General features: G+C 37.2%; 2 protein-coding genes across 4 annotated transcripts; both read left to right on the forward strand.

The window, feature by feature from the left end:
* The first annotated feature begins 3,747 nt into the window (after positions 1-3,747).
* Positions 3,748-66,703, forward strand: CCDC50 (coiled-coil domain containing 50). 3 transcript variants are annotated; one of them, XM_054479926.2, is made up of 12 exons: positions 3,793-4,410; positions 31,709-31,771; positions 32,620-32,746; positions 35,695-35,785; positions 44,570-44,687; positions 49,713-50,240; positions 54,785-54,900; positions 55,314-55,358; positions 55,455-55,559; positions 57,390-57,469; positions 63,946-64,052; positions 66,280-66,703. In XM_054479926.2, the coding sequence occupies exons 1-12, from the start codon at positions 4,362-4,364 to the stop codon at positions 66,297-66,299; spliced, it is 1,449 nt and encodes a 482-aa protein (XP_054335901.1). In that variant the 5' UTR covers positions 3,793-4,361; the 3' UTR covers positions 66,300-66,703. The 3 variants fall into 3 exon arrangements, with proteins under 3 accessions (XP_054335903.1, XP_054335901.1, XP_054335902.1); XM_054479928.2 differs by lacking the exon at positions 49,713-50,240 and having other exon boundaries at positions 3,748-4,410; XM_054479927.2 differs by lacking the exons at positions 54,785-54,900; positions 55,314-55,358; positions 55,455-55,559; ... (1 more) ...; positions 63,946-64,052; positions 66,280-66,703 and adding an exon at positions 50,340-54,708 and having other exon boundaries at positions 3,915-4,410.
* Positions 66,704-138,092: 71,389 nt separating this feature from the next.
* PYDC2 (pyrin domain containing 2) lies at positions 138,093-138,386 on the forward strand. Its single transcript, XM_054479930.1, has one exon. It carries the CDS (start codon positions 138,093-138,095, stop codon positions 138,384-138,386), a length of 294 nt encoding a protein of 97 aa, XP_054335905.1.
* The last annotated feature ends 5,793 nt before the right edge of the window (positions 138,387-144,179 follow it).

Here is a 144,179-nt window from a genome sequence, read left to right on the forward strand (position 1 = left end):
AGACATATGTTCTAAAAAAGGCAATAAGATAAAAACAACCATGGCACCTCCAGGTCCAGTGGGGTCTAGGGTATGTTAGAAGAAACAGCCGCTAATTTAGAGGGCTCTTGGAAGAGCAATGTCCCCAGGTGACACCTGAGTTCCAGTAGGAAAAGAAGGGAAAGGGAATAGTTACAAAGGAGATATGGGGAATTTTGTGAGTAACTGATTATGAATTCCATAGGGCAGGGTGAGGGGACTTGAGCAACTGAGGAAAGTTGAGAGCATGAATAGGGTTGGGGAACTTACATATGTTATGAGAGTCCAGACAAAAATGCTTCAAGGCCTGGAGTAAAGAGGCCTAAACAGTATGGTTGGATTATTGCCCTAATAGTCTCTATTATGGGCTGAATTATCTCTCCCTAAGATTCACATGTTGAAGCCCTAGCCTCCAGTAATTCAGAGGGACTGCACTGCAGACAGGGTCTTTAAGGAAGACATTTGGGTTAGCCCTAATCCAATCTGCAAACTGAAAAGAGGGATTTCAGAAGAAACCAAATGTTCTGACACCTTGCTCTTGGATTTCTAGCCTCCAGAACTGTGAAAAACATATATAATAATTTCTGTTATTTCAGCCATTCAGTCTGTGGTATTTTGTTATGGCAACCTTAGAAAATGAATACAGTCTTCTTGGTGAAAGTGAATAACAGTTCTAATTGCATCCTCGTTTTTGGAACTGTTCTCTTAGGTGTATTATGCTGACAAGCTAGGAAGCACTGGGGGCCAAGGAGACAGACAATTCTTTCCAGAAGTATAGTTCTGTGGATCCCCTTTCCTGTTTTGCCAAGGTCCAGTGTAATTTATTCATTTGCCTATATTGTTTTTTTAACTTACTTTTAATTTGTGATTCTTACTGATAATAAAATTGGATAACTATATTTATTTATTTATGCAACAAATATTTATTGAGTGCCTATTATGTGCCAAGCACTATTCTAGATACACGGATATTAGGGAATCAAACAGATAAACCCCTGACCTCACAGAGCTTACCTTCTAGTAAGGTAAGCTCTAACTGGGGGTTGCCTTTGTGGAATTTGATAGTTTTCAAACTGGAGTTTTCATTTCTTATGACCAAAGTCTCCCTACTCCAATCCAAGCATTTTATTGTTACCAAATTCACTTTATAAAAGTAGAAAATGTATCATGTAATATCCACCTCGAAAAAAATCAATTGATGCCTCCATATTGCCTTATAAATAAAATCCTTATTTCTCACTATGGCATTCAAGTTGTGATTTGATGCTGAATTACTTGTTTGGCATCTGCCCCAAATTAGGGATCTGTATCCATCCTGAGAAGCCTTATGCTTTCTTTTTTATTGCAAAATGGACATTTCAGGACACCAAAAGATGTAAACTTGTTACAGAAATTCACCATATGTTCATTCCCTATAAATACTCAAAAGATACTAGCTCTTCCCCGTGTTACTGTCAGTCCTTTCCTAGAAGTTGCCTACTCTGTAATGCTGAGCTCTAATTGTTTGCTCAGCTTGGGGACCTATACAGAACAGGTGTGGAGTAGGAGAAGGAAAGCCCAACTATGGGGTGGATTTCCAGGTCATCTGCTCTAGTACCTGAAAAGGGCTCCTGGTTTTCATTACTTTTTCTGCTGAAAGCAGCTAATTCTCTAAACAATAGTTGTGGCTATTATATATGTTTCCATTTTTTCTCTAGGCCAGAAATGTGGATATTTTTATGCATATCTTACTGTAAGCGCATCATATTTTTAAGCATATCTTACTTTTGGCATATCTTACTGTAACAGTCACAGTCTAGGTAGGAAACGGGAGGTGCACTGAAAGTGATTTTACTGAAAAAAACGTAATGAAGAGACTATTTACGGAGGTATTAACTGGGTTAAGAGAACTAGGGGAGGCCGGGCATGGCGGCTCATGCCTGTAATCCCAGCACTTTGGGAGGCCGAGGTGGGCAGATCACTTGAGGCCAGGAGTTCCAGACCAGCCTGGCCAACATGCCAAAACCCTGTCTCTACTAAAAATACAAAAAATTAGCCAGGCGTTGTGGTGCACACCTGTAATCCCAGCTACTCGGGAGGCTGAGGCACGAGAATCACTGAAACCTGGGAGGCAGTAGTTGCAGTGAGCCAAAAGGAACTAGGGGAAACCATTACACTCTGGGCCTGAAGGGACACTGGAAACAAATTGTTTTATTAGAGACCCATGAGAGCTGAAGCCATGCAAAAGAGGCCTCTGGACAGGCCTTGTAGTCATAGAGGGACAGGACTGTGGCCAAAATTTTGGGTTAAAGGAAAGAAGAATACTCTGATAGTTCTCTCCTCCCTTCTTTTGATTTTCTGCCAGTGCTTCCCATTGGTCAATCACAACAGGAAGCCACAGGTCAAGGGGGCCTAGTGATTTATCTGTAGGCATCCAAGGGCACGGCTTGGTAGAGAAGTAGAAACAACAGATTTGAGGAGGGAAACAGAAAATACTGCTATTATAAATATTCTCTAGACCACAGGAAGTTAAAAAAAAATTACTAGATTACAGGACAATTAAAAAATCCCCATAAATCTACCTTTCTAATGCCACTTCCTTCTTATTCCCACATTTAACTTGCTGAGTGTTATCTTTGCCTAGCACTGGGGTGGGTAAACTTTTTCTGTAAAGCATATTTTAGACTTTGAGGCTAAAGAGGCAAGGTTGAAAATATTGTGTCCTATTTATGTAGTAATTTAAAATGTAATTATTTGAACATATAAAAAACAGTCATTCAAATTCAGTGGGGTAGATTTGGCCTGTGGGCTATACTTTGCTACCCTCTGGCCTTGAAAGTCTTCTAAATTTTTGCTAGCCTAAAATCCACCTACTTTTCAACGTCAAGTTCAAATAAAACCTCCCCTACGTGGCCTCTCATACTGGGACTCTGAGCTGTGAGTGACAGAAAATCAACTATTACTAGCTTAAGCAAAACTGAGGATAAGTTGAGAGTTTGCGGGTTGTAGATCCCAGAATCTAGGAGTTGCCGAAATGCCAGCTGCTCTGGGGATATCCTGCTTTGCTACTGTGGTAACATCAGAACATGCCCTCTTCATCTCCCTTTCTCTTCTCTTTGCTTCTGTCTTCAGTTTGGCCTCATCATCTCCTAGAGGCAGATGTTTTCCACAAGAAACAGAATATATAACTCTTTATGTACCCAGGAAAGTATTCTGTTTGACCTGTCTTGGTCACCCAGCCACACTTTGATGAACCCATGTCGGTGGAGGAAGGGGGAAGAGTGATGTGGTAGTCTCGAGGTTCAGACATGGCACATGTTTGGGAGAGAAGCTCACCTCTGAGGAGTGGGGAAAGAGCCAGTTTCCCAAAAGGAGGATGCATTCTGTTGCCAGGAGATGAAACAGGAGAGGTTGTCTATTTTAGAGAGATAGAAATGTCACAATTACAGTCCAATGTGTGCAGCGCTATAACAGAGATAAGTCTGACGCCTCGTTATCACCCACAGTACCTAACATCACACTTGGTAGACACATTCATGCGATTTTGATGAATGAATGACTCAGTTCTCCCAGCTGATTGTGTACACACTCTACTCCAAACTGGCCCGGAATTTTATCAGCTGCTCTTCATTCTGTACGTTGTATTCGGGGTTTTTATGGCCATCTACCATCTCTCCTCTAATTCCGGGTGCAAAAAGAGTGCATGAGACGGAGGCAAGCATGCAGTAAACATCCTGCGAACCCGACCACAGAATGCTGACTACACCGCTCAGGGGAACGATTATGTTTTAGGTGACCCGTGTGGCCTTTTTTATGAGGCCTTTAGGATACAAAGCCCCCACCTAAAGACGCGACCCTCCCGTAGGAGGGGGGCAGGGCCCGGGGGCGGGAGCACAGCGGGGCCCCAGCCTCAGGCGGCGCGTCACTGAGCACAAAGGAGACAACAGTGAGGCGGCAGCGGGCGCTGATCTTCGCTCGCCAGCCACTCGCGATTGCGGTTACAGACCTGCAGCTCCCCCTCCCCCAGCCGGCCCGCCGGCCTTTCTGTCTCCTCTCTCCCTCCGTACTGGACGGCCCCGGTCCATTTCCGGGCTCCGGATATTTGGTATCGATTGGGGCCGGGGACGCGAAGCAGGTGGCCGCGGCGGGGCAGCTGGGCCGCCAGCCTGGTGCGTCGGGGACCGTCTCCCGCTGCTTTGGTCACCAGCCCCTGCCCGCCCGACCCGCTCCGTTCTCCGGCCCGCGAGCCCTGCCGGCCGGACTTTGCGCCGCGTCCGGCGCTGCTGCTGCGCTCGGGGCCCCGCTCGGCGCCGGCGGTGACCGGGAAGCCCGCGTTAAAGGGGCAGCCGGGACCCTGGCCCAGTATGGCTGAAGTCAGCATCGACCAGTCTAAGCTGCCTGGAGTCAAAGAAGGTAAGGGCCCCGGAGGCAGGGCGCGCGGGACCCTCCCCTCTCCCAGCCCGAGGTTGTCTCAGGTCAGGGGCGTTGCCGTTTCGGCTCCCGCGGCCCTCGCCCGGTGCCCGCCCTGCGCTGGCCTTGCCTGGACGTGAAAGGAATTGAGTTCAGGTTCTAGTGTGGGACCTTGGGCAAGTCACCGACGTTCCGAGCCTGTTTTTCCTCAAGGGGGTGGTGGTGGGGTTGGGGGCTAGCACCCCCCCCAGCGAGTGGCTGTGCCCGTGTTCTCGTGCATCGCAAAGCCTCAGTGAATGCTGAGAGCCGGGTAAATCTGACTGACTACGCTTCTTAAAAATCGAGGCCCAGCCTGGCTGGCTTGAAGGCTGGGAAGTGGAGAGGGGTTGACGTTCAGTTCCGTGTGGAGCCTTTGTTTTGAAACATGACTCTTTCCCTCCTTCTCTCCCTACTTTTCCTAGGCCGGCGTCTGGCTGGCTGACTGCCTTTCCCACCTTTCTCAAGGTTTAAAAGTTTAGTCTTGGCTGTGTTCTGCGCGGGCGGGAAGCTACTATAAGCATTTTCTTACAAACAAAACAACACACACACACACACACACACAATAGTGAGCGAGGGGAACAGGGGACTGATGACCTTGTCATTGCTTTTTATACCAGTGTCCAGGAAAGTAGAGATTAGTACTGACCTGGCTTTAGCTGACAGCAAGTAGCCTTTTGACTTCCCTTCTCTGTTTTTCCACTAGCTACCTCAGGACCTAGCGTTTTTTACTGAGATCTTAGGTGCTGGATCGCCTTATGCCTTGAGTTATCTTTGTTTGTTCTTTGGTCCTAGGAAGCACAGACGTTCCGGAGTGCAGATGCAGACCCCTAAGTTCCAAGGGCTTGCAAAATCGGCTTTTGTTGTGAATGTCATTTGTTTCGACTGAATGCTGTAGCCTGAGGTGTCTTGGAGATGTGGGATTGAAAATAGTTTTGGCTTTCTTGGAACCGCTTGTTTTATTGCCAACTTAATTTGACTCAGTTGGTCTTGTGTGTGCTCAGGCCAGCCCAAAAATCTCAGGAAAATTAGGGACTGCTTGATTGCTTTCTCAGAGTTTCAAGCACTAGGAGACTAGTGACTGGTGGTCACTGATTTTATGTAGAATTTCTGATGGGCCTAGTTCTATCTTACTGTTCCAGAAGGGTATTAAAGCTTAGGCGTGAGATTTTAGCGTTAATACTGCTACCTTTCTGTCCCTGGTATGGCTTTGATGAAGACTTAGGGCTTTCACCTGTAGAAAACAGTTTTCACTCTGCTGTCAAGACTAAGGAGGCTGAGTGATAGGAAAGGCGGATCAATACTTTTGAGAGTTCTTATCTTAGAGATTGTCTGGTTATCCTTCACTTTTGGATATGAGGGTTTTTTGTGTGCGTATATGTTGGGTTTGGCTCTAGAGACAGAGTGATCCTTGTGCAGTGTGTAGTGCATGGTGAGTAGAATGAGAATTGGAGTTCAAACAAAACCTGGTATGTATAGTATTAATCATATGGTGCTATGATTTTATCCAGTCCCCTATTCATGTGAGTGACCTGGAAAAAACATAAAACTCTTCATATACATTTATATTACCCTTAGGTCTTCTGATTTCGTACGAAGACATGAATGATGTATTCTAACATATTATTTCTCAAGGAGTTCCACAAACACCTTCCATATAAAAATGCAAGATTTTTCCATTTCCACACTCTAGAGTCTAATACATTTAAATTAGCCTTCATTTTGCATAATACGGTGTTTGGCGATCTCTTATGTAATCTGGTAAATTGGTAAGGAAATTCACTGTGGCTCTTTCATTAAGTTAGGATTAAATATTTATTAATTTTGAAGGTGGTCAGGAATTGAGATCATCACTGTCTTTGTAAACATCTGACTTTTCTGGTTCCAAGATCATCAAAGGAAATGATGTATTATACTAGGAATGTCCTACTAATGGTGGTGAAGTTTTTGATCTGAGAAGTATTCAAGTCTAATAAAGTGTATCCTTCCCTAATATAACTCTTAATTATGGCCCAGTTACTCCCTAACAGTGTCTTTATCCTAATTAAAGAGAATGAAGCTGGTGCCCCTGATAGGGTAAAACATGCGCAAACATTGAGACTGTGGTAATACTGAAACTCCAGCTTTATTTGAGAAGGGCTAGTAGTAGTAATTAATATTCTGATGCAGATTTTTAAACCCCATTCAAAAAAATCCCTGTATCTGTCTCCTCTACTTTTTAATGTAAACTTTTGGTAGGTATATATGCAGTTACAATTTATATTCAACTCGGTATCATGGGGTAGATTCCAATAGAGATTAAGAAGAATAGTGCAGTGAGTGTGTGCCGTTTTCCATTGCTGTTTAGGAGGGGATGGGGCACCCTGTGACCTTTCGTCGTGAACATTTCAATAGAGGTCGTGGGTAGCAGCTGACATTAGGGTAAGGGGATATTTAAAAATCTTCTTTCCTAGGTTGAAATCTAATGCTTGCTTACTTAGTTTTTAAGGAAGTCAAAAATATTCATCATTTGGACAGACCTTTTGAAAAAACACACACACATACACCTATGGTAGTATTTATACCTTGGTAAATCTCTTAAACTGGGAGACAAAGGGAAATGATTGAGTTCATATGTAGGTGAAAAGAATCAAGTCAACTAAGTGTCAACACGTCTTTTTTTTCTGGTTAAAAGTGTGTTTGGAACATCTGTGTACTTTTTGTAATGGAAAACACTGTTGCCAATATTCAGGAATAATACTCTTATTTCTTCTGAAACATTTCAGGTTCTAGATTTGAAATAATTTCCAGCCATTTTAAACTTCAGTAGGTCTATAACTGAAATGCAGAATGCAGTTTGTGAATGTTAGGGAAAGGAACAGGCATGTTTCAACAATATTCTGAAAGTTTCTTAGAGTTCAGAGCTGAAAGCATATTTTTCTAAAAAACACTTTTAATCAGTTGACAAACTTATATTTTTCAGGGGGTCAGTTTTAGCTTCTTCATTGAATTTTTCTTTTCTGAACCAGCAATCAAGACTCCCTACTTCCTTTTGCTCTCCAAGTTCCGTATCGGTAAATGAATTGTCCACTTGCTGTAATTTTGCCATTTAGCCCTCTCTAACCAAGATGTTGATCGAGGCCTTTCTAGACATTTTGGCGTTTCATCAACTTCTTTGCAATTTCTTAAGCATTAGAGCTTTACCGCTTTTAGCCATGCAGTGCATGCTTTCAACCTCTCCTATTTTCTCCAAGTGTTAATCTTTATTTTTCTTTCCTTAGAGCAGTTCTCTCAGTCTCGTTTTTTATGTTCAATTCTTATATTCTTTAGGTGGAAAGTTCCACTGTCTCAAAGTTGGTGAACTCTGTGTGTATTGGTGTGCATATGTGTGCTTAACATCTGAAATCAGTTTACCTAGGAGTGACTTACTTCTTGAAGTACAGGTAGCTAGCTATTCTGGGAGCAAATCCTTTTTCTTTAGTGAAAGATACAATTTAATACATTTTTAGAAATGTCTGTAAAAGGAAACATACCTAGAAAGCACTGATTTATTTTAGGTTCAGGACACTCCAGTGGCATAATGTGGTAAATTAAGTTAATGGCATACATCCAGACCTTCAAGGGGGAAAGATATAAAATTATGTCTGGTACAATCAGTTAATCCCGTAGTCTAAGAAATTTAGAGCTTATCACATGCACACTAGGCATCTAAACAGATGGCGGTGTCCATGAGATGTGCATATATCTGGCTACACGACAAACCCACTTTCCCTGTTTTTCAAAATTCCATAACAGTTTTTGTTTTGGTTGTTGCTTTTTAATGAGACCCTGGCTGGATCTCTTTGAGCTAGGAGGTTTATGTCTTAGTTATATTGCTTTACCCTCATTTGGATGAATGTCTTTTATGTAGTCAGCAACTATTCAGTAAATATTTGCATGTGTGAATAAATGAATGAGTGAATGAATGAATACATTATTATTCTCTGTTGGTTTAGGAATCTTATCTCTGGCATAATAATTTTGTATTCTTTTTCAGAGTATAAGCTTTTAAAAGGCAGAGATAATACCTTTTAAACCGTGTGTATCACTTATTTATACCAGCATTAAATTGATAAAAACTTGGAATTTTTTTCTAATTTTTTTATAGGTGTGTCTTGTAAATAGAATTCATTCAACATAGATATGTATTACATAGAAAAATTAAAGAAAGTAATTTGTTGCTTTCTCTTCTGACTTTGGAGATAATCATTAAGAATAGAATTTTAGTAAAATTTTCTAAATGCTATTTTGTGTTTTTGATTTTTACTTGAGTAGTAATAGGTTTAACTTTTTGTTCTAAGTACAAGCAATATCACTCAATTTGGGAGCAGGAAGGAATCTTAGATAATTTGCATATCTGCTGTGTGCCGCATGTTGTGTTGAGGGTATTTCCACAATAAAAAAAAATTTTCCGTGGTACATGAACATGATCTTTGCTGTGGTATAGAATGCATGGAGTTGTTGAAAGAACTCTCTGAATTCATATGTGCACCAAAAATGGCTTTCACAAAAGGGAAGAAAATAGTGTATTGCCATATGTAGACTTGGAATACTTTTTTGAATGAACAAGGGAATTTTCAAATGGATGTAACTGTTAATTTGTAAAATATATATATTTTTAAACGAACAGGTACTTAACGGACGACTCACACGTGGGAAACCATAGTTAATTGGTACTTTAAAAAGAGATTTCAGAGTAGAAAGCACTAAAAACCACTGTTGTAGGCCAACTTCCTTATTTTCTACTTGAAATTCCGAGGGTCAGGGAGGGCAAGTGAGTTGTGTTAAACCACCGAGGCTAAGTAGCTAGGAATTGGCACATTGGGGCCTAGAATTAGAAAAGTTTAGAATTGTGAGTAGTTGCTTACACAGCTTATTCTACCCTCCATTTCTTTTTACCTACCTTCTCTTTTCCTTTTCCTCCTTCCATCTCTTCCCCTTCTTTCTTTTAAATTGTTCTGTAGATGCATAAGATTCATTTCTGATGTGTTTCATTTATGTGATATGCCATATGTTTAAGACAGTAGAATGAAAATAATAAAGCTTTTTCTGAGGATAGTTATTTTAAGGGTAATGTATCATATGGATGCTGAGTTAACATAGGTTTAATTAAAATTTTTTACAATTTTTATTTTTGATTCAGCAAATGAATTACTGAGTGAACTATAGGAAGTCACACTCTTGCCTCGCTGTTTTTTCTACCTGAAAAATCTTGCAAAAATGCGTGTCTTCTCTGGTATGTTCATTCTAAAGAGGCTAATATTTGAAGGTAGAAACTCTAAAATTAAACGTATTGGAGAAATAAAGTCATAGGCCATGGTCTTTCCTCAGCCCTTGTTAGGGACATAACAGTTTTTATTGAGATAAATGAATTTTTCCTCATGTGATTTTCATTCATAAAGAAAACAGTTATGGAGACCACTAAACTTAAGTAAATGCTGCTTGAAATCCCAGTTCTCCAAGGTACAGAAGCATATTTAGAAATGAATCGCTTTGATCCATAGAGGAGAAAACAAACATTAAAACAACTATATTTGCTGTTTCAGAGGTAGCCACTGGAAGTGCCATTGGATTAATGTTTTTAACTGGTGACTCGTTTAAAGGTGTCCTGTGCTTCAAAAATGTAAAATTAGGATAACCTAGATCTTAGATAAGACCTACAAAGGATAATTAGTTTTTATATTTAGAAGGACTTTGGGGATTACTTAGATGTTTGAATCTAGAATGTTCCAGGTGTTTGAATTTAAAAACCAGCACAAGAGTTCTCAGATATTACTTTTAAAAGGACTGTTAAGCACAAAACAATCATTATTTCCTTCTGTCATCATTTTGTTAAAAAAGCGTACACACATACATTAAGTGTGTGTGCATAGGATAGTTTTTAGCCTACATTGAGAAAAAGGAAAAAAAACAAAGCAGTGAAGACTTTCTAATAAACCAGAACCAGTGTATTACCGGTCTTGTTTATTTATCAGTGGTTCTTTCCTTTTTCTTTGTCGTTTTAGTCAAGTTCAGCGAATAATTTACATACAATAAAAATTCCTTCTTTTTTAGTGTGTAGTTCTGAGTTTTGACAAATGTGTAGTCTTGGAACCACCGCAACAATCAAGATACAGAACTGTTCCTAACCCCCCAAACTTCTCAACCCCCGTTTCATGCCCCCACCAGCCACTGATTTGTTTTCTGCCCTTGTAGTTTTGCCTTGTCAAACATGTTATATAAATAAGATCATGTAGTAAGTAGTTTTTTGAGTCTCCTCAAACATACTGTTTATCCATTCACTAATTGAAGAACATATGAGTTTTCAGTTTTGGTGGGTGTCAGTAAAGTCACTCTAAACATTTGTATACAAGTTTTTTGGTTTTTTTTTTTTTTTTTTTTTTTAAATGTGTGTGTGTATTTGAACGTAAGTTTTTGTTTCCCTTGAATGGACTTTCTGGGTTATACGGCGAGTGCATGTTAAAATTGCCAAACTGTTTTTCAAAATGGCTGTACCATTTTGCATTCCCACCAGCAATGTATGTGAGCTCCAGTTCTGCATCCTTGCTGGCATTTGATATTTTCAGGGCCCGTTTAATTTTTTTAAGTTTAACCATTTTAACAAGTGTGTCATGATATCTTATTGTGGATTTAATTTGTATTTCCCTAATGACTCATGATGTTGTGCCTTTTTTGTTGTGCTGATTTTCTATTCTTATATTGTTTGTTGAAGTGTTTGTTTTAAATTTTAGCTCATTTTAAAATAGACTATTTTCTTATTATTGAATTTGGAGGTTCTTTACATATTCTGGATACAGTTCTTACTAGATACAGTTTGCCCATGTCCATGCTTTTAAAAACCTTAGTTCAATATCAGAATGATATGGGGATCTAAACACCTTCCTAGCCCTACTTGATATTAGCTAGATCTCTTAGAGATGGTTTCAGGAATCTGTAGTTTTTATATACAGACTATGTACTCAGACTTATGCAATTCCATTCGGAAAATACAGAATGAGTATACTGTGGCCACCCCAAGATAGGGATCTTCTCTTAATTTCTTAAGTTTTTGCAGTGACAGCTCATTTGTCTGATAAAGAATGAGCAGTAATCCTCTCTAGTAATTGAAATCTGTTGCAGGGACCTGCAAACTACTGCCACTTGTTTTGTATAGCAAGGTAGCTCAGGATGGGTTTTACTTTTTTAATGATTCAAAAAAATAATGTTTTGTGATGTGAAAATTATATGCAATTCGAATTTCAGTGTCTGTAAGTAAAGTTTTATTGGAACGTAGCCATACTCATTCATTTACATATTGTCTTTGTCTGCTTACATACTATAGAAGCAGAGATGAGTAGTTGTAGCAGAGACCATGTGATTGGCAAAGCTCATATTTTTCGCGACCTGATACTAGACAGAAAAAAAAAAGATTTGTTTTGGAGCCATTTTCAATGAAACTTTCAAAAAACTTTGTTATTTAACCTTTTTTGGACAGTTCAGTTATCGGTATAAACACTGTTTATCATAACTTTGCTTTAATATAATGATGCCCTTGGGAATTATTGTTGATTGAACTCTTATGACAGCCTATTTAATTTTTGAAGTGACTTTAAAAAGTACAGACTTAAATCATTTTTCTTTCTCTTTTTTTTTTTTTTTTAAGATGGTGTCTAGCTCTGTTGCCCAGGCTTGAGCGATTCTCCTGCCTCAGCCTCCCGAGTAGCTGGGATTATAGTTGCCCGCCACTACGCACAGCTAATTTTTGTATTTTTAGTAGAGACAGGGTTTCACTGTGTTGGCCAGGCTGGTCTCAAACTCCTGACCTCGTGATCCGCCCATCTTGGCCTCCCAAAGTGCTGGGATTACAAGCATTAGCCACTGCGCCCAGCCTCTTTTTTTAAGAAGAAAAAAAATTACACTCCGGTAAATTTCTGGGGACTTTCAAAATCAAATGTAGGTAGAAATCTTATGTAAAGTAAGAGTATCCCATATGCCAGCTCTGAGTAAGGGTCTGTGGGGCTTTCAGAAGTTCATGAGTATCCAACAGATTTAACCACCTTAAAATGTTTGCTTATGTTTTTTTTTTTAGCTTATATTATTGGCCCTGTTTAAAACTTATTACAGATATTTGTGTGAATGAAGTATCATTTCATCTTTTTAGAAACTTGTATCAGAGGTACCTAGGCTAATTTATCACAAATTTTTCGTCTTGCCTGATGAGCGTTTCCAGTCCTGATACAGCTCCTCAGTGACCAAATACCAGGGGAGTCTCCCCTGGACTTTTTTGGCTTTTGTTTTTCCAGTGAGTCATAAAGGCTTAGTCATTTTCCATTAACTTTAGGAGTTTTAACTGCATATAGTAAAACTATGAATGACTTATAAGGATATCTTTCCCTCTTCCCCGCTTCCCCATCAGCAACAAATTCTGTTTTGTTTATTGACTATGGAGGAGTCCATGATTGACTTTAAGTATTATATTCACTAATTTTTGAGTAGCATCTTCCCACCAAATAATTTGAAAATATTAGGTTTTTCTTTTATATTATGAAGGTCTGTGTAAATATCTAATATAAGAGTTGACAAATACTGTGAAAGACTCTGTCTAGATGGGAGTCCTGACGTAGAAGAAAGAGAAAGATAGGGGCTCACTTAATGGTCCGCGTTCTTCCCATCTGTACATCTTGAGTTTGCCTTAATATCTGGGCCAGTAGCTCTTTTGGAAAGGGCTATTCACTCTTAATGTCTGCATTTATAGATCACTTTCTGGCTTTTCCTAGAAAATATTTTCAATTCTGTCAGTGATTGTTGGATTGTAAGTTGACATGTTTGCTTCTGTTGTTTTCCCAGCATTCTCTGGTCAGACCTCATTATTTCAAATTGGTCTTTGGTGGATCCACAAATCATTCCTTCTTTTTATAGTTTCCCCATTGAAGCTCCATAGAGCTAATCTTTGAAAGATCATTTTACTTTTACTTTTTGTTGTATGAGTTGTTCCAGCTCTCAAATTTCTATAGGAAGTTGATTGGTGTTGTGATTGACAACACCTGAAGTCAGAGTGGTCTCCTTTGGAGGCAACAGTCTTACTTGTTTAAGGATTAATTTTAGTTATATAAGATGCTGGTAATTTTTGTACACGTTCCAGTAAAGTGACATTGTCATTTTCTTGCTGTTACTAGAGTATTCAGTTAGTTTCTTAGATAGTATTGGGTTCCATCAGAATTTTTATGTGTGCTATTTTCTCTTTTAAATTTATTTTTAGATAAAGGGGGGAAGGCTCTTACACAGTTTAAACAAGTCAAACATAGCCTGTATTTTTAAAATTCTTGATATAAGGGGAGACAGTTGTGAAGAATCTGAAAGTTTTGGGTTGGAAACAATGAATGTGCAGATTGCAAACTTGTGGTTTATACTGAAAAGAGGAGAGAGCATGAGCAAAAGAATGAGCTGAAGCCTTTTTGCTTTGGGGATGATATGTTCAATTTGTACTTATTTTAGAATGGTCTCTTTCAGGTTCATATGGTGTATTAGAAGTTAACACTGGTTAAAAATATGCAGTGCTACGAAAAATGTATCCTTCAAGGGAGTTATGATATAAAATTGTCTAAACCATCTAAATAATTTTGACTCTATATAAAACAGGTGAGGCAAGTGATTCCTTTATAGCAGAAAAGGATTTGGACAGAATCTTGTCTTCCTGTTCCTAGATACAGGCTGCCCCTGATTTCCTTTCATTTCCTCTGCAGAGGGTATTACATGATAACCAAGCAAACTGTAGGTTGTACTGAAGCCATTTTCAGTAGCAATCATAGAGAAATCTAGGGCATTTAGAACACGTTTCAGATGAACATAAAAAATTTGGTGATCTTCAAGAAGCCTTCTGAATATGCAAAGTGTTGACTTTCCCAGGCTGTACTCTGATCATCTGGTCCCAAGAAAACCTTTTAGTAAATGTTGCAGTCCACATTTGTATTCACTGGACGGTTAGTGACTGATAACATGATCTCCTTTTACTCTGATACTGAAGGCTCTGTGAGAACTATTAGTTGAAACAGGAAAAGCTCACCTTTTTAAAAGGCAGCAGGTTGAACAAAAGGTTAAAATGTACTTGTGGTTAAAGATACTATACAGTTGGATGTAAGCAGATTGTTGTTATCTTGGATGCTAGAAATAGTGAAATCAACAGCAGCAATAAAGAAAGCAATATTTGGTGTAGGTGAAAGTTAGCATGGCAATTACCCTAGATGAATAGGCTTCAGTTATTACGTTTTTACATGATGTATAATACTTGTATCCAAGAGACAAATGTCTATCACTTACACCAAATCAACTACATTTCATTCTACCTTATTTTTAAGTTGGATAGATTCTTAAGAGGTAATTTAATCTGTCTCCTCACAGGTCAGGACATGAGGCTCTGATTTGGAAAGTGACTTGTCAAAGTTCATTCACTTGACGAGCTGCTGACACAGCCAAGACTAAAATTCTGACAGCTATCTGGAATTAAGAGGGCTCTTCGTACTATAATTTGCTTGCGCCTTATATACTATCATAAAGTCCTTATATTTCTGTAAATTGGGCAAGTAAGTCTATATTTATTACATTTCAGATGCGAAAGTGTCATGGAGATGTAGCAGAAAGCTTTTACTACAGCAACTCAAAATACAGAGTTAGGAAACTACATTTAGTTTTAGCTATGCCAAAAAGTTTTAATCTGCATGTTAATATGTTGGTTAGATTTTGGCTGGCTACACTTCTACTCAACAGTTTTCCTTCATACCCTTCTTGATGGTGATAATTTGATGATTCTTCTGTTTCAGTAAACTATAATTACGTAATTTTCACATAGAATTCTACTTTACTTTCTAATCTTGGACATTCAGCTGAAAAAGTTTGGAGTGGCAGAGCTTATTAAACATTTTAGACATTCTGATTTCCCCTTAACTCAGGCCTACAATGTGTATAGGAAACATATTTTCCCTCAGGTGGACATATGAGGTTAGAAAGAGCTTTAGATGTGCAGTAAACTATTGATTATCTTGTTATTCCTTGCCAGGAAACATTGCTTAGGATTCTATTTCTTTTTCTTCTAGAGACAGGTTTTCACTCTGTTGTCCAGGCTGGCGTGCAGTGGTGCAGTCATAGCTCCCTGTGGCCTCAAGCTCCTGGGCTCAAGTGATCCTTCTGCCTCAGCCTCCTGAGTAGCTAGGACTACAGGCCCAGCTAATTAATTTTTTTTTTTTTTTGGTAGAGTGAGGGTCTCACTCTATTGCCCAGGCTGATCTTGAACTCCTGGCCTCAAGCCTCCCAGCTTAGCCTGCACTGGGATCATTTCTGCAGATTCCTAAGAGCAAGTACTCACTGTAAATTGCAGCACAGATTCTGTACTAGAGAAGTGACTAGATCTATGTTAATCAGTGACTTAGTGGGACCTCACTAGAAGTAATACCTAATAGAAAATAACTAATTATAATAATTTATTAACTTTAATGAGGCCAATAATAGGCTCTATTTATTGAGCTGCTGCTTAGTGAGTAGCAGATGCTTTCTTTGGCCCTTCACATACCTTATCTAATTTAGTCCTCACAACATTTATCGTTACTTTACAGATGAGGAACCTGCGTTTCAAAGAAATTAAATACTTGCCCAAGGTCTTTCAGCCTGGAAGTAAGCAATATTTGAGTACTGATCTGTCCTCAAGATACTCATAAATACTGAAACACTTAAAAAAATTCAAAACAGATCCAGGTTGTTGCTCTGTATACTCTATTTGTATATTATTGAAGTCTTAGCATCCTTCTCTCTGGAGTCTCTCAGTATGACTGGCACCTTAAGTTTTTGCTTTTGTCTTCTCAGAGCGCTAGCTGTTTTCAGCCTTTTTTGGAAATAGAGAACTATCAAGAGTTCACATGTAACTTAAGTACCAATAAGGTGAATATAAATTTCTTTCTGAAAAAAAAGTTACCCCACTCTTGTGAAACCGCATGGAGAGCTAAAGTGGTTGACAGAATCACTTCTTAAAATCTATGTGTAACTCCCTGTTACTTGTGTGGGAATTTTCTGGACGTACTTTGAAACACTGGCTGGCTTCCTCAAGTCTACTGTGGGGTCACCTTATTCTGTATAGACTGTTTCTAGGGGAAGAAATATTATTTTTATGTAAGCTTACTTTTATTAAAATTAGGCAGATATAGCTCCTGATCTTCTGTGGAAGTATCCTCCTAGATTGTATAAAACTGATTTGATTCTAGGAATGTACCCATGATCTCAAGATATCTTTTAGACAAACACATTTTTAGTCAGTGAACATGACCAGCTACTGAGCATGTGGTGGCCTAACAGTGGAATTGCAGAAATTTAGAGATTTACACATTTGTTTTCTGTTCCTACCTTTTGATTTCCGTAATCCAAGATTTCTAGAAATGTGTGTAGAGTTGTGACAAATGGTTGTCAGAATGGAATTGTTAGTATTGCAGTTTGCTTTATGAGAGCAAGATTTTAAGAGATTATTTTACCATGCTGTTTATCCCATGACTCTATCTAAAGTAAAGTTGTTGGGGAATTTTGAATATTGCTCTCAGTCGTTTAAAGTTGAAATGAATTTACTAATCCTACTAGGAAAGAAAGTGCTAAAGTATCTAGTTGCAAAAGAGAATTTGAAAATGGAAATATCTGACTCAAAGGATAAATAGAACTTGCAGTAGCTGGTGCTTAAGGAAGCTCTTTTGTCATATGAAGCCGATAAACCAAAATGGTTTTTCTTCCCCTGGTGTAAACTTGTACTTAAGTTGGGCTGGAAGTGATCTTTGGGTTTTAATGGGCATGGCTGGGTTTATCCTACAGAGGTTTAAGGAGATGGGTGGCTTTTCTTTCTAGGCTAAGGCAAACAGAGTACTGGCTGCCAAACCATTTGAGGGCTTGTGTAAGTGCCAGGAAAAGTGCCATTCAAGTAGTGAAACAACAGAAGGTTGGAGTTTCTTTAGGGATACATGGAATAAAAATAAAATGAATTCTTACTATCTGGATATGCTTTGTGAAAAACTGTTTTGAAAAAATTGTCTACTACTGCTTACATAATGGTATTTACCCTTTTGAGGATGCCTTATGACTATCAGTGGCCTGTTTTTTTCATAGAATGTCCGACTACCTCCATGAGAATCATTGATAGGTACCTTTAAAATATCCTGCAGTGCTCAAGTACAGTTGACCCTTGAACAATATGGGTTTGAACTGTGTGGGTCCCTTTATACATGGATTTTTTTTTTCAATCAAGTGTAGATCAGAAATACAGCACTTGGCAGGATGCAAGGCCTGTATATACTGAGGGACTTTTCATATACCTGAGTTCCACAGGGCCAACTGCAGGAAGTGAGTATGCACCAATTTTGGTGTCTGTGGGGGTGCTGGAACCAATCCCCCTCATGTATACCCAGGGATGACTGTACTTATGATGGCTATTATTTCTCTCATATTACAGGGGCGTAAACAGAAGTGATGTTAGTTTAAGATTATTTAGCTGGTGAGTGATGGAGCTAGGATTGGAATCAAAGTAAGAGTTCTCTTGGTTACGCCATGCTGCTTCCTCGTGCAGTAAATATTCACTGAATATCTCAAAGAGCCAGTGTTCTGTGCAGTGTACTGCAGAAGCTACTGTGTAAGAGTTCCATCTTTCTCTAAGTATAATTTTAAGTTACCTCTTTATGTTTAATTACGAAGTTCTATAAACCCATTTAAAAAGTAAACTGAACAATTTAAAAACAGCAGAAGTGCTTCCTTTTTACTCATCTTTATGATTTTAAGAGTAATTAGTTGCTAAGTTCATATATTCCTGAATTGTTCTAAAGTAAAGCAACCATGTAAAATGCAGTTGTTTTTTAAAGAAGGTATGGGAGACAAGAAATCTAGGAGAATGTTTCTTCAGTTGTGACTTTCAGGGCCAGTTGAAATTCATAAATGTTCACATTTGTTAATCAGAATCCAGGGTACTTCAGTAAGTGCTTGGTAAAGTATTAGAGATTTGGTGGGTTTATTCAGTACCAGTTGTATTTCACGAATTGAACTCCTCTAACTATGTTGAATACCTGGTTCACTTTACTTTCTAATCAGAAATTTGTTCACTTTTTGTCTGTGGCTATATCTGCACAGTGGTTGCTAGATAAATGTAGGATAACTCTTTAACCTTTCACCCTACTGAGGTTAGCAAAACTATCACATTAGGCCTGAGGAAGAAGCAGCATAGGAGAAATGTAAATATGCGAGCACTTTGAAGATAAATCAGTGGCTGACACAAGACCAGTAATATACTCAAGACCCTTGGTTGTCTGAAATGGCAAAGCGAATTATACAGTGTGTTTGCAAGCACACGTGCACATGCAGAAGGTTAAAATGGTTTTAAATGCTATGAGGTCTCTAATTCAGGTTCACTGAGTGGTCCAGGTGTCTAAATTAGTTCTGTCATACTGTCACTTGTGATTATCATCTAGAGCAGTCCTGTCTAATAGAACAACTGTGATGATGCAAACGTTCTGTATTCTGTACTGTCCAGAATAGTAGCCACCAGCCCCATATGGCTATTTAGCACTAGGAATATGATTAATGAAACTGAGGAGATCTGAATTTTTAAAATTAAATTTATATTATATGTAACAGTTACTTATGATTGGCAGCTACCATATATAGTGTGAAACAATTACTTGTGACACTAAAGGATAGAACGATGTTGGATCGATAGAACATATTGATTTTGGTTCAGCTTAAGGACGTCGTTTCTTTTTGTTTGTTTTGGAGACGGAGTCTCGCTCTGTCATCCAGGCTGGATTGCAGTGGCACGATCTCAGCTCACTGCAACCTCTGCCTCCCGGGTTCAGGCGATTCTCCTGCCTCAGCCTCCTAAGTAGCTGGGACTACAGGCGCATACCACCACACCTGGCTAATTTTTTGTATTTTTGTGGAGATGAGATTTCACTGTGTTGCCCAGGCTGGTCTCAAACTCAGGAGCTCAGGCATTCTGCCCACCTCGGCATCCCAAAGTGCTGGGATTTACAGGCGTGAGACACCGTGCCCGGCTGGATGCCAGTTCTAATATATGTTCCATTGAGCATTAGACTATGAGGAATGCACATCACTTGGGGTTTTGAAGAGAACCTTAGTGACTTCTTGACGGGAATAGAAAGACAAAGCCCAGGAATCAATTTGATGGGCACTCAGAATAAATGATGTCCTGATTGAGCTCATTTTGAGGTTATGGGATGTTTCTTGAGAAGAAAGGAAGCTTAACTTGAGTGCTTTCTGTTAATACGTGCGTCAGCATCTTCTAAGAATAGACAAGGTCTGAGTCTTAACTTTTCTTGGGTAGCTTCTGTTTTGTTACTCCCACCAAAAAGAGGTTTTGGATTCAAAGAACCAATCCATACAGTTGTTGGCTTTTAACACAGGAAGCTTGTGAGGTTGTCCATGTTTGCGGGCATTTTAAAAATCATTTATGGTAGCTGAATCAGATAAACCTTATATGGAAAGTTTTATCCGTGTTCGACAGTTTAACCGGTATGAGTAAAGACTGCTCTGTTTCTACCTTGCTACCTTTTCCCTACTTTTTCACTCTTCGTCTCACTCCAGATCATTTGTCATGTCAGATGGAAATTCTGACTCAGCCATTTTCTCTTTCCCAATAAGTTACCCACTTTACTCTGTGGTCGCTGATAATGATGTAGATGGTCTATGATATTAAAGTAGTACTTCTGATGTGAGGACTTATATCATCTCAGCATTTTCAAAACCCGCTTGCCTGCAATCTGGTGTATCTGCGGTTAACCATAACATATCTACTTGCCAAACAAGTGGTTTAGGTTACTGGAGTTTTCATTTAACTTTGAATTTAGGGGATTAGAAAAAAAAAACTCAGGAACATACTTTGATAAATTGCGTGAGAATGAAATGTTGGGATTGAATCAGTAGTTTTACTTTTCAGAATGATTCTTTGCAGTGTGTTTGTTGAAGTGTGCATGTGTTGTTGGCACACATTTAAAACTTATGCTTATTACCCTTCTTGTAAAACTGTTGATGATGCTATTATATAATTTAGTGCTCCCTATTTTAAGTTGCCACATGATAACTGAATTTACTTGTACAGTTGATACTAATAAAACATTTCTTTGCAGTAAAGAGCTGGTATAATTTCTCCATTCTGATAATGAAAACTGAACAACTTTTCATATTTCTCTTCTTACATTGGTGTTCAGGAAGATTGTCGACAAAATTGGGACCATATGTGGGCTTTACTTTTGTTAATATTCAAAGGAGCATTATAAAATAAATCAATAAAATTGCTACTACAACTGATTTTCTTCCTTGTAAATATTTCTTGCTTCACTGTTTAGATGCTTATATTAGAATAAAAACACGTATCTGTCTTTATTATGAAATATTTTGAAAAGGGTTATCAGATTCTCCTTCATGGAAGATGAATTGGAAAATATAGAAGTGTTTAAAGGAAGATAAGCTACATTGTAATCCCATAGTATATTGTTAATGTTAGAATTTTGATGTTTATTCTTTCCGGTACCTTCTAAATTTAAATTGAAAAGTCAAGTATTTCAATTATAGTCAGGGTATCCTATAGGGAGGCATAAGATCAGCCCTAGACTCTGCCTGTAACATGGAGAGTACATTTGGGACTTAACCTGTGCATTAACCCATATGATATGCTACATGGATGGTTATCCATAGGGTGTATAAAAATAACAGACCTCAGAATGTCAGTTGTTTCTACAAAACACCTACATACACTCTGGAGAATGTGAGTGCTTTGAGGCTGGAACTAGTACCAGTGGATAATCACTATAGGTTGGCAGATTTTGTCCTTTTGAAGACAGCTTTACCTCTGGTTATCGGAAAAATGGGCTGTGTTTTAACATAAAGGGAGTTTCCAGTGGCTGAAACATTTAAAAGGAGTCCAGATGATTGCTTGAACAAGATAAGGCTGAATTTGACAACTGTTAAAACCCTTTCTGCTAGTGTATCTATAATTTTAATAAAGTGATAGATCAGCATCTTTTAATGAACAGTGACTGAAATTTATAAGTATTTGAGGAAACTAGGAAGCCCAGTCTGCCATTTAGGACCATTATTATTGGAAATAGGATTACAGATTCTTGATACTTTTGACAGTTTGGTGCTCTAACCAAGAAGGTGACTTTAGCAGGTCAGATATTTGTAGGAAGTTTGCAGAGGATCCTGAATTATACTATTCTGGTGTTTGTAAAACTTTTTGTGAACAAGGCAGCTTTCTATCTGTAATGTTTATTGCAGGATAATTAACCCCGAAAATGTCTTTCTGTTACTAGAATTTCTGAAGGTTTTTCTCCTTTCTTCTTCTTTTTTGGATATCAACCTTGAGTTGTGTTTTTCCATTCACCTTATACTTAATTTATTAACATTTTGTAATTCTTGGGATGATTTGGCAGTTTGCAACTACAAGGGGAGGTCTAAGGATGTGGGGCAGTTTTCTCAAACCAGTAATTCAGGAGACTAGCTCCAGACTGTGCAAATTCCTGCTAGCACCTCAGCACATACTGCTTTCTCTGCTTTAAATGCCACATAAATCCTAAGCACCCCATTGCGTTGTTTAGCTGAACAAATACATCCGTATGTATACACACATTTTTCTTGATTCTGAGCTCTAATCTTAACAGTGCCACTCATTTAACTATGTGATCTTGGGCATATTATTACAAATCTCAGCCATCATTTCTTTGTAAGTTGAGTGATCTGTTTAATTATGGCCCAGAGAAACCAAGAATTGACCACCTGCCTGTGTATATCACTTTTCTAGGTATTCTAGGATCCTGTTAGGCAACATATCCTTTCATTGTAATAAATCTGAAATTCCGGGTGAAGGAATTTACTGTTGTTAGAGGTAGTATTGATAGACATGTAGCTCCATAGCCTTGTTTCAGATAAGCTGGAGGATGTGGATGAATAAATATGCTGGATGGATGTGGGTGGAAAAATCCAACATTTCGTGTTATGTGCTGTGCACTAGTTGTCATTGTTCTTAGGATCCGTCTTTTTCACAAACATTTATTTGAAAATCACTATCCTGGGCACTGGAATAAATGTTGGAGATAAAATGATCCGTAATATTTTTCTTGCCTTTCAGGATCTAGAATATATGCTGGGGAAACATGAGTAAAAATTTTTAATAATATTATTAGTGCTACAGTTCTATCCTGTAAACTACATGCTATGAAAGCACTGAAAGAAAATGATAGATGAGTCTGCTGCATGTTTGTGTGTCAGCTACATAGGTGACATTTGAATGGGGGTCTTGTAGGTTGATTGTGAATTTTCTAGATGGTAGAGGGGTGGATGGGTGCTTTGGGCAGATGGAACATAGAGATTCCCCCACCATCATCTGTGTAATAATGGTGACTAAGCTTCTTTGCCATTTGCAAGGCTCTGCCATTTTCTGTGTTTCATTCTCACAACAACCAGGCAACCAAAAACAGAGACGGAAACCAATAACCATAAGGATCTCTAAACAGATGAAATATTGGTAAATATTGCTTGGTTCCTTAGTCATCTGTATAAGGTGTAGAGTGAAAATGTTTGTCTTTCACAAAGAAATTGCAAAAATTCTGTATCAACTTTGTGGACAGTTTAGTAGTGGGATTATTATACTAAGGATAATAACTACAAGACAGTGCATCTGATTTAATTGTATTATGGATCTCTGTTTAGAAGGATCATCTATTTCCCAGACAGGTGGAATATCATGGCATATTGGAAAGAACAGGGCATTTGGAGACTTAATTAGAAAAATAGCCCTGCCATTGATTGCTTTGACTAGTAACAAAATAAATGAAGATGGAACACTTATGTAGAATATTTGCTTAGCTTCAGCCAAAATTAGATGCCACTACCCTCCCATTGTCATACTGTGTTTAGATTTTGTTAATTTCAATGGCATGAAAATTTTAGAACACTAAAAAATGGAGAAGGATCAAAAGTTTGTGTTACCCTTTGTTCTGTAGTAAGTGAATTGCTCAGGCATTACTTAAGTGTTCTTTTGTTTTCAGCCTTCAGCCTGAAAGTGAGAAATTTTAGCTATCAGTGATCAGCAACTCAGAGCTATGTTTGCTTTTATGGGGCTCATAATTGGGGTATTTGAGTGAGCATAAGAGAGTGTCTGCTGTCTATAGCCAAGCATCTCTAAGCTCCCTACTTGCCCTGCTGATGGGGGTGGAGGAGGGGGTTGGTTTTGCTAATGGTATTGGCGGTAGTGATATTGATGTCATTTTGTTGATCTCTATATAAAGATTGCTGGGGTTGAGAATGTAGAGGATTTGACATTAGGATAAGATCTATTCAGTTTCTCTGAATCCCATTTCTCTTTTACTCAGGTAATTTTATTAGAACTTTTAATAAAGAGAAGAAACTCTAACAGATTAGGGAGACATTTCTTTTGTAGGGCAGCTTAAAAGTTTTACAAAATACATTTATTATTTCAAAGTGTCATTAATATATCTTAGACACATGAGTCTAAAATTTAACAATATCTTGTCTTCCCAAATGGAGGGAAACTTGTGGATGCTGAAAAGAGGGTTAGAGAGATGAGGGCAAGTGGTAGGTCCCAAAGAGAGATTTCCCTTGGAATTTTTCACTGTAGTCACTACCTAGGGTTTCCTGTAGGTCACTTCGGAAACACTGTGAAAGAATCAGAAGGATGGGGGGGTGGGAAGAGGGTGAGAGATGAGAAGGTACTTAATGGGTACAGTGTACATTATTCAGGTGGTGATTACAGTAAAAGCCCAGACTTCACTACTAGACAGTATGTCCATATAACTAAGCTGCACTTGAACCCCTTACATTTATACAATTAAGGAACTTTTTATTCCTGTTTTTTCAGGTGTAAATATAGGCCGACTGTGATTGCTAGAAATCTATTCTTGGGAGATAGTGAGGCAAAGTAAACTAGGTCTCATTTTTATTTGCATTTTGGGGGACCTGGAAACCACTTTCTGAATACATGTACCATCTTTACTAAAAATTACTTTTATCCTTGATTTTAAAGAACTTAATGCACATTTATCTTATTTTAACTAGTATTTAATAATACCCCCCCTCCCTTTTTTTTTCCTGATAACTCTAAGCGGAAATATCTGGGGCAAGAAGAGGTGGATTTGATTTCCATTTCATTTGTTTTATTTGTTGGGTAGTCTTGCTCAAGCCGTTTTATTTCTCTTGAGCCTTAGTTTCCTCATAAGTAAAATGAGGATGTTGATAAAGCCTTTATCCTCAGATGGTTAGGAGGAATAAATGTGAAAGTGCATTGTAATTTATGAAGTGCTGTATAAATGTCAGTTGTGGCTGTCTGTTATTACCAAACTTTCACAAAGTCAGAATGTATCTCTTGAATATCTTTCTTGTTCATAGTAGATGTTTTCATGTCTGCAGAACAAAGGAAAGCAAGCATAATCCCTGCTTTCAAAGCAGAGTATATAGTCCCTCTGCTACTCATAGCAGTTACATAAAAAGAATAATTCACAAAATTCTACCATTCTATAAAAGGGAAAACAGACACAGGTGAAAGAAATAGCCTCTAGTTAATATTTATTAATCCAGACATTTTTATGTGGATGGAAGCTTGTAAAGATGAATCATGGCAATTGTAATTTCCGAAAGTCTTAGGATGTAGGTAAAAGAACAACGGAAGGGGAATGGCTTTTTTTTCCACTTCCTTTTTAGCTTATGTAGAATTAGTTGGGAAAGCACTGGGAATGTGCACAGTATTTGGATAATGTATGAAAGGAACGTGTAGCCATTCATGGAATCAGAAAATTCTGGGTTTGGTTGAAGTAGGGTAATAGATATGTATTCATTCTGCATACTTCACTGAGGTGAAAGAAGGAGTTCTTGATAGCAGGAGCACTGTTCACTGTTTAGATTTAGTTAATCTTGCGCAGAGCTTTTAAACTTTTGAGCAGAGTTAGTTTAGCCAAATGTCCCCCACTAAGTTTTTTTCTCACCAGCGTTGCCAGTATAAATACAAGTTAAGTTCCTGATTCTTGGCCAAAATTTGAGACTGTGTTCCTTTAGTGGAAGAGTAAACAAAATTCCTGCTGCCCTTAGGGGTATGTGTGTATGTGGGGGATGTGACAGGGGTTGGGAGGGGGCACTTCTCTTTGTCCCTGAGAAAAAGATAAGGGGATTCTAAAGACTCTTACCCCATCACTTGTAAATCTGAATCACCTCTTTGAAACAGTCTTTAAAAAGAATATTTTGTTTCTGAGTGAGAAGGAGAGAAACTTGCTGTAAATGAGCTTTTTAAAATAACAATCTGAAATATGTTTTATGAAAAATGCTCAGTTTACTTATTTGTTGGTGAAAGCTGAGGAGACCTTAATCTAGTACTGTTAATGACTAAGAAAAAAATTTTTTAAAGGCTGTCTTAGGCCTCCAAATTTGATGTCATGTGGGCCGGGATCTTAAGAGACATTCAAATCAATGTTGATCAGTTTTCTTTTCCTTTAAAATGTTGAATTATTAAAGTATACAAATTTTATTTTTCTACTAATTGCCAAGGGGAGGGCAGACAAGGGTGTTACCTGTAGAAGGAGAACAAGTAGTTCTGTCTTGAAGTTTATGGAAAGCTCCTACAGTTCTTGGTAGGGAATTGGGGAGTGGGCTGTGTCTGGAGCTGGAGGGGTAAAGTTGGCAAGTAGATGTACCTGAAAAAAGGTGTGTGAGGAGAAACAATAAGGCGAAAACAAAAACGAGAGACTTGGGAAGCAAATGCAAGAAGAGAAAAAGTATAAGAGATAGAGTTTGGTTGGCGTGAGGTGGAGTGGGGTGGTAATCACCAGGTTTTCTTTGGTACATTTCAGGTAAGTTGTATACCAGGAAGCCTATGTAAAAAAGAACCAGTTCCTCATGAGGGTGCACAGGGGCTTTCCTGTCACATCTCTTGCTGTAATTCTCTTTGGGGCTTCTGTGCTCCGGGCACACACAACTCCAGGATGGCCTGTGGATTTTCGTCTTTTTGTCTTTTTCCATAAGTGGCCCCTTTGCCAAGAATGTTTACCACTTCTGTGCATAGGAATTTTAACTTACCTTGAGATACATCTCGTGTTAATTACTTTAAGGTTTCTTGATACAAGGTTCCTTGATACATTCTGTTTAAATCACCCCCACTTCTTACATCCACCCCCAATTCATAACAAGCATAACTGTTCCATTGTTTATGACTTCAAAGAATTTTCTTTAGTACAACAAATTGTCTTTAGTACAATGTTTATTAACTTACATTATATCTATTTTCCTCTCTGATATTTCACCTCAGTGATGGCTTGGAGATGACTCATTCATCCTGAAATAGAATTCAACACATGTTTATTGAGTAAATGAGTGTTTATTAGGCGCATACTATGCCATTCATGTATTTAGGGGAAGATCAACAACTCAGTGAAAATCATTCTTTAAGGAAATGGATGGGGGGTATATATATGTATGTATTTATGTATGTCAGCCAGTCCTCCTTTCCATTTCTAAGACCTGCTTGGCATATTGTGAATTAATTCACTGTATACTAATTTGTATATACAGGCATCCCTCATTTTATTGCACTTTATTGCTTTTTGGACAAACTATGTGTTTTACAAATTGAAGGTGTGTAGCAAGCATTTCTTAGTAATAACGTGTTTTTTAATTTAGGTATGTACATAACCTGTTTAGACTGAATTCCATCGCACATTTAATAGACTATCAATAGACTATTAATAGACTGTAGTGTAAACATAACTTTTATATGTACTAGGAAACCAAAAAACCGTGTGATTATTTTATTGCGATATTTGCTTTATTGCAGTGGTCTGGAACCAAACCTGCAATATCTCCAAGATATGCCTGTATTTAGATTAACATATCATTGAAACTCCTTTAATGAGAATGGGGATAGGGTTCTAGTTTTATGTAGTTTGTTTATTACTAAATTTGTTTAAATGATGTTTGACATATCTTATAAGTGTGTTATGCTGTCATAATTGCAGAGTTTAATTCTGTTTATGACATTATTTTCTTCCTTTCTCCTATTCTTGTTTGACTTTATGATCCAGCTTTTTTTTTTTCTTTTTTTTAACTTCTTTCAGTTAACGAGCACACGTTGTGTGGAAGGTGCACAGAGTACAGCCACAAAGTCCCTGCCATGAAGAGCTTGCAGCTGGATAGTGAAGCAGCTGTGTGCTCGAATTTCAGAGCAAAGTGCATTTCTTTCTGTTAATGCTCTTCTAAGCAATGAGGCAGAGTTGCATGGCTTTTAATGTTTAAAAGAGACTTAACCACCATGCCTAACACTGGGAAAATGTCTGGGCAGAGGGGAGAGCCTATGGGACCATTGAGATCTGGGTGGGAACGAAGAATAGTTGTGTAATTTACTATGGTGGGAAGCTCATTTTAATAGCAGACTGGGACTAGTAGAAGACGTTGATAGGGTTGGCTTATGGCAAGAAGGTCAGCCTGAGTTCTGGATGAGTGAAAGTGAACATGGGAGGGAAAAGGTTTGAGAAATGGGAGGGTGAAAGGTGGTTCACCTTAAATGTGCCCACAGGGAAAGGTGGGGAGACGAGTTTATGCCATTTATCCTCAGTGTACTGTTTATACTGTTTACATCAAAGGCAGAGGAGGTTAGAAAAGGAGAAAAGTTCTCTTCAGGCTCTGAGTGTGGCCTGGCTGTGAAATAGTTTCAGTAATTCTCAATCTGGTTACTGATTTACAAAGTTGACTGGATATGTGATTGTTTTCCAGGTTGTACTAGAATACTGATGCAGGGAATACAGAGGCAAATCTTGAAAAAAATTAGAGTGGGTTCAGAAGAAATTATATATTGGGCAAGTAATATTTCAGTATAAATGAGATTATATGTTTGGAAACTCCTAGTAAACTGAAGGGCTAAGTCAGTGTATTTGACAATACAACTCTCTGTGTGTATGTGTTTGTGTACTTCCTCAGAATCATTGAAAATCTTCCAGATCCCCTTCTAGCTCAGGCCCTGCTCATATCTTTTGGATACTAGTTCAGCTTCTGCAGATTCAGGGACAAATCACAATAATAGAATATACTTCAGTCTTGCTGTTGAGATATTAAGAAATCATTATGAGGAGTCATCAAGGTAATCAGTAATTCATAAATTTCTCACACCTGTTATAATGTGTCAAACCATATCTTCATGTTCATGGTTTAACAATATGTGCTGTTGACAACATGAAATAAGTGAATTTAATTATAGAACTTAAAATGTAATACTTAAGACATTTAAAAAGCACAGGAAATAGAGAAACCCATGAACCTACTACCCACATCAAATGTTAATATTTTGCCTTATTGTGTGTCTTTTCTCTTTTTGCTTTTGAAGCAGAATGGCTCATGCAGCCAAGGCACTCATGCCCCTCTTCGTCTCTCTCTGGAGAGAGAACTATTGTTTGGAGTTAAGTTTGTGTCAGAGCCATATTATTAAAAATAATTTTTTTTACCATAGGTATATCTATCTACAAACAATATATTTTAATGTTTAATGTTCTGCTGACTGAAGTTAAGAAATATTTTAAAAATTATTGTAGTTCTTCACATTGATTCTCCACATGGAAAAATGTAATAATTTAATAATTTTTAATTTTAGTTAGCATGGTATTAGAAACATAGAAAATGTATTTTTGGCATAACGTTCTGACCTAATAACATAAATTGAAGTGGCTTTTAAACTTTTTGTAATCTATAGAATGATATGTGTTTTACATTTTGACCTAGTACCTATCATCTCTGTATGTATATATTTCTGTGATCTGTATATATATAATACTGGAAAAGTTTCCCCAAACTAGTTTCCTGTACTGTGTGTGATTTATACTAGTCCCTTGGTATTTGTGGGGTGGGGTGTAGAGGTGGTTCCAAGACCTCACATGGATACTAAAAATCTATGGATGCTTCAGCCCCTGATATAAAATGGGGTAGTATTTGCATATAATTCATACACATTCTACTGTATACTTTACATTGTCTCTAGATTATTTATACTACCTAATACCGTGTAAATGCTATGTAAATAGCTGTTATACTGTTTCATTTAGGAAACAATGATGAGAAAAAAAGTCTGTACATATTCAGTACAGCAACATTTTTTTTTCCTGAATATTTTTTATCTGTGGTTGATTTAATCCATGAATCCAAAACTCAGGGCTATGAGAGCCAACTGTCCTCTGTTACTCTCTAGACTATTGACTTTTAAAATGCTTTTCTCAGGCTTAGTAAGTTGATTTTTTGACCTAATAATAGATTGCCACCCATAATTTGAAAATCATTAAGATTAATCTTAAACTTTGATCTAATCATAATTAATCTAAAATTAAGACTGATTTAAATATAAGCACAAGCTTTTCCAGTATAATAAAGGTGTTTTAAACGTTAGGTCAATATATTAAAATAACATTCTTTACACAAGATTTGATTATATTTATTTTAGCTAATTCATTAATTTTTATAAATTAGGTCCATGTATGTCTTACCCATTTAAGAATTAGATATTAATTAATTGGAGTGTTTTAGAGAGTATATGATGGTCAGTGTAGAATATTTTCTTTCCGTCCATTCTTACCATGATTTACCTGGAGGGAGGGAGGGCCATCGTTGTGTCAGGGAAGGGGAAGGAGCTCTTGAGCTCTTGCTGGCTTAGACGCTGACCCCCAAGCCCTGTCACCAGTGAACTCTGTACAGCCTTAGAAAATCCCTTCTTCCTTCTGGCTTTCAGTTTCCTCACTTATTAAATGAGGGCGTTCTCTAGCTCATTTTGAAAGTATTTTTATTCTGTGAAATATAATGTAACTAGGACCTGGGCTTCAAGATATTAGAATTTGTTGAGAATATAGCTGATGAAAAAGAACGGCTTTCTATTCGAATTACTGGTTTTGCTGTTATGTTTGAGCGAGGATTAAGCAGGTTGTATTCAGTTTAATGTAGTTCTTGGGCAAGAATTATTCCTACATTATAAAACCATTTCAAAATAATCATGACTTCCCCAAGATCTCCGTCCCTTTTTGTGGCATTATCCCTCAGTAGTGAAGGACACAACTATGTTGAGTGTATATGTGAACATACATAAGTGCAAAGAACGGCAAAGGAACATTTTTCATTCTGTTTCAGTTAAGTGTCCTCATAGGCAAATCCAAAGCTGCAGAAAGAAATCTATCACTTTTCCTAAGTCCTAGGGAATGTTTCATGAGTCCTACTCAATTGCAGTAATCTGAGGCTTTGGGGAATTTCCTTTTTTTAACATGAATTACATGCTTGGAATAGAGTGAGAACATATCACCTAAACTACACGTCCTTAAAACAGCACTTTACATGATGAATCCTTCATGTTTTGTCTGTTTGTATGTTTACGAAGCAGGAGTTTAAATTGCAGCTTGGGGTAAACATGGATACCATTGTTTACCCCAAACCATTTCTTCAAGACCATTTCTTCCCATTTTGCTTCTAAGAAGACAGGTCAGGAAATACCCTTGCCTGGCTCTTCAGGTGGAGGCAGAGTTGGGGCAGATTCCTGGTTTCTTTCAGGGTTCTCATTTTCTTTTGGTTTGTAGATTATTTTGGGCCACCCAAGGTTTAGAGGGACCTAGAGACCTAGTTCTAACTCATGTCCCTGGGGATTGACCCACTGAAGAATGTTTAAGAAATTAAGAATTTTTAAAGTAGAGCTCTGCCCCTACCTGAGGGACTAGTGAAAATATATTTTTTCTTCAAAGACGCCAGGGTAGACATAAATTGCTGGGAGAGGATCATCTGAACCACAGAGAAGCATAGATTAGATTTCTTTTAACACCTCTAATTATGCAATAATTCAGTTCTCTCTTAGTAGCAATATGCAAAGCATGACTGATACGTCTGTTATTTCAGCAGCACTTAACCTTCCATTTATAGAAGTGGATTGGAATTTCTAGACCTCTGGAATCTGATTCTGTAAATGTTCTCACCTCAGGCCAGGGGCCAAGGCTAACCAGTATTTTGTGACACCCTGTGTTGGCACTAAGCAGGCACTATGGATTTTTGTGACTAAAGACTGCATACTTAACTAGTCACTATTTTATGCATTGAGAATTATAAAGTGTGTCATTCTGAAATATTAGAATTGATTTTTTTTAAAGTAAAAAAAAAAATCCTTTCCTTTGTATGTTAAAGTATTACTAATGAGCCTTCCTGTCTGTTTTTCCTCCTTCATCTACTGTAGTATGCCGAGATTTTGCTGTCCTGGAGGACCACACCCTGGCTCACAGCCTGCAGGAACAAGAGAGTGAGTAATACCTCTCATTTATGCTCCTTCAGTTTTCTTTTTTTAGTGATAGCTTGAGGCTGGTTTGTTAGGGCTTAGGTAGGGAGAGAGCACAGTCACTTGGCGTCACCATCCATACATCCTGAAGGATTTCTTTAGGCCAATGATGCCTGGGTGAGCAGTGAAGTTTCGGGCATGTTTAAGGAAGGTAGGCTGCCAGGAATTAGTAGACTGCTGCGTCTCTTGGAGGAAAAAGAGGGGTTTGAATCTTTTTCGTAGCCTCTTGTTGTAGGAGGGACACAATGGTTGTAGATTTATCTGGGGTGCGTAGAAGGAATCTGTTCTTGCTCCTAGGATAGGGACTTGAACAGTTTTCCCAGGCAACTGTGGTATAAATGAGATCACACTGTGGATTTTTCTGAATCTTTTTTTCCATGTAGTGATGAAAAGTAAATCTGAGCCATGCATGTTATATTAAAGTACATACTTGTGAATATATGATTTGTGAATTCACATATCAATATAAAATTGACATTTTGAAAAATGCGGTTAATAAATAGAGTGACAACATGTAGTAGTAGAAAGAGCGTTGGCCCTGGCTTTAGAATATTTGTGTAGCTGTCCTGGCACTGCCGCTTTGTTGGCGTGTGACCAAAGGCAAATTATTTAATCTTTTTGATCCTCTTTTTACTTAATGGAAAAGTGGGGATAATAATTCCTTGCTCTTTATTATATATTGTTGTTGAGACAATAAAATGAAGTGATGGATGCAAAGCTGTTGTTATGGAAAAGCTCTTAAGATTATTATGGCATTTATTACTAACAAACCAAGGCATTATTCATTCCTGTCCTCAATCTTTTTGTTCTAGTTGAGCATCATTTGGCATCAAACGTTCAGCGGAACCGTTTGGTCCAGCATGATCTCCAGGTGGCTAAGCAGCTCCAAGAGGAAGACCTGAAAGCGCAGGCCCAGCTCCAGAAGCGCTACAAAGACCTGTGAGGATTTGGGAGGTGGGAGGGGTAATGCCAAGACTGGTTTTCTCTGTGGAGCTAGCAACGAGGGCAGGGGAGAAGGAGACTACTTCTGTTTCTCTGATTCCTGTTACTGTTAGATGACAGATCTTACAGTGGATGTCTAACAGTTTTTTTGATTTGAAAATGTTTTGTTGTTTTTGGAGCACTTGACCAGGTTTAAGGACATGTGGATGATGGTGTGAATTCTAACATTTTTTAGCTGTATGACCTTGGGCCAGTTAGTCAACTTCTCTGAATTTATTTTCCTTACCCATAACATGGGGAAAATAATCTCTGTCCCCTCTGCCTCATAGTTTCTTTGGGGGATCCAGTGAAATAGTGGACATCAAATAACTTTATGGGTTGTATTGGTTCCTTTACTATGTTCTAGCTGCGTTTGCCGCTCTTACTTTCCTTGCTTTTCAGTACGTAGCAGAATGTTCTGAAAAGCTCTGAAGTGTAGACTCAGTTGTCTTCACAACTTCAGTGTCTGACAAAAGTTCTCTCTAGTAGCCTCCTTTAACAGACAGATAAATGGAAATGATTATTTCTCAGGTTTCTTTTGGCACAGTGACTTTTATTCTGTTTCAGTGTTATAAAGCTCCCAGGATACATTTCTTCTTTGAGAGTGGCTCTTACATCCTAAATCTTTAATGTGGGTAGATTTAACCACAGATACTGTGTTGAGGAGGAAGGGGTAAAGGAAAAATGGAAGGAACCCCTTAATTTACTTTAGTGTCATATTCAGGTAAAAAAGGAAAGCCAGTCATTTTTGCTAACTTATAGGAAGGGTTTGTCTTTCTGTTTATTATTTGTAGAGAGGACTTTATTAATCGTTTTGTTAAGCTTCCCTTATTTTGTAAATAAACACTTTTATTGATTCATGCTATATCTGGCACCATGAAAGGAGACCAGAGATATGAATAAGACAGCCGTTGCCTTTAAGGGCCTCAGGTAAACACCTTGAGCATTATGTATCTAGAGATACGTGCATGAGTCACAGAGAATTGAAATGTAAATTTCAGGCCTATTTAGAGAGAAGAGACTGGGATAAGCTTCACAGGATGATGTGTTTAATCTGAAACTTGAAGGTTAATTAGAAGTTTATAGTGATGGGGAAAACCATTCTAGCCAGAAGGAGCAGCATGCATAAGGGCAGGAGGTAAAAGGACTTGGAATCTCATGTTAGCTGCAAGAAGTTCAGTATTGCTGGAGTGGAGAGTGTATTTACAGGCAGAAGTAGGAAGTGAGGCCAGAAAAGTAGTCAAAAGCTGGATCAAAAGGGTCACGATAAGTTATGTTAAAGATTTCAGGTTTTGTAGATTTTAAATTATAAGGAATGGAGAACCATTGAAGTAGTTTTAGATTTTCATTTTGGGATCTGTTCTGTAGACTAGGTGGGTGAAGGCTTGGAGTGGGCAAGATTTGAAGGCAGCTGTTGAGCAATGGTCAAATTAAGAAATGGTGAGGCTTTGAATGAGGACAGTGGTGATAGAGATAGAGGAAGGAGATGATGAGGTCTAAATCGAAGGTCATGGTAATGGAGATATAAAGAGGAAGAGAGATATTTGAGGTGTTGTGAGGCTTAGTGTCACAGGTTAAGGTGAGAACCAAAGCTAGAATGTTCTAGAGTTCTAAATTCATTGCCCTTTACATTATTCACAATTCTCTGTTAGAAAGGCCAGTTTTGAGGTTGATGCAGGTGTTTAAAATCCTGAATTAGGTTAATAACAGAATAGTGAGCTTTTTCAGAAATTATCAAGACAGACCACTCAAATATAAGTCAGGAGTAGAGAGTGATATTTTATAGGTCCTAAAGGAGAGAAGAACCGGGTATTATATTTCTGCCTGAGACTTCAAGGTTTTGGAATTGTTCCTGGATGAAATAAGTAAGCTAAAAGGGAAGTCTTTCAGTTCACTCCCTGGCAATTTTGATAACTGGACATCTTGGGAAGGATGAAATGCTGCAGTTTTCATTGAACTGGAACCTTTTATTCAGTCTGGATACCGGGGCTGCTGTCCCAAGTCAGGATTATCCTTGTTTACTATTGCTTTCTCAGTTTCGCTTTCCCAGGGGTCTGTATAATTAGCTGACTGAACCAGAGCTGGTACTTCTTGGAAATATGGTTTGAAATCATTAAACTCAGATGAAGCTTCACTTATTTGTTTTCTGTACCAGGAGATACATCTTCTGTGTCACTTGTGACCTTTAACACTTCATTTGGGTTTGCCTTCTCTGCGGTGCTTCTACTTTCTTCCCACTTATTATCACATCCAGTGTAGTTATTAGTCACTTAATTCTATACAGATTTTACATTAATTTGGGAGGTTGAGGTAGAGGCTTGAATGAAGACAGAGGCCTTTGAAAACTAAGACCATGATTTTGTGTATGATTCTTAATTATTACAATGAGTGAAGGAAAAGAAGAAATATAAATAGGAATTGCTCTGAGTAGATTTTTGTTTATTTTCATTTCTTTGGTTTGAATAGATAAGAATACTATGATATTAGACCTGTAATGTGAAGTTACTAAGTGTAAACTTTTTTATAGCTTATAAAATGGCATGACAGAGAATGATTTGTGGTTATTAGTGGTAGAGGCAGGACCGGCAAACAGGCCCCAGTGGGGTGAAGTGATAGGTGGTATAGAAGAGGTGTGGAGTTTTCCATTGTTGGGTGTGATGATCAGATTCCAGATCTACCACATATTTTCATTGTGATCTTGAGAAAATGATTTAACTTCCCTGGACCTTGGTTTTCTCATCTGTAAATGTGACCGTGTCAGCCTCTTTGCATCTTTATCTTGAAGATAAAGTGAGAAAAATAATGTACTTCTCATATAGTGAGTATTCAATAAATTGTATTTATTACTTTTAGGAAATACATTATTTTTTATTTTCCTTATTCATGTTTTCACCTTTGCTTTTTAGTGAACAACAAGACTGTGAAATTGCTCAGGAAATTCAGGAGAAGCTGGCTATTGAGGCAGAGAGACGACGCATTCAGGAGAAGAAGGATGAGGTATAACTTAGTTACTGCCCCTCTCCCTCATGGAGAAGGGGGTGCTCAGCTTTAGAGCAAAAACTTTCTGTAGGTCGCGGGCTCAATGAAGGGTTACTGAATGGGAAGCAGAATGCCTCTTATTTGGGCTGCATTTTCCTCTGTGGACCATGATGTATAGCCTCTTGATTATGTAAATGGTAAAAGTCTTGAGAGAGAATGGATAATTTCACATATGATGTGAGTTAGTTTCCTATGACTGCTGTTACAAATTACTCCTGCAAACTTGGCTTAACAGAAATTTATTGTCTTAGAGTTCTGGAGGCTAGAAGTCTAAAATCTGAAGTGTTGGCAGGGTCACGCTACCTCTTGGGAAGGATCCTTCCTTGCCTCTTCCTAGCTCCTGACTCCTGGCAATCTTTGGCATTCCTTGGCTTGTATCTGCATCACTTCAGTCTCTGCCTCCATTGTCACATGGCTTTCTTCTCTGTCTGTATCTTTGTGTCTTCTTGTCTTCTTGCAAGGACATCAGTCATTGAATTGAGGACCCACCCTAATCCACTATGACCTCAGCTTAACTAATTACATCTGCAGACTGTTTCCAAATAAGGTCACATTTTGAGGTTTGGGTAGAAATGAATTTAGAGAGGGCACACTATTCAGCTTACTACAAGGTGTCTGTCCCTGGGTTGTTCTTGCAGCATTAGAGAGAGCAGACTTTTGAGTGGGGCCTGCGCAGGAGGCAGGGAGTAGTCCTTGGGAGAGGCCAGGAGCAGGCATTGCTCTCATTCTTTCTCTTTTTCTTAAAGGTTTCACTTTCCTCTGATCTGTTGGTTAAAAAAACTAATCAGTTTGATTCTGTATATATTTTTAAGTCGTATTGTTTTTAAGGCTGAAAATGACTAAAATTACTAATAGTGTTTGGTTTGTGAGAAGACTTGAATTTAGCATTAGCTATTATTTCCTTTTGTGTTGTTATTTTCAGCACTTTTTTTTTTTTTTTTTTTTTTGACAGTGTTTTGCTCCATCACCCAGGGTGGAGTGCAGTGGTGTGATCTTACTGCAATCTCTGCCTCCCAGGCTTAAGTGATCCTCTCCACCTCTTGAGTAGCTGGGACTACAGGCACACGCCCCCACAGTTGGCTAATATTTAAAATTTTTTTTTTTGTAGAGACGAGGTCTCGCTATATTGCCCAGGCTGGTTTCAAACACCTGAGCTCAAGCTGTCTTCCTGCCTCAGTCTCCCAAAGCACTGGAATTACTGGCATGAGCCACTGTGCCCAGCTTAGTTTCAGCACTTCTTATGAACAATTTATTTCATTTTACATCATTTCTATGCTACCCTGCTTTCACACCTGTTATGCCGTATGTGGTCACTGTCTTGATTTATAATAGATAATAAAATGATTTATTATTTTTAATAGTTGGATAACAATATGGTTTGTTACGCACCCAGAAACAGTTTTGAGGGTTATAAGCATGGTGTTAATTACATAAACTGAAACTGTACTGGGCAAACTGGCACTTATGATCATCATGTTAAATAGATGTGATCAGGGTCATCAGTAAACAGCCTACATACACTGCTACTCCTACTGAGCCACTCTTGTTGCTGTAAGACTTCTTGTTCAATGCCAGATGAATGTGAGACACCTGGTATGAGTGTATTGAGTTGTTTCTTCAAGAAACAAATCATGATCCTGTGATAATCAGAACTGCAAGTAAAAATTAGGGATTATTTTTGATACTTCCTGTAATACACAGGAGGCTCTTTCTTAGAATTTAATGTGTTGCCTCTTTATAGTAAAGACTTTGCTTTGGGGATGACACTGGGAACTAAAAGAAGTGATTATATTTCGTAGACAAGAAAGCTTCTATTTGAAAAATACCAGAGTAATGAAGTTGGCTTCTTATAAATGCTACTGCTGTCCTGTGGGGTTTTTTTTCCTCCGTTTAGGGAAAAACAGGATAGAAAGAGAAAATAAAACACTTTATTTTAATTATGTAGAATCTAAATAGTAATCATAGTAAGTAATCTCATGGTAATACTATATAAAATAAGCAGTTTAGTGATTAACTCTATTTTTCGGATGTAGAAATTAAGTATTAAAGAAGTAAGTGACTGATTCCAAGTTATAAAATGCCAGAGAAATGTCTGTACAATTCACGTCTCCTGACTGCTTCTGACTTGGACGTACTGTGGTATACATGAAACATGTGGACTTTGGAGTTACACTCACCTGGGTTTGAATTTTAGCTCATTAACTATTTAGCTGTGTGATTTTCAGCATCGCCCTTAACCACGCAGAACCTCAGGTTCCGAAATGGGTTGAGTCACGGTAGTTGTGCATACCCTAAAGCGCTGTTGTGAGGTAAATGAGATCAGATACTTGGGGCACCTGGTACATGTTAAATTTATAATTGACCTTTCCTTGATTTTTGTTATAGAGAGATATGTGCTGCCTAGGGAAAAATTAAACAGGCTTAAGTGTGTTTCAGTATGGTGTGATTTGAGAGGTGTGATTTGAGAGGTCCTCAAGCGTTTACACACTTGTCATTACAGGTCTCCCACTAGCTTGTCCTCAGTAGAGTGGAAAAGTTAAATGAGAAATCCAGTTGTATAGGTGTGTTGACCAGACAAGCCTATATAAACTTCATTCAGACTTTTTGACTTTTCAACTCATGCCTCAGATGAGAAGATGGCTACTGTGCCAAGGCAGAAAAATGTGACTCTCTGCTGTCTAGTATGTTGTCAATATTAAATGAAGAAAATTTGTGTGAGTAAAGTTTGTCATTGAGGGATATATGAAAATGCTTATTTATTTTAGTCTGTTGGTAACAGGGTGCCTGAAAGGGAGAGGAAACTAATACTGAGACAGTAGTGCTAATTCTTCTGGCCAATTTTTGAAAAAGAATTGCTTGTGACTCATGAACTCTCTTAGTTCCTGTTTTTTTTTTTTTTTTTAGACAGAGTCTTGCTCTGTCTCCAGGCTGGAGTAAAGTGGCGCGATCTTCACTCACTGCAACCTCTGCCTCCTGGGTTCAAGCGATTCCCCTGCCTCAGCCTCCTGAGTAGCTGGGACTATGGGTGCCTGCCACCACGTCCGGATAATTTTTTGTATTTCAGTAAAGACAGGGTTTCATCATGTTGGCTAGGATGGTCTTGATCTCCTGACCTCGTGATCTGCCCGCCTCAGCCTCCCGAAGTGCTGAGATTACAGGTACGAGCCACCGTGCCCGGCCTCCTTCCCCACCCCCACCCCCTTCCCTCTCAATGCTCTTCTGCTTCCCTGTAGAGTCTACTTGGTTAATAAGGACTTAGCAGCAGCAGGGCTGTGAAAAATCTCTCTCTGGGTTTCCACCGAAATCTCTTTAAGAGATTTTTGGGGTCAGTTGTCCTGGGTAGTTACCACCCCATAAAATACCAGAGGTAGAGACTGAGAACCCTTTTCTCTTGGAACAGATATTTTTTTTTTTTTTTAATTTTTTCTGAACAACATTGTGTGTCAGATGTGGTGGAGTTATACAACCTTGCATGTATAAATTAGCAGTTCTAGCTTTGCCATGGTATAATTTTATTATGTTTGTTAACAAAGCACAGATGTAAGGAAAGTGGCATTTCCATGCAGGACACAGATGTGGAAAAGTTAAAAAAATTTTTTTTTTTTTTCGGTCTTTCTAGCTTTGAGAACTCCTCACCTTCCCTCCCTTCATTCCTCTTCTTCACTTTCTTGTTCTCTCACTCTGTCTTACTTTTCTGTCTCTGTTTATTTATTTTTAACTCTTTTACATAGTTTCTCGAGTATGGTAGTTCTCTCTAGGCTCCCTGTTGGAAGGAGCTTGTAGACTTTGGGTATACTGGACTCCATGAATTAGTGGTTAATAAAAATGGGTTAAGGTTAATCAGTTAATTTAACTTAGTTATTCTTAAATAAAACTCTAAAAGTGTGTGTGTACCTATGCGCATGACTAGATGTGTGTATGTGTGTGTGTGTGTGTGTGTACACGCGCGTGTGTTTAAGCCTAAGTTTAAAATATATGTGAATGTGCAACTATTTTAAGGAAAAACTTTTTTTTTTCCTTAAATAAATATTAGCGTGGCCAAACATGTCATGAAAAGTTTGTGGCACTAGTTTAACAATTTGAAGCCCTTTATAGTATAAACTGCTCAGGGATAAACCTAGTAACCAATTCACATTAAAAAAATGAATCTAGTATGAACCATGGTACTTACACATAGCACTCTTAAAGAGATTAGAATTTCATGTTCTAAAAAAATATTTACACATTCTTTGGTAATATTTAGAGGCTAGATCAAACAGCAGTACCGTTTCGCTATTAAAAATTGTCCTGTGTTTTAAGTATAAAAATAAGTTTATATATATATGACTAGAAAGGGAGTTGGGAGGCTTCTTGTTGAGGTTTTCCTCTCTCCTTTTACACTATTATACTGATGTTTTTACATCCATAGAATTGGTATTTTCCTGTTTTATCAAACATCCCTTTTGGATTTATACCTGCCTTGACATCCCTACCGAGTTAGATGTTAATATGTTAATTGCTAGTTAATAAAGAAGTTTAGCAATTAAATGGAATGATTTTTTTTCTTTCTGACAGTCGTTTCACAGTCACATTTTTAAATCACCTTTTGATTGTTTTTAAACTCCAGATTTCCTCTTTTTGAAACGCACTGCTACTGGAGGATAGAGGTGAAATATTGAGAAGTAACCCTCTATCCCTTATACATTTATATGATATAACCCTCTATCCCTTATATATTTAAATGATATAAATCATACACAGGTTGAGCATCCCAAAATCCAAAATCCAAAATGTTCCAATGAACATTTTCTTTGAGCATCATGTCTATGCCTCAGAAAGTTTCAGATTTTGGAGGATTTCAGATTTCGGATTTTTGGATTAGGGATGCTCAACCTGTAAATGACAGAAATACCCCAAGGAACCCAACACCATGTTTCAGTTACTTGTCATATACTTGGGAAAGATGTGTGGGGATCCTCTGGGTGCCACTGCACCTTGTTTATATTAATGCTTCTCATAAAGCCATGTTGTCATTTCTTACATTATGCTAATTGTTTTACTAAAAGCAAGATAAGAACTTTAATGATATTTATCAATCCCCTACTGCTCATAGCACTATTCCTTAAAGCTAAAGAATTTGTCACAGGGCACATGTCTGGCCCACTGAAGGGAATCACTAAATCTATGTTTTCATTAAAATTACCTTTCTCTAGTATACTAGAGATCCTTAACTGTTTCCTTCCTTATGGTTATGGTTTCAAATTTTCCAGAGTTGGGTGAGCTTGGATAACAGAAGGGAAAGGTGAGATACAATGGTAAACTCCCATTTCAATTAATGTATTTACTAGGAAGTCTTCTGTGGAACAGGGTTGTTTTTACCTATTATCCCAGAAGTCTATCTCATTAATTAAAATGTAATTAAAAACGACTTCAAAAGAGCTTAAGAGTTCATTTAGATTTGTTTTCCCAAGTTATGTAGAACATTAATTACCTGAGTTTTTAAAAAATGCGAACAGAAGCTTCTGTCAAATTTGGAAAATTATAGGTTACTGGAAGATAACAGGTTTTTTTTTCTTTTAAAGTTTTAAAATGTGCTAACAATATGCATCTTAAAGAGTTAGATATGCTGCGTGCTTTCTATTGAAAGGTGTGTGTTTTTTTTGGATAAAATTTTGAGGCCAGTGTTCTCAGGAAGAGGCTTGGGAAGTGCTGTTCTAGACTTATCATTAACAGGAAGGAAGCTGAGGACCAAGGAGATTGTTTGTATCAAAGGTGACTAAGCTGGTTAGCTACACCCAAGTACTGTGAGTGATAATTGCCATCTTCAGCTTGTTTCAGGGGAATTTACTTTATATTGAAATTATCTAACAAAACTCATTGCATAGTAATGTTGGAAAGCTGGGAGGAGAATGGACTTGTGCTAAACCTCAGCTATAATATGGTGGCAGTTTTCTATTGAATTTTTGTCCTTTCTTTCCTCAAGCCTAGCAGACCTTTTCTTTCCTCAAGCCTAGCAGACCTTTTCTTTCAAAAAAGAGCTGAGAGCTTAGAAGAGCAGAAAGGTTTGGGTGCTAAGATGCATGACATATTATGATTATTATTATTTTTTTACTTGATTAAAAGCACTTTCTTTGACTAGCTAATGCAGTATAAAGAAGGGCTGTAATTCTTTTTTCTCTCCTGGTTCTTTACACTGAGAGAGTGGTGTATTACTATGCTTCCATTAGGACTAAATTCAGTAGCAAGAGGGCAGTTATAAGCAATTCTATGAATAGAACTCTGAATTTCTAAGTCTTTGATGGAAAAACTATCCCATAAATCTGAATGTTAAAATGAATCTCTTTTCTCCTACAGTTCAAGTTAGACATGGTTTTAAGAGACACTGGGAAAGAAATAGTCACTACTAATACCAATTTTGGAGGGAACTTCAATTCTTTATCTGTACAATGGAAAGTTTGAACTATTCAATCTTAAAGCCAAATGTCTTTGACTCTTTAATTTATCATTTTAATAAAGCTGTGTCTACCAGGTCTGTGGAGCATAGTTCATAATTTCTGCTGGAAGTTGGACCTGATAATTTTCCTTTATATTTTTTCCTCAGTTATAGCAGGGGAAATATTTGTTTACTGTAAAGCAAACCACTTAGGAAAATATAGTTTTGGGTGCTTAGTAAACATACAGTTCAAGGAAATGTTTACATTTCTTTCTGCTTCTGTAGTAAACATTATAGAAATCTGGAAAATTCTTCTGTAACAAATAATAGTTTTTTGGAGAATAGGCTATCTGTTCCGTTCCTTTCTTCCTGATTGATACATTACTTTGTAAGATATTAAAGCTAAAGAATCTGGCACAGGGATTGGCACCTGGTAGACACATTTATTAAAATGATACATTAAGGAGTCAAAGACATTTGGCTTTTTTTTAAGATTGAATAGTTCAAACTTTCCGTTGTACAGATAAAGAATTGAAGTTCCCCCCAAATTCATATCAGTAGTGACTATTTCTCTCCCAATGTCTCTTTAAACCATGTCTGACTTGAACTGGAAAAGAGATTAATTTTAACTTTCAGATTTAGGAGATAGTTTTCCCATCAAAGTCTTAGAAACTCAGAGTTCTATTCACGAAAAGTATACTTGGGTTAAGTAGGATTATGATATCTTTTACCTCTCACTCTGAGTTGCAACATTTTGTGAGTGCTCACTTAAGTGTCTGAAACTATTGCATGGGCATTTACATAGATTACTTATCAAAAAAATATGTATATATGTGTCAGTTAAAAGTTATTAATGGTATATTTTAAGTTTGTATTTGGCATAAAGTCAGATTTGTAAAGCTATTTGGATGAATAGTAAACAGCTGAGGATATGGATAAATATTGCTAATTCACCTAGAATGAGCATCCAGCTTGTTTCTGCGTAGATGTGAAAAAAATTAATTCACTTAAATTTTCTTTTGAAACATATATTGCCATCTTAGTGTATTCTTCATTCACACCTATTCATAAAATTTGAAGAACAAAATTCTTTAAATTTATAACATTAACATTTAATACTTCTTGTATTCCTTATTAACGATAAATATAAAGAAGTACCTCAAACTACCAATGATTGTTATTACCATTTGTACCAGTGAGTATTATTCCCATATTTGTATGAGCCTTTAAGAATCTGATGATAGCTATTGACTTCTCTCCTTAAAAGTATGCATGAACGTATAAGTTTACAGGCTATTTTATGGGGCTTTCATAGAAATAATCTTCAGATTCAGAACATTGTCACTCTGCAGCTCAAAACCTTTAGTAATCCTCCATCCCCTATCTTAACAGACTCCAGACTTCTTAAGATTGTCTAAAAGGAGTTCCTGTGATCCAGCCTTAGACTGTTTTTCTAGCCTCAGCTTTTTCTACAACATTCCGTATCTCATGTTCTAATTTAACCTTAGATAGGTGCCCATTAAAATGTTCATAACTCTGCTGATGTTTTCTTTTTCAACTTTGCCTGTTGGAATTCAGTTCTTTGTTCAAAGCCTAACACAACGCAAAATCTTGTACTAATTCCTTTAAGCAAAAATAGTATTCCCTCTTTTGTACTCCCGTGGAAATTTTTTTGAGGCATTTACAATTTTATTGTAGTTACTTTTTTTGAAAAGTTTCTATGAAACTTTTGTGTTCATAAAGGGATGATAATCTTTTAGGAAACATTATGGAATGTTATTCATCATTCTGTCCCTCACAGTGCCTCTCACTTGATGACTGCTAAAAATTTGCCTGGAGATGAACAGGTGGGAGAGAGAAGGAAGATTGGTTTCTCTTTTTCAGTTAAGACAGTGGTATTCTAATGCAAAGCTAAATCAAAATCTCCATAAGAATTCTTGTGAAAAGTTTTTAAATTACAAAGTTTTGTAGATTACTACATCCTGCCCCATCTAGACTTACTGAATCATCAGTTTGGAAAGAGGACCCACAAATACATATTTTTAAAATTCTGTTGTGTAACCTGCTTTAGGAAGTACTGAGTTTTGAATGTCTTCCATATTGTGGTAGATTTAAATCTCAATTAAAAAAGCCTGTCTCACTTATCTAGATCATGTGCTACTCCTGTTGAGCAATCATCTGGCATTTGAAGACATTAAATTAATGCCAGAAAGTCTAGAGAGCCATGGACAGAGCACATACAAACTTGGCAATGGAATGTCAAGCCCCACCATATGGAGTTTGTTTGTTCTTTGGTAATGTGTATTTCCGTTCTCCTCTTGTCTTTGCAGGACATAGCTCGCCTTTTGCAAGAAAAGGAGTTACAGGAAGAGAAGAAGAGAAAGAAACACTTTCCAGAGTTCCCTGCAACCCGTGCTTATGCAGATAGTTACTATTCTGAAGATGGAGGTAACAATTCGTGCATCATGATCTATTCTATCCTTAGACTCAACCATAAAACACTCCTTTAATTTTGTTCATAAAGTGACCTTAGGGACCTGGGAATGTTTCTCTTATCCCCAGGCACTGGGTACATTTAGATATGTGGCAGGATTCTATTTTAATCTAATAAATTCATGTTTTGTTTTGTTTTGTTTTTATTATACTTTAAGTTTTAGGGTACATGTGCACAATGTGCACGTTTGTTACATATAGATAGATGTGCCGTGTTGGTGTGCTGCACCCATTAATTCATCATTTAACATTAGGTATATCTCCTAATGCTGTCCCTCCCCTCTCCCCCCACCCCCCACAACAGGCCCCGGTGTGTGATGTTCCCCTTCCTGTGTCCATGTGTTCTCATTGTTCAATTCCCACCCATGAGTGAGAACATGCGGTGTTTTTTTTTGTTTGTTTGTTTGTTTGTTTTTTTGAGATGGAGTCTTGCTCTGTCACCCAGGCTGGAGTGCAATGGTGCTATCTGGGCTGACTGCAACCTCCGCCTCCAAGGCTCAAGCAGTTGTCCTCCCTCAGCCTCCCAAGTAGCTAGAATTACAGGCATGTGCCACCACGCCTGTCTTATTTTTGTATTTTTAGTAGAGGCGAGGTTTCACCATGTTGGCCAGGCTGGTCTTGAACTCCTGACCTCAAGTAATCCGCCCACATCAGCCTCCCACAGTGCTGGGATTACAGATGTGAGCCACCGCACCCGGCCTTATCTGTTCTTTACTTGGACAACCAGAGCCACTTTCATGATGGCTAAAATTTGAATATGATTTTATAAGAATTGGCATGCATTCTTTTTAAACTTTAGCGACTTGGAATGCTTTATTATAATCTAAGCACATAAATGGGGTGTGGAAAATGGTCAATGAGTCTCTGGACTTAACCTTTCTCAAGAAGTCTGGGCAGTACTGTTTGAAGCAGGAAAGTGGTATGAAGAAAGAAGGTATACCATGCATCAGTTACTGGGTAACAAAGCTTTGTTCTGTGCTTTCTTGCCTTTTAAACATAGGCCGATGGTTTAGCCTGCTGATGACAAACAATATTAAATTTTTAGACTTCCATGTTCATTTTTTTCTTTTGATCCTTTCTTTGCTATTTGATTACCATATAGTATGATTTCTGAGGGGATGATTCCCTCAGTTTTGCTTCTCAGGTGCCTGCTTTGCAGGGTGGCGATGGTGATGATGATGGTGTGGTGGTGGCAGTTGTGGTGATTCTTTATCTTAAAAATGTGTTGGGAAACGAGTATTTGCAAGTATTGTCGAGTCCTTCTCAAAGACTTGTCAAAGGAAAGACATTTCCTATAGTTTCAAGTGTCAGTATTTAATGAAATTCAGCTTGAAGACCAATACTTAGGATCACAAGTGAACAAAACCTAAAGGCAACTTTAAGAGAGTCAAGAATTTCAGGTCAGTGATCCTGAAGGGCCTTGCAAACCAGTCATCAACTGCTTTTCTGTAATTCCATTATAAAAGGTAAATATGTGTTTCTCTGATGAGTAGAATGAAAGCAGTGTATATGTAGATGATGGGATTATTACAGTTTGAGTATAATTTTGCCCAGTAACATTTTTTGCTCCAAATTTACCATAATCAGTAGAGCTCAGCCTTTTTAGTAAGCAGGCTGATTTGCAATTTATTGCTTGATGTGTTCTTCCTCTGTATGTAAAACACTCATCTCTTTTTTGATAGCCATTTTCTTTATGTTGGTTTTGCTGATGAATCTATATGTTAGGTCATTTAAAAAGAAAAATTATTGCCACATTTTGCTGTATTAAAGATCAGAAAGCAAAGTGTTACTCTTCACCTTCCATTTAAATCTTAGAAATGTGGCCTGGTGTTTTTCCCTTTTTTAAAAACTCTGCTTTGGAGGTATATTCACTGTAAACGTTATTATTTTAAACTGTTCAGTTTATAAAAACATTAGGATGACAAGGAATTAAATGCATTAAACTATTAATTTTGGCATTCCCCTCTTAAAGCCTTATACTAACCTGAATTGAGACTCAAACCTGTTTTTTTGATCAGAGTACTGTCATCCTGATTTGTTTCTCTAGGGGAGGAGACTATGTTAAGAATTAAGTGGTTTTTCAGGGACACATAAAAGCTTTTAAAAGTATTTTATATTTATTTTAATTACTCTGATAAATTTGTAGAGAGTGGCATATATGCTTGTTTCTTTGGGGAGAGACAGACTTTGAGGGAGTTTTGAGGAAAGGAAGTGGTGACCTCCTGAACATGTGCATGTAAATACTGAAATTTCTCTTGCCTCAGCTGTGTTGTTACTGGGAGGTTATGTATTGTTGAACATGGAGTCCTCATTAATATGCCCCTGTGTTAGACCAAGTGCATTTCCACAGAAACCATATTATAGTTCAGCTCATATTTACAAAATAATCCTTCTGGTCTTTGCAGTGGTCTTTTTCCAACACATCTGGGATATTCTTTCATTATACTTCTCTGTATGCCTTTGTATATCTATTTGATTTTTTGCCTTACTTGCATAGTAATCACAGTATATCATTACAGAAATGGTCAGTTTTTCCATTTTTAACTCAAATTTTAATACATTATCTATTAGAATGATTATGGATTTTCTACAAATTTGAAATTGTATAAAAACATTTGTCAAATTTATATCAACTCAAATGATATATATTATTTATTAGTGAATCCATGTTTTTCTTTCAAAGCCACTTATTGAAGTCATATTAGTGATTTTTTTTTTTTTTAAGTCGTGGTCTTTGGAGTCACAGGACTGTGGTTCAAGTCCTATCCCCTCCTAAGAACAATATTAATTTTAATGAAGTTATGTACTAAATAAAATGGAGATTATAAAAGTAAATCCTTCATTTGGATTTGAGAAGATCAAATAATGCAATTTTGGTGAAGTACTTATTTATACATATATCAGTGTTATATGTGTATAGTGTAATATTTTGTGTATCTTATTTTGAAAGCCAAACATGGAGGCACTCATATAAAATGCAGATATATATGTGTATAAATATGTGTGTTTGTGTGTCTATATATATTATGTGTATGCCAATACATAATACCTATGTATGTTTTGGCAGTGAGGGAGTAAGTTATATTTGCCAAATAACTTGGTCTCAAGAAACATACAAGTCTCAATCCTCAACTGTATGAGGTTTTAAAGCGTTCAGATAGATTCCTCACATTATCTTTTTCTTTCCAAGATTTAAAGCTGTCACAGCAAATTTATTATTAGAGAATAAATTTTTTCAGTCAGCTCCGTAAAAATGTAGTAACAGCTCTGTAATAATTCCTGCAGCATATTTCCTAAAAGTAAAACTATGAATATCAATTAACTATTTAGAAGGAATTAAAAATCATAATATCACAAATTCATGTCAAAACCCAATTCTTTTTGTTTCTTTTGAGCTGGAAGGTGGACTTCATTTATGCAACTCTGAGTGAGCACATTTTTATTAACACTGTAAACCATTGTTCCCCGGATGTGGTCATCATTTAAGTAGCTGGTCTGTATTATATAAATTTACAGCAGTAGTCACTTGATTCTCATGTTGTCATGATAGTCTTAAAATAATAGTGTATTTAAAAGAGTAGATAATTTGTTTTTATCACCGGGTAATTCTTCTGTTTTGCTTTTGATTTTATGTAAAATAAAGCTTACCCATAAATGATGAAGATAAATACTTCTACAGACTGTTTAGAAAACAAATTTTAATTTAGTATTGTCTGGAAGCAAGCTTTCTTTTCTTTTGGAAAGCACAAGAGGAAACAATTTGAGGTTTTTAATGGAAACTTACATAATTGGTACATTTAGCACATATCTCTTGCTCTGTTCCTTTAACAGATTAATATCAAATGAAACAGTTTAAAGGAAAACGTATAGTTTTTTATTTTCTTTACATCTCATCAGCTTACAGTAGCTCTTTCAAATGCAGTTCAGCAAGTGGTTAATTCCATCAGGGAATCTTAGCTTTCATAGCAATTTTCCATGGAATTGGGATTTTTTGTTGTTATTTCCAAAACGTAGTAAAAGTTTTAGAAAATGTTAAAATCAGTATATTCTTATAAAGTGCATATGAATTTGCTGCCTTTGTCTTCACATTATACTTGTGCCTAAAAAAGACCTGAAAAAGAATTATTTTTGTGCTGTTTTTGAAGTTTATATTAAATTTGGGGACATATACTTAGCATATATATTATTTCTATACAAAGAATACGATATCATACAGTTTTTTGACATGTATTTAGGAAGCGACTCCTTTTTATATATTCCATCAAGGCAACCCTTTGAATTTTTTTCCTTTGCCAAGTTTCAACTAAGATTGAGAACAGAGTTATCTACAGATAACAGGGTCATGAACTCAAAATTCTCATCTACTTGATCCTCTTTTACATTGAACTGTAATAGAGGGCTATTTTCTGAAGTGACTGGGTATGTTTGCTTTGGCCACATAAAGTGGGCAGATAGAGGAATATAAAAATCTGTGGATCATTCCTCTGAACTCAAGAGAAACTAGCAATATTCTGATACAGTTTTATTGGCATTTCCAGTAAGAATATTTGAAAGCCTCTGTCTGAAATTACAAAGCTTAATTTTTTTTGTTTTACAAGATTCCTCAACCTCTACTTTTTACTCTACACTAGTTTCAAATTGGTTTATAAACAGAACTTAATGTTTAATGGCTATAATTTTGTTATTGGCAAATATTAAAGTGTTGTTAGCTCTACCTAATCATGATCAAGCTCTTCTTTCACATTTGTTTCACTTAATTTTAGTTTCTTACCATTTTGGCTCTGTACTCAGAATTCTTTAGGTATGCATGAACTGTTTCAGTAATGCTTATCACCTCTTCTCAATTTAAGTTGAAAAAGCAATTTTCTCCATTTTTAAAGTACGTTAAACTGGAGCCCAGACTCCCCCTGTGTAGTGAGTTCATACTCTCATTAAATTAATGTGCATTTTTATTTTTCACATCCCTCTGCCTCCACTCAGACCAACCAGGGTCAAGGAGGGCCAGGGAATTGGGTTCTGGATTCTCAAGACCTTGTAGACTCCAAAGAGATGGAAAGACTGTGAAACAGAAGAAAGAGAAACCAGAACATCCACTGGAGAACTTGGAAGAGCCAGAACAACATTGTTCATCAAAGAGATCCCTGTCATCCTCTAGCTCGGGCAAAGGGAGGGACAATCCCCAAATTAACAATGAGCAGCATGAAAGGAAACGGTCCACTCAGGAGAGGCCCCGGAGACCTCTGCTTCCCACGGTCAGTGGTGAAGTGTTTCTGAGCACTGAATGTGATGATTGGGAGACTAAGAAAAACCATCAGACTCGAAATTGGGAAAAACAGTCTCGACACCAAGATCGACTTTCACCCAAGTCCTCACAAAAAGCAGGGCCTCACTGCAAGGAAGTTGTATATGGGAGGGACCATGGGCAAGGTGAGCACAGAAAAAGGAGACACAGGCCCAGGACTCCTCCATTCTCAGAGAGTGAGGAGCAGCTCCACCTCCATGACCCAGGTAATAGAGGACAGTCTCGATGGAAGTCCTGGTATCATGTATATAACTACAAATCAATGAATTTAATAAGTATCTTAAGCAACCTTTCTTTCTCTCCAGTTCATGCTCATGACTTTGAAATAAATCCTAGAGCAACATACTATAAAAGGTATACACTTAATCTCAGATCTGTAAGAAGAAGGAAAATATTTGTAACTTTTCCCTTCTGTGAGAATGCACTGATTCCTTGGAGAGTTATTCCATGCCCAGGTTGTATTAGAGGTACCCATTCCAGATACAGTTCTTCATTTACCGAGACTGTGTATCAGAGATTCTGATACCAAATCAAAACTCCTGAATTTCTGGTTTTACTTCAGTGAACCCAGAAGAGCTGATGAGCCTGTCTTGATAGTGTTTGTCTAACCAAAAGGCCAATAGAGCCGGAAATACTATATTTTTTAGACCTCATCTTTCTTTCTCATTTGTAAAATGAGGAGTTGGATAGGCAGTCTTTTAAGAAAGTATTTTTCAAATAATATGCCTCAGTTCATTCTCATCAGAATCAGCTGTTAACTAAAAATGGAAATGTCTGGGTTTCACATGTATTATCATCTCTGGAGTGAGGCCTGGCAGTTTGGACATGTTTTAGACCTGGAGGTGGATTCTTAGGAACTTAAAAGTTTAAAGTCATTGCATTAAGTTACTTTTTATACTGTAACTTTCTCCAGCTCTAACGCTATAGTTGGTGTTCTAAAGTACCAATACAGGTAAGTTCTTGGTGCCTATATAAGAATGAGGTAAATATTATAGATAAACCTCAAATTTCTGACACCCGTGCGGCTTCACCCTGAAGCCCATCGTTGACACAGTAACGGCTCTGTTTTCTATAAACTGCTGAGGTGATGTTTTCCATGTGGCTGTAACACTAGGAATCGTAGTACCAAGGAGCCAGTCAAGCTCTATCTGTGGTCAGAGAACTTGTTTCTAGGTTGCCGATTCAGGTTAAGTAGGTTTTTCCCGTCATGTTATTTCTTATTAAAGGACTTGGTTATGCAGAAAATTAAAATTTCGTTCCGGAAGCCATTCTGAGTAGCTGCCACAAATATCCTTGTCTTAGGCTTTGTGCTTGGATTTCAGCCAAAAAGATGGCCTTGTAAACAATTCCAAACTGGATGCACTTTGTTAGGGAGACATAAAGAGCTGCGGAAAAATAGAGGAAAGTGTGATATAATCTGTCTTGAGTGGGTTTATGAGGAAGTTACACCCCTAACATTTTGAGGTTTACAAGTTCCAAAGGCGTGGGGGAAGTATGGAGGAAGAATGGTGTACACTGACCTCTACGTTTCTGCTTCTGTGAATCTGACTTTCAGGAGTGCTCTGAGGGCTGGTTAGGCTTTATGGCTTTTAGTTATGCTCCAGGATATTTTAAATAGGCTGAGGAAGCATGACACTAAACACTGACTCACAGGCTCCACTACTGGAATTGCAAATGTTTTGTTTTGTTTTTTATTTTGCCAGCACAAGGGATTAAAAAACATTATCAGGCAGATATTAAAATGACTACAACATGAGCTGCTTCTTTTCTTTCATTTTATATTCAGCTTGCTTTTTACATTTTACCTTTCTAGCCCCTGTAGGCATTTGATTTTGTAACTCCCTGGAACAGGTCAGAGGATTGCATTAAAATATAATTACTAGGTAGTGGCATCTATTCTTGCTGTTGTAAAAGCACAATTCTTAAAGTTGTTAGGACAGGCCAAAGTGATATTTAACTTAATAATGAAGAAACTAGCAGGGTGACAAGGAGCTGGTTCTAAGAGCATTTGCAGAGCAGCATTAATAGAATCAGTTGAAAGGGAGTGCAAAATAAAATTTTAAATTAAGGATAAGATAACTTTCTACAGGGCAATGGGTACTTAACCTTTCAGAGTTACTTCTCTATTGGACTATAAATTCTTAACCGCTTATCATTTTCTGCAGGTTAACTTCTAGACTCGCAGGGCCATAAAATATCTGCACTGTTCTGCTGTGAATTGTTAGTCAGATATACTGTGGCATTCCCTAAATGTCAGACTGGCTTATTACAAATACTCTTACATGATATCAAAAAGAATCTATCATTTTACCTTATTTCAAGCTCAGAATAAATTTATCTTGAATATCAGTACTTTCAACAATTTTATTCTGTAAATTTATTTAAGGCTGAAGTTTTGTGTTCATTTAGGGATGTTCTTGTGTTGTCCATCTGAAGGATGATGAACAGAAAAAGACAAGGAAGTGTTAAATTAAGATATATATGGAACTTGAAAATACCACTCACCCAATTTTTTGAAAGCTAGTTTCTAGAGTCTGTTTAGGATACTGAGATGAGGGAAGCTAGTCTGTTAATTTCCTTCAAAAAATTTTTGGACATCTTTGTTTAATGACGGCCTTACACTGCACTGTGAGTTCTTTTTCTGTATCCTTACAAAAATTTTTGTCACCTTGGGTCCAGAGGACACTGCAGAGAATGGGCATCCTGACAATGCAGAAATTTAGTATTCCAAGCTGTGGGAATTTTCTACTTAATGAGATTTACAGATTCCAATGATACGTCAGGGGTTTAAACAAACCGTTTCCCCTCTAAATATTTGGAACTGACAGATATTACCTCAGATTCTGACTCTTACTAAGTCATCATTCTCTTTTTAACTGCCAGAGGTTACAGTCTTATCACCCTGTCAAACCAATTAGACGATTCAATGGAATATTGTCTTTGGTAGAATTTAAAACAATGTGTCCTTAATAAAACTGAAAGTGAAAAATCTTCTTGGCTAATTCTGTGGTGTACTTTAGGAGGCGTAATAGTGGAGAAAATTTGGTCTCTTGAAATTTGAGCACATCCCACTGTATTATTTCACTGTATGGCAAAAGTGAAGGAGCTAGGCATGTTCCGTCATCCTTAATTAAGCTTTGGGCTGCTTACTGAAGTATCATTTTTTCTATAGATTGGAACATGGTTTATATAGCAGACTATCTTGTCTACTGACATTGCCCAGTACTGAGTTCCTTATCTAATTTCATTTTCTCTGAAATCTGCCTTCCTAGTTATGACTAAGCTAAATAACTCAGGGAGATTTATATTCTGTTTCAGATGGTCCACTCTTAGGACTATGCCACTGTTTTTTTTTTTTTTTTTGCTGTCCCAAACCACTCAGAAATCTAGATTAAGCCCAGCCCAGCATAAGCCTTAGTGGCTCTAGAGATCATTTGAAGTGGTCTGTGCAATCAGGTTCTATTAGGTCTGAAGCTAAGAAAGCCATGTTTACTAGACTTTCTTTGTAGGAAATACAGATGTGTATGAGTCTGTGGGGGGAAGCCGCAGAAGCCAGGTTGAAAGTTGTACAAAGATAGGCTTCACAAAATACTTACATTCTCATCATTTGCCCAATGTTTACTTGTATTTTATTTTTTATAAAATTAACAGCAAGTGAGTCAAGTGTGGTGAGGGATTTTGACAAAGATCATTTTAATTTACAGTAATTTTAATGGACATAATACACTAAACAGGTGATGCCAATATTAATTGCAAGTAAGAATGAACTGGGGAGATTTAAAACAAACTTACTCAAGGACGGGGCACACCCAGGCTACTTAATTTAGAATCTGTGGGGGTTGGGGCAAATATTTTTATATGTATTCAAAGCACCCTCATGTGATTCGAATATATAGCCCTGGTTGACAACCCCTGGCATAAAGAGACAATCAGGAGTACATTTTCTTTCTCCTCCGAATAGTTAATTTACTGAAATGAACTATTTCAGATGAGTAATCTTGTTCACTGTATTCAAAATTCTTATTAATTCTGAATATAATACACTCACACTGTCAAGTAAAAGTTTAAAGCCAGAATTGCTTTATACGAATAAATTGGAATAGAACTCTGGTCATTGTGCTGTCAATATAGCTCTAGTTATATTTTCCCTAAGATGTCACAGTGCCATCAGTCTGATCAAAGCTGTGGGGAAGATCTAAAGCTAGTGGGTTCATTTACTCTCAGAGCAAAAGCCATGGCAGGGCCACTGCTTGCCTAACAGGTATTCCCACATGACTACCAGGTGCTGCTGTTTCTGCTCCCTCTGAAGTAGTAAGTATGCAGGCTGAGATAATTAGAAAGAAGCTTCTCTCCTCCAGCCTTGACAGCTTAGCCTCTTTTAAACTCTGACTCTGTAATTTGCTTTTCTTTAAATTATTTTTATTTTCAGTGACTTTTTTTTCACTTTGTATTTTTCCAGGGCCTCACTTGCAACTTCTTACATAATTTTCTGCTGTTGCAGAAACTATGTGAGAGGGGACTTTTTACCAGGCAGGCTTGGTTAGATATCTTTGTTTAAATGTATGCATTATCTACATTGCCACTTCTATTCCTAGGGCAAAAATATTTTTAATGCACCCCACACTGTATTCTGGAGTAGAGGTAGTATTGTCATTGTTAGCTACTAAAGAAAAATCTCCTTTATCTTAAATTTTGTAACTTTTCAGAAAACATCAGTTGTTTTATTACATTGAGTTTTTTTTTTTTAAAGGAATGAAGCCAAGAGTGACGAAAGAAGCTGTATCTACTCCATCACGAATGGCCCACAGGGATCAGGAATGGTATGATGCTGAAATTGCCAGAAAACTGCAAGAAGAAGAACTTTTGGTGAGCAAATTTTAAGGCAAAAGTTTAGATATATTGATGCGTATTTTTTTTTGTGAATTTAGTCCATCTTGAAATTACATTAATAGTCCTCTGTCAATTGAGAAACCTTTTTTTATGAGTGGAAAAATCAAGACAATAGGAATAGAGTATCCACTTTTGCTTAGGGAGTAAGCATTAACAACGAAGTCCATAACTCCATTTCTCCATCTCCATGATTGTTCTCCATGACCCTGCTGTAGGATTTGATAAAAAGAGCTCCTGCTCTGGCTGGTGAAAGCATACCAACTGATTATCAACCTCAGGAACATGAGTCACAATTATTTTCAAAAACCAGCTTATTTTGTACAAGATAGTGAAAATGCACAACATAGATTCCAATTAAATTCTTTGTTTTTGTATTTTCAATATCATAGGCTACCCAGGTGGACATGAGAGCCGCTCAAGTAGCTCAGGATGAAGTAAGTTAATGAGTTTAGCTGATATTCTTTGGAAATATCCTAGTATATTTCTATCTGCAACTCTGCAGTTAATGATATTGACTGTATTTTGTTTAGGAAATCGCTCGACTTCTAATGGCTGAAGAAAAGAAAGCTTACAAAAAAGCCAAGGAGCGGGAGAAATCATCTTTGGACAAAAGAAAGCAAGACCCTGAGTGGAAGGTAGAGTGTGTTTTGTTTGTTTTCTAATTAGAAATAAAATTAGAAATGAAAAGGGGACTCTGCTTTTAAGTTAAGTTCTGCAAATATATTTAGGATATATGAATATATAAATTATCTGTATTGCATATGTGAATCTGATCTGTGAAGATTCCATCACCATGAAAAATCACTGAATTTTTGAAAACATGTAAAAAGTTACTGCTAAGATTGAAAACTCACTCTGTTCCCTTTAAGACCGAGTGAAATGCAAGTGCTTCTGGTCATGAACAGTCTTAGTTTTCATATACAGGACTTTGATTATAGAAGAATGTAGCATTTTCACATGCTTTCATATTTTCACATGCTTTCATATTTTCCACAATGAACTTCTCTTCCCGTCTCTACTTTCTTTGTGCTTACATTATCTTTCATCTCTGTCATGTACCCGTTTCTCTTTCCTTTGATGTAATATGGTTTGTGGCAGACTGAAAGATACATGCTTATCACCAACAATTATTATTTATGTCACAGTGCAAGACCTATCTAGCATGAGTTTGGACTGTTATCTTTCCCCTCGTTGATCAGAAATTGTAGACAAAATAAGCAGTTACTGCAATTCATTTTGCTGCGGTAATTGCGAGTTCCAGTTTAGCAGACTTTATTCATCAGTGACAGCGCACAAGACAACACTTTGGACCTCCATGGAAAGACAAAGACATTTTTCCTGATAGTAGTGTATAATGTAGAGAGGAAGACAAAGTGTAGACAGCTAACAAATAGAAGGTCAAGCTAGGTGGAAAAAGAGCAGAGGAATAGGGAGAGAATTCATACAATACAGGGTTTTTAGGGAGGGAGTTTAGGCCCAGAAGGATGAAACCTAGGTTGTGTATTCCTTATACAGTTGGTGTTTAGCACTGGTCTCTCTTGAACAATCCTCCATTGGGTTTCTGGTCCCACCTCACAGTCTCTGTAATGGTTGTGAGGAAAAAGAAGGTGTAGAAACCCTGCTAATAGTATTGCTGTACTCTTTCCTGTTGCTCAGTTACCCACGAGTTAGTCTCAAAACAATGAATGTATTATTCTCATATTAATTATGTATATTTAGCTCTCTCTTAACTAACTCAGTAATTCAGGATTTTTTCTAACACACTTTTAGTCAAGGATTCCTAAATACTGCTGTTAAATAAATTAAGCCGCAAATAATTGCCCAGGAGTTTCTCAGATTCTTTGCTACCTTAACTAGGAAAGGATAAGTATTTAAGGATTAGAAATCAAGCGTGTCAGAAGGCAATGGCCACATCTCTAGCAAGTATCATCATGACTTCTGTAATTTTTATTTTATAACTGGTACTGATACAGTTCCTGTCTTGGAAAAGTTGACTTGAATGTGCCTTAGTTTACTGGCTGGAAATCAGCCTAAGACAGGTGTGCGGAAATGAGTTTGAGTGCACAAACCTGGATTCCATAGACTCTGGGCGTCCACTGGTTCTTATCAATTACTGTGTAGCTATTATGTTAATAATCAGTGGCCAAGCACACCCATCTGGGGAAGCATGTTCCTGTGTGTTTAGCCCATTCCTCTGGCTGCTCTAAGGCTTTCAGATGAGTGGGCTAAATTACACCTTCCATGTAAGCCCAAAGCCTACCTTTGCAGCTATAAATTTTTTACCTCTGGAGTGGCTATATATAAAAATATTTTATGTTGCTCAACTAAATATAATTAATCTGAAATTACTAAGGAAGAGCTTGGCATGATAAACATACTTTAAACTTAATCTTTCCCTTTGTTTGATGATTCTGGATTGTATGTGTGTGTTATTTTTGTTTGTTTGTTTGTATTTTTGTCCATAGCCAAAAACAGCTAAAGCAGCAAATTCGAAGTCAAAAGAGAGTGATGAACCTCACCATTCTAAGAATGAAAGGCCAGCACGGTAAGCTGACACCTGAAAAGGAAAATGAGGAAGTTGATTTTGGGGTGAGTAAGGAGATGTCAGTTCCCTAAGAAGAGTATATGTTTTTTTGGAGAGGAGATCCAAAAATCTGCATTTGTGAGGTAGTGTCAAGACATTCAGGGTTATTTTTAGAACTTTATTTCCAGTCCTAGATTGAGTTGTGCACATCAAATCAGCATTTTACAAAAGTTGGGGTGGATAAGGAAGAATATACTTTTTGTTAGGACTGATTCTTACCTCTGCATTCACTGAATTTATGCTTTCAGCTTGGGGAATGAGAGTGATTTAGTTTTAAATTTTTACCGGGTTTTATAGCCACACTGATGTGTGCATGCCATTTGCACATGCTCAAACTCATTTCTTTCTGAGTCTCAGTGTCCTTGACAAAATCTTGAATCCTTGCAGACTGTCTAAATCCCACTCAACAAATAGCTGTGGCTATGGTGTACATACTTTCTGATTTATCTCAAACAGTCGTGCATAATAGTTATGGAGCAGCTGCTGTCTTTCTACCTCAAGTTGTCAACATTTAAGTCTCTGAGGAAGTAACCTCTTTTTTTTTTAATTGCTTTTTGTTGCCTTTCGAAAGAAAACATGATTGGAATGTGAAGAAAAAAATATTAAAAACAAGACAAAAAAGTAACACTAAGTTTAAAATTTTGAAAACTCTGAATTATTCATATTTGAATTTTATTCTTGATTATTAATTCTTGAAACATAACGTTTATTTCATTGAATAATTGACACTGTTGTTGCTACTCATGCCCACACTAAAGCTCCTAGACTTGTTTTCTTCAAGTGAATGTATTTAATGTCCTTAAAAAGTAATCCTCTATTTTAAAACTCATTTGCTTTCAGAAGATAATCCTTCAGAAATTTACGTTGGGTTTTATTGCCCTGAGAAGAATAGTGGCATATTCTGTCTAGTTATATAAAATCTGTTTCTGTTGTAGCTTTTGGTTAAGCACATGCCAAACATTTTCTTAGAACTCTATAGGTTAGTACATTCCCAAAGTATCCAAGTAAAAGAAGCAGCAGCTAATCTGTTCTCAGTAAGTAAATACATCTGGATTATTATCCTTTTTTTAGTCAAATGAATTTAAATCATCTTTAGGCTTATTCTGCAGTCTTCAAATCCTTGGCGCCTTTAGAATACTAATACCATTGACAGCATATATGATGGAACAGTATTGGATGATTTCTTTAGAAAGTTTATTAAAGTCTGAAAACAAGTTTTTGGAATGTAATAGATACTTTAGAAATATTTGGCATACTGAAAGAGTGAATAATCAAATGATCCTGTATTAAAAATGGCTATTATAAATGAATGAAAAGTGACTTAGGGCTAGTAGAATAGAAATTTTTGTTTTTACCTTAGAGGAACACTTGTCTTTAAATGTCATTTTAGCAGGATTGTATATATGACAAAAAATGAAGAATTTTATGAAACCTGTATTTTCATAGTTAAAAGTTAAAGCTTATATATCTTGCATATGTAGATACCTTGCACAACTAATATCAGAATGTATACTTTCTGGTTAGAATCTGTGGTTTTCCTCTTTCACATTTAATCATGATGGGAAAGTTTAGCTAGCTATACGGAAAGATTTGGTTTCAAGGATTGAAAAACAGGCACTTCCTAGGTCAAGATGTTTATTACTGAAGTGTAGTAATAGTAGTAGTAGAGGAGACACAAATTCTCATGTAGAGCTTGTAATACTTATGGTCAAAAATCCAATTTCTTTGTTACAGAATTTTCTACTCTTTGTGTATGTGTGTTTAACTTTTGTTGTTGTTATTTTTCAAAAATTGCCATTTTTATTTTAGATTCTGGGGATACATGTGTAGGTTTTTTTTACAAGGGTATATTGTGTGGTACTGAGGTTTGTACTTGTATTGATTTTGTCACCCAGATAGTGAACAGAGTACCCGGTAGGAAGTTTCTCAGCCCTTGCCTCCCTCCCTCCTTTTGGAGTTCCCAATGTCTGTTTTTCACATCTTTAAGTCCATGTGAACCCAGGATTTAGCTCCCACTTATAAGTGAGAACATGCAATATTCAGTTTTCTGTTTCTGTGTTAATTCACATAGGATAATGCCCTCCAGAGGCATCCATGTTGCAGCAAATGATATGATTTCATTCTTTTTTGTGGCTGTGTAGTAGTCTATAGTGTATATGTACCACATTTTCTTTAATTAACTGTCGATGGGCATTTTGGTTGATTCCATGTCTTTGCTATTGTGAAGAGTGCTGCGATGAACATACGAGTTCATGTGTCTTTTTGATAGACTGATTTATTTTCTTTTGGGTATATACCTAGTAATGGAATTGCCAGGGTAATGGTAGCTCTATTTTTAGTTCTTTGAGAAGTCTCCAAACTGCTTTCCAGAGGGATTGAACTAATCTGAGTTCCCATCAACAGTGTAAAGGTGGTGTTCCCCTTTCTCTGTATCCATGCTAACAGCTGTTATTGTTTGACTTTTTAATAGCCATTCTAATTGTTGTCAGATAGTATCTCATTTTGGTTTTGATTTGTGTCTCTGATAATGAGTTATGTTGAGCATTTTTCATGTTTTTTGGCTGCTCGTATTTCTTTTGAGAAGTGTCTGTTCGTATTTTTGCTCACTTTTTAATAGGGTTGTTTTTTCCTTGTTCATTTGTTTAACTTCCCTAAAGAGTCCAGATATTAATCCTTTGTTGGATGCATAATTTGCAAATATTTTCTCCCATTCTGTAGGTTGTCTCTTTAGTCTGTTTGTAGTTTCTTTTGCTTTGCAGAAATCTTTAGTTTAATTAAGTCCCATTTGTCTGTTTTTGATTTTGTTATATTTGTTTTTGGGGTCTTCATAAATTATTTGCCTTGGCCAATGTTGAGAAGAGTATTTCCTTGGTTTTCTTCTAAAATTTTTGTAGTTTAAGGTCTTGAATTTTTTATATATGGTGAGAGGTATGGGTCCAGTTTCATTCTTCTGCATATGGTCAGCCAGTTTTCCCAGCACCATTTTTTGAATAAGGTGTCCTTTCCCTATTGTTTATTTTTGTCAACTTTGTCAAAAATCCCTTGGTTGTAGGTGTGCAGCTTTATTTCAAGGGATCTCTACTCTGTTACGTTGGTCTGTGTGTCAGGTTTTGTACCAATGCCATGCTTTTTTGGTTACTGTAGCCTTGTATAGTTTGAAGTCTGGTAATGTCATGCCTCCCTTTGTTCTTATTGCTTAGGATTGCCTCGGCTATGTGGCTCTTTTTTTGGTTCCATGTGAATTAAATAGTTTATTTTAAATCTGCAAAAAGTGACGTTGGTAATTTGATAAGAATTTGTTGCATCTGTGGATTGCTTTGTTTCGTATGGGCATTTTTTTTTTTTGAGACGGAGTCTCACTCTGCCACCCAGGCTGGAGTGCAGTGGCGCGACCTCGGCTCACTGCAACCTATGCCTCCTGGGTTCAAGCGATTCTCCTGCCTCAGCCTGCCGAGTAGCTGGGATTACAGGCACCCACCACCATGCCCAGCTAATTTTTGTATACTTAGTAGAGATGGGGTTTCACCATCTTGGCAAAGCTGGTCTTGAGTTCCTGACCTCAGGTGATCTGCCGGCTTCAGCCTCTCAAAGTGCTGGGATTACAGGCGTGAGCTACCGCGCCTTACCTGGACATTTTAATAATATAGATTCTTCCAACCCACGAGCATAGAGTGCTTTTCCATTTATTTGTGTCCCCTATGATCTCCTAGACTTGATAAACAACTTAAGCATAGTCTCAGGAAACAAAATCCATGTACAAAAATCAGTAGCATTTCTATATTCCAGTAAGGTTCAAGCTGAGAATCAAATCAAGAACTCAGTCCAATCTACGATAACCACACACACAAAATACTTAGGAATACTTCTAACCAAGGAGGTGAAAGATCTCTATGAGGAGTACTACAAAACACTGTTGAAAGAAGTTTTCTACTGTTTGAGGAAATAGAGGATCACATAGCAATCTGAATTCTAACTCTTGTAACTGGAAAAAATTTCAACCCATGTTCCAAATTGTTTTAACTACAGAATATTATACTGGTAATATTATCTGTTATTCTACTTGCATTTTTTCCTTAGGAAAATTAAATATTTTCTAAATCTCATTTTATTCCTTGTGCATTCTTATTAATGTGAAATACGTTTGTCTCCATTTATTCATTCATCAAGTATTTATTGAGCACCCTAATAATTGCTCACACATAATTGGGGTGCACATCAGTCAACAAGAATGAACTCTGTCATGTTCTCATGAGTTTATAATCTAAACAAATAATTATCCAAATAACTATTATGATTGTGTTAAGTGCTATGGATGAAAAGTACAAGATGATAAGAACATAGGGAGACATCCTGGTTTAAGTGTCTAGGAGGGTTTCTTAAAGAAGTGAATTTTGAAGTGAATTATAAAAGGTGTTTGGCTGTATCACTAAGTTAAAGATGTAAATGATTTCATGAGAATGATAGGAAACAGGCAATCAATACAATAAAACTATACAACAAAGTGTTGGTTAATAAGATTTTTCTAACTTGGATATATATGCTTTAACTTTAAAACAATTGTCTCCGGTATAACAAAATAATTTGGTGTAGGACTCCTGGCAGCAGTAAGCCAAGATTTGTTCTCTATGTAAGCTGAAACTAAACAGAACAGTACCGTTAAGAGCACTGAAGGCATTCTAGATTGATTTATCCTTACATGGACATGCTAGAAAACTTGTGGGCATCCTGTGCTTTGTTTCATAACTTTAGCATACTTTTCCTTGATGAGTTGATGGTGAGGCACTAACCATGGATTGTTTTTGTGAGTCCCACTCAACTTCTGTCTTTCTGATTTTTGACTGCCTAATGACATTAATAAAAGAAAAGAACAGACTGGGTCACTTTTAACTACTAACCCTGTTTTCTTGGGCCTGAGTCACTTCTTAAGCCACTTGTTTGCTTTTTGAAGCTAAGTTCTTTAATCCTAGAGTCAGATTGACTTGTCTTAATTTTTCTACCAAGTCTTACATTGTTTATTAAAGTGTTATAAATATCAGGTATTTGAGAAAAACACTATTTAATTTCCAATATTGGTAAACAAATGATTTAAAAATAAAAATTAGAAAAAATGTATTATTCACTATGTTTCCATTACTTATATATATATATAACAAATGCATGAAATGATATTTGAAAGTATAAGTACAATACATATGAAAGTATACTTATGAAAATATGCAAATGCATATATATAAACACACATATATACATATAGTCTTGTATACAGATGATGCTGCTCCTGATAAAAATACACACCTATGTAGTAGAGTAGTTAAGAACACTGGTTTTGAAATCCAGTTGAGTTTGAGGCCTGGGTCTGCCACTTAACAGCTGTGTGAAAATGGACAGATTATTTACCTCATCTAACCTAATCTGACTCTGAAATATGTATATGATAGTTAGCATACAGACTTGTTCTGAAAGTTAATTGAGGTAATCTATGTAGAACCTGTAGCATAGTCCTCAGCACATATACCAGTTTATATCCCATGCTGACCTCTTCTGGATGCTGAATACCCAGGGAAAGATTTATTGCTTGGCGACAAGACAAAAAATTTGAAAACACTTGCTTTTATTTTTACATGACAGAGCCCATTGTACCAAACCAACTATAACTTTACAAACTTCAGAATACTTATGCCTTCTAGATTTTACATATAAATGTGCAAAATGGCCTACAGTATGGTTATATTTGATAAATCTTAATCTGGTGCTATCCTTCAGTGCAAACTTTGAGTACACCTCTGGGAGATAAAGAATGAGAGGTTTTCTGCTTCAGTGCCGCATGTTTGCATAAATCTATGTTAAGTAATTAATAAAAAGTTTAGTAAAAATTATATATTTTTTTTACTTTTTTGACATAAAAAGTTGCAAATGTATTACATAGAAGTTGCAAATGTATTAAGATCTGTTTTGCCACCTAGTGGATAAAGGAACTTTGCTCATGAAATTTGTTTCTGTTTCCTCACTCCTTTCTGTCTCTTACCCTTCCTCTTTTCTTTTTTTCCTTTCCTTTCTTCCTTGGCTTTATTATTTTCTTCTTTTCTGTTCTTCTCTTATTTTTTCTTTGACTTGGTAAGACCTACCAAAACAAAGTTTATTTCTTATAAATGGCAGTAGTCACATCTCACTAATCTTTGTTTATTTAGCACTGTTCCTAACATGTATTAGTTGTTGAGGAGATAATTGTTTGTATTGAATTATGACATCAAAACAAAGGAATGGGAAGATAAATAATTTATTCAAGGCCATGTAACTGTCCAGGAACTACAGTGTGAATTCTGAAGCATTTTGGCTTTTCATTTCAGGAGAAAATGTTTTTAGCTTGCAATCCAATAAGAGGTAGAGTTGTAGTAAGCGTTACTAGAATGCCCCTTTAAATTCTGGCTTCCTTTTAGGCCGCCACCACCTATCATGACAGATGGTGAAGATTTGGATTACACTCATTTTACAAACCAGCAGAGTTCCATACGGCATTTCTCAAAATCAGAGTCCTCTCATAAAGGTAAGAAGTGTATGTATGGTCAAGTTTAGGATCTTCTTTTTTTATATAAGCCTCATGTTGTAGTGGAAAAATCAAATTCTGTGTTCTACTAGAGTGGAAAAATAAGTTATTCTGTCAGCACATTGTTATAGAACTCCTCATTTATTAAAACAGTAACAAAACAGAAAACAGAACACCCTAAATTTTATGTAAGATATTCTGTGTATTTACATTTTCCTCGAGAGAGAGCGCGAAGCTTTCATCAGATTCACTTTTTTTGTTGTTTTTTTTTTGTTTTGAGACAGAGTCTCACTCTGTCGCCCAGGCTGAAATGCAATGGCATGATCTCGGCTCTCTGCAGCCTCCGCCACCTGGGTTCAAGTGATCCTTCCATCTCAGCCTCCCAAGTAGCTGGGATTACAGACATGTGCCACCACATTTGGCTAATTTCTGTATTTTTTGTAGAGATGAGGTTTTACCATGTCACCCCAGGCTAGACTCAAGTAATCCCTCTGCCTTCACCTCCCAAAGTGCTGGGATTACAGGCATGAGCCACTGCACCCAGCTCTTTCATCAGATTCTTAAAAGGTGATGGTGACCTCCATTTAGATCTGTAGGACTGCATTTTCTGTAGTGGCTCTTGTTTCCTATCTGCCCATGACTCTTATTAATTAGATTTAAAATATGCATGCACACCTCCCACATAACTTTTATGCAAAAGAAAAATGGAACAAAGCATAAAGAAAAAATAGGGATACCTCAATTGGACGAAAACTTTAAAATGTGTTACCAGAAAGGGGTCCCGATTCAGACTCCAAGAGAAGGTTCTTGGATCTCGTGTAAGAAAGAATTCTAGGGAAATCCATAGAATAAAGTGGTAGAAGCAAGTTTATTAAGAAAGTAAAGGAATAAAGAATGGCTGCTGCATAGGCAGAGCAGCAGTGTGGGCTACTGGTTGCCCATTTTTGTGGTTATTTGAGCGTATGCTGATTAATACAAGGGGTATATTATTCATGAGTTTTCTGGGAAAGGGGCGGGCAAATCCTGGAACTGAGGGTTCCTCCCCTTTATAGACCTTATAGGGTAACTTCTGATGTTCCCATGGCATCTGTAACCTGTCATGGCTCTGGTGGGAGTGTCTTTTAGCATGCTAATGCATTATAGTTAACATATAATGAGCAGTGAGGACAACTAAAGTTCAAATTTGTCACCATCTTGGTTTTGGCCAGCTTCTTTACCACAGCCTATTTTATCAGCAAGGTCTTCAGGACCTGTGTGTTGTGGCGACCCCTTAACTCATCCTGTGGACCTAGAATGCGTAACCTCCTGAGAATGGAGTCCAGTAGGTCTCAGGCTTATTTTATCCAGCCCCTATTAAAGATGGAGTCGCTCTGGTTCAAACGCCTCTGACAGAGGAACATATTTGCTCTTGCAAGGATCTGCGTTCACTTATGTACATTTTTATGAGAGCTGTAAAATGAAATGGTGAAAAGGTAGTTTCTTATATTAATTTCCTCATCTGCAAAATGGAGGCAGTCTAAATAGAAAGTGTCAGAGTTGTCAGGATCATAAAAGATTAAATATGTGAAAGAAGTTTGCACAGTGCAGTAGACTTTGCAAATATATTAGATCTCATTAATTGATGCTGTTTATTTGTTATGATTTTTGAAGACTTAGATGATATTGTTATTCATTTCCAAGTCAATAATAATGTCCCAAAATATCTTTAAATTACATTTTCTGCTGTCATTTAAAAATACCATCGCACAAATGACAATCTAGACTACTTAAATCAGAATCTGTGGATGGGGGTTGTCAAGCATTTTCATTTTTAAGAAAGTTTCCCTCCCCCGCAGTCTGACTTGCATCCAATACTGAGAAAAAGACAAAAAGGCATTATTTAAAAATGAGGTTAGTTGGACATTATAAACATCTTCATCAACACATCCCACCTCAACTTCCATCAGTTGGTGGCATTGTCACTGTTCCCGATTTAACGAAGTAGCTCATATTTTTCTTTCTCAAACTACATGTATCACCTTTTGGGGAGTACCTTACTGTCTTTGACATACATGTGATGCATAATACTAAACTAACACATTGATTCTGTATATATGTCACAATCAAGATTAAAGTACTATTAGAAATGTATAGAAATAAAGTTATTTTACTTGGGCAGGGAGAGAAAGCTGTCTGAGTTTCAAAGGTTTTTCCTTAATTGTGTTTCCTTTTTTCTTCCCCTCCCCAGGTTTTCATTACAAGCATTAAAAACCTAGGAATCTGCCTTGAAAATGGACTCACTATAGCAAATATTAATGGGTGATACAGAATGAATTCTACACTTATTTTTTTTCTCCTGTGTTTGCATTCCTGGGATTTATCCTCAAGTGCATTTCTGACCATAAGTAATTTTAATTCATTTCAAATGTTTTGGTTATTCGTGATCACTTGGGCAGTAAAAGAAAATGTAGCTTCTGAATATTGGCCACCTCTATGCTGCATATACTTCTTGGGATATAGTATCTAAGAGCTTTGTAAACTGCCATTTTGTTAGGTATGGAGTTTGGTATCTAGGGAGTAGGCCTTATTTAGCAATTCAAATTTTATGGAGATGAATGATCAAAGTAAAACAATGTTTGGATGCAACGCAGAATAAAAGAATATGAGAAATAGATTTTTGTTGCATTAGTGTATGATATTTTGAAGGACAGAGCCTTTGCTTTTTGTATTCTTCAAGAAAAGCACAACCATAAAGTATTTTAAAAAAAGAAACACTTGGAGCAATTGAAATATGGTATTCTGACTAGATGGACTGTAGAGGTTTTGCATTTCTCAGCCCTCCTGGGGAGAGTGGCCTAGATAGCATTCTTTAACACTTCCTCTGCTTTTGCCTCCTTAGCAAGGCTTTCCGAAGCCCCTGGGCAATGGAACATTTATTAGTATTTATTGACAAAAATTTAGTTCTCTGAAATTTTAACTCATATATATGAAAAACTTTGTATTCCATCTCTTCTTTTTCATTTACTTGTAGAGCCAAGGAAATGGAATTGAAAGATGATTGCATAAGTAATGATGCCATCCTTCTCTCTGGCTGTAGACTGAGGCTTTTCTTTGCTTAAAGTCGTAGCAGTATTTGTTGATAACCTCTCAATAATGTTTGGTTTACATGCCAGTAATTAGATTAATTCAGCATGAAGTTGAATTTGATGAAGTGGTCATCTATCCAAGTATTTGGTTTTTTTTGTTTTGTTTTGTTTTTTGAGATGGAGTCTCGCCCTGTCACCCAGGCTGGAGTACAGTGGTGCAATCTTGGCTCACTGCAACCTCCGCCTCCTGGGCTGGAGCAGTTCCCCTGCCTCAGCCTCCCAAGTAGCTGGAATTACAGGCATGTGTCACCACACCTGGCTAATTTTTGTATTTTTAGTAGAGAGCGGGTTTCACCATGTTGGCCAGGCTGGTCTCGAACCCCTGACCTCAAGTGATCCACCTGCCTTGGCCTCCCAAGGTGCTGGGATTACAGGTTTAAGCCACCACATCCAGCCAGCCAAGTATTTGGTTTTAAACATTTGTATTCCTTTGTGCAAGGGATTGTATTCCTCTGTACAAGACCTTTAAGCCCCTCTTCAAGAAATTTAGTCTTTGTGTAGCTGCTAACCTTGCTGCAATATTTATTTTCCCATACTACTTAGTTGACAAATGGCAGTCAAGCTCGCTTGTTCTCCCTCTCTCTATCTCTACCCCGGTGTACACATATATATATCCCTTCAGCTTGACTTGCTATTATTTTTCATTGTATAAATATGAAATTCTTGGCATTTCAATATGGTGTTTGTTTAGGAAAAAAATATGTAGGTCACTAGAGAAAAATGTTAATTTTTTTTCCCACTGCCAGTTGCCTTCTGTTTGCCTTATCTTTTCAGATAGTCTTTAAAGTTGGGTAATATTCAGGCAGCTATTTAGAACAGTTTCTCCGAGTGGATTTGGGTCTGTCATTTGAGAAAGCTTTGTAGTTTCATGAAGTTTGTATATTATAGGAATTTAAGTAAAATGATCTGAGTTAAGTTTTGGGCAAATGTTAATCAGAAAGATAATCTACATCCCTACGTTATGTAGTCATTTTGGAGAAATGGAGGAAAAGGAAAATAACAGGACTTTTTATAACTATGATAAAATGGGTAAAGAAAAACCTCCATTTAAATAAGGAAGGGGAGACAAAATGGAAGGTCCTGGCCTTAAGTCAAATTCCAGATAGTGCTTTCAATATCCAAAGCTTAGGCCTTGTTTACTTATAGTAATGCTATATTTTTCTTTATCTGCCCTGTGATTTCGCTTCATGTCCTTCAAAGTTTTTTTTATTGTAATTTTAAAGGAAAAAAACAATGTATTTTTATTTGATATCTAGGCAAAATCATTTGCCGTTTTTTATTTCATAAATATTTATTTTTCTATCTCATACAGTGATCAGTTTTACTTTAAAAATTCTGCATTTCTCTTGCCTCTCATGTACTTCATCCAGTTATTTATTATTGTAAAATGTTAACTGGAGATACTTCATTCAAAAAAATGTCGGACCACTTAACACTTACCCGGCATGTTAGTGTTTCAGCTGTTTTAGTAAGTGAGCAAAGGTGGTATTTCCCTTGTGATAGCTAATTCAACATCTTTATTGAAAATTTGTTACTTTTTTTTAAAGGTTTTTAAAAGATTACAATTTTAAAATATTTTATGTTTATTTTATTTTTGTGTAAAGCAAACACTTTAAATAATATCAGAGTAATTATTACCCTATGAATAAGGAGACAGAAATGAAATTCAGCCAGTTAAATCCTCATACTCTTTCTCATTCAAATAATATAATAATGTTTGAGACTATAGAAGCAGCTCAACTGTATTTTAATGAACTGCCGGACACTTTTCACTGTGTTCTCTGCTTTTTACTTTGTCATTTTTATATAAATGTGGAAGCATTTTGTTGTTGTTGTTGTTGTTGTTCCTGCTGCTAGAACACATGCAGTTTAATTTTTAGGCCCACAATGTATTATGCTTTAATGTTGTGTTGTAAACTAATACTTCTGGCCTTGGAAAACCTTTCTGTTTCTGTATCTTTGTCCTTTGGAGGCCAGGCCTCATTAACACCAGTATTGTTGAATAAGCACAATATATTACGGAGCCTTATCATAAGGCTGCTTGACATAGACACCCACTCTCCTCCACATTTTATAAATCATTGTTTGGAAGTAAGGTTAGATAAGAGTCAAATTAAATGTTTTGACTTGAAAAATATTTGACTTTTGCGTTCAAACCACTGTTAGATGTAAGTATTTTATTAGACGTAAGTATTTTATTTTGGGACTGGACAGTTGCTTTACATGTATTTAAAGGAACATTGTGATTTTCAGAAAGTGACTTTACATAGTATTGAATTGCTATTTCCCAAGTTATTTTACAACCACCAGCAGCATACCAATAAATTACAAAAGCAGAAAATGAAAATTAACCCTAGGTGTTCTGATGATAGAGAAATAGCTAAATTAGAAAAGAAAGATATGGATAGATGCTTTTAGGAGGAAAACCTTTTTAGAATGGCAGTGACCACTTGGATCTAGATCAACATATTCCAAAATGTGTGACCTTGGGCTTTGTGTTTACTGAACTCACTCTAGAAAATTCTGGATGTGCTTCATTAACCCCCCTTTTCTTCTCTGATGTGTCCTGAAGCTGAGCTAGATGATGAGTAAATTCTTTGCTGACTGTTGCTCATCACTTTCCCTCAAAGTCAGAACTTTTCAGTATAAAAATAATTAGCTTTTAACTGATTATTAATTTTCTTTAATACTGTCAAAACTTGTCTAAAATTTGTGTTGTGTCAAATTGGAAATACCCACTATAATATGGTGCATTCAGTTTACCCCATAAGTGGTTAACATTTTAAGTCCTAGATTTTTGATGTCTTGCCTTTGTATAAACATCACTTTGGGGAATACCAAGATGATTCATTATTCAGTGATTATTTTCTTGAAAGATAACTATGATGATTGGCTGTAAAATCTTCAGCCTAATAAAGGAGTGAGATCTCTGTGTAAACAGCTTTCTGAAGGACTGATAATAGAATAGAACTTTCAGCCAAAGGCTTTTTCCCTTTTGAGAAGACAGTATTTGTGTAGGGAGTGCTAAGGTAGACTTCATTGTACATAGAGTGCCATATTCTGTTGAAACAATCATAACAAAATCAAAACCTCATGCTTCAGCAAAAAGGAAAAAAGATTTTTAAATTACTTTGTCTGTTACTTACTGCTCATAGAGAAGTGACTATATAAAATGGTCCCATTTTCTTATTTCTGGTGGTGCCTGTGAGTCTTAAAGCCATATCTGCTTATCTTACTGTTGATAGAATACTTTTTTTCTTTTTAGCCCATGATAAGTAATATGGGCAGGTAGAAGCAAACTGGAGACTGTCCTGTTAATGCTGCATGGGGCACAGTGTCTTTCAAATTATTGGTGGAAGAATCTCTCTTATCCATGGCGAGAGGTAAGAATATTAAAGAGTCAGGATATTGTTGCTCCTGGTATTTAACAACTGTCATTAGAAATGCTGAAATTTAATTGTAGAGAAGTCAAAAAAGAAAGAGTAAACTGAGAAAATCTCACTACTACAGAGTCACTTTTACAATGAGACCTGCACTTTATGCCAGCACTGTTTGTGAGGAGCAGTACTGCCTTAAATTAGTTTGACTCTGACTGATGTCAGTGTACATTACTTCCTTTATGTGACTGACAGTCAGCTTTCCATTGAGATGTAACATTCACAGATGATCCCCAAGTATCCTTGTCATCAGAAGCTTTGGACCTTTTCTGCCACTGACTTGTGGCTGATCTGTAACACAATAAATACATAATTTTATTTCATGTTGTCTGTCAACCTCTGAATAAGCAGTGGCATGACCAAAAAGACTGGTAGAAGGAGAGAGAATTTCCTGGCCAAATCCTTCATACCAGGTGACCACTTCTTGAGTAACTGAGAGTTGACTGTCTTCTATGGTGACTATATAGAAGATATTTCCAAAGGTTCTGTTATGCAGTGAAGACATTCAGATTATTTGTAAGAATTTCACCAACACCCTTGTGTATTGAAATGCTTAACCATTAACAGGAAAAAAAAAAAGGAAAAACCAAACAAAACAGAGACATTTACTTGAAATGGGAGATTTGCTAATGTGAAGAGTGTTTCTATTTTATTACTTTTAAGAGAAAAGCAGGAAAATTTTTGCTATGATAAGAAAGACACCAGAGTGTTGATTCTATTTGATGCCACAGGCTAACACAATCATATAAGTAATCATGTTGAGTTGTAGAAATATATGGCCCTAAAAACCATTCTCTTTCCCTTATATATATAAATATGTGAACACTGCCTAGTAACATTTTAATAGATTTAAGATGCATTTGTACATTCTCAACAAACTAGAAGAAAATGTTTTTTCTCTTTTTTAAGTTAACTTCATAGCATAGGGCACCAGCACTGTGCAGGTTTCAGCATTTCAGATAAGGGCATAATTAATTGTGTAACTTAATGCCCTGTTATTCATTGCTGAGGTTCATATATAAAGAATAGAAAAACTGAAAGATGGGTTTGGGCGACATTTTCTTCACAAAAGATCAAGTAAGGAGTAAGAACAAGTAAGGGAAGATAGCTAAGAGAACATACTATGACATATCATAGAATTGGGATACATTTTTGTTACGCTGGATTTCAGCCTATATTGCTAAAATAATTTCTACCTATTAAATTTTGTGAGAGGGTTTTTGACATAGAATTTTTGTATTTCTGGTCAAATTGGCCTTGGAAATCCCTATGGTCTCTAATTTGAGTTCTTGCTGTAAACTGCAAGCCAAATGCTCTTTCTCAGAAAGAGCTATATTTTTCTCTTCTTACAGGCAACCCGATATTTATTTCGTAAAGTGTTGTAAATATTGAGAGGATACACTGGGGAGATAGCATATAAAAATGATGCTCCAAAATGAGAATTCTATGTAATGGGGTTTTCCCTAAGAAGAATCCATCCCAGCACATATTTTGAAAAGGTGCTGAATTAAAAAGTACAAGAGTTTGCTCATATAAATCAAGTTGCAGAGGAAACCTGAGGTGATGCTATCATTTGTCTCATAATTTAGAAACATGATCTCTTGAGAGAGAGACTACACATTGCCTGGGCACTTTCAGATTCCTTAGTAAGTGCCCCTTTGATATTTGGAATGTGGATATATTTATAAAACAAATGGATTGTTATTCCAAATGCTCATGGATTTATAACCAAGCCCCAGAAGAATAGGCAGCTTTGAAATAGCTATTTCGTGGAATTGAACAGAACCTTGATGGAATATAGTTGCCTGTGTGAGGACAGAAAACAAAGAGGCTGCCTCAAACCACATGCCTATCTAGAGATTAAGTGAAACTGTGAGGGACATTTTGTGGATGCCTTAAAGGTGACTAGTGGTGGGTCCTGATGGGAATATACACACTCATCTGGACTAGGTTAATGGAAGCAGTCTCTTTCAGTTCACCTCTGTACAGCACAAGTTGTTCCTGCTCATGACCTCATTGAGGAAAATGAGAATTGTGGTGCTGGTGACTTTCATGTGTCTTGGGAGGTTGAGGTGTTCAACATCGTTAAGGCACTCCCAAAACGCAGACCTCGTTTTTTAAATGCCAATTGTACATCTACATTAATTCATCTATGCAAACTTGTGTTTTCATGGTTTGTTTTTTACACTATATTTCTCATTAGGTTCTTTAAACATCAGGTTTAATATTGATATTATGAATAATTTTTAAACCAAAGTATTCTATAAGTCTGTGTGCTTTGTTTTCCTGGATGGTTTGACCAAGGTAAACATCAGTCTTGTCCTTCTCTCTTAATAAAGTTCATCCATTTGTTAAGTCAGTGGTCTCTGTCTCTTGTTTTTGTTTTGTTTCTTTACAGCATTCAAGGACAGGGAAACTTAACGAGAGTCTTATTATAATTATTATTTACAAAATGACCCTAATAGGTTTGTTTAATAACAGTAAAATTTTTTCTTATTCCATTTCCATACACTTTCTGTAAATATGTATAACATGATAATGATGCCTGGTGTATTGAAATCCTCAATAAATACTGCCAAGTATGGATCAGTTGGAGAAGTAGCTTTGTTTTGTGTGTGGTTTGGTGGTTTGATTGATGTATTTGGGAGAAAAAAAAACAGGTAAGTGGATGTTCACACAGTAATTCCAATGATTAGAGAACCCATGCACAACTCTCTGCACTATACCTGACACCTTGTGGACACTTAAATGTATTTTGAGAAAATAGATATTAATAACTGATTTATTCAATATTTTACCTTCATAAGAATTTTTTTTTCTTATTTGGTTTGATAGAATAGCCACAATGTGGGAAATGATTCTGCAAAAATTTATCAGGTATCTTAAAAATAATATTTTCGGTGACTACTAAATTTATTTTTAAAGATGTCACTATTTAGCCACCCTACCGCAGATTCTCTAGGCCTCAGATTTCTCTATGGCAAATATAGCAGGAAATCGAAATGATTTCTGTAGTCTCTGCTAGATCCTGAGTAGAACCAGTGATGTGCAGGTGATACTGTTTTATTTAGTTGGAGAAGATTAGTATGTTGATTTCAACCTTTGGTCTCTAAATAAATACTGAAGTTGCCAGTGGAAAAAGTTGATGCATCTAGAAGCCAATTAAAAAATTAAATATGCAAGTAAAACAGCTCCCTTTAATCTGTGGTAAGAGGTACTCAAGGTGATAGGGTGGTTTATGTATGGGGAATATGACTTGAGTCTGATTGTCGGGCTATGACCATGTGAAAAGGTAGCATACAAGAAAGTTCTTTTTTTTTTTTTTTGGAGACAGTCTTGCTCTGTCGCCCAGGCTGGAGTGCAGTGGCGCGATCTCGGCTCACTGCAAGCTCCGCCTCCTGGGTTCATGCCATTCTCCTGCCTCAGCCTCCTGAGTAGCTGGGACCACAGGCACCTGCCACCACTCCTGGCTAATTTTTTTGTATTTTTAGTAGAGACGGGGTTTCACTGTGTTAGCCAGGGTGGTCGCGATCTCCTGACCTTATGATCCGCCTGCCTTGGCCTCCCAAAGTGCTGGGATTGCAGGCATGAGCCACGGCGCCTGGTCAGTTCCTTCTTAAAGCTGCTAAGAAACCACTGTCTACCCCGCGCACCTTAGAAATTTGGAGAAACCTTTAAGAGGGTTTTGGACTACTGCAAATCCTAGAACCATGGTTTCAAGACAATTTTGCCCCCATTTCAAGGGCAGGAAGACCAATGCCCCCACTCCATTGTGTTTGGGTATCATGCTTAAATGAACGAACATAAACTGAAGGCTGCTGCGAAATCAGTGTACTAAAGAAATCTACAGGAATAAGGAGATATGGGGTCCCAGCCCAGGTTTTGCTATGAGCTTGTTTCAGGACCTTGGGACATCATTTATCCTGCTGTACCTCAGTTCACTTGCCTGAAGCACTCAAGTATAACATTTGAGGATTCCTGCTGTCAATGGCTGCTGGTTTCTTTTAAGATGTCGCCAGGAGGAGAGCAGCTTTATTCACTGCTGGGTGCCTGCAAAATCACGAAGACTTCCTAGGCATTCCATCATGAAAGGTCTCAACCATGATCTTTCGTTCTTTACTGCACTATTTTGCTGCTTCTATCTGCACATCCAGTAGATTGTCATTAACTTGTTATGTCTTTTTCTAACCAATACCTATCTCTATGTTTTATTCCCAAGGCTGAAATTTGAGCCTCTTTCCTCAAATGGTCTTTGGATGTTCTTGTAAGTTAACTCCACTAGTATGTCTTGCATACCATACTTCCAGGACACACACCCACTTTTCTTATCAATTCCTCAGCCTAATGATGCAAATTTGGTTTTGATCATGTAGCTCATAACATACCCTTAATTATGCCTGCCACTTTAAAGTATTTTGTGTCATTACCTGATCTTTGCCATCACTGGAAGTGCTCTTTGTGCTTAACTAATCTTTTTGAAACCTTTCCTGCTGAGCTGTCAATCCCTCATTCCCTCACATCCCTGACCAGGCTGCAGGGGCTGTCAAACACAGGTAAATCTGTCATTGACTCTAAGGGTTTATGTATATATGAAAATGGCCTTTTCTGGCCTGGAAAGTACCAATTTGTGTATATCAGTTTTTTCTTCTGTGGATTATTATTTGGTGCCAAACCTGAGAACTCTGTAGCCCTACATCCTGAAGATTTTCTCCATTTTGGAGTGGATTTTTGTATAAAGTGTGAAGGTTTAGGATAAGGTTTACATTTTTTGCCTGCATGTTCAATTGCTACAGAACCATTTTCCTGATATCTTTTAAAAATCTCCCATTTCTAGTTTGATTGTGCATGATTCCAATTTCATTAAATTTGTTGAAGTTTGTTTTATGGCCTGGGATATTGCCTATTTTAGTATATGTTCCATAAGCACTAAAAAGCACATGTGTTGCTGATGGGTGGAGTGTTCTATATACTCACTCTCCATGACTTATGTTGGGGTTATGTCTGCATAAAATGATGAAGTTGAAAGTGCCTTTTCAACTTAATATTTTCAATTTATGATGGATTTATCCAGATGTAACCCCATCCTCATTTTTGTAATCATATTCAGATTACATTTATCCAGATGTAACGCCATTGTCATATAGTCAGGGGCTATCTTTATGTTGATTAGATCTTGGTCAATGGTATTGTTAAGTTCTTCTATATCCTCACTGATTTCTGTCTAGTTATTCCATCAGTTGCCAAGAGAGAGGTGTTGAAGTCTCTACTTCCGGATTTGTCTCTCTTTTTTATTTCAGTTGCTATCAATTTTTGCTTCACATATTTTGCAGCTGTCATTTGATACTCTGTATGTGTATGTGTGTGTGTGTATATATATGTATATAGCAGGGTTCTCCAAAGGGACAGAATTAATAGGATATATAAATATGAAAGTTTATTAGGAAGAATGGACTCCCGTGATTATAACATGGAGTTCCACTATAGGCCGTCTGCAAGCTGGGGAAGAGAGAAGCTGGTATCAGCTCTGTCCAAGTCCGAAAGTCTCAAAACCAGGGAAACTGACTGCAGCTTTCAGTCTGTGGCCAAAGCCCAAGAGCCCATGGTAAGCCACTGGTACAAGTCACAGAGTCCAAAGGCCAAAGAACCTGAAGTCCAATGTCCAGGGGCAGGACTAGTGGAAGGAAGCATCCAGCATGGGAGAAAGAAGGCAGCCAGAAAAGTCAGCAGGCAAAGCTATATCATCTTCTTCCACCTGCTTTGTTCTAGGTGCACTGGCAGCTGATTGGGTGGTGCTCCCCCATATTGAGGGTGGGTCTTCCTCTCCCAGTCCGCCAACACAAATGTCAATCTCTTCTGGCAACGCCTTCACAGACACACCCAGAAACACTTTACCAGCCATTGACGTATCTTTCAAGTTGACACCTAATATTAATCAGCACAAATACATACACATTTGGGATTGTCATGTCTCAGTGGAGTGATCATTTTACCATGGACAGGTACTGGTCCTTGGCCTGTCAGGAATCAGGCTGCACAGCAGGAGGTGAGCAGCAGGCCAGTGAGCATTACCGCCTGAACTCCGCCTCCTGTCAGATCAGCAGCAGCATTAGATTCTCATAGGAGTGCGCACCTTATTGTGAACTCCGCATGTGAAACATCTAGGTTGCTGGCTCCTTAGGAGAATCTAATGCCTGCTGATCTGAGGTGGAACGGTTTCATCCCAAAACCATCTCCATCCCGCCCGCCTACCCTTGTCCATGGAAAAATTGTTTTCTACAAAACCAGTACCTGGTGCCAAAAAAGTTGAGTACCACTGATTTTGAAAACTTTATCGTTTTCTTAGTCCGATATATATGAGAGAACAAGAAAACCCAGGGAAACCATGTTCCTTAGGTTCCGAAGTTCCTTGACTTATTTATTTTTTATTGAGAGTCTTATGTTGGTTTTATAATATGATGTTTAGGTGTTTTAGTTGTATTTAGTGGGAGGGATAGGGAAAAGTATGTCTATTTTACTTCCTAGAAATGGAAGTCTCCAATATTTACATATTTTAATCTCTCATTTTAATTAGGTTTTGAGATTTATTTCACTAGGAATTCATTTTGATGTAGTTTTATTTTCTGTTCATTTCTACCTATGCTATTTATTAAACAGCCAACTCATTTTTTATAGATTTGAAATCCACTATTGTAATGGTTCTAATTCTGTACATTTTCTGTGTAAAAAATTCTCTTACCTTTGTCTAGTGCCACATTTTAAATTACTAAATGTCTAGTGAAACGTTCCTTTTTATTATTCTTTCAAAAAAAAACTATGGGTATTATTTCATATTCCTCCAATGGAAAATTAAAGCTGTTTTGGCAATTTCTTTTCCTTTTTTTCTTTTAGTGTGTTCTGCATTTATTTATTTTGCTGGTGTATTTTTTATTATGAAATCTGCATAACAAATTATGAAGTTTTACTATTTTAAGTGTACAATCCGGTGATATTAATTTTATTCAGTGTTGGTCATTACTATTACTATTTCCAAAACTTTTCAATCATCCAAAATATAAACTCTGTACCCATTAAGCAGTAATTCCCCATTCTTTCCCTTCCCCAACTTCTAGCAATCTAACCTGTCTCTATGAATTTGCCTGGTTTAGATTTCTCATAAAGGTGGAATCAACCTACTTCTTTCATGTCTGACTTGTTTTACTTAGCATACTGTGTTCGAGGTACACTCATGTAACATGTATCGGCAGTTCATTCCTTTTTATGGCTGAATATTCCAAGTATATACTACATTGTGTTTATGCAGTTATCTATTCATAGACACTAGATTGTTTCCACCTTTTGGCTATTGTGAATAATGTTTAATTGTAGTACAAGTATTTGAGTCTCTATTTTCAGTTCTTCTGGTTATATATGTAGGAATTGCTGGGTCATATTGTAACTCTCTGTTTAACTTTTGGAAGAACCACTAAACTGTTTTCTATGATGAGTGCACCATTTTACATTCTCATCAGCAGTTTCTCCACATCCTCATCAACACTTGTTCTTTTCTCTTTTTTTCTCTAATAGTCATCCTAATTGTGTGTGAAATAGGGCTCTAACTTCATTATTTTGTATCTGGAAACCTACTGTATGTCTCAGCACTATTTGTTGAAGAAATTTTCTTTTTCTCATTGAATCAACTTGGCACCTTTGAGGAAAACCAATTGGCCATAAGTTTGTGGGTTTATTTCTGGTCTTCAGTTCTGTTCCATTGGTCTATATGTTTAGCCTTATGCCACTACTACACTATTTTGATTACTGGAGGTTTGTAGTAAGTTTTGAAATTGGGGATTGTGACTCCTCCAGTGTTTTTTTCAGGATTATTTTGGCTGTCAGGGGCCCCATTGCAATTCCAAATGAATTTTAAGATTAGCCTTTTCATTTCTACAAAAATACTGTAGCAATTTTGATAAGGATTGCATTGAACCCACAGGCCTTTTGGGTAACATTGCCATCTTAACCATATTGAGTTTTACAATCCATGATCATGGAATGTCTATGCTATTTTAATTGTTTTCAATTATGTTTTGTAATTTATTGTGTATAGTCTTTCACACCTGTGGTTAAATTTATTCCTTATTATTCCTTGGAATATTAGAAGCTATTGTAAATGGAATTGCTTTCTTAATTTCCTTTTTTGATTGTTCATTACTAGTATAAACAACTGATTTTTATTTATTGATCTTATAACCTGCAGCTTTGCTAAATTCACTTATTAACTCTAGTATCTTGTGAATTCGTTGGGATTTTCAATATATAGGATTATATCATAGACAAACAGAGGTAGTTTTACTTCTTCCTTTCAAATTGAGATGCCTTTGTATTAGTCTGTTTTGCATTACTAGGAAGAATTACCTCAGGCTGGGTAATTTCTAACAAAAAGAGGTTTATTTGTCTCATGGCTCTGCAGGCTGTACAATAAGCATGATACCAGTATCTGCTTCTGGTGAGGACATCAGGAGGCTTTCAGTCATCGTGCAAGGCAAAGGCATAGGAGGTGTGTCATGGCAAGAGAGGGAGCAAGAAAGAGGGAGGAGGTCCCAGACTCTTCTTAACAACCAGATCTCGTATGTAATCTTTACTGTGGGGAGAACACCAAGCCGTTTATGAGGGGCCTGCTCCCATGACCCAAACATCTCCCACTAGGTTCCACCTCCAACATTAGAGACCACGTTTCAACATGAGATTTGGAGTTGAAATCTAAATATTTAAACTATATAATTCTGCCCCTGGCTCCCCAACTCTTATGTCCTCCTCACATTGCAAAATATAATCATTCCTTCGCAATAGTCCCTAAAAGTCTTAACTCATTCTGGTATCAACTTGAAGGTCAAAAGTCTCACCTGAGACTCAAGGCAAGTTCCTCCCACTTATGAGTCTGTAATATCAAAAGCAAGTTATTTACTTCTAAGATGCAATGGTGATACAGGCATTGAGTAAACATTCTCATTCTGAAAGAGACATTGGCCAAAAGAAAGGGGCAACGGACTTGGCAAGCAAGTCCAAAACCCAGCAGGGAAGACATTAAACCTAAAAGCTCCAAAATAATTCTTGCCTTCATGTCTCACATCCTGGGAACACTGGTTCAAGGGGTGGGTCCCCAAGGCTTTAGACAGCTCTACCCCTGTGGGTTTGCTGGTGCAGCCTATGTGGCTGCTGTCATGAGTTGGAGTCCATTGTCTGCAGCTTTTCAAGTTAAAGGTGCGCACTGCTGGTGACTCTACCATTCTGGGGGCTGGAGGGCAGTGGACCCCTTCCCACGTCTCCACTAGGCAATGCCCAAGTGAGGACTCTGTCTGGAGCCTCCAATTCCACATTTTCCCTTGGCAGTGTCCTAGTAGAGGTTTTCTATGGACCCTCTGCTCCTATAGCAGGCTTCTGCCTGGGCACCTAGGCTTTCTGATACATCCTCTTGAGATCTAGGTGGAAGCTGCCAAACCTCCTCCACTCCTGCATTCTGCACACCTGCAGACTTAACACTATGTGGATTCTTCCAAGACTTATTGCTTGTGCCTTCCAGAATGGCACCTTGAGTTGTACCTGGGTCCCTTTGAGCTTTGGCTGTATCTAGAACAACCAGAATGCAGGGAACATCTCTCCAAAGTGGCACAGAGCAGCAGGACCCTGGGCCTGGCCCCTGAAACTATTTGTTGCTCCTAGGCCTCTGGGCCTGTGATGCGAAGGGCCACCTCAGATATTTCTGTAATGCCTTGAGACCTTTTTTAAAATCGTCTTGGCTATTAGGACATGACTCCCATTTATTCATGCTAATATCTCTAGCAATGGTTGCTTGCTCAAATTCCTCACCTGGAAGTGCTCTTTCCTTCTCTACCACATGGCCAGGGTGTAGATTACCCAAATTGTTATGCTCTACTTCCCTTTTAATGATAAGTTCCAACTTTAAGTTCTTTCTGTGCTCCCATATCTGATCATTGGCCATGAGAAGCTAGCACACCAAATCTTGCATGCTTTGCTGCTTAGAAATTTCTTCCACCAGATACCCTAAGTCATCACTCGAGTTCAGTCTTCTGCAAAGTCATAGGGCATTGGCAAATGCAGTGATGTTCATTGCTAGGGCATAACAAGAGTAATCTTTGCTCCAGTTCCCAGTAAGTTCCCTCATTTCCATCTGAGACTTCATCAGCCCAGCATTCACTCTCCGTATTTCTATTAGCATTTTGGTTACAATCATCTAAACAGACTCTAAGAAATTCCAAGCTTTCTTGGTCTTCCTATCATCTTCTGAGCCCTCCAAACTATTCCAACCTGTGCCTACTACCCAGTTTTAAAGCTGCTTCCACATTTGCAGGTGTTGTTATCACAGTGCCCCACTCCTTGGTACCAATTTTCCGATTAGCCAATTTTGTATTTCTGTAAGGGAATAGTTGAGGCTGGGTAATTTATAAAGAGGTTTATTTGGATCATGGTTCTGTAGACTGTACAAGAAATATGTCACCAACATCTGCTTCTGGTGAATATGTCACCAGCATCTGCTTCTGGTGAAGGCCTCAGGAAGCTCCCAATCATGGCGGAAAGTGAAGGAGAAGCAGACATGTCATATGGCAAGAGAGGGAGCAAGAGAGAGGGAGAAGTTATCAGACTCTTTTTAACAACCATATCTCATGTGAATATATTACTATGGGGAGAGCACCAAGACTTTCATGAGGGATCTGCCTCTGTGACACAAACACCTCCCACCAGCCCGACCTCCAACACTGGAGATAATGCTTCAACATGAGATGTGGAGGATACAAATATCCAAACTATGTCAGCCTTTTATATCTTTTTTACATCTACTTTTTCTGGCTAGAATTTACAGTACACTATTGAGTAACAGCAGTGAAAGTGGGCATGAGAGGGCAATGCTTACCTCTTACAATGAGTTAGGAATTGCTGCCTCCTATCTTTTGGAGGAGTTTGGGAAGGATTATTTTCTATTCTTATTTATTTATTTAGAGAGTTGACCGGCAAATCCATGTGGTCCTATGCTTTTTTAATTTTTTTAATTTTTTTTTTGAGATGGAATCTCGCTCTGTCACTTATGCTGGAGTGCAGTGGCACTATCTCAGCTCACTGCAACCTCCGCCTCCCAGGTTCAAGCGATTCTCCTGCCTCAGCCTCCCGAGCAGCTAGGACAACAGGCACGTGCCGCCACACCCAGCTAATTTTTTGTATTTTTAGTAGAGATGGGGTTTCACCGTGTTAGCCAGGATAGTCTCGATCTCCTGACCTCATGATCCACCTGCCTTGGGCTCCCAAAGTGTTGGGATTACAGGCATGAGCCATCACGCCCAGACTGGGAGTGTTTTAATTACTGATTCAGTTTCTTACTACAGGTCTGTTGGGATTATGCATTTCTTCTTTAGTTGGTTTAGGCAATTTGTGTTTCTAGGAATTGGTTCTTTTCATCTAGGTTATCTAACTTATGGGTATACAATTGTTCATATTATTATAATCCTTTTTTATTTTTGTAAATTTGGGATAATCCTTTTTATTTTTGTAAGATTGATAGTAATGTTTTACTCTTATTTGTAATTTTAGTTATTTGCTGCTTTGCTTTTTGTCAGTCTTAACTAAAGGCTTATAATTTCATTTATCTTTTCAAATAAACAACTTTTGGTTTTGTTGATTTTGTTGTTTTTCTATTCTCTATTTCATTTATCTCTACTCTGATCTTCATTCTTTCCCGCTTCCTCCTACTTTTTTCCTGTTTTCTCAAAGTATAAAGTTAGGTTAATGGTTGGAGATTTTTCTCTTTGTATGGGTATATGCAGTTATAAGGTTCCTTCTGAGTATTGCCTTTGCTTCATCCTCTAAATTTTGGTATTGTGTGTGTGTGTGTGTGTGTGTGTGTGTGTGTATCTTTATTATTTTCTAAGTATTTCCTAGTTTAGATTTTTTTTTCTTCATCTCATTGGTTTTAGAGGGATGTGTTAATTTTCACACATTTGTGGTTCTTCCATATTCATTACATTGACTTCTAATTTCACTAAATTGTGATCAAAGAAGATACTTTGGTTTTGATTTTATTAAATTTATTAAGAGTTATTTTTTGGCCCAACATAGTCTATTCTGGACAATGTTCCATGTGCACTTGAGAAGAATATGTGTTCTGCTGTTGATGGGTGGAGTGTTCTATATATGTTTGTTAGGTTTAATGGATTTATAGTGTTATTCAAATCCTCTACTACTTTATTGGTCATCTGTTTAGATGTTCTCATTAATAAAAGTGGTGTATTGGAGCCTTCAACTATTATTGTAAAATTATTTTTCCCTTCAATTCTGTCAGTGTTTGCTTTATATATTTTGAAGCTATGTTTGGTGCATATATATTTATAATTTTTGTAGTTTCTTGATGAATTTACTTTTTTAATCAATATATAATGTCTTTATTTTTTGTAATTTTTTTAGACATAAAGTCAGTTTTGCCTGGTACTAGTATAGCTACCCCAGGTCTCTTTTGGTTACCATTAGCATGGAATATCTTTTTCCTTCCTTTCACTTTAACCTATTTGTGTCTTTAGATTTAAAGTGGGTCTCTTGTAGACAGAATATAATCGAATAATTTTTTAAAAATCCATTCTGCCAACCACTGCCTTTTCATTAATGAATTTTAATCCATTGACAATTGAAGTAACTTTCGTTAAAGAAGGACTTCTGTTTCTTTGATACCTGTCTTCCAAATGGATAAATCCTTTTTTCTGTTCCTCATTTTCTCTATTATTATTTTCTTTTGTGTTTAGTTGATATTTTTAAATGAATTGTTTTGCTTCCTTTTTCAGTTTCTTTTATTTTTTTAAATATTGTCTTGGTGACTACAATGGGGATTACATTTATCATAATAAATTTGTAAGTCTAGTTTGAATTGACATCAACTTCAATAGCATACAAAAACTTTGTTCTCTTTACACTTGGACACAGGGTGAGGAACTTCACACACCAGGGCCTGTCATGGGGTGTGGGGAGCGGGGAGGGATAGCATGAGGAGAAATACCTAATGTAAATGAAGGGTTAATGGGTGCAGCACACCAACATGGCACATGTATACATATGTAACAAACCTGCACATTGTGCACATGTATCCTAGAACTTAAAGTATAATAATAAAAAAAACTTTGTTCTCTTCATGTTGCTGTTGTGACATATTATATCTTTATACATTTTATGCCCAATAGCATAGATCTATAATTATTTTTATGTTTTTGTTTTTTAAATAATGTAGGGCAGGGATCCCCAACCCTTGGTACTGGTCCATGGCCCATTTGGAATTGGGCTGCACTGCAAGAGGTGAGTGGTAGGCGAGTGAGCATTACCTCCTGAGCTTCACCTCCTGTCAGATCAGTGGTTGCATTAGATTCTTATGAGTGTGAACCCTATTGCAAACTGGGCATGCGAGGGATCTAGGTTGTATGCTCTTTATGAGAATCTAATGCCTGATGATGTGGGGTGGAGCAGTTTCACCTAAAATCATCCCCATCCCTGATCCATGGAAAAACTGCCTTCCACAAAACCAGTCCCTGGTGCCAAAAAGGTTTGGGAATGCTGCTGTAGGACACAAAAGTAGAGTTATAAATTAAGAATACCATAGTGCTGGATTTTACATTCACTCATGTAGTTATATTTATCAGAGCCCTTTGTCTCTTCACACAGTTTTGGGTTATTACCAGTGTCCTTTCATTTCAACCTGAAGGTCTACCTTAGTATTTCTTTCAAGACATGTCTATTGGTAACAGACTCCCTCAGTTTTTGTTTACCTTGGAATGGCCTAATTTCTCCCTTATTCTTGCCTGATATAGAAATTTTGGCTGTCAGTCTTTTTCATTCAGCACTTTAAATATGTCATTCCACATGCTTTTAGTTTTCATAGTTTCTGATGGGGGAATTGGCTATTTATCCTAATGCAGCTCCCTTGTACAAAAGGAGTTGCTTCATCTTGCTGCTTTCAAGATTTTTTGATTTTTGAGAGTTTGATTATAATGTGCTTCAATGTGGGTGTCTGAGTTTATTTTAGCTGGGATTTGTTGAGATTCTTGGATGTGTAGATTCATATCTTTCATCATATTTAAGACAATTGTTTTAAAGTCTTTGTCTAGTAAGTCCACTACCTGGACTTTCTCAGGGATAGCATCTGTTCATTTATTTTGTTCCTTTAAGTAGGCCATATTTTTCTGTTTCTTTATATAACTTGTGATTTCTGTTGTTGAAAACTGGACATTTGAATATGATAACCCTGGAAATCAGATGCTCACCCTTCCCTGGGGTTTGCATTTTCTTTCTATTTTTATTGTTGAAGGTTGTAGTAGTCCATTGTCTAGTGACATTTCCAAACTATTTTGGCAGAGACTATATTGCTTGTCATATATAGTTCTTTAGTTTTTTATGTTTTTTAATCTCATGTTTGACAGAGATTTCCTTGAACATCAGAGGTGGGGCCAGTGTCGGGGGCAAAAAAGTACCTCTTTCAGGCTTTGCAGATTGGCTCTTTTCTAGGACCCTTCCCTTCTTGAACACTTAGCCTGATTTTCACTGAGACAAGAGATTCACCCAAGGTGAAACTTAAGATCTTTTGAGGTCTTTTTTGAGCATGGTTCTTGCCCTTGGCATATGTATGGCATTCAAAATTCCCCCATAAATACAGGTAACTTTGATTGCTAAGAAACTCTCTTCCCAGGTTTCTCTCTTAAGCCTTGGTCTGTTTGTTGTATGTCTCAACTTTAATCTCCTGCCTTAGATGTCAGTGGGTTGCTCATCCACTTTGCAGTGTTTTCAAATAAGGCCCACTACGTTTCTGGCCTTGGTGATTTTTCCAGTTAGACCAACTAAGATAAGCACCTTGCATGACTCTTTCAGATCACCCTGTCAGGTTAGAACAGACCTGTATGATAATTTGTATATAAGGTCTGCTATACTTCCTCTGGTATTAGGGACCAGGATCCCATACTGGGAATGTGGGCTACTTTCTTCAAGACTGTTGCTGAGCCAGGAGAGTGTGGGGCATGAGCAAGTAAAATACCAGAAAGCTTTTCAACCATTTATAAATTAGCTTTTCCTTGATTCCATGTTCACTAGGTTGCTGTAAGCCTTTGATTGTTTTCCAGAGTTCTGACAATGTTGATTCTGAAAATTTCTGCTTGTTTTTTGATTTGTGTGTGTGTGGTTGGGATTGGTGGGGACCAAGAGATTTGAGACTGCCTACTTGGCCCTTTTGCTAATTTCTTAAGGAAATTGACTTATCTTGTAGATTGTTAGAAAATTTATCTTAATACTTTTAATGAAATAATTGTTATTAATACATTGTGGAGTACTGGTTAGCTGTCAAATGAAGAAGATCTCAGCCATAAAGTGATCTACAGGATACATTTTTAAATGAGAAAAGAAAGGTGGAAAAAACATGAAAGTTTCTCATCATGTATCTGGAAAAAGGAGTTTGGGAGATCATGCCATTGTGTGTGCATATTTGCTTATATTAAGGAAAATGGAGTAACAAAATTTTTGAGTTTGCTATAGGAAGGAGAAATATGTGTGCATGGGAGATGTAGAATCTAGATATAGTGGAATATTCCTTATTTTGTAGATTTGATATGAGAATTAGGTATTTCAAATAATCATGAAACAAAATTTTACAAATACAAAGCAAACTTTATTAATGTAAAATGAAAGACGTTAACTTAATTGTATCCAGCTGGTTAACGCTCATACAGAAATGAACTATTTCAAATGACCTTATGTATCTCTCTCTCTCTCTCTCTCTGCCCCTCCCTCCCTCTCCCCCCCAACCCCCGTCTGTCTCTCTCTCATCTCTCTGTCTCTAAATAGACACATCCACATATTAAAAAAATTTTTTCAACTCTCTTTGTCCATTGAAAAGGCCTAGAAACAGTGGGCACGCAATAGCAAGGTCAGAAATGCAGAAAGGAATAAGTATAAATAAGTGTATATTGGTAAATATAAATGAATATTGACTGTTTAAACAATATCACATGGGTTAAAAATGTAATAAAATACATGAAAATGATATATAAATTATGAAAAAATAAAAAGTTAGATTCTGATTAATGGATCTGGGGTGGGGATGGAGATTTTGCATATTTTTTCTATTTCTTTTAAAAATTTCAATAGTTTTGGGGGTACAGGTGGTTGTTGGTTACATGCATAAGTTCTTTAGTGGTGAATTCTGAGATTTTGGTGCATCTGTCACCCAAGCAGTGTACATTGCACTTAATATGTAGTCTTTTTTATCCTTTAAAAAAAGTTAAATTTTTATTTTTAGTTCTGGGGTACATGTGAAGGATGTGCAGGTTTGTAACATAGGTAAACATGTGCCAAAGTGGTTTGTTCCACCTATCAACCCATCACCTAGGTATTAAGCCCAGCATGCATTAACTATTTGTCATTTTTAAGAAATTCCCAGATTATTCTCTCTGTCTAAGAAAACATTGTGGCTAGCAAGGCATAATGCCTTCACTATCTTGGAAGAAGTAACATAGTATTAGACTTTAATATGTCAGGAGTGATTGATGTCATCATTATTATAACTATAAAAAGAGTAGTAAAAGAATATAAAACTACCTGTGAAGCAGATTCACTCTGCACTCTTCACCTTATCTGAGTCTGGTGAGACAGAACACACTCATACACAAGTTACATGAAGTGGTTTATTACTTACCGATAGGCAGCAAAGGACAACAGTAGCCTGGGATTCTTCACAAGCCAGTCCCCCAAAGATCAGGAAAACTGCCTTGGACAGAGGGAGTCTCATCTGTGTGGGTCTAACTTGCAGCACAGCTGAGGGAAGCTGGAAAGAAGCCCAACCAGAGTTTTATACCCAGAGGCATTGTGTTTCACTATGATTCAGTGCTAAAGCACTGAAAGACTTCCTGTTTCTCTGGGGAAACTGAAACAGAGCCCAGGCTCTTCTGCCCCAGCCCCCCATATCTCAGGATGCTGCATTTCCACCACATTCTACAGTTACTCTTGAGAACTACAAGCAAGAAAAAGGAGAGAATTGGATTCGTCCAAGGCCATCTGGACAACTGTCCTGCACTCTCAAGTTAATGGTGAAGGAAATGAAATAATAAAATATAATTGGTTTGAAAAGAACTTAAGAAAAAATGGAAGAAATAGTAGTGAGATGGTAGACTCAAACCCAAATGTTTGTGAACTAAATGTTCCAATTGAAAGACAAGATTGTCAGGCTGATAAAACTATATGCAGCTTTGTAAGAAATATAAGAAATATTTAAAATATATGACAAAGAATGAAAGTAAAGGATAAAAAAAGATGGTCATGGAAACTAACCAAAAGAAAGCTGTGATAAATATCAGAAAAAGTCATCTTTAATGAAGAATATTACGGCCAGGAGCGGTGGCTTATGCCTGTAATCACAGCACTTTGGGAGGCAGAGGCCAGCAGATCACTTGAGGTCAGGAGTTTGAGACCAGCCTGGCCAAAATGGTGAAACCCCGTCTCTACTAAAAATATAAAAAATTGCCGAGCACGGTGGCTCATGCCTGTAATCCCAGCACTTTGGGAGGCCGAGGCGGGTGGATCACGAGGTCAGGAGATCGAGACCATCCTGGCTAACACGGTGAAACCCCATCTCTACTAAAAATACAAAAAATTAGCTGGGCGTAGTGGCAGGCACCTGTAGTCCCAGCTACTCGGGAGGCTGAGGCAAGAGAATGTCGAGAACCCAGGAGGCGGAGCTTACAGTGAGCTGAGATCACACCACTGCACTCCAGCCTGGGCAACAGAGCGAGACTCCATCTCAAAAAAAAAAAAAAAAAAAAAATTTAGATGGGAGTGGTGGTGCATGCTTGTAATCCCAGCTACTTGGGAGGCTGAGGCAGAAGAATCACTTGAACCCAGGAGGCAGAGGTTGCAGTGAGCTGAGATCGCACCATTGCACTCCAGCCTGGGTGACAAGAGTCAAGCTCCGTCTCAAAAATAATAATAACAATAAATAAAAATAATATTACTGGACAAAAATAGAAACATTTTGTACAAGTAACTTTTCCTCACCTGGAATATTTGAAAAACTGGACAAATGAACTTTTGTAACAGTCAAAGCTTATCTAGATTGGGCTGCTCAGGAAGTTGCAAGTTATCTCCCATATTGTGCTCCAACCATTCTAAACTCACTTTCTCCAAACACACAGGCTGTTTTATAGTTCTGTGAGTAGATACAAACAAAATCTTTTTAGTATGAGAATTTCCTCAAGGTAGAATGGGGCTACACTGGAGATTGTGATTTCTCACCAAATACAACCTCTTGTCCCTGTTGCCTACTGTAGTGCCTGATACATAGAGCTCAAAAATCATGGATAACTCTGTGGATGGAAAGAAAAGAGGACTCCTCAGGCCTTCTCCAACTCTGACGTTCTTGGAATTCCAATTTACTGAGCAGAGCCTTACTCAAGATCTGATGAATCAATTAATGAGTATTAGGAGGGGGCCAGGGACAAAATAAGGATCAGAGGAGATCATCTAAAAATAGCTAGTGTTTTTAACCTATCAGTTATTTACAGTTTATGTTTGCAGACATGTTTGAATTCAGAGATTTGCAAAGAAGGTCCCTTATTTTTCTTTGTAGTTTCTGCTAAGGAAGGGGATGGAGAAAAGGGACAGCCTCACCAGGATTGTGAGTGTCAAATGGCATGTCTGTCTATGCATGTCAAATGGCACGTCTATATGTACCCTCTCTTCTCCTCCCCCATCACTGGGGATCATTCATCTTGAATTCCCAGAATCTTTTGTACTCAGCATTCAATGGTCCATCTCCAATTTCTACCTACTGTCATCCTATTACCCTCTAGGTGGCCCTCTTTGAGAAGCTGAAACCACGCACATAGCTGTAAAGAACATAAAAAGCCCACAGCTGTCCTGGAGGAAGAAGAATTCTGCACGCTGACAAAGTTTGAAAACGCAGTTACTCCGTGTATTAGGCCATTCTCACATTGTTATAAAGAGATACCTGAGACCGGGTAATTTATAAAGAATAGAGAGGTTTAGTCTGGTGGTAGTGGCTCACACCTGTAATCCCAGGACTTTGGCAGGCCGAGGCAGACAGAACACCTGAGGTCAGGAGTTTGAGACCAGCCTAGCCAGCCTAGCCCATTTCTACTAAAAATACAAAAAATTAGCCAGGCACGGTGGTGCCTGCCTATAGTCCCAACTACTCGGGAGGTTGAGGCAGGAGAATCGCTTGAACCTGGGACATGGAGGTTGCAGTGAGCTGAGATGGCACCACTGCGCTGCAGCCTGGGTGACAGAGCGAGACTCCGTCTCAAAACAAAAACAAAAAAACAGAGGTTTAATTGGCTCATGGTTCTATGGGCTGTGCAGGAAGCATGGTGACAGCTGCTTCTGGGGAGGCCTCAGGAAATTTATAATCATGTAGGAAGGCAAAGAGGAAGCAGCCACATCACGTGGTGAAAGCCAGAGCAAGAAAGCAAGAGGGGAGGTGTCACACACTTTTCAACGACCAGATCTGGGGAGAATCACTCACTATTGCGAGGACAGTACCAAGAGTATGGTACTAAACCATTCATGAGATATCCACCCCCAAGATCTAGTCACCTCCCACCGGGCCCCCCCGCCAACACTGAGGAATACAATTCAATGTGAGATTTGAGCGGGAATGCAGATCTTTGGATCTGCGACTCCCCTAGTCGCAGCCCCCCTATTTTGCTCCCACAGGCCATGTGACTGGCCTCTTGGCAGGCTCTCACAGTGGTCTGGTTGATGCCCCTCAATAAGCCTGAATTAAGGCGTAGGCACTTCCTACCCTCTCCCCACTCTGAGGACAGATGGTGGTTTTCAGCACTTAACACATCAGTGATTCTCCAAAATTGATCCAAAAATTGGTGAAATCAGCTGGGCACGGTGGCTCACGCCTGTAATCCTAGTACTTTGGGAAGCCGAGGTGGGTGGCTCACCTGAGGTCAGGAGTTTGAGATCAGCCTGGCCAACATGGTGAAACACCGTCTCTACTAAAAATACACCAAATTAGCCAGGCATGGTGGCGGGCACCTGTAGTCCCAGCTACTCAGGAGGCTGAGGCAGGAGAATCGCTTGAACCAGGAGGCAGAGATTGCAGTGAGCCAAGATAGCGCCACTGCACTCCAGCCCAGGTGACAGTGCAAGCCTCCGTCTCAAAACACAAAAAAAACTGATAAAATCTTTCTCAGATTTTTATTTTCCAGTGATTTTATACCGTCAATCTACATGAGAATTTCAGGTGTCATCTAATCATTTTTTATCACCTACTTTGAAATTTCTGCCTGATACTATCACTTTAGAATGTACTATCTGTAGCATATTGTAAAGTAGAAATACAATGCAAGACATATATGTGATTTACAATTTTCCAGTAACCATATTTTAAAAGGTAGAAAATTATGAGTTGAGAAAATTTTAATACATCTAAAATATTAACTTAGCATGTAATCAATACATTATTATATATTTTACTTTTGTTTTTGCCACTATAACTCTTCAAATATGGTGTATATTTATGGGCCTTTCAATTTGAACTAGGTACTTTTCAAGTGCTCAGGAGTCACAGGCAACTAGTAACTACCATATTGGACAGTCCACCTGTTATCTATGTCAGCTCAAATGAGCAACATTTAAACATGTTAACTAGTGTTATACAGTTATGGAAGTGAAAGCTTTTTTTTTTTTTTCTGAGACGGAGTTTCGCTCTTGTCGCCCAGGCTTGAATGCAATGGCGAGATCTCGGCTCACTGCAGGTTCCAGCGATTCTCCTGCCTCAGACTACCGAGTAACTGGGATTACAGGCATGCGCCACCACAATCGGCTAATTTTGAGTGTGTGTGTGTAGTTTTAGTAGAGACGGGGTTTCAGCATGTTGGCCAGCCTCGTCACAAACTCCTGACCTCAGATAACCCACCCGCCTCGGCCTCCCAAAGTGATGGCATTTTATAAACTTCCCAGTAATTGGTTTATAAACTTCCCAGTAAGTAAGTAGGAAGTGGTGTCTCACCTTCACCAGACTGAACTTTCTTTACATGTTGTACTCTGATTGTGCCAGCAGAGGGCACCCGGAGATGGCAAGACAGTACTAACCTTGACGCACTCCCAGAGTGAGAGAATCTACTGGATTGGCTGAATGTGAAAACCAAGGCACCAATTCAGTTAGAAAAAAAAAAAACCCTACCTTTACAAAAGCAGTACTTTATCAATGAGTACACATATCTCACTGTGTTTCAAAGATACTACTAGCAGATGCTAATTGCAGAAAATCTGAGAATATTGGCAAGTAGACTTTAAGAGAAGAGTTTGAAGAAAATAGAAAAGAAAGTGCATTATTGCAAAAAGTAGCCAGTCGTGGGGGTGCGTGTCTGCAGTCCCAGCTACTTGGCTGGCTGAGGCGGGAGGATCGCTTGAGCCTGGGAGGTCGAGGCTGCAGTGAACCGTGGTCACGTCACTGCACTCCAGCCTGGTTTACAGAGCCAGACTCTGCCTCAAAAAAAAAGAAAGAAAAATAATAGAAAGTGCATTATTGACAATAAAATTCCTGATAGAGGAGCCAGAGACATATAGTCATATATGTTTTATATATAAAACACAGACTTACATATGTATATATAAGAAATTGCCCTTACATAAATGAGAAATTTGCCTAATATACACCTATATGTGCATATATAAGAAACTGGCCTCTTTTTATAGTCATATCTCATTGTGTTTCAAAGATGCTGTTTTTTGTTTTTTTTTTTTTTACAAATTGAAGGTTTGTGGAAACCCTGTGTTGAGCAAGTCTCAGCACCATTTTCCTAATAGTATTTCAAACTTCTTCATTATTGTTATATCTGTTATGGTGATTTGCAATCAGTGATCCTTAATGTTACTATTGTAATTGTTTTGGGGCATCATAAACTATGCCCAAATAAGATGGTTAATTTAATAGATAAATATTGTTTGTGTTCTGATGGCTCTACCAATAGCCATTCCCCTATTTCTCTCCCTCACCTCGGGCCTCAGTATTCCCTGAGATACAACAATATTGAAATGAGGCTATTTAATAACCCTACAGTGGCCTCCAAGTGTCCAAGTGAAAGGTAGAGTTGTGCATCTCACACTTTCAGTCTAATGCTAGAAATGATTGAAGTTCAGTGAGGAACGTATGTCAAAAGTTGAGACAGGCTGAAAGCTAGATTTCTTGCGCCAACCAGCCAAGTTGTGAATGTAAAAGGTTTTGAAGGAAATTAAAAGTGCTACTCCAGTGAATACATGAGTGATAAAGTGAAAGAGCCTTATTGCTTATATGGAGAAAGATTTAGTTCTCTGGATAGAAGATGAAACCAGCCACAAGTCTCCTTTAGCCAACTCTAATCTAGAAGAAGGCCCCAATCCTCTTCAATTCTTTGAACTATGAGAGAGGTGAGAAAGCTGCAGAAGGAAAGTTTGAAGCTAGCAGAGGTTGGTTCATGAAGTTTAAGGAACGAAGCCACATCCATAACATAAAAGATCTAGCAAAGATGATTGATGAAGGTGGCTATACCAAACAACAGATTTTCAATGTGGATGAATCAGCCATGTATTGGAAGAAGATGTCATCTAGGACTCTCAAAGCTGGAGTGAAGTTAATGCCTGGCTTAAAACTTCAAAGGACAGGCTGACTCTCTTGTTAGAAGCTAATGCAGCCGGTGACTTTCAGTTGAAGTCAGTGCTCACCCTTCCAAAAATCCGAGACTCCTTAAGACTTATGCTTAATTTACTCTACCTGTGCTCTATAAATGGAAAAATGAAACGTGGATGACAGCATATCTACTTACAGCATGGTTTGCTGAATGTTTTAAGCCCACTGTTGAGACCAACTGCTCAGAAAAAAAAATTCCTTTTAAAATATTATTGCTCATTGATGATGCACCTAGTCACCCTAGAGCTTTGATAGAGATATACAAGGATATTAATGTTGTTTTCATGCCTGCTAACATAACATCCATTCTACAGCCCATAGACCAAGGAATAATTTGAACTTTCAAGTCTGATTATTTAAAAATTACATATTGTGAGGCCATAGCTGCCACAGATTGTCATTCCTCTGTTGGATCTGGGCAAAGTAAATTGAAAAACTTCTGGAAGGGATTCAACATTTGCAATGCCATTAAAAGCATTCATGATTCATGGGAAGAAGTTAAAATATCAACATTAACAGGAATTCAGAAGAAGTTGATTCTAATCCTCTTGAATGGCTTGGAGAGGTTCAAGACACTTGTGGAGAAAATAAATGCAGATGTGATTGAAATAGCAAGATAACAATAATTGGAGATGGTGCCTGAATATGTGACTGAATTGCTGCAATCTGATGATCGAACTTGAGTGGATAAGAAGTTGCTTCTTCTGGATGAGCAAAGAAAGTGGTTTCTTGAGATGGAATCCACTCCTGGTGAAGATGCTGTGAACATTGTTAAAATGAAAACAAAATATTTAAAACATTATATAAACTTAGCAGGTAAAGCAGCAGCGTGGTTTGAGAGCACTGACTCCAATTTTTAAAGTTATGTTGTGGATAAAACTCTATCAAATAGCATCATATGCTACAGAGAAATCTTTCATGAAAATAAGTCAGTTGATGCAGCAAATTTCATTGTTGTCTAATTTTAAGAAATTGCCACAGCCACCCCAACCTTTTAGCAACCACCTCCCTGATCTGTCAGCAGCCATCAACATCAAGGCAAGACCATCCATCTGCAAAAAGTTTGCAATGTGCTGAAGGATCGTTAGCAGTTTTTAGCAATAAAATATTTTTAAATTAAGGTATAATGCTATTGCACACTTAAACTATATTAGAGTGTAAACACAACTTTTATGTGCACTGGGAAACCGGAATATTTGTGATATTTGTTTTATTGCAGTGGTCTGGAACTCAATCTGCAATCTCTCAGTGGTATGCCTGTGCATCATATTAGAGTATACATAGGTCATATATAATATGAAGATGAGGGAAAAGAGAATCAGATGCACATAGGATGTGGTAGTAGAAAGCGAATGGAATTTCTATTTTTTATTTCTTTTTTTCCTTCCGTGTAGTAGAAGGGAATTTCCTGTGTTGACAACGAGGAGGCAAGGAAGTTTGAGGAATGTGAAATATGATGACAAGTTATGTTCTACAATAGACCAGTGAGATTTAGAAGCTTGTGGAGAATGGTGACAGTTTAGAAGAAGGGCTGAGCTAAACGATAGAGGGGACTGACTAGGAATTGCTGAGCACTGTAGATTGAGAAAACAGCTGTGATTGGACTGTGCTCATTTATTGTGGCATCAATCTTCATGGCTGCTTGGTTTCAGCAGCCACATCGGCAACCCATATGTAGAAGCAGAAGACGTGAATGGTTGAGAGTGATCCATTGTTGAGGTTTAGATGGGCATGTGTAACAGGGAGGCCTAGAGCCAGAGGAGAGAAAGAGTAGAAGGTAAAGCACTATGAGATCTTTGGGTGAGGCCGGGGGGCAGGAAGTAACATTCTTGGAGAGTAGGGAACAGTTTTCCATCAGATCACCACAAGATCAGAGTTCACAGGTCATGAAATAAGGGGGTTAGTGTAAAGGATGAATTGTTATAGTCAGAAAGAAAATATTTTAGATATGGTATAGGTCTTGAGCCTATATAGTAAATAACTGAAGTGGAGTGCAAACAGAGGCAACTATGATTGAGGGGCCAAAGATACGTAATCCTACGTTGTTGGAAATATCATTTTTATGGGCAGTGAGTCCCAGGACATGAAAAGAGGAATTATCATGGAACCTTGTATTAATATCAAAGAAAACAGATCGGGGAAGGGCAACAATTTCATGATGCTGATCTCCAAGTTAATCCTTGGATAATCAGGAATTTGTGTAAATTTATAGGCATAGGATTTGGCAATGCTGCTAGGACAAAATGAGAATCCTTTCAAGATAATAAATTTTAAATGTTTTCAGTCCATGCACCATGTGGTTTAAGAGCTTTAGACAGATTTGGGTTTAGAATTACGTCCTTGACTTGCCAGCTGTGTGGTTTGGGCAAATTATGTATGGGCTCTGAAACTTAGCTTCTCTATCTTTAAAATGGGAATAATAATATACCATACTTCAACATTTTACAGTGCCCTTTTCAGGGAAAATAGTCAATAAATGATAGCTGCATAATCAAAGGTAAGGAAAAAAACCCAGATATGTTTATTGATAAAAGCCAGAGCATATCCAAACTGCAAAGATGCTCTGAGTTTATTATATAAAATAGCCTCACCTGTGGACAAAGCAAGACTGAGAAAGTAGCTGGGAGATGTTCAAGATTATATAGTAGAATTATCGGATTTCCAGCTCTTAGCTGGAATGTACAGCACCATCTTTTTTCTTTTTGTTAGACTTTCTGGTATAACTCCTTGGTGTGGACATTCCTTACTTCCCAATGTAAGGAACTCAACACTGCTCAAGAAAATCACTCCATTTTGGCGGGGCTGGGGAGAGGGGAGCAACTGTAAGAGTTAGATTTTTTTCTTTGTGCTGCATAAGTCTATTTTACTTTGTTTCCAATCATTTTGACCTTCGTGTGGCTCTGGCAGTTCTATCTTCTTTTCTACGTGACAGCTCTTCAGCCATCTGAAAACAGTGACTGTTGCTCCTGAAATTTTACTACTCTGACATAGACATCCCTGGGGTCATCAGTATCTTTTTATGATACAGCCCAGGGCCTTTGCACTTCTGATTATCTCCTCTTGCCTATTTTAGTCTGTCTTTGTCCCTGCTGAAATCTCACCTCCAGGCATGGTCTGAATGCTACAAAACTGAGTTCAAGCTATTGCTTCCTAAATTTGAACACCGTTCGTGCAGTCACACCCCACATCGATCTTTTATTAAGCTTTCAGTCTATTTTCTCATACACTATTTTTATGAACATCACCAGAAGTACAGGTGAGTTTTACAATAAGGGGCAGAGCTTGCTCTTTTTCCAGCATTCATTTTGTTAGATTTGCTTATTGTCTGTGTTTGATGAATTTTTTTTTTTTTTTTTTGGATAGATACTGACTTTGGCAAATCAAATTTACGTGCAGATTTGATGAACACTGGATAAGTTTTCAGTGACTGGTAGCTGCTTCATTTAGAGTCCTGGAAAAATGTCTTCTCAGTCACAGCCCCTGAGCTTTGCCTCTTCCTGGCACATATGGGAAGATGGGAAGAAGGAGGGCTACATGCAGTCTCTGGCAACATGCCTCTTTGTTATTAGAGATGAGATAAAAACACAGGGCTTGCAAACTCTAGTGCTTGTTACACTGGTCCATGACAGCATTTTCTCATCAGAATCAAAAGTATTATTTGTTTTGGGGAAGGATTATTTTTGATTTTCAAATTATGCCCCTTATTCTACTTTGAATTTCAGTATTTTTTTTTTAGTTTATAGGACAAATGTGATAGTGAGAATTTTAGAAACTTGTTTACTTGGGAAAATAACATTTGTCAATCTGTTGATCTACCAAAAAAAAAAAAAAATCACGAAAACCTCAATTTTTGGAGATTGTTGGTCTCTAACTTATTGAGATACATTAAATAAGTTGAGTAAACTATAAATGTTTTACTTCTTCTGAATACTAATTTCTACTTAAGAAATAGTCGATACAAAAAGAAGCAATGGGGAAAGGATTCCCTATTCAATAAATGGTGCTGGGATAACTGGCTAGCCATATGCAGAAGATTGAAATTGGATCTCTTCTTTACGCCACATACAAATATTAACTCAAGATGTATTAAAGACTTATATATAAAACAGCAAACTATAAAAACCGTGGAAGACAGCCTAGGTAATACCATTCAGGACATAGGAACAGGCAAAGATTTCATGACAAAGATGCCAAAAGCAATTGCAACAAAAGCAAAAATTGACAAATAGAATTAAAGAACTTCTGCACAGTAAAGGAAAGTATAAACTATAAACAGAGTGAGCAGACAACTTACAGAATGGGAGAAAATTTTTGCAAACTATGCATCCAATAAAGGTCTAATATCCACCATCTATAAGGAACTGACATTTACAAGGAAAAAGTAACTACCTCATTAAAAAGCGGGCAAAGGACATGAACAGACACTTTTCAAAAGAAGACATACATACGGCTAACAATCATATGAAAAAAAGCTCAAAATCACTGAACATCAGAGAAATACAAATCAAAACCACAATGAGATACCATCTCACACTAGCCAGAATGACAACTATGAAAAAGTCAAAAAGGAACAGATGCTGGTGAGGTTGCGGAGAAAAAGGAATACTTATACACTGTTGGTGGGAGTATAAATTAGTTGAACCCTTGTGGAAGACACTGTGGCAATTCCTAAAAGACCTAAAAACAGAAATGCCATTTGACCCAAGAGTCCCATTGCTGGGTATATACCCAAAGGAGTATACAATTTGTTCTATTCTAAAGACACATGCACACATATGTTCATTGCAGCACTATTTACAATAGCAAAGAAATGGAATCAGCTTAAATGCCCATCAGTGATAGACTGGATAAAGAAAATGTGGTACATACACACCATGGAATACTACACAGTCATAAAAAAGAATGAGATCATATCATTTACAGGAATATGGATGGAGCTGGAGGCCATCATCCTTAGCAAACTAATGCAGGAACAGAAACCCAAATATTGCATGTGTGAGCTAAATGATGAGAACATATGGGCAAACAGAGGGGAAAAACATACACTGAGCCTTTCAGAGGGTAGAGGGTGGGAGAAGGGACTGGATCAGAACAAATAACTAATGGGTACTAGGCTCAATACCTGAGTAATGAAATAATCTGTTCAACAAACCCCCATGACATGAATTTATCTGCATAACAAACCTGCACATGTTTCCCTGAACTTAACATGAAAGTTATTTAAAAAAAAAAGAAATAGTCGATAAATTAGAACTCACTGTGTGTTTGGACTGAATAGCATCACCAAGACAGTAGTTGCAATGCTCACAACTCCTCTGCAAGGTAGGGAAGGCTGCACGTTCTCACTGTACAGAGAAGGAAGCTATTGAGTGGCAGGGCCAATGTGGCACAGTGGGCTTGGTTTCCAACCAGCACGTGTGATTGCCTCTGGAGCTTTCAGATCAGGTTATTGAAATATAGCTAGCATAGTCATGAAATAGAAGGGTACATTAAATAGAAAGTGGGGTAGTAGGTAAAGCTTCTGTGTAGCCTTGCAGAAGTCAGATCAATTCTCTTGGCCTTAGTTTACTCAACTGTTAGACTCTGTTTAGTGAAGCCCATTTCCAGCTATGAAAATCAAGTTTTTTGCCATGTCGATGGAATTCAACAGGAAAGAACAAAGGAATAACAAGTATGTAAAATTAAAAAAAGAAATGCGGTTAAGGGCTCTCTCTCTTTCTCGCTTGTAGGTGTGGGTGTGTGTTGGCCGGTGTCCCCTAATGGAAATATGAGGTAATTGTAGGGACAAATTATAGGAAAGAGAAAATACATGAGAGTAAGGGTCAATATACGGACATTGAAATTGGTTGCTTTTTGTATATGGTATTGGTGGGAAAATGACTCCCTCATTAATCAGATGGGACCAGGTGGCATAAAGAAAGCCTGGGTTATCTTGGTAAATGCCTAATCTTTCCTTTCTTCCTCTATCCTGTTCTACTCTATTTTGATGGACATGTTCAGCACTTTTTGATCTACAGCAATTAAAAGGGAGCTTCCGCTGATGGAAGCTTGTCAGGCCTTTGAATCTGACACCAGGACCAGAGGGAGAGCTGCATCTGCCGTGGGAGTCTGGGCTGTCAGGAGATGACAGGGGCTTGCCCTTCCAAGGGGAGATCGCCTTTGGCAGGAGTAAGTGCTTTCACCCAGAGGCAGCCCTGCTAGTGAGATGAGAGCAGTGTGCACTGAGTTAGCAGACTCAAAGGAGCGAGCTGGCAAATAGAATCACATCACATCTGCCAGAGAAAGTGATCAAAAGCAACAGGACCCAGGCAGCTGGCAAAAGGTGACCCCTGGATACTGGGCTGCTTCAAAAACACAGCTGATCCCAAAGATTGTGACGAATTAATGTGCTCACTAAAAGTCTCTGCCAAGTTAAATAATACAGCTCTCTCTCCTTCCTTCTCTCTCTTTCTCTTTCTTCACTTTTTAAAAATCCATTCTATCTAGTTTACTACTGATATGGTTTGGCTGTGTCTCCACTCAAATAGCATTTTGAATTGTAACTCCCACAATTCCCACGCGTTGCCAGAGGAACCTGGTGGGAGGTGATTGAATCATCGGGCGGTCCCGTGCTGTTCTCGTGATAGTGAATAAGTCTCACGAGATCTGAGGGTTTTAAAAATGGGAGCTTCCCTGCAGAAGCTCTCTTCTCTTGTCTGTCGCTATGTGAAATGTACCTTTCACTTTCCTCCATGATTGTGAGGCCTCCTTAGCCACATGGAACTGTAAGTCCAATAAACCTGTTTGTTTTGTAAACTGCCCAGTCTCGCGTATGTCTTTATCGGCAGTGTGAAAACAGACTAATACAACGACTTACAGATTATGAAGAAATAATGTTTTGTACAAAGTGTATACTTTTGGATTTTGGGCGTTCTGATTAGACCCCATTGATTTCTTGGGAACGCTCTGCCACTACTAATCTGAATGCTTCTGCAAGCAATAGACTACACTTAATTGTCTTTTGTCTCCCATCAGTTGAGAGCCACATGTTTAAATGAAATGAAAAACTGTTTCATTTCAAATTCAAAAACAGTGTATTTTGCTAAAAGCCATGCCTAAGGAAGAAAAGTAGGGTATTTATTTCTGTATATGAGAAGGAATATTTTAATCTCCTGATTTATGGTTCTTTGGCCACAGTCTTTGTTTGTTCTTTTCATTTAGCCTTCAACTTTATGAAGAGAAGAGGTCATTTTCTCTTGAAATTTAGTTTTCCATTTTCTTTATAATCAGATGGTAACTATTTCAGATGCACTCTCAGCAGGAAAACATTGAACATTTTTACATAAATACATTTACTGCAATTAAACCAGCCATAGCACGTCTGCTCATTAAGGTTTGAATTTTGTTAAATGTTTGCTAAAAACATATCCTTATGTCCTAGAAAACCAATTCACTGTTCCATTGCAGATATCGAGGAAACTGAGGCCCCAAATGATCATAGGATCTGCCTCATGTCACCCAGTTTATTAATGGCAGAGATAGTTCTTGAATTACTTATCCTTGACTCCCACCCTTGTAGTCTTTCCAGCCTGCTGTGCCACCTCCCTCTCCAAGTAAAAATCTATTATCCAGTGAGACTCAATCAATGATTACTACATTCTTGTTATTCAGAGTGTGGTCTGGGAACTAGCATCATGGACAAACCCTGGCAGCATGTTAAAATGCCGAATCTTAGACCCCACCCCAGACCCATGGAATCAAAATCTGCATTTTTAACTCAATTCCCGGAAGATGTGCAGATTGAATTGTTTGAAGAACCTAAGAACCTAAGTTCTCAGGTGAAACTTTTTAATTGAATAATATATTTCATTAGGTTTTATAGGATTGTAAAACATGTTGTGCATATTTTTATTTTAACTCTTAAGTCTGTTAATTATTCTTTAATTTAGCTTGTTCAAGGACAGAAGTGTAGCGCCATCCGTTTATTTAAGTGCAAAACTAAAAGTGATCTCTAACATTAGGCTGGCTATTGGAGAAAGTAAGACCTTTGGGGGCTGACATTCAAGGCCTTTCATAGTTTGGCATATAATAGGGGGTTGTGATGGTATAAACAGATTTCTAAATGTGAAATAGACAGTTGTTAAACTGGACTATCCCTTTTCACTGAGAAATACACAATGCATTACAAACTCAATCTTAAAACATTCTTTGCAAACATAAGTTGAAGGCAGGAAATTTTCTTGTCCTATTCCTTATAAGTGAATAGCAGTGGTAGGAAAAGGTCTGCCATCACAAACTTAAACTATTTAATTCCTGCTTTGGAATGGAGGAGCAGAGGTTTTGCCTTTGCTCATGTCATTTTGATTCATCTCTTAATTTCCCCTCCTCTCCATCTGTATAGTCTGTGCCTTGTCCTCTTGTGTCTCACTGTTCCAGAAATGTATTAAACAGTCTTGTTCTTCCAAATCATTTTCTGTGATGCCAACAGAAATGGCTTTAAAAAACAAAACAAAACAAAATCTGATAATCTGAGCTTAAAACTTCCAATGTCTTCTATTCTTATAAGATTAAGTAGAAACTTCTTAATAGACCTACGTCTTAATGTCCACCATGATTTGGCTCTGACCCAATTTACTAATGCAATGTTTTATCCTTGCTTGTGCTCTGGATAAGACAAAGAACATTCCTTCTCTATAAAAGGCATTATGGAAAAAATGGGAGAAATTTGAATTTACTCTGTAACTTTGATCTGTGTATCACAAGAAGTATTGCATCAATGTCAAGTAATTTTACTAATTTTATTAATCCTAATGTTTATGTAAAAGAACATCCTTCATTTTAGAAAATTACACTCAAGTGTTTAGAGTGTAATTCTGTTTGCAGCTTTCTCTTTAGAAAGTATTATACATATATATATGTATTTATGTACACATGTATACATAGTCCGTGGAGAGAAGGAGTCATACGAGAGGGAAAGAGAGAAAGGTATGCATGGGAATGCTGAACACATGCAGTAACATGTTAACATTCAGGAATTTAAGACTTAGGATTTCTTTGTGCTATTACTACAACTATTCTGAGTCTAAAATTTCAAAATAAAAAGTGGAAAAAAAATAAATTTTTTTCAGCTTGTCATGTGGATCATTCTGCTGCCATTACATTTCCGTTATAAGCTAGTAATCCACAAAATAGCTTCTTGACTTATTTTTTAATGAAATGAATCTTATGAAACAATAGGCTTACTATGATTCAAGTTATATATGTTACATACACCTATCTATTTTAGTATAGAAAATAGACTACAATGATAAATATACAAATGTTAAAGATAGATGTCCTTTGGCAGTGGGATGATGGATGATTTTAACTTATATTTTCTTTTGCTTATCTGTTTTTTCATAATTTATTCAAATGACTTTTTAAAAATTAGAAAACAATAAAATTATTCATGCAAATTATTTATTAAACTTTATTTCATTTTGTTTTGAAATTAAAATTACAAGTAATATATTTGCATCTTTGCAAAATATTAGTGTCTATTTTAACATTGCTTAATCAGCAATTAAATGATTTCTCTAATATTTTCTTTTTCTTAGTTGTTGACAGAGAAAAAGAATTGAAAAAAATATTGCTTTTTCCTCAACCATTAGTCAATAGTTGTCATCTACTTTAACACTTGAATTTGTACTGTAGCTGCTAGAAATGGACAAACTGAGTGGTTTGGATAAATATATATACCTTTGTCATGAACCCACTGGCAAAAGTATTATTAAGTGCCAAAGAGAACAGAAGTCAGGTACAGAGAAAACCTAAAGAGATAAACGCCCTATATGTTCTTTCTATTTAAGGGACAAAAGTAGTTATACGTTTGTTCAATGACTAATTCATTGCCTAAATAATTGCATTTTGGCCACACCAGGACACTCATTGCTTATCAAAAGGTGATTTGCTAATTAGGAGTTTTCATCTAAAAACAATGAAGAACAGAAAATTGAAAAAGGAAAGCTGAACTCTTTCTTAGGGTTTGACTTTTTCCTCTTCCATCATCAGTCTTGGGAGAAAGACTCTGTACTTTTGGAAATTAACAATACTTTTTTTTTCTTATTTTTTTCCCTACTTAAAAACCACAAATACTGAATCTAAATTAGAAACTTTGTAATTCCAGTGCAAAAGGTAACTCATTTATGTTTTTCTCAAGCAACACACACACACACACGCAGATGTACATGGACACTCACACGTACATATTTATTTTACTAAAATGGGATTCATATTATTTTGAAACACATCCTTTAAAATTGATATATTGTAAATACCATTCTCTCTAAGTGTTGTTCTACTACAATTTTACCATAAACAGCTGAAGTTAATTTACATTTATTTGATATTTATAGCATTTCCAGTTTTTTTCTTACTCCCCTAATAAAGACTTTTATAACTATCCCTCTAGCTAAATATTTGTGTACATTCTTAAATGTTTTCTTATGATAAACTGCTAGAAATATGATGAAAGGATTAAAGACTGCATTTAAAAATAATTGTGATATATATTTCTTTTTTCAGAGTGTGAATAATGTTGTATACTCAAACTCTGAGAAACACATGTATGCTGCATAACCGTGGGTATTATCTATAATCTGTGTCAACTTGATAGCTTAAAAATCCTATCTTGTTTTAAGACACATTTTCTTGATTACTAGAAAGATTAATCTTTTAAATATACTTGTCAGCGATTTATATTTTTTCTTATGTAATTTATCTTTTTTTTATTATTATACTTTAAGTTTTAGGATACATGTGCACAATGTGCAGGTTAGTTACATATGTATACATGTGCCATGCTGGTGTGCTGCACCCATTAACTCGTCATTTAGCATTAGGTATATCTCCTAATGCTATCCCTCCCCCCTCCCCACACCCCACAACAGGCCCCAGAGTGTGATGTTCCCCTTCCTGTGTCCATGTGTTCTCATTGTTCAATTCCCATCTATGAGTGAGAACATGCGGTGTTTGGTTTTTTGTCCTTGCAATAGTTTACTGAGAATCATGATTTCCAGTTTCATCCATGTCCATACAAAGGACATGAACTCATCATTTTTTATGGCTGCATAGTATTCCATGGTGTATATGTGCCACATTTTCTTAATCCAGTCTATCATTGTTGGACATTTGGGTTGGTTCCAAGTCTTTGCTATTGTGAATAGTGCCGCAATAAACATATGTGTGCATGCGTCCTTATAGCAGCATGATTTATAGTCCTTTGGGTGTATACCCAGTAATGGGATGGCTGGGTCAAATGGTATTTCTCGTTCTAGATCCCTGAGGAATCGCCACACTGACTTCCACAATGGTTGAACTAGTTTACAGTCCCACCAACAGTGTAAAAGTGTTCCTATTTCTCCACATCCTCTCCAGCACCTGTTGTTTCCTGACTTTTTAGTGATTGCCATTCTAACTGGTGTGAGATGGTATCTCATTGTGGTTTTGATTTGCATTTCTCTGATGGCCAGTGATGATGAGCATTTTTTCATGTGTCTTTTGGCTGCATAAATGTCTTCTTTTGAGAAATGTCTGTTCATATCCTTTGCCCACTTTTTGATGGGGTTGTTTGTTTTTTTCTTGTAAATTTGTTGGAGTTCATTGTAGATTCTGGTTATTAGCCGTTTGTCAGATGAGTAGGTTGCGAAAATTTTCTCCCATTTTGTAGGTTGCCTGTTCACTCTGACAGTAGTTTCTTTTGCTGTGCAGAAGCTCTTGAGTTTAATTAGATCCCATTTGTCAATTTTGGCTTTTGTTGCCATTGCTTTTGGTGTTTTAGACCTGAAGTCCTTGCCCATGCCTATGTCCTGAATGGTAATGCCTAGGTTTTCTTCTAGGGTTTTTATGGTTTTAGGTCTAACGTTTAAGTCTTTAATCTATCTTGAATTAATTTTTGTATAAGGTGTAAGGAAGGGATCCAGTTTCAGCTTTCTACATATGGCTAGCCAGTTTTTCCAGCACCATTTATTAAATAGGGAATCCTTTCCCCATTGCTTGTTTTTCTCAGGTTTGTCAAAGATCAGATAGTTGTGGATATGCGGCATTATTTCTGAGGCCTCTATTCTGTTCCATTGGTCTACATCTCTGTTTTGGTACCAGTACCATGCTGTTTTGGTTACTGTAGCCTTGTAGTATAGTTTGAAGTCAGGTAGCGTGATGCCTCCAGCTTTGTTCTTTTGGCTTAGTATTGACTTGGCAATGCGGGCTCTTTTTTGGTTCCATATGAACTTTAAAGTAGTTTTTTCCAATTCTGTGAAGAAAGTCATTGGTAGCTTGATGGGGATGGCATTGAATCTATAAATTACCTTGGGCAGTATGGCCATTTTCATGATATTGATTCTTCCTACCCATGAGCATGGAATGTTCTTCCATTTGTTTGTATCCTCTTTTATTTCATTGAGCAGTGGTTTGTAGTTGTCCTTGAAGAGATCCTTCACGTCCCTTGTAAGTTGGATTCCTAAGCATTTTATTCTCTTTGAAGCAATTATGAATGGGAGTTCACTCATGATTTGGCTCTCTGTTTATCTGTTATTGGTGTATTATTTTATAACTAATGCTAAAATATGAAAATGCTAGAGATGAAAAAATTCTTGTTTTATATTTTTAAAACCAGAGAACTTATTTTCAGATAAAGTCTTAGAAGAAAACCTTATATAGAATAGATAACGTGTACCTGAACAGGTTGGAGTAGGAAAGCAAGACTTAGCTAAAGATGTTTGAGCAGGGTAGTGGACATTTTCAGAATTAATGAAATAGAGAAAAAAATGAGAGGAAAAAAAACAAAGAAAAAACAAATGAACAAAAAAAACAAGCCCCGAACAGGTGGAAAACAAATATAATTATGTGTTAAAGAAGAAATTATTCTAATGCTTATTAAACACAGTAAGAAAGACTTTGTTAAAGCCTGGTGGGAGGATGCCTATCAAGATAAGTGTAAGGACCACTGAGATTGGGTCTTGCATTGGGAAGAGAGATTGAGCTTGACACCAAATGTGAAAAGGAAAAGTAGGAATTTATAGCCAAGGAGCAGAGTGAGGGTCGCTCGATGAAAAATTGCTAAGAGGAAACATCAAGGATCAAGGTGGTATTCCGGCTAAATCTACTTAGTAGGATCCTTGCTGAAGGCAAGCCAGTGTGATAAGACATCCAGTATGGGAAGTGAAGGATTTGATTAGATATCGAGGGTGGAGGACTTTCACTAAACTGACTTAGCCAGATTCGTGCTAAAATTGGACCATGCAGAGATGATGTCAGAAGTCTAAAAGTCAGGACTTGTTGGAAAATTGCTCATAGGAACCTGAGTAGAGTTTGGCCAAGGAAAGAATCTTTGTCACATACAAGTGAGGAGAGAAAAAGACCTCTGTATTTATCACAGGCCAGGACAATTGCAAGAATACCTTTTTACTACTTTTTTCCTCACCCTCTTTCAAATTCTTTAGGAAATTCTTAAACTTTGGAGAATGCTTCCAATTTAATTCAGTCTGATATTTAGAAAAAAAATTAAGAAAACCAGAATTATGATAACTTAATTACTGGTTTCTCCTGTAATGCCAGAGCTGCAGGAATATAAGGGAACACTGCCTACTTCAGTGTTGAATGGACAAGTAAATCACCTCTAGGTCTGGGAGGAGGGTCTGGGTTCTGCATTTCTATTAATCTCCTAAGTGATACCCTTGTCACTGCTCTAGGGAAGACAATAAGGGGCAAAATCAGCTGAACCCTCTTATTTTATAGACAAATTACTTGAGAGGTGTGGGGACATCTACATTTACCTGTATGGCAAAGTACATGACCATAAACCTTTACACACACACACACACCCCTACCTACCCGGGAATCTGGATGAAATGTAATAGAGCTTGAATTAAAGTAAGAGTAATCTCCAGGAACACCAAGGAAAGTGAAAACTAGAGTCTACCTATCTGAACTGCCATGAGACAACTGAAAACTATTGACCTGATTTTCCAAATGAGTCCTAGAGAGCGGAAGGTGACTTGCTCAAAATTATATCTTTGTAAGCCCAGTGTGAGCACTTGTACCATTATTCAATAGAACCTGAAGAAAATATTGACAAATAACAATGGAAGAATTCCTGCATTACCACATAGTAAGACTTACTGTAATGCTACTATGATGAAAACAACAGTAACAACTGGAGAGAGGGGGCAGTGAAGATCAGACATGGTGAGTTTGAGAGAACTGTTAGACCTCCAAGTGGAGATTTGATGTGGACAAATAGACATATTCCTCTGAAGTTTAGGAAAGAGGTTCCATATGGAGATTTGGAAGCATCAGTGTAGATATGGCATTGAAACCCACAGAACTGGATCAGATCACTAGAGACTGATTGTCTCTTGAGAAAATAAGAGGTCTAAGGGTGAATCCTGGGGCACTCTACAGTTCAGAGCTTGGAAATATGAAGGGGAACCAGAACCAAGACTGAGAATGAGTGACCCATTGTAAAGGAAGAAAACCAGAAGGCAGTGTCCTGGCAGCTATAGGAACAGGAGAGAAGGCAGAGAATCTGAACATAGTTGTTGGTAGGAGGGTTGTTGTGAAAGTTCCCTCATGATTACCTAACTTATTGATGAAAAGGAAAATTATTAACTAAGAGCAATGGTGGAGAAAGATAAGGTGGAAAATGGCTGCTGACGCATTGATTTAAAAAGACAAATTGAAACAAATGAACCTGGAAACACTTCAATATGTGCGTGTGTTTATGATATAATTTATGTTAAAAACATAATATCCTATATATTAGTTATATATTATATTATATATATGATATATATATCATAGAAAAGAATGTAAAAAATACATATTCAGATTTCCCCAGAGAAAGTGGAGAAGGGAGAAACCTAGTTTTACTTTATAAACACCTATATTTCCTTTTGAATTGTTACAGCAAACATATTTTACTTTTGAGTAAAGGTAAGAAAAAATAGTTGATCTTGTGGACCTTTGTTAAGGAAGTAACAAATCTGACACAGAGGTAACAGTAACCTTTGTGAGACTGACTGCAAGATGGCTCAGGATTCCCAGGTCCTTGGAAGACATTTGGGTCTTACTCTTTGTACTGTGGCCCTTTGTACTGTGAGGGATGGTCTGTGTTATCTTAGTCAGCTCGTGCTGCTATAACCATGGACTGGGTAGCTTATAACAACAGAAATTGATTTCTCACAGTTCTGGAGGCTAGAAGGCCAAGATCAAGGTGCCAGCATTGTTGAGTTCTGGCAAGGGCCCTCCTCCCATTTGTACACTGTTGACTTCTCATTGTAGGCTCACATGGCAGAAAGAGGGTGAGAGGGTCCCTTTTGTAAGGGCACTAATCCTACTTAAGAGGGCTCCACCCTCATGACCTAATTATACTTAAAGGCCCCACCTCTAAATATATCACGTTGGAACTAGGATTTTAACATATGAATTTTGAGGGACACAAACATTCAGCCCTCTGTGTATGCCTTGCAGAGCCATTTCTTCTTTGGATGTCTCACTGTGGGGATAATAGGGTTTTTGGGTAACTGTAAGATTTTGTTGTTATTGTTTGTTTTTGTAGTAAAAACCTTTGACATCAGGTACTTGATACTGAGATAGATATTCAGACATACGGTGTTTTTTCACATAAAGTCAACATTTCCCAAGAAGCTGGCCAATTTCACCTAGAAGCCTTCTGTTTCACTATAATTAATTTCTCAAGCCTAAGAGTTGCTGTATACAGGGCTTTTTTCCCTATCCTGGAGAAGTACTAGGACAAGTTTCTAGAGATCTCAGAATTGAGGGTCTCTGAATATGGCCAGATTACAATCTATAATTGCATGTTTAGGGCTAATTCTTGATAGCATTAACCTCACCCAGAGTTGATCTGTGAATCCTTGTGCCAACCTTTATATCTTCACAGTCATGTATAAACTCAATAGGAGTACTGGCTAATGACTGCTGGCTTTTGTTCTAAGCTGAGGCCATGTGACAGCCCCTACTTACTCCAGAAAAGCTAAAGAAATCTTTGGGATCTCCATCTTGGATTCCAATGCATCCAGTGGCAGTTAGGGCTATGGTCTTCCTCGGATTTTTTTCCCATGAGAAGATAAGGTAAAAGATTTCTGGGGGCAATCAGGGCACAACCAATCAGCTCTAGGGGGCAGCCTGGACACCGTTACTGACCTGGAGGTAGTTCAGGTGCTGACTCTGCCTTCAGGGTGCACACACCCTTATGTGATGAAGGAGGAAACTCATGGGGTTTCTGGGCAACCTGGCCTTCAGAGAAGGACCTAGGGTTAATCACTGGTTGTTCCTACACCTACTGTGAGCTTCAGAAACAATTCTGGGCTCCATCAGAATTCACAAAATGATTGAGAATTTCTTAACTTTGGAGCCTTTCAGAGATGGCCTGATGTACTGCTAAGTAGCTGAACAGATTTTGGGGACACTGGGGATACCATACCTAATTCTATAGCCCGAAGTCTTTTTCTTTTTTTAGACAGAGTCTGGCTCTCTTACCCTGGCTGGAGTGCAGTGTCACAATCTCAGCTCACTGTAACCTCTACCTCCTGGTTCCCAGTTCAAGTGATTCTCCTGCCTCAGCCTCCCGAGTAGCTGGGATTACAGACACCTGCCACCACACCGGCTATTTTTTTTTTTTTTTTTTTTTTGTATTTTTAGTAGGGACAGGGTTTCACCATGTTGGCCAAGCTGGTCTCGAACTCCTGGTCTCAAGTGATCTGCCAGCGTTGGCCTCCCAAAATGCTGGGATCATAGGTGTGAACTACTGCACCTGGCCTGGCCCCTAAATCCTCTTAATGCCGGGAATCATCTTAGGGTTTGGGGGCTTCAAGTGAAGGCAAGTGCTCACAATTAAAAACACTGGAATTTTCTTAAAGAAAAGGAGGCTCCTTCTGACAGCCACTGGACATTTTGGGGGGACCATAAATTCTCGAGATCCTCTCTCTGAGAATAGTGTCTGTGTTCCTTCCTTCTGCTGTGGTAGGAAGAAAGAGTTAAATCGAACCCTCTGAGGTCAGAAAAAAACAGTTGGAATTGCATGAATGAGGTTCTGGAAAACTAGATTTCTGAAGCTAGACACTAGCAAGATTAGTCTGTTCTAGAAGCCATTAGGAAGACCCAAGGTGAGGTTCTGAGGCCCTACAGACTCTGTGGGAAGAGCATGAGAAAATCCCATTTCCAGGAATGAGATGAGTCCTGGAATGCTGTTGCAATTCCATTGCTGGCTGGCTTTTGCTTCTGGGCATGGCTGGCTGTCTCTGGCAAATTTTCACAGGTTTTGACCTATTTAAAAGAACAGCCCTAATACTTAGAAGATCTGTGGGTGTTTAGGTAAATTATTTATGGCCTGAAATCTTGTACATTCACTCTCCAAAGGAGTAATGCAAAATGGATGAGGCCTGAGTTCTACCTCAATGCATAAACCATGCTCAGTCTTCTTGCAGAAGGGTCCTCTCTGTGTGGAGTCTTTTGGCAGCGTCTGTGGTTTTTAAAGTTTTATGGCCCAGACTTCGCTCAAGGTGAAGCAGGTGTCCATGTAATTTTATTTTAGCAGTAACATTCTTGTGGAATGGTTGTTTGATTCTCTTCTCTCATTGGGGTACTTCTGGGCTGAGTTTTTAGCAGGGGAACCCTGGCTGTTAAGATTATTTAAAATTTTAAAATAACACAGAGAGGAAATGTTATTTTCATTTTGCTGAAGAAGAAATTTACAGTATGATAAATTACTATACCCAATGTTACACAGCAGATAGTTGAGTCTATTTACTAATGCAAATTTGACTTTGAGATATTTTTTCCATTAGCCCAGAGGTTCTGAATCTTTAGCATTCATCACAATTACCTGGAGGCATTTGTAAAATACTAATTTCTGGGTTCCTCCTCAAAATTAATGACTCAGTAGGTCTCTGAAATTTGCTTTTAGTTTCCAATAGATGCTGAACATTATGGATGAAATGTTTGCATTTCCCCAAAACCCATTTGTTAAGTCCTAACCTCCAGTGTGATGGTTTCTGGGAGATGACTAGATTGTAAGGGTGAATCTCTCATGAGTGTGATTTATAATAAAGAGGTCCTAGAGAGCTTCCTCCCTCCTCCCTCCATGTGAAGTTATGCCGAGAAGCTGTCTATGAACCAGGAAGCAGACCCTCACTAGACACCGAATTTGCCAGCTCCTTAATTTTGAACTTCTCGTCCTGGAGAACTGAGTGAAATACGTTTCTATTGTTTACAGGCCACTTTGTTTAGGTACTTTGTTACGGCAAGCTAAACAAACTGATGCTGCTGGTACAGGAACCATATTTTGAAAACCACTGGCCTAAACTATGCTGAGATCTTGAAAATGCTTTTCTCCTGTAATTCTGCTTTAGTTTATATTGCTTTTTAGCATATAGAATGCCATCAACATCTGTTATATGTGGGTAATCCAATGATAGTTTCAGGTCATGTCAAATCATAATTCTCATTCTTTGGACTTTCTACTTTGCGAGAAAGACTTTAGCTCCAAAGGAGTGTATGTAACTTAGTAACTTGGTTTTATTTCTTTGTGAATATAGGACAAAAATCTTGCTTGGGTCTGGCTGAAATTATTTATCCTCTGACATCTGTAGTAAAACTTATTTTTCCCTTGAAAAATTGGCACTTAAGTCCTGAATATACCGTTTTTGTTTGAGAATATTGATGACCCCATTTCCCAGCTTTCTGATGATTCTGACTGCTTAGTACTGACTCCCTGTTGAACATCTGTGTGATCATACCTGATGCTCCACCTCCATGAGCATGTATGCATGTATTTGCTTGTCAGCTCAGAGTATTGCTTCTGTGTGGATCAAGTTAGATAAGAGATGTGAAAAAGATTTGTACCTTCTTCTAAAAATATGAAGTGACATTATTGTATTTGAAAACAAAAACCAGAATGAGCAGGAGCCAAACTGTTTTTCTGGGATAATCTGCCTCGAAATATATCAATATAATGAACTAATTGGTCTGTCTGCACACTTACAGATGAGTAGGATATACGTGTCTCCCTATTTCCCAGATCCTGTTGGTCCTTGGCTACTTTTAATTGGTTATATGTTACTTGTGTCAGCAGTACTCAGTGAGGTTTCAATGTGACTGTGATTATTGGAATCTTGAGGACAACTGTGTTACAATTCACTAGTCAATGGCTTATGCTGGGAGTTGCCATAAAATTGTGGCCCAAGTATACCTTAATGGGTGGCCAAGTAGAGATATTTATTTCCTTTATTCTAAAAGAAATGTAAGTGCCATGATGTTTTCTGGAACTAAAATATTTAACTTTTAAAATAACATGGTCTTTATCCCCGAGGGTACATTAAAATGATGGTGCTCTGTTTTCATTTAGTTATTCGCTTGAATGAGAATGTGAGTAGCTGAAAGGGACCAAAATATCTGAGTTGCCTTTTTTGAGAGGAATCAGAAATTGGTTGCTAATGGAGAAAACTTCTGAACTCAGAAACTCATTATATATTCTGTATTTTTTGCAGAAAATACCTAAATTACCCATGAAACTTTTATGAACAAGGCAATTTTTGAAGCTGAAAAGCATAAAATCATGTCGAAGCTCTCAAAGTGAAGAAGATAAAATTGTTCTTCACCTCCTTGCCAACCCCACCCCTGCTTTTTTGGCCTAGTTTCTTAGTGGAAAGTTCTCTTATAAAATTGCTCTTCTTTCACTTCCTCTTTTCTGAGTGATTGATGTCTAGAGAATTTTGTTTTGCCTTGGATAACTTCAGAGAATACATTTTTCTTCACTGGATTCAGTGCATATTTGAGTCTGTACTATTTTTTTTGGTTCCAAAGGGTGGGACACCATCTTTGGCTTTTTCTGAATCTTCTCTTCATCCTTATTTTGTGGTTATTATAGAAGATGTCAAAGCATCAGACTAGTATTCATTTGGAAATATAGTGTAAGTCAGAGTCCTAATGGGAAAATGGAAACCATATTAGTTATTTAAAGTAGAGTAGATTTGCTTTGGGATACCATTACACAGATATTGATGAGCTGAAAGAGCAGAAAGGGAATACTGGTGACCTAGAATCATAGGTACAGGAAGAGCCTGGGACAAAGGACCTATGTGGCTGGTTTAGTGAATGCAGAAAGAAGTTGCAGGCTTGACCAGGTGTCACTGCCAGCGCAGCTGCAGGGGAAAGGAGTAAGGCAGGAAAGAGCTCCTTGTCCCTCTCCTCCCATCTCCCACTATTATTCTATTATGCTGCCTACTGGCAGAAATTCAGTTCCCAAACTGGGAATTATTGTTTGCCATGTTTTGAGCCCTAACATCACAGAGTATAGAATGAGTTTAGAGGTAAGAAAAACTGGATAATAAATCAGCACAATCTCAATAATTTCTGACACAAAGAGTATAATTTGTTAGTATACTTTCTCTCTATTTATATACTATCATCAGTGCAGGTTCCTGCAGTTAAAGTTTCATCAAGTGGCACTTTGAATTAGTAATTTTCAACTCAATGCATTTTTATTCTATAATTCATGACTTTCCATTTGTTTCTCTTTAACTTTGGTAGCAAATATTTTAAATTAGCATTTGGCCATTCGTAATATGGGATTTCACCTTCTGTGCTGATTTTAGAACTTAATCTCCATGTAAATTGCAACTACAAACCACCTAATAATCTAGCAAACATATTAAATCAATTTATAAAGAACAAAAGTATGTAACAAATTATTTTCCTCTAAAGAGAAAATAATTTGAGAACATATATAGCAGAATTTTTGGAGAAGGAATTTAGAGCTCATGTAATCAATGAACTTTGTTTCTAAAGTTACTTCCACATAATAGTCAATTCCTTCTTTACAGATTTTAGTGCTGGACTGAGATAGTAATGAAAAAATAAATTTAGAGATAAAAATACTCTTGACACACATGTTTTATTAACCCAGTTTTCTTGAATTCTACGAATTGGAAATATTTCAGGTGGATGAATAAGTAAAACACATGCAAAGAGAAACAAGAATAGGCTAGATTGGGATGTTAACTCAGCTTGTTAAAAAGGCTTATATTTAGAATCTACAATAACAAAAAGGCAAGCATTATCCTTTTTTGCATAATATTCTTTGAGGAATGCTCTTCCTATATACTTACAAGAAAATAATTTGATTTCTTTAGTGGAAGAAATTACCAAATAGTTTATTACAGTGAGGCAGGAAGTGTGCATAGATTAATTTAGCAAGCAGTTATTGCGGTCCTTCTGTAATGGAATAGCACTATGGCCTATCCTTTATATATAAGAACCAAGAGAAACTGCAATGTGGGAAGCCAGGAATGGGGTCAAGAATTGACTTGCTTTCTGATCAGTGCCGCTTGTTAAGCACTCCCACTCACCTGAACCATTCAACAGATGTTGAAACATCTGCTTCCAAAGTATTCATTTTTATTTTGTGTTTTTGTTCCTGCCTTTCTCTTAGCATGAAATGCCCTATTTTCCCCCCTTCCTATTGCAATTCAATCTATCTTTCAAGACCCAGTTCAAATGCCATGAATTTCATAACCCTCTCCTCCAGATTCTATTAGTTTTAATCAGTTGCTTCCTCTTTACTCCTAGAAGAATTTGCTCTATTATTTTCTACATCTCCCACACAAATAAGTCCTTATTTCAGATAGTGTTCTCCTTTGATAATACTACCATGGACTATTATGGATGAAAGCTTTATATTCTTTGACCCAGAAAACCGTACATATTTACACACAAATGCATTTTCATAGGGTTTGCTAAGAAGAGGTAGAGAGTTTGAAAGGTGGACTGTTTAAATATCTAATGCACAATTGTTCTTGGTAATGAAATGCCTGATGTTTCCCTTCCCCTCTCTTCTTTTTCTTTCCTTTGTTTCCTTTTCCTTCCACCATCTTTCTTCTTTATTCCCTTCCCTTCCTTTCCCTTCTCTTCCCTCCCCTCCCCTCCTTCCTTCCTTCCTTCCTTCCCTCCCTCCCTCCCTCTCTCCTTCTTTCCTTTTCATTCCCTCCTTTGTTCCTTCTTTCCTTCCTCTCTTCTCTCTTCTTTCTTTTCAGTTTATTTATCCTTTATTTAATACTGGTTTTTATTTTTTAGTGACTCCAAAATTTGGAAACTTTTTTCTTAGAATAGAAACGTATTTTAAGAAAGAAAATTCACTTAGAAGCCAAAATTGATATACTTTGAATAACTTTGTTGGGGGAAAATAAACTGCATTACTCCGTTTCTAATATTACGTCCTCACCAATATCACAGAATTAAGTAGTGGAAAGAACACTAAACTTGGTGTCCAAAAATATGAGATCAACTTCAGGATCTACCAGATAATAATATTGTGAACTTCCAAATTAATGTAATATCCCTGAGCTTACTACAACCCTGTGAAATAAAAAATGAAAACACTATAGGATTGTGGAGATCGTGTGAAATCTATATGAAAGCACTTTGTGAACTATGTGCCACATTATTTAAGTTGTAGAAGTTGTTTTCATTATCATTATGAATAAGAATACGTAGATTATAAGATTATATTTAAACATGAACATCAAATATTTTCTAGAATATAAAACATTTCAGGGAAACAAGGAAGAGTACTTAGTGACCCGAGTCAGTAAAATTTATCTAAAATGCCTTAATTATTGTTCATTATATAATACCTCATTTAAAAAAATCAAAAGTGAAATCTAAAGTTAATTTGCATTGTATGTATTGAATTAGCACCGGTGAAAAGAACTATAATGCAGTAGGAGTGGAAATGATCTTACTACAGACAGTTCTGTCACTTAAAAAATCATTTCTTGACCTAGATTCTGTGTGTCAGATGTAGTATCTCTATATTGCAAGGAGTAAAGAGCCTGAGAGTGGTAGAACTGGAAAAAAACTTTGTTTTTCCAGACATTACTTTTTGTGGTTTAGTTCTCCTCAGAGTGATTAAGTGCTGGTTGGCCTTACCTACCTTTAGGTTTGTACTTTATTAAGAGACCCTGATGGTTTAATGGCACATATGTTGTATTTCCTGGGATTCTGCTTGTCAGAAACTTAATCCTGAAAGCAGATGACATGTAAACTGCCCCTGCAGCACCCATTACACTCAAATAAAATAGTCAATCATGAGTGGATACTACACGGAATCACTACTCTTTTCATTTTGGTTTTAAAAATGTGAGGCTTTAAAACTGCAGAGAAAAAACCTAGAGGCCACAATATTTTAAATTAAACCTATCATTTACAATAAAGGAATGAGCCATACTTAATTTTTAATGTTCCAACATCTTTTGACTTTTCCATTTACAAGCTGTACAATTTTATGCAAGCTGTTTTCCCTCTGAGTCTCAATTTCCTTTCCTGTAATATATGAAGATGTTGAGCTATATCATTTTTAATAATCTTTGAAGTCTCAAAGATGCATTTGATTACTTAAAATAATGGTTTACTATAAAATCCCTGGAAGATAACCTAGGGAATATCATTCTGGACGTGGGACCCGGCAAAGACGTCATGACAAAGATGCCAAAAGCAATTGCAACAAAACTGAAAATTGACAAATCGGACCTAATTATACTAAAGAGCTTCTGCCCAACAAAAGAAACTATGAACAGAGTAAACAGACAACCTACAAAATGAGAGAAAATTTTTGCAAACTGTGTACCCAACAAAGGTCGAATATCCAGCATCTATAAGGAACTTATACAAATTTACAAGAAAAAAAGCAAACAACCACATTAAAAAGTGGGCAAAGGAGATGAGCAGACACTTTTCAAAAGAAGACATACCAGCAGCCAACAATCATGTGACAAAAAGGTCAATGTCACTGATAATTACAGAAATGCCAATCAAAACTGCAATGAGATACCATCTCACACCAGTCAGAATGGCTGTTACTAAAAAGTCAAAACAATAACAGATGCTGGAGAAGTTGTGAAAGAAGGGAAGGCTTATGTGGTGCTGTTGGGAATATAAACTAGTTCAGCCATTGTAGGAAGCAGTTTGGCAATTTCTCAAAGAACTTAAAACATTACCATTTGACCCTGCAATCCCGTTACTGGATATATGCCCAAAGGAATGTACATCATTCTATCATAAAGACATGTGCATGTGTATGTTCAATGCAGCAGTATTCACAATAGCAAAGACATGGAATCAACCTATATGCCCATCAATGGTAAACAGGATAAAGAAAATGTAGTACATATACACCATGGAATACTATGCAGCCATGAAAAATGAGATCATGTCCTTTGCAGGAAAATGGATAGAGCTGGAGGCCATTATCCTTAGCAAACTAATTCTGGAACAGAAAAACACATACTGCATGTTCCCACTCATAAGTGGAAGCTACACATTGGGTACACATGGACACAAAGAAGGGAACAACAGACACTGGGGCCTACTTGAGTGTGGAGGGTGAAAGAGGGCGAGGATCAAAAAACTACCTATTAGGTACTATGCTTATTACCTCAGTGACAAAGTAATTTGTACACTGAACCCCTGTGACATGCAATTTACCTATATAGCAAACCTGCACATGTACCCCTGAACCTAAAATAAAAGTAAAAAAAACCACAATATTTTAGTGAGCCCTCTATATATTGTTTCTTTTTAAAAGAATAGTATTTAAAGAGAATTATAATCTCAAAAATATCAATAGAATACCTTTTTCTTACATAAGACTTTTTTTGGTCTAGCATGTTCTAGTTACATGTGCCTAATTATAATAACAGTCTTTCTCATTCACAGAAGCATTTTAAATAATTTAGCTTGCCTGATGCTCCCTAAGGGAGTATTTTGTATTTCTGCAGAATGAGAAACGTTATGTATTTGTGTGGGCACACATGTAAAATTATGGACAACAATGTTAGTGTCTACAATAAAAAGACCAACTTAGAAATTCGTGATTTGCTTTGTTTCTACATCTCTCTATGCATCTATACAAAGTGAAACACTTTTAAGTTTAAATTAGATAATGTACATGCTTTATCACATTACTAACTGCAAAAGATTACTAGTAAGTAGTGCTTGAATTCATTCATTCAACATTGATAGAGTACAAATATGTGCCAGACATTGCAAAAGACAGTGGGGGTAGGAAGAAGAAAATATACTGCACAACCTCGAGGAACACTGAACCTAGCTGCCTAGGGAACACATATTTGACTATATAAAATAATAAAATGATCTTGTAGCTGAGATTAGTTCAATGAGATTGTATGAGAATACACAAAAGGAGAATTTTCTCAGTCCCTTAAGAGAAAACAGGCACTGCTTCCTGGGTGATGTTCAAGCTGAGTCAAATGAGGAGGATGTGCAGAAGTGCAAATGTTTAAAGAGCATTTTTTCCAGAAATTCATTCAAAGCATTCATTTCAATATGATTGAAATGTCAGTATTCAGTATACGCATTTCAGTATGACTAAAATGTGGGCTACAAGGCAAATTTGGTAAGATGAAGCTGCAGAAATCGGCAGTGACAGACTGTGGAGGGCCAAGTTGATATTTTATTTTGAAGACTGTGGGAATTCAATGACCTGTTTTAAGCATGGGAGGAAATGGGAAATAGCTTGATTGGCTCTGCATTTTAGAAGGATCATCCTGTTAGTTTTGTGGTGAAAATATTGAAGGCAAACAATCTGGGGGTAGGGAGAAGAGCTAAGCTATTAATATAAGTGGCAAGGTTCAGAAGCATCAGGAATTGCAGGTAAAGAACATCTGGTAGAACAAAGAGACCTTTCGTGGGTCACAAATCATCAGGCCTCAGTGATTTGTGAAAAACAAGGGAATGGGAAGAATCAAGCATAATTTCTGTGTTCTGGGTTAGGAAAGGCGGTGGTTCCACTCATTGAAAAGGGAGGAGATTTGGTGGTAAAGCATTGAGTGATTTTGTGGCCCTGAAATAAGTAGACAGAAAAGCATAAAGGGCATTTAGCCATCGAGGTTGGAAACATAGATCTGTGCTTTATCAGCACAGTTTATTTGAAATTATAAGAGCAGATGGTGCCACCCAGGGAAACAGAATACAATGAAATCAAAAGAAGAACAAAGATGGAACTCTGAGAAATACTATCACTTCAGGTGTAACCGAAGGAAATTGAATCTATGAAGGAGGTTGAAAAATTACGACAGATATTGAAGGAAAAACAGGCAAGAATTACATTATGGAAGCCCTACAGGAGACAATTTCAAGAAAACTTGGTCCAGACATCTACATATTTAATAGATTTAAAGTAAAATCAAGGCTGACATGTGTTCATTCTATTAGAAATAATGGAGTAACTGCTTAACCTTGTGAGAAAAATTTCCCTTGAAAGATAGGGATAGAAATTTTATAGCTGTAGGGTGAGAGCAGAAGGGGAAGGAGAAAGTGTAGATTACCTGTAAAGAATTTAGTTAAAGGGAAATCAGGACAATTAGATGATGGCTGGGAGACCCTGAAATTAAAGTTTTTTTTAATAATGAGAGAGATTTATGTTTATTTATATATGAAGGGAAAGAAAGCAGTAAGGGAGCTGTTGAAGGTACCAGAAGAGGATGTTGTGAGGTTTCTAAGGAAGAAGAGAATATGATCTGAAGCACAGGTTAAAGGATTATGTTGAGACTTGATATAAGATAAACCTTCTTGTGATACTGAAGAGAGATGATAAGAATGAGTGGAAATATATCTATATTTATTGGTGGACAGAGATGGCTAAAAATCAGGGAACTGAGTGATGACTTATTCCTTTTGAAATAAGAGAAATTTTCTTTGTAAATTAATAAACTGATGAGATATCAATATTTCTGTGGATTTTTAAACACTAATTTATTTGCACATAATTTCTCATGTTCTCTGTGGAATTAAAATGCTACCTTTAACATAGAAAACTATTTTCCCTGTCAAAAGTCGTGTCGTGTAGCACGATATTCTGACACATTTTTTCAATTGTTTTTTATTGCTGTGGGTGTCAATGTTTGGTACTTTACCATGGCACGTGTTTACATACAAACGTGACAAGAGAACTACAACAAATAGTTTACAGGAGGTGAAGATTATAGAGGTATCAAAACTCCATGTATTTAATGAAGTGAATGTATGATTAGCTCAGCTTTTAAGAGACTGGAAGTTGAGAGCCTAGGATGTTTCATAATGTTGGGCTTCAAAAATATATTTTTGAAATTGTCTCCAAGATAGGTCACATGTACAATGATTGAATTTTCTAGAGCACAATAATTTGTTAAATGTAAACCTTTAACATATATTAGTTTTGTAGCTATATTTTGGCATTTTTAAAATTCTGCAACTGCAAGCCTGAAAAAAATAGAAATGGCCTTGACCTGCCTTGTTCACTGAGATGCCCCATGCTTAGGCAGTGATAATGACTCTTAGACATATAATCTAGAAAGCTTCTATTTCAAGATCACATTTTTGAATTTTTTTTCCATTTAGGAGTATAGTAGAAACAGAAGAAAGGGGAGATGTTTGTTAACAGAGCTTATTTTATTATATTTAATAACATGTCGTTGTGTGGAAATTAAGACTTATCCATTGTGAAACTAGTTAAGTAAATCCACATAATAGAGCTGTCGTATTAAATCAATGATCAGACATCACCCACTATTGCATGCTTCTGGCTTAGTTTATTGTTCATAGCGGCTGAAAAATGAATATATATTTTTCTTTCTTGATTTTATTTTTAATTTGCAAATAATAGTTGCATACATTTATGGGGTTCAATGTGATGTTTTGATATATGTTTACAAGGTGAAATGATTAAATTGGGCAAATTAACAAAATTATCACCTCAGATACTTATCATTCTTTTCTAAAAAAAATGTGTAAGCAGTAAAACTTTATTCATATACAACTCTACTCTTTAGACGTCTTAAAGAAAGCCCTACTTAGAAGTAGAAGCAAAAAAAAAATTCATTCTGAAAAACTTAAAATAGAAACATACAACTCACTTTTAGCTAGGGTTGCCAGAAAATTTCAATTAAACATTATTGTACTTTATATTAGGCATGAGATTGTATGGTTTTTAAAGTCCATTTTCCCCCAAAAATTCTCATTTTATTTTGCTCTAAGATAAATAAGAAGCATAATAAGAATATGCAGTGTTCACTTCCTACTATCTGGAGCACTCAATTTGTTTTGTTTTTTAGTCTATACACTACCCACAAGTCTATACATTCTTTTCACACCAGCACTGAAACATTTTATATAATAATGGAACAGCAAGTTCTTTTTTGAAGAGGAATATTTTTATTCATCGAGAGATGCTGTTCTTTCCAGAGATATGAACATTATGTTCAAAGCACCAACTCCAATCTAAAGGAAATGTGGAGGGAGCTATTTTCAAAGTGGCAACGGGAAGATTTGGATATTTCATCAAAATAAAGAGGTTACTCAAAATTAACCAAACCCCTAACACTCAGAGAACAGCATACCAAACTTTCAAAAGGCAACCCGTGTTCAGGTATCTGGGACCTCTACTGTACATAAGTACGTTACCCCAGAGAGGAATTTAGTTAGTGCATTAAGAACAACCTGGTCCTGCTGCCAACCCAAGTTGTTTGAAAATGGCCTTTTATTTAATTTTGCCTCAGAAAGATTAAAAAAAACTCAGTAAAAGAAGATACAGATGCCAAATGAGCAAGGTTTTTTTTTCATAAGGCTGCTAAATATTCCTTACCTTAAATGAGTTCCATAAGATAATAAACAAGATGAAACAAAATGCCTTAAAAGATTCAGGGGGATGGGGAAAATAAATTTGTCCCTACTGAGTAGGTAATACCCAGTGCTAATAATAAGAACAATTTTAGTCAGGTAAAATGCATGAGACTTGACTGAATATACATACAAAAGACATTTTTGGACAATTGGAGACATTTGAATATGGACTGGAGGTTGGATGACATTACGGAAGTATTGCTTAGCTTTTGAGATGTGATAATGGTATCACGATTTTATCGGGGAATGCCTTTATTGTTAGGAGAGTATGCGGAAATATTCAGGATAACATGATTTTAAAAAAAGACAACAAAACAAACAAAACCAACTAGACATTTAGCTATTTCATTGTTTCTGAGACGCCACTGATTGTCAGATACATCATTATTGTTTATACAAACAATTAAGAGAGAAAAATGCTGCCAATAAAAAGATAATGCTTTCACATAAATTTGCATTTTATTTTATACATACTGGCAGAGCTTTGTAAGTCATTTTTGACAGTTTGTAGAATTATATGTCCATTTTATGGATACCTTAAAAATGAACACAAGCAAAATAATTGTTTACATTTTCTGGAAGTTCCTCCCCATTCAGAGTCTGACTCTTCTGGATCACGTTTGGACTCACAACCATCCATATCCATGCCATTTCTCACAATATCATCCTTTGTACTATTAGGAAAATTGATGTCACAGCATGATTTCAAATAATGCTTCACTCATTAATCTGGGACTTTATTCCAAGCTGTGGATATGCATTTTGCAAGTTTTGAGGATGATGCTTTTGATATTTGCATTCGGGCAGGCAATGACATTACAACTGCCACCAGGCCACAGCAATTATAAGACACCACCAGTTTTAGACACATCCCAGTTTTATTTTATTGTACTTTTTAATTGCTATATCATATTTTTAAAAGGGCACATGTGGTATTTTGATATATGAATTTACAATGTGTAATGATAAAATCAGGGTAATTTTGATATACATCTCCTCAAACATTTATCTTCTTCTCTTTGTGTTGGGAAAATTACAATTCTTCTCTTATAGCTATTTTGAAATATACAATAAATTATTGTTAACTATAATTTTCCTATTGTACTATCAAATATTAGGACTGATTATTATTATATTTTTACCTAATGGTATTTTTGTACATATTAGGCAACTTCTTTTCATCTTACTCTTTTCTTCTCAGCCTTGGTAACCACCATTGCACTCCAAGAATTCCACTTTTTTAGCTCCTGCATATGAGTGGGACAACGTGATATTTGTCTTTCTGCGCCTGGCTTATTTCCCTTTATATAATGAGCTAGAGCTCCATCCACATTGTAAATGACAGGATTTTATTCTTTTTTTATGACTGAATAGCATTTTATTGTGTATATATACCAAATTTTCTTTATCCACTCATCTGTTGATGGACACTTAAGTTGATCCCATAGCTTCACTGTTATGAATAGTGCTGCAACAAACATGGGAGTGCAGATACCTCGTCAATATACTCTTTCCTTTCTTTTGGTTATATTCACAGCAGTGGGATTGCTGGATCATGTGGTAGTTCTATTTTTATTTTTTGAGGTTTGTTTTCCATAATGGCTATATTACTTTACGTTCCTACTAACAGTGTACAAGCATTTCCCTTTTTCCATATCCTCACCAGCGTTTGTTATTTTTTGTCTTTTTGATGACAGCTATTCTAACTGGGGTAAAATAATATCTCATTGTGACTTTGATATGCATTCCCCAGATGATGAATGACGTTGCACACTTTTCATATACTTATTGGCTGTTTGTATGTTTTCTTTTGAGAAATGCATATTCAGGTCTTTGGCCCATTTTTAATCAGACTATTATGATTTTGCTATTGAGTTGTTTAAATTACTTATGTATTTTGCTTATTAATTCCTTATCAGATGGATGGTTTGCAAAAAATTTCTTCCATTCCATATTCTTTGTTTTGCAGAAGCTTTTTAGCTTAATGCAATCCCACTTGTCTATTTCTGCTTTTCTTACCTGTGCTTTTGAGGTCTTACCCAAAAAATCTTTGCCCAGACCAATGTGCTATGTTGTTTCCCCCAATGTTTTCTTTTAGTAGTTTCATAGTTTCAGGGCTTAAGTTTAAGTCTTTAATCCACTTTGAGTTGATTTTTCTATATAGTGAAAGTTGGAAATCTAGTTTCATTATTTTGCCTATGGAGATGTATTTTTCCCAGCAGGAAGAGACTGTCTTTTCTCAAATATACGTTCTTGTCAACTTTGTCAAAAAGAGTTGGCTGTAAGTGTGTGGATTTACTTCTGGGTTCTCTATTCTGTTCCATTGATTTATGTGTCTGTTTTTATGTCAATACCATAAATAGTACCATATTGTTTTGGTTAGTATAGCTTTGTAGTACAGTTTGAAATCTGGTAGTGTGATGCCTCCAGCTTTGTTCTTTTTGCTTAGGATTTCTTTAGCTATTCAGTGTCTTTTGTAGTTCCATATGAATTTTAGGATTTTTTTTATATCTATGAAGAACATCATTGGTATTTTGTTAGGGAATGCATTGAATCTGTAGATTGCTTTGGGCAGTATAGACATTTTTAACAATATTAATTATTTTAATCCATGAGCATGTAATATTTTTCCATTTCTTGAGATTTTTTTAAACCATAAAGTGATGTTTGAATTTTATCAAATGCTTTTTCAGCATCTATTGAAATGATCATTTTTTGTCCTTCATTCTGTTGATGCAATGTAACACATTGATTGATTTGCATATGTTGAACCATTCTTACATTTCTGGGAAAAATCCCACTTGATTGTGGTGAATGATATTTTTAATGTGTTGTTAAATTTTATTTGCTAGTATTTTGTTGAGGATTTTTGTATCTATGCTAATCAGGGATATTGGTCTGTTGTTTTCTTTTTTGTTGTTGTGTCTTTGGTTTCCTTTGACACCTGTGGTGTCCTCGTATAATGAGTTTGTAAGTATTCTCTCTTCTACAATTTTGGGAGATAGTTTGAACAGAATTGGTATTAGTTCTTCTTCAAATGTTTGCTAAGATTCAGCAGTGAATCCATCAGGTCCTGTGCCTTTCTTTGACGGGGTCATTTTTATTACTTCTTTAATCTTGTATTGCTCATTATTGGTCTGTCCAGGTTTTCTGTTTCTTCATGGTTCAGTCTTGGTAGTTTGTATGTATTCAGGAATTTGTCAGTTTCTTCGAGGGATTCCAATTTGTTGGTGTAAAGTTGTTCACAGTAGTCTGTAATGATCCTTTGTATTTCTGTGGTAACAGTTTTAATGTTTTCTTTTTCACTTCTGATTTCATTTATTTGTGTTTTCTAACTGTTTCCTTTTCTGGTCTAACTGAAGTTTTATCAATTTTGTGTGTCTTTTCAAAAATCAATCTTTGGTTTGTTGATCTTTTGTATATTTTTTAGCCTCTTTTATTCATTTCTTTTCTGACTTTTTTTCTTTTCTTTTTTTTTTTTTTTTGAGGCAGAGTCTTACTTTGTTGCCTAAGCTGGAGTATGGTGGCACGTTCTCAGCTCACTGCTGCTTCCCAGGTTCAAGTGATTCTCCTACCTCAGCCTCCTGAGTAGCTGCGATGACAGGCGTGTGCCACCACGCCCAGCTAATTTTTGTATTTTTCAGTAGACACGAGGTTTCACCATGTTGGCCAGGCTGGTCTTGAACTCCTGGCTTCAAGTGATCTGCCTGCCTTGGCCTGCCAAAGTGCTGGGGTTACAGGCATGAGCCACTGTGGTCGACCCTGCTCTGATCTTTATTATTGCTTTTCTTCTACGAATTTTGGGTTTGGTTTGTTCTTGCTTTTATAGTTCCTTGAGGTTTACCAATTGGTTATTTAAAATTTTTCCATTTTTTTGATATAAGGATTTATTGCTAAAAACTTCCCTGTTACTACTGCTTTTGTTTTATACCACAGGTTTTAGTATGTTGTGTTTCCATTTTCACTTTTTTCAAAAACTTTTTTTTTAAGTGAAAGTAAGTTTATTAATAAGGTAAAGGTATAAAGAATGACTACTCTGTAGGCCAAGCAGTCCTGAGGGCTGCTGGCTGGCCACTTTTATGGTCATTTCTTGATTATATGCTAAACAAGGGATGGATTATTAATGAGTTTTCCGGGAAAGGGGTGGGCAATTCCTGGAATTCAGGGTTCCTCCCCTTTTTAGACCATATAGGGTAAATTCCTGATGTTGCCGTGGCATTTGTAAACTGTCATGCTGCTGGTGGGGCGTCTTTTAACATCCTAATACATTAAAATTAGCTTATAACAAGCAATGAGTATGACCAGAGGTCACTCTCATCACCCTCTTGGTTTTGATGGGTTTTGGCCACCTTCTTTACCATAACCTGTTTTATCAGCAAGGTGTTTGTGACCTGTACCTTGTGCTGACATCTTGTGTCATCCTGTGACTTAGAATGCCTTAACCTCCTGGGAATGCAGCCCAGTAGGTCTCAGCTTTATTTTACGCAGCCTGTATTCAAGACGAAGTTGCTCTGGTTCCAATGCCTCTGATGTTTCCCTCCTCCCTTTTACAAGGGAACCTTTAATCCTAAGAGTTGTAGAAGGACAAAGATCCCTCTTCTGTAACTTCTTTAGGCTGAATAGGGGTGGTATTCCTGCCTAACTGCTAGGATTTGTTGTATTCAGGGTAGAGAGCAGCTCAGTCAGAAAGCATCAGTATGTAGAGGGCCACTCATAATTCTTGAGTTCTGACAAAAGATGATATCTGGAAGATTAATAACTGTTTAAGAAAACATTGAGGCCAGGCACGGTGGCTCACACCTATAATGCCAGCAATTTAGGAGGCCAAGGCCAGTGGATCACAAGGTCAAGAGATTGAGACCATCCTGGCCAACATGGTGAAACCCCGTTTCTCCTAAAAATACAAAAATTAGCTGGGCATGGTGGCACATGCCTGTAGTCCCAGCTACTCAGGAGGCTGAGGAAGGAGAATCGCTTGAACCTGGGAGGTGGAGGTTGCAGTGAGCCGAGATCGTGCCACTGCACTCCAGCCTGGTGACAGAGCGAGACTCCATCTCAAAAAAAAAAAAAAAAAGAAAACATGAGTAAGCATTTCCTGCATTTGTACACCAAGAGTACAACAGCAATATATTCCACAACATTAAAGCAAAATAATTAAAATTATCCCAAGTAAACTAAATAAGAAGGCTTTCTATGAACAGGGTAATTATCGGAACCAAGCTAATACAGAGTTGCTAGCCAATTCCAATATCTGCCCAGAATTGGAATATTGATCCAGATTTTCACATTACCCATCTCTCATGTTTCTTCTGAGCTGCAATCAGAGATCACTGGTTGATTCACAAAAATAAGCAGAGCCAGTCTAAATTACAGAAAAAACTCAAAAACAACTGATGAGACTAGAGTTTAATAACAGGAGTACCATAGTTATTGAAACAATTTTTCTCTCTCCAATCTTCTATTTTTAGTGAAGACAGATTATGGTAAGAACAATTCAATTCACTATACTTGGCCCGATTATTTGTATAAAGTACAGAAAGAATAATTATTTTTCTAACAGGTTTTTGTTGTTGTTGTTGTTGTTGTTTGTCTCGCTCTGTCACCCAGGCTGCAGCACAGTGACATGATCACAGCTCACCGTAGCCTTGACCTCCCTGGCTCAAGCTATCTTCCCTCCTCAGCCTCCTGAGTACTATTATTTTTTTCTCTTCTGGTTGTATATTTTCAATAGTCCATCTTGGAGCATGCTGATTCTTTCTTCTATTTGATCAATTCTGCTGTTGATATCTATTGCATTTTTCATTTCATTTATTATACTCTTAAGCACCAATATTTGTTCAATTTTTAAAATTACTATTTCAATTTCTGTTAAATTCCTCTGATAGATTTCTTAATTGATTCTGTGTTTTCTTGAAGTTTGCTGAGGTTCCTGAAACAACTATTTTGAATTATTTGCCTGAATGATCACATATCTCCATCACTTTAGGGTCAGTCGCTGGCACCTTATTTTGTCCACTTTGTAGTGTTATATTTTCCTTGAATGTTCCTGACACTTGCTGATATCTGACAATGTCTTTACATTGAAGGATTAGGTATTTATTTTAGTCTTCACAGTCTGGTTTTGTTGTACCTGCCATTCTTCAGAAAGCCTTTCAGTAATTCTAAGCTGACTAACTTTTTGTTCCTTCAGCCTGTGATCATTACAGTCATCGTGGCACTAGAGGACAGTCTAAGCCCAGGCTTGCTGTGAGTCTTGCAAAAAGGTCTAAGATTAATGTGGCTTTTTGGCAAGGATAGACTTGGGGAAGATCTAAGGAGGCTATTAAGGCTGTCTGGGAATGTTGGCGAGGAGTTTGAGTTCAGAAGATTGTCCCCAGTGGCCCAGGTGAATGTTCTTCACAGCAGGCATATGCACAAGTGGATGAGTCCCTGACTATAGTGAAAGTGTCTAGAGTTGAGCCTGGGCTCCTTCAGGATCTGCTGGTGGGCCTGTCTCATTGACCTAGACAGGTGAGTGTCACTCAGTGGGTCCTTGCCCAAGTGGGGGTAGTTCCTTGACTGCAACAGGAGGGACCAGAGATGAGACAGGGCCCCCTCAGGATCTGCTGTGGAATGAAGTGTAATATGCATGTTACATTGACTCAGATGGGCATGCATCTCCCAGCAGATCTCTGTACAGATGACATAGTTTTCTGAATGCAACAAGAGGGACTAAAGCTTACAGTGAGTCCCGTTGGTATTTGTTGTGGGACAGATGCTGGAGAGCCTAGTCTTGGCTCAGAGGAGTGTGCGTCACTCAGCAAGTTCTTGAATAGATAAGATAGTTCCTTGACTTCTGCAAGAGGTGCTGGAGCTGAGACTGGACCCCCTTGGGATCTGCTGTGGGAAGGAGGCTTAAAATCCTGGTCTCACTGGCTCAGACAGGTAAGTTTCTCCCGGCAGGTCTCAGCACAGATGGGATAGTTCCCCAACTACAGTGAGAGAGGCCAAAGCTGAGACTGGGTCCCCTTGGGACCTGCTGTGGGATAGAGGTTGGCATGCCCATCTGTGAGGCTTAGACTCCCAGGCTGGGGGATATGGGTGAGTTTCCCTCTGGGTCCTTGTGTGAGCATCTCTGAGCTGTAAGGTCAGCTGAGGAAGGATGGAGCAGCACCACAGGGTTACTGTCAGGTTCACTGCTGAGACCAATGTCAGTGGGCAGGTGAGAGTGTGCAAGATTCCTTCTGGACCTCTTGGCAGATAGTTTTGGTTCCAGGCTCAAGAACAAATGGAGCTTTAGCCAAACTCCTTGAGAGACTTGGCAATGAACCCAGAAACAAGCTTGGTGCAGCAGATCAGCCACCTGGGTGTTGGTCTGCATACTCAAAAACAACCCTAATAAGTCTTAGGCTTCAATGAGGTTTCACAAATTCGTACTTGAATCCTGAGGCTCCTGAAGAGAGAGTTTTGACTGTAAATAGGTACAGAATTCTTGTTGCTGTGGAGGCATATGAGTGGGTTACCTTACGCTCTGCCATCTTGGTGACATCATCTCAACATGTTCCAGTTTTAGGAATGTTAAAGCCGTGGAGAAATACATGTCTTTGATTAGATGAAACTTCCCGTTTTTGGTTCCATTCAGACCCCTGACAATATTTAAAGCTCATTTACTGTATTTTATTTTTGCTCTTAATTATACCACTTAATATATTTATCTGGTTCTTAAAGCCATAGCTGATCAAAAGGAAGAACTTTAGAATTGCAAAGATTAAAATTATTTGTGTATTGCTTTACAATCTGAAAACTGCTTTTCACATGTCCAAACTAATTTAACTACCATATTTTGTTTTACAACCATATTGGATACTATTATTATCTTCATACCCACTTTACAGATAAGGAAACTGAGATTCTAAGTGAGGTTAAGATGCTGAACATTAATACCTGCATACATCTGAATTCAAATGTAGCCTTCGTGATGCCGAAATATATGCCCTTTCCACTCACTTTTCTACCAATAAGGAGAGAGTGAACGCAAGAGAAGGCATTGCCGGCATTAGAGAATGATGATCAAAGCTACACAACCTCAATAATACAAATGAACAGACAATATGTATATGAAAGAGCTCAAAATACTACTTTATTAAAAAATAAAGCAGTCTAAAGTCATTACGTGTTGAAGTAAACAATGTTAGGCCCCCGGATATCTATAGCAGATGTTCATGATGTTGATTTGAGTAATTGAGATGAAGTTAACTAGTACTTATTTTTCCTGCTATTTCTTTTTCAGTAAGGAAGGAGTTCAGTTTAGAAAGTTCAACATCCCAAGTGGTTAATTTAATAATTATTATTTAGAAAATGCTTTTCTTTGGATTTTTTATATTCAAGATATGATAAGTTATCACAAATGTTACACTGCACTCCAGTAATTGTGACTTTGACAGCCTAATAAGTCTTCATTATTACTTTTCTGATTATAAATGCTTTGTATATATATATGCTTTATAGCTTATTTAAAACATTGAGAAAGGTATAAATGAACAGAAAGTAAAAATTAAAAACCAAAATCAAAAGAAAATCTGAACACCTAAATCTCGCCATTGTTAAAATTTGGCATATCCTTCCAGATTCTTTTTTCATGCATTCAGAAATATAACTGATATCATATTAAATGTATTTAGTATCATGCATCTCTCTACAGACATAGTCATAACCTACATAGTATTCCACTGTAAATAATAATAGCTGGTAGTATTTTTAATGGAATAAATTTATAAAATAATAAAATAATTGTATAGATGAGATTTGACATCTAGAAAGCAGGAGTAAAGACTATTTTCCTATTGTCTCTCTTAAATGAAAATAGAAAAAGTTCAATATACACTGGGAGGTGGCTGGGTGAACAGTCCCCTGGACATTTGTTATTTCCTTGTGAAGGCATAGGCTGGAATATGTGAGTGCTGCCCAGGGATTGTGTCCTATGGCATGGTGTCATTATCTCCTTGGTGGACATTCTCATTAGGGAACATGATCCTCATTCGGTAGAAGGATGCTATGCTTGTCATACGTTTAAAGCAGGAATAAAAGATTTCCTTTAGAACCAGCTTTGTGCCAGCTCAGGGTTATAATTATCCAGCACTCTGGGGGAATTTCTTCAAGAGGTTGAATTTGAACAGGCATCACTTGCCTCATCATTTTTAGATGTTCATCTTACATTTTTGAAGTTTTGTTCTGTATATTTGAAATGATTTCAGTATAATTGGATTCAGTTGAGAGATTGATGTCTGTGAGTTTAATGTTTGAGGCCATGGTAGGACAATTTAATATTTTACTATTACTTTTTTTCTGTAAAACTGACTTGAAAGCTTCTAAAATCATATTTACTGCATAATTATAACAGTTCATCTGGGCTACTCATGAAGTAGAGAGCTAAGGGAAGTGTGAGCCTACTGTGAAGGATTAGAATAATGGGGAGCTTGGAGTATGCCTTTTCTGCCTGATGTCTGCTTAAAATTGTCTCAAAAGCCATTGTCTCCAACTCTCTCTGCTGCTTCTTCCAGCAGAAGACTCTTCCCTATTTAAAAAAGTAATATTCCTAATAAAAACCTTCATACTCCTTTGTACTTCCTCTAATGTATCTGGTAGACATGTGTAAGCTTAGACAATGTCAGAAGTTTTTAACATCTTTTCTATGTTTGAAGATTTCCCTCAATTTTATTGTGTCCCTACTCTCAATGCAGTTCCAGAAATTTGTCCTCCCAGCATTTTTTGGAGCAGGGAGAGAGGCATGTGACCTGGATATTCCCAACCAGAAACATCCTTAGAAAACTTTGATTCACAAGAGAGAATGTGAGGAACTAATCACCCTCATGGGAGCTAGATCAGGCAAGCCTGATGGCTGAAGAATATGGCTTTGGGGGACAGAGATGTTAGAAATGTTGGCATCCAGGACGCAGTGCAGCTTCAGTACGTGTCTCCACTGGCAGAAACAGTGTGGTCTGCATGAGCAGTCCCTGAATGTTGCTCTTGGTTGCACATCTTCCAACCCTGACTCCCAGCTCAGATATGTTATGAGCAAAGCAGATTTTTTTTCTATAAATAAAAAAAATTCTGTGGTTTTTAATTCTAAATCCTGAGAAATATACTATATCCCCCTACCCACTATGCTATCCCCCCTTTCCTCTCCAGTACAAGGCTCTGCCTTATTCTTGCTTATAACTTTCTTCATCTTTATCCAGCATAGTCTTGCATAATTTCCCAGGGCTTACAAATATATCAACACTGCAGTTTTTTTTTAGTCAAATGAAATTATCTTAAGCAGCCTCAAGCCACTCTGTAAGGATTGTTTACTTATTTTTTATGAACAAAAAGGTTTTCTCTTGTACTCTTTACAAATAATACTTTTTGAAAATTATGTTTTTTAAATTAGTGGGCAAAATCAGTATCTCTGTATAATGTGAGTGCAGATTTTTCTGGACAGGACTGGTAGAGGGAAAGTGGAACAGAAAGATTAATGTAAAAGGGGAAATCTATATGATTTCATAGACCCAAGTGAAAATGAAAGGTTACAATTTAGATTAAATGCTTCAGTTTAACAGTCACATTTTGTTTGTCCTTATCTGAGTCAATGTGGCATAATGGAAACACACAAAACAATTTGAGATGATTGTATTCAATTCCTGCTTTCCTCAGCTCTGTGATTTTGGATAAATTATGGCTTTTGAAACTTTGCTTTGTTCATTTTCAAAATGCAATTATAACACACTGTCCACCTGAAAAGCTTGTTATGGGGGTAAGAGGGTGAAGGTAGCATTATGACAGTGCTTTATAACTTGTAGGAAGGATTATAAGCATTGTTATTTCCAGTGCTCACTTTTTTTTTCCCTGTAGAATACTATTCATCTATTGAAAAACTTCTAAGTGCTTCAGAGAATTTAGGATTAAAGTAGGGAACACACCATGCTAAACATCTGCTTACTTAATATAAACTCTCAGGCTGAGGCAGGCAGGTCAGGAGGTCAGGAGATGGAGACGATCCTAGCTAACATGGTGAAACTCCGTCTCTACTAAAAATACAAAACATTAGCCTGGCATGGTGGCGGGCGCCTGTAGTCCCAGCTACTCGGGAGGCTGAGGCAGGAGAATGGCGTGAACCCGGGAGGCAGAGCTTGCAGTGAGCCGAGATGGCGCCACTGCAATCCAGCCTGGGCGACAGAGCAAGACTCCGTCTCAAAATAAATAAATAAATACATAAATACATAAAATAAACTTTCAATTTTCAAGAATATTATATTGGATAGAATAAAAAATACCCTATATAATTGGGAGAGCATTATAGCTAAGAAAATATACCAACATCTCATAATTAATAATAACTCAAATCTAACCTAAATAGCCACCAAAAAGAGAACACTACTATTTTTTTTTTCTTAGGACTGGGAACCAAGGGATGACATTTTAGGTATAACTAGTTGCAGGGGCTTAACCATGGTCTTTGACAGCCTTTCTCCTGGACTTTGATTTCCGTTGATTTTCATTTGGTCTTTTTGGGTGTGGGAGCAGAGTTGACTACTGGAAGCTCTAGACTTGTACTCATTCAGTTTAGTAAACCGCACAGAAAGTGAGGCTTTTCCTGATAGTGCCAGCAAAGTTCCATGCATTTTCATTGTCCCAGCCTGAGTTGTGTGCCTATCTCTGATCCAAACACTTTGATTAGGGGGCTAGAATACTCTCTTTGGTCACATCTGAATCACATGCCCAATACAATAGCTGGTGGAGTCAGCAAGTAATTTTTGAAACTTGGTGATGGAGAATGGGTGGAAGGGGAGATTCACAAAGAGAGACTAGGCATAAAAGATTATGCCCATTTAATACATTTTGGGAAGGATCTATGGCCAATATATTAAGAAACATATGTGGAAAGTGCTTTAACTTGCCTGAATGAAGTCTTGTTCTCTATAGTTATCTCTGATTTAGTAATCAGTAACTTAGACACCATCCCCATTATCTCTAGAGCAGTAGGCTATTTTTGCAGAGTTACTGACAATATAAATCAGATTATAGTGCTCGTGGTACCATCAAGGTGGACAGATGCATAGGGAGTATTTCTAAAGAAATACTCACAGAAGAGAGAAAAACATTAAAGTGGTTGCAAGAAGAAAACATTGCAGAATGTGAACATTTGTGGCCTACTTTTGTGAATTTTTAATAAAGGGTTTCTGGCATGTAGAACTGCCATGTCTTCATTAGGATAATGTGGAGGCTGCTACCAAGTAGGACACATATTCCAGGTGACCCAGGGCACCACTGGGAAGAAAGGACTCTGAGTGTATTAGTTTTAAGCATGATGCTCCCTTCCCATAATACACAGTAAAAGCCAAATTCAGGATTTCCTAACATGAAAAGCAGATAGGCAGAAGTGGGCAGAGACCTGATTTTGAATTGGAACATGTGAATCTTTATCCCAGTTCTGCCAAGAACTTGCCATGTATCCTGAGGTAAATCCTTTTTCCTAGCTTGACCTTTGTTTATCAATTCAAGGATTCAATTCAAAGATTGGAACTTGGCCAGGTGTGGTGGCTCATGCCTGTAATCCCAGGACTTTGGGAGGCTGAGATGGGTGGATCACATGAGGTCAGGAGTTTGAGACCAGCCTGATCAACATGGTTAAACCCCGTCTCTACTAAAAATACAAAAAATTATCCAGGTGTGGTGGCAGGTGCCTGTTAATCCCAGCTACTTGGGAGGCCGAGGCAGGAGAATCGGTTGAATCTGGGAGGTGGAGTTTGCAGTGAGCTGAGATCGTGCCACTGCATTCTAGCCTGGGCGACAGAGTAAGACTTGGTCGCCCACCAAAAAAAGTTTGAACTTGATGATACCAAGAGCCACTTCCTGCCCAATGACTTTATCTTAGTAAAAATTCTATGTTTTGATTCTTTTTGAAATATGAATTATTTAATGCAAGTAATACATTTGTGTGGTTCAAAATGTATAACTATCAAAGAAGCATGGTGAACACCTCCCTTTCATTCCCATCTGTGTCTACCATGTTCTGTACTAATTTCTACTTTTACTGATTTTTAAAATATCTTTCCAGAGTTTCCTTATGAAAATTCAAACAAATATAATTTGTGTCCCACCTCCCATTTCTCTCACGGGAGTTACATGTGCCTTGTTTGTTTTTTGTTGTTTTTTGTTTGTTTGTTTTTTCTCGAGATGGAGTTTTGCTCTTGTTGCCCAGGCTGGAGTGCAATGGTGCGATCTTGGCTTACCACAACCTCTGTCTCCCGGGTTCAAGCGATACTCCTGCCTCAGCCTCCCTATTAGCTGGGATTACAGGCATGCGCCACCATGCCCGGTTAATTTTGTATTTTTAGTAGAGATGGGGTTTCTCCATGTTGGTCAGGCTGATCTCAAACTCCTGACCTCAGGTGATCTGCCTGCCTCGGCCTCCCAAAGTGCTGGGATTACAGGCGTGAGCCACCACGCCCGGCCAGCATGTGCTTTTTTTTAAAACTGAATATATCATGGACCTTTTCATGTATCACTATGTAAGCCACTCTTCTTCCTGTATTTAGCCTCTTCCTAAATACAACAGATCCTCAAATAACATTTTTTTCAACATCATTTTGTATAACATTGATGAGGATAAAAAATATTCCAAACAGGGGCCACTGTCTGTATGGCATTTGCATGTTAGCATGTTCTACCCATGTCTGCATGGATTTTCTCTGTACTCTGCTTTCTTCCCACATCCCTAAGACGTCAGGTTAATTGGTGTGTCTAAATGCTCGCAGTCTGGGTGAGTGCACCCTGTGATAGGATGGCGTCCTGTTCAAGATTGGTTTCCACCTGGCACCCTGAGCTGCCACATAACCTCAGGCCACTCACAACCCTGAATTGGAATAAGTGGATAAAAAATTATCTTACTTGTTTTTATTAATCTTTTAAAAATGTATGTAGAGTTCACATTTATTTCTATGTTTAATATTAGAAGTGTTTTGTTTTTTATTTAGAACTTCGGTGATGTTTTTGTGACCAGCGTGCCATAGGAATTTAACTCCTGCTTGTATGAGTTAGCCTATGATAAAATTGTTTTTGTTGTCCATCATTTCATTCAAAGTTGCAGTTTCCAAGAATCTATTGAGGACATTAAGTGAGTATTTTGTTCTTACAAATAATGCTATGCAGGCAGACATACCTGTAAGACAAATACTAGAGGTGGAAAAGCCAGGTCAAAGAGCAAATGCTCTTGTAGTTTATATTTTTCAGGACTGCCTTCTCTAGGGTTCATACAAATTTATACTCAACCTGAAACATGCACTCCAAAAAATACAAGCAAATTGAATACAGTGACCTATAAAAAGAATTCTGCACAATGACCAAGTGGGATTTATCCCAGGATGGCAAGGTTAGTTTGAACATATGAAAATCAATTAATATAATTCATCCTATCAATAGAATAAAAACAAAAATTACATGATTATCTCAATAAACACAGAAAAAGCATTGGACAAAACCCAACTTCCTTTCATGATAAAAACACTCCCAACTGGAAAATAGAAGGGCACTTCCTCAATCTGATAAAAGTCATCTATGAAAACTCATAGGCAAAATTATATTTAATGGAAAAATGAATGCTTTTGTCCTAAAATCAGGACCATCTCAATGCTGTCTGCTCTTAGCATGACCATACAACATTACATTAGTGGTGCTAGCCCTAGCAACTAGACAAGACAAGAAAGGCAACTGGATTGGAATGGAAGTGAAACTATCTGTATTAGCAGATAACATAACCTTGTATATAGAAAATCCTAAAAAATTCACTCGAAACCTGTTAGAACTATTAAATGAGTTCATCCAGGTTTCAGGATACAAGATCATATATAAAAATCAGTTTTACTTCTACACACTTGTAATGAACAATCCAAAACTGAAATTAAAACAATTCCTTTTAGAATCATATCAAAAAGAATAAAATACCTAGAAATAAATTTTAACAAAGAAGTAAAACTTATACTCTGAAAATTACAAGACATTATTGAGAGAAATTAAAGAGCTAAATAAGTGGAAAGCATCTCATGTTTATAGATTGGAACATTTAAAATTACAAGACATTATTGAGAGGAATTAAAGATCTAAATAAGTGGAAAGCATCTCATGTTTATAGATTGGAAGGCTTAATTTACATTGTTAAGATGGCACTACTCCCCAAACTGATCTACAGATTCAATACAATCCTTGTCAGAATCTCAGCTTACTTTGTGTAGAAATGGGCAAACTAGTTAGAAAATTCAAGTAGTATCACATAGACCCAGTACAGCCAAGAAGATCTTGAAAACTAAGAGCAAACAATGAAAATTCACCTTTCCTTATTTCATGACTTAGTATCTTAATGATAATTAAGATAGTGTGGTACTGGCATAAGGATAGACACAACGCTCAATAAAACAGAACTGAGAGTCCAAAAATAAGCCCGTACATCTGTGGTCAACTGACTTTCAACAAGGGTTTCAAGACCATACAATGGGGTAAGAATAGACTTTTCAATAAGTGGTGCTTAGGCAAGTAGATTTCTACATGCAAAAGAATAAAGTTGGATCTCTATTTCATGCCACATACAAAAATTAACTCAAAATATATCAAATACCCAAATTTAAGAGTTAAAGCTGTAATAGTCTTATAATAAATGATAGGGGTACACCTTTATGACCTGAGACTTGGCAAAAGATTCTTAGACATGACATCAAAAGAATAAACAACAAGAAAAAAATAGACAAATTTGATTTCATCAAAATGAAAAACATTTGTACCTTAAAGGACACCATCATTAAACTGGTAAGACAACTCACAGAATGGGAGCAAAGATTGGCATATCGCATATCTAATGAAGGAACTGTCCCTAGACTATATAAAGAACACTTACAGCTCAGCAATAAAAAGACAATAACGCAATTTTATAATGAGCAAAAATCTGAACTGATATTTCTCCTAAAAAGATATAAAAATATATACTCATTAGTATATGAAAAGATGTGAGAACCAGAGCATAGGGCCAGGCATTGGGAGAGCTCCCACATAGGACAAGATGGTATCTTCTGCACAGCTGGACTTCAACCTGCAGGCTCTTCTGGAGCAGCTCAGCCAGGATGAGTTGAGCAAGTTCAAGTCTCTGATCAGAACAATCTCCCTGGGAAAGGAGCTACAGACGGTCCCCCAGAAGGAGGTAGACAAGGCTAATGGGAAGCAACTGGTAGAAATTTTCACCAGCCACTCCTGCAGCTACTGGGCAGGGATGGCAGCCATCCGGGTCTTTGAAAAGATGAATCAAATGCATCTGTCTGGGAGAGCTGATGAATGTCGTGTGATGCCCCCACCTTAACCCCTCAGGGATAGTGAGTTGATGGCTGAGCTAGATGTTGCTTTAGCCTTGCTTCTGCCTCCGTTTTACATGCACGTGTCACTTAACCTTGTTATATATGAAATATCTGTATCACAGTATACTGAGATAAATAAAGGCGAAATAATTCACAAACAAAAAAAGAAAAGATGCCTGACAACTTTAGTATTCAGGGAAATGCAAATCAAAACTATAATGAGATACCACTTCATATCCACTAGGCTGGCTAGAATAGAAAGGTAGATAATAACAAGTATTGGCACAGATGTGGAGAAACTAGAATCCTCATATACTGCGTATGGGAATGTGAAATTGTGCAGCCACTTTGGACAATAGGATGGCAATTTCTCAAATGATAAACAGAGTTCTCATATGATCTAATATTCTATTTATAAGTACATAATCAAGAGAAATAAAAACATATAAACACAAATGTTTATAGTGTCATTGTATACAATAGCCAAAAGGTGGAAACAACTTAATGTCTGTGAATGGACAAATGAATAAACAAATTGTGATATATGCAGCTAATGAAATATTATTCGACAAAAATGAAGTATTGATTACATGCTTAAACATGAATGAACCTTGAAAACACTATGCAAAATGAAAGAAGCCTGTCATAAAAGACAAAACATTATATGGTCACATCACATATGATATGATTCCATTCATAGGAAAATTCAGAATGGCCAAATTTAGAGTCAGAAGTAGATAAGAGGTTGCTTAGGACTGAGAAGGAGAGTCAGTGAGTAGAAGGGAATAGGGAGTAAGAGCTAAAACATTTAAGATTGCTTTTCAAGATGATGAGAATATTCGGAAATCAACTTTGGTGATGATGGTACATATCTGTGAATAAGCTAAAAACATTTAATTGTATTCTTTAAATGTCCGAGTTGTGTGATATGTGAATTATATCCAATAAATCTGTTAAAAATGCAAAAAATGAGACAATGAATGTTTATCATCTTTTCATACGTTTAAACACCATTAATATTTCCATTCAATGAACTATTTATTCATACTCTTGACAATTTTTCTTTTTTATTCCATTTTTGTTTTGTTTTGTCTTTTTCTCATTGATTCTAGGAACTTCTTTTATGTCTGAGAGATTAGTACTATCTGGATATGAGTTGCAATTTTTTTTTCTTTTTGACTTTGCTTATGATTTTCCCCACAGCAGAAGACTACAATTTTATGTATTTGCATTCATCTATCACTACTTTTATGGCTTCCAGATTAGAGTCATAGAAAGACCTTTCCTAGTCCAAGGGAATAAAATAATTCTCCTATCTTTACTCCTGATTCATTCATGGTTACATTTTAATATTTGCCTTTAAATCTTTAATCTATTTAGCCCCTTTTTCCTAACAAAGGTATGAAGTATGTATCCAGCATTCTTCTTTTCAGGCAGCCAGCCAAGGATACCAGAACCTTTATTGCAATCTCATCTTTTCCCTACAGATTTGAAATGTACATAGTAAACATCCTAATATATCTGGCTTTCTCCCCTCCCTCCCTCTTTCTTTCTTTCTCTTTCTTTCTTTCTCTTTCTTTCTTTCTTTCTTTCTTTCTTTCTTTTTCTTTCTTTCTTTCTTTCTTTCTTTCTTTCTTTTCTCTCTCTCTCTCTCTCTTTCCCTTCCTTCCTTCCTTCCTCTCTCTCTCTCCTTCCTTCCTTCTCTCTCTTTCCTTCCTTCCTTCCTTCCTTCCTTCTTTCTTTCTTTCTTTTCTTTCTTTCTTTCTTCTTTCTTCTTTTTGATGGAGTCTCACTCTGTTGCCCAGGCTGGAGTGCAGTGGCATGATCTTGGTTCACTGCAAACTCCACCACCTAGTTTCAAGTGATTCTCCTGCCTCAGTCTTCCAAGTAGCTGGGATAACAGGCATGCACAACCACACCTGGCTAATTATTTCTTGACTTTCTACACGTATCATTGGTCTGTCTCTTCATGCACCAATATCAAGATGCTTTAAATATAGAAGCTATATGCAGATGTTTCCTGACTTAAATATGGTTCAACTTATGATTTCTTTTATTTTACAATGGGCTTATTGAGGTATTAAACACATTTTATACTAATGATATCTTTGACTTTTGATGGATTTATCAGGACATAACCCTATTGTAAGTTGAGGAGCATCTGTAATATGTTTTAATATCTGTCAGCAAAGAGGCTCTTTACTTTATTGCTTTTCTTTTTAAGAGATTTTTCTGCCTAGCCTTGCTGGTTTAGTTTTTTTATGAACTTCAAAATTAGCTTTCTAGTTTCATTGCACAAACAAAAATACACAAACAACAAAATAAGAAACCGTCATCACAAAAACGCAAAAACAAAGGCATGTTAGTTATTTTTTAATATTGTCTTACATTATTAAAAACTTGATGGAAATTGACATCCTTCTAGTGTTGATTTTTTCTGTTCAATAAGAAGGGACATCTTTTAATTTGTTCAGTTCTTCTTTTGAGACATTCAGCAGTGTTCTAAAACTTCCCTTATATAAAATGTAAACACTTAAGTTTTTCCAAAAATTTTTTATCTTTATTTTGCTGTGGTCTTAAATGTATTTTTCCCTCACTTTATCCTCTAGCTTATTTTCTGTATATATGCATTATTTTGATTTTTTTTTTTTTTTTTGAGATGAAGTCTCACTCTGTTGCCCAGGCTGGAGTGCAGTGGCGTGATCACAGCTTACTGCAACCTTCACCTCCCAGATTCAAGTGATTCTCCTGCCTCAGCCTCCTGAGTAGCTGGGACTACGGGCATATGCCACCATGCCTGGCTAATTTTTGTATTTTTAGAAGAGATAGGGTTTCACTATATTGGCCAGGTTTGTCTCGAACTCCTGACCTCATGTAATCCACCTGCTTTGGCTTCCCAAAGTGCTGAGATTACAGGTGTAAGCCACCTTGCCCAGCCTGATTTTTGATTTATAATTTGATACCTTGCTATATTACTAAATTCTCTGACTTTAGTTGCTTAAATGTTCAAGGAATATGATTATCCCATTTACAAATTTCATCAATGTCTGCATTTTCAATTTTTAGACTTACAATTCCTTTTTCTTCTTAGTGTTGGTTAGTATAATATTAAGTAAAAATGACTCTAGCAAGTATTTGCTTTGGCCTGAGTTTAGCGCAAATTCCTAATGTGTCACTTTAAAGCATTATGCTTTGTGCTGAAATATATGTCTCATAATTATGGTTGTACATTTACTTATATTATTTATATTATTATCCATCAGTTCATCTTTTATCTAGTATTTTTATGAACAGATTTTAAATTAGTTCCAATAATATTTCTCCTTAGGTTTATTAATATAATATTATAATCACTGAGAATTTAACATCTTTGCAATTTGGGAATAAACCCTATCTGTTATATTTTTAATATGCTGGTTGTATTAGTCTGCTCTAATGTTGCTATAGGGACATCTCTGAGAATGGGTAATTTATAAAGGAAAGAGGTTTAACTGACTCACAGTTCCACACGCTGGGGAGGCCTCAGGAAGCTTACAATCATAGTGGAAGGGGAAGCAAACACGTCCTTCTTCACAGGGAGGCAGGAGAGAGAAGTGCAGCAGGAAGGGGGAGGAAAGCCCTTATAAAACCATCAGATCTTGTGAGAACTCACTCACTATCATGAGAACAGCATTTGGAAACCATCTCCGTGATTTAATCAGCTTCCACAAGGTCCCTCCCGCAACACATGGAGATTATAATTCGGCTTGCAATTCAAGATAAGTTTTGGGTGGGGACACAGAGCCAGACCATATCACTGGTGTATTAGTCCATTCTCATGCAGCTATGAAGAAATACCTGAGACTGGGTAATTTATAAAGATAAGAGGTTTAACTGACTCACAGTTCCTCATGTCTGGGGAGGCCTCAGGAAACTTACAATCATGGAAGAAGGCACCTCTTCACAGGGCAGCAGGAGAGACAATGAGTGCCAGCAGGGGAAATGCCACACACTTATAAAACCATCAGATCTCTTGAGAACTCACTATCATGAGAACAGCATGAAGGAAACCACCCCCATGATTCAATTACCTCCCACTGTGTCCCTCCCATGAAGGATTATGGGGATTACAATTCAAGATGAGGTTTGGTTACCAAACCATATCAGCTGATGCTTTAAAGAAGAATTATTTTGTTTCTTGTTATTTTCCAGTATTATTATACTGATATTAGAAAATATGTTCGCCATTGTTTTCATTTTGGAGAATTTGTTGACATTTTTTGTTTGTCTCATCAGTTTTCTTGAATCTGACCTGAAAAACTAAGGATAACTAAATATTTATTCTTTATCATCGAGGCACATAATTTAAGATATATCAATCAGATGCCTTTTTGATTATGTTATTTAGATTTTCAATATTGATCTCTTTTGGACTGAAAGAAGTAAATGAAACTCTTCTATTTCAGTGTGATTTGATCCAATTCTTAATAGTTCTTAAATTTTAATAGTTCTCTAAGTCCCCACAAAGTATCTGCTAAAGCTTGTGTGGTTTCTCCTCTCACCCAATTTCAGTCAACACAATTTACTTTCTTAAGATTTATCTTTGTAGTGTAAAATATGCCTATTCTATTACTTCACTTGACCCTTAGATATTATCTTTTGAGTACCAGTTACTACTGGCCATCTTCCAGCTTTATTCTAACTTCTAGCTTCATTTCCGCCTTCCTCCTCTCGTTTATATTAATTGTATTTTTTTCTAGATCATCAGCATTTATGTTATTTATATTCTATCTTGCCATCTACTAATATTTTCAAAAATGTCTTTGTTTTACAATCAAATAACTTTTTACTGCCACTCATTTTACATTGCCCTAGTTATGTATTTATTGGCTAAAGTTTTTTTTTCTTTCTTTTTTATTATTATTATTATACTTTAAGTTTTAGGGTACATGTGCATAATGTGCAGGTTAGTTACATATGTATACATGTGCCATGCTGGTGTGCTGCACCCATTAACTCGTCATTTAGCATTAGGTATATCTCCTAATGCTATCCCTCCCCACTCCCCACACCCCACAACAGTCCCCAGAGTGTGATGTTCCCCTCCCTGTGTCCGTGTGTTCTCATTGTTCAATTCCCATCGATGAGTGAGAACATGTGGTGTTTGGTTTTTTGTCCTTGTGATAGTTTACTGAGAATTATGATTTCCAATTTCATCCATGTCCCTACAAAGGACATGAACTCATCATTTTTTATGGCTGCATAGTATTCCATGGTGTATATGTGCCACATTTTCTTAATCCAGTCTACCATTGTTGGACATTTGGTTTGGTTCCAAGTCTTTGCTATTGTGAATAGTGCCACAATAAACATACGTGTGCATGTGTCTTTATAGCAGCATGATTTATAGTCCTTTGGGTATATACCCAGTAATGGGATGGCTGGGTCAAATGGTATTTCTAGTTCTAGATCCCTGAGGAATCGCCACACTGACTTCCACAATGGTTGAACTAGTTTACAGTCCCACCAACAGTGTAAAAGTGTTCCCATTTCTCCACATCCTCTCCAGCACCTGTTGTTTCCTGACTTTTTAATGATCGCCATTCTAACTGGTGTGAGATGGTATCTCATTGTGGTTTTGATTTGCATTTCTCTGATGGCCAGTGATGATGAGCATTTTTTCATGTGTCTTTTGGCTGCATAAATGTCTTCTTTTGAGAAGTGTCTGTTCATATCCTTTGCCCACTTTTTGATGGGGTTGTTTGTTTTTTTCTTGTAAATTTGTTTGAGTTCATTGTAGATTCTGGATATTAGCCCTT

Source organism: Pongo pygmaeus, chromosome 2 (assembly GCF_028885625.2).
Source record: "Pongo pygmaeus isolate AG05252 chromosome 2, NHGRI_mPonPyg2-v2.0_pri, whole genome shotgun sequence".
Taxonomy (NCBI): Eukaryota; Metazoa; Chordata; class Mammalia; order Primates; family Hominidae; genus Pongo; species Pongo pygmaeus.

Coding starts and splice junctions, on each gene's coding strand:
- PYDC2 (XM_054479930.1), top strand. CDS start 138,093: ATGGTATCTTCTGCACAGCTGGACTTCAACCTGCAGGCTCTTCTGGAG.
- CCDC50 (XM_054479926.2), top strand. CDS start 4,362: ATGGCTGAAGTCAGCATCGACCAGTCTAAGCTGCCTGGAGTCAAAGAA. Junction 32,747..35,694: donor CAGAAGCGCTACAAAGACCT/GTGAGGATTTGG, acceptor TTTGCTTTTTAG/TGAACAACAAGACTGTGAAA. Junction 57,470..63,945: donor AAGAATGAAAGGCCAGCACG/GTAAGCTGACAC, acceptor GCTTCCTTTTAG/GCCGCCACCACCTATCATGA.